The 137,027-nt window shown below is 51.0% G+C and overlaps 8 protein-coding genes across 29 annotated transcripts in view; 1 reads left to right on the forward strand and 7 right to left on the reverse strand.

Moving 5' to 3' along the window:
* Positions 1-7,174: 7,174 nt before the first annotated feature.
* Positions 7,175-21,952, reverse strand: LOC119057979 (leukocyte immunoglobulin-like receptor subfamily A member 5). Of its 6 annotated transcripts, XM_053656689.1 has the most exons (8): positions 13,522-13,609; positions 13,256-13,344; positions 13,047-13,082; positions 12,589-12,873; positions 12,124-12,432; positions 11,628-11,909; positions 11,040-11,354; positions 7,175-7,433 (listed from the first exon to the last, which is right to left on the reverse strand). In XM_053656689.1, the coding sequence occupies exons 1-8, from the start codon at positions 13,524-13,526 to the stop codon at positions 7,297-7,299; spliced, it is 1,458 nt and encodes a 485-aa protein (XP_053512664.1). In that variant the 5' UTR covers positions 13,527-13,609; the 3' UTR covers positions 7,175-7,296. The 6 variants fall into 6 exon arrangements, with proteins under 6 accessions (XP_053512664.1, XP_053512662.1, XP_053512663.1 ...); XM_053656687.1 differs by lacking the exon at positions 13,522-13,609 and having other exon boundaries at positions 13,256-13,474; XM_053656688.1 differs by lacking the exon at positions 13,522-13,609 and having other exon boundaries at positions 11,040-11,339; positions 13,256-13,473.
* A 2,024-nt stretch (positions 21,953-23,976) lies between these two features.
* Positions 23,977-30,492, reverse strand: LOC128626091 (leukocyte immunoglobulin-like receptor subfamily A member 5). Its single transcript, XM_053656703.1, has 6 exons — positions 30,029-30,492; positions 29,332-29,367; positions 28,863-29,147; positions 28,409-28,717; positions 25,701-25,751; positions 23,977-25,556 (listed from the first exon to the last, which is right to left on the reverse strand). Exons 1-6 carry the CDS (start codon positions 30,060-30,062, stop codon positions 25,420-25,422), a joined length of 852 nt encoding a protein of 283 aa, XP_053512678.1. The 5' UTR covers positions 30,063-30,492; the 3' UTR covers positions 23,977-25,419.
* A 5,828-nt stretch (positions 30,493-36,320) lies between these two features.
* On the reverse strand, positions 36,321-41,558 carry LOC119051828 (leukocyte immunoglobulin-like receptor subfamily A member 5). 4 transcript variants are annotated; one of them, XM_053656705.1, is made up of 7 exons: positions 41,486-41,558; positions 41,331-41,366; positions 40,882-41,166; positions 40,432-40,737; positions 37,572-37,622; positions 37,283-37,427; positions 36,321-36,768 (listed from the first exon to the last, which is right to left on the reverse strand). In XM_053656705.1, the coding sequence occupies exons 1-6, from the start codon at positions 41,517-41,519 to the stop codon at positions 37,291-37,293; spliced, it is 849 nt and encodes a 282-aa protein (XP_053512680.1). In that variant the 5' UTR covers positions 41,520-41,558; the 3' UTR covers positions 36,321-36,768; positions 37,283-37,290. The 4 variants fall into 4 exon arrangements, with proteins under 4 accessions (XP_053512680.1, XP_053512681.1, XP_053512679.1 ...); XM_053656706.1 differs by having other exon boundaries at positions 36,321-37,427; positions 37,572-37,616; XM_053656704.1 differs by having other exon boundaries at positions 36,321-37,427.
* Positions 41,559-45,227: 3,669 nt separating this feature from the next.
* On the reverse strand, positions 45,228-49,561 carry LOC119051829 (leukocyte immunoglobulin-like receptor subfamily A member 5). 2 transcript variants are annotated; one of them, XM_053656708.1, is made up of 6 exons: positions 49,446-49,561; positions 49,289-49,324; positions 48,820-49,104; positions 48,372-48,674; positions 45,892-45,942; positions 45,228-45,756 (listed from the first exon to the last, which is right to left on the reverse strand). In XM_053656708.1, exons 1-6 carry the CDS (start codon positions 49,477-49,479, stop codon positions 45,620-45,622), a joined length of 846 nt encoding a protein of 281 aa, XP_053512683.1. In that variant the 5' UTR covers positions 49,480-49,561; the 3' UTR covers positions 45,228-45,619. The 2 variants fall into 2 exon arrangements, with proteins under 2 accessions (XP_053512683.1, XP_053512684.1); XM_053656709.1 differs by lacking the exon at positions 49,289-49,324.
* A 4,796-nt stretch (positions 49,562-54,357) lies between these two features.
* LOC119060069 (leukocyte immunoglobulin-like receptor subfamily A member 6) lies at positions 54,358-63,200 on the reverse strand. 5 transcript variants are annotated; one of them, XM_053656694.1, is made up of 12 exons: positions 62,936-63,200; positions 61,878-61,933; positions 61,721-61,756; positions 61,258-61,542; positions 60,806-61,114; positions 60,448-60,498; positions 59,986-60,042; positions 58,890-59,006; positions 57,001-57,043; positions 56,861-56,913; positions 56,594-56,646; positions 54,358-55,135 (listed from the first exon to the last, which is right to left on the reverse strand). In XM_053656694.1, exons 2-12 carry the CDS (start codon positions 61,909-61,911, stop codon positions 55,022-55,024), a joined length of 1,152 nt encoding a protein of 383 aa, XP_053512669.1. In that variant the 5' UTR covers positions 61,912-61,933; positions 62,936-63,200; the 3' UTR covers positions 54,358-55,021. The 5 variants fall into 5 exon arrangements, with proteins under 5 accessions (XP_053512669.1, XP_053512668.1, XP_053512670.1 ...); XM_053656693.1 differs by lacking the exon at positions 62,936-63,200 and having other exon boundaries at positions 61,878-62,136; XM_053656695.1 differs by lacking the exon at positions 62,936-63,200 and having other exon boundaries at positions 59,986-60,036; positions 61,878-62,133.
* A 3,306-nt stretch (positions 63,201-66,506) lies between these two features.
* Positions 66,507-79,385, reverse strand: LOC119060072 (leukocyte-associated immunoglobulin-like receptor 2). 3 transcript variants are annotated; one of them, XM_053656711.1, is made up of 5 exons: positions 79,252-79,385; positions 70,621-70,656; positions 68,971-69,294; positions 67,534-67,590; positions 66,507-67,394 (listed from the first exon to the last, which is right to left on the reverse strand). In XM_053656711.1, the coding sequence occupies exons 1-5, from the start codon at positions 79,283-79,285 to the stop codon at positions 67,228-67,230; spliced, it is 618 nt and encodes a 205-aa protein (XP_053512686.1). In that variant the 5' UTR covers positions 79,286-79,385; the 3' UTR covers positions 66,507-67,227. The 3 variants fall into 3 exon arrangements, with proteins under 3 accessions (XP_053512686.1, XP_053512687.1, XP_053512685.1); XM_053656712.1 differs by lacking the exon at positions 79,252-79,385 and adding an exon at positions 71,066-71,195 and having other exon boundaries at positions 67,534-67,551; XM_053656710.1 differs by lacking the exon at positions 79,252-79,385 and adding an exon at positions 71,066-71,195.
* Positions 79,386-83,550: 4,165 nt separating this feature from the next.
* Positions 83,551-93,436, reverse strand: LOC119048085 (leukocyte-associated immunoglobulin-like receptor 1). Of its 5 annotated transcripts, none has more exons than XM_053656700.1 (11): positions 92,561-93,436; positions 91,524-91,703; positions 91,259-91,404; positions 90,817-90,852; positions 89,183-89,506; positions 85,793-85,996; positions 85,391-85,501; positions 85,253-85,295; positions 85,128-85,165; positions 84,878-84,936; positions 83,551-84,303 (listed from the first exon to the last, which is right to left on the reverse strand). In XM_053656700.1, exons 3-11 carry the CDS (start codon positions 91,290-91,292, stop codon positions 84,157-84,159), a joined length of 996 nt encoding a protein of 331 aa, XP_053512675.1. In that variant the 5' UTR covers positions 91,293-91,404; positions 91,524-91,703; positions 92,561-93,436; the 3' UTR covers positions 83,551-84,156. The 5 variants fall into 5 exon arrangements, with proteins under 5 accessions (XP_053512675.1, XP_053512674.1, XP_053512673.1 ...); XM_053656701.1 differs by lacking the exon at positions 92,561-93,436 and having other exon boundaries at positions 83,552-84,303; positions 85,793-85,843; positions 85,955-85,996; positions 91,524-91,736; XM_053656699.1 differs by lacking the exon at positions 91,524-91,703.
* A 32,090-nt stretch (positions 93,437-125,526) lies between these two features.
* Positions 125,527-137,027, forward strand: part of TTYH1 (tweety family member 1) — a 15,180-nt gene continuing 3,679 nt past the window's right edge. For 2 of the 3 annotated variants that reach the window (XM_037143743.2, XM_037143742.2), the window contains exons 1-10: positions 125,527-125,743; positions 128,627-128,805; positions 130,631-130,742; positions 131,466-131,686; positions 133,948-134,043; positions 135,330-135,402; positions 135,600-135,675; positions 136,177-136,232; positions 136,398-136,490; positions 136,867-136,959. In XM_037143743.2, coding sequence (XP_036999638.1) covers positions 125,618-125,743; positions 128,627-128,805; positions 130,631-130,742; positions 131,466-131,686; positions 133,948-134,043; positions 135,330-135,402; positions 135,600-135,675; positions 136,177-136,232; positions 136,398-136,490; positions 136,867-136,959 — 1,125 coding nt within the window. In that variant the 5' untranslated portion in view covers positions 125,527-125,617. Of the gene's footprint in view, positions 125,744-128,626; positions 128,806-129,324; positions 130,526-130,630; positions 130,743-131,465; positions 131,687-133,947; positions 134,044-135,329; positions 135,403-135,599; positions 135,676-136,176; positions 136,233-136,397; positions 136,491-136,866; positions 136,960-137,027 lie in introns of those variants that run through there. The other variant, XM_037143744.2, reaches the window with a different exon arrangement.

A 137,027-nucleotide genomic window follows, 5' to 3' on the forward strand; every position in this document is an offset into this window, starting at 1 on the left:
CAACAAGGTGTCCTTCTCAAGGATGGGCTGACCCAAGGCATGAGCAGGGATCAGTCCAGAAGTGATGGACTTGGGGGCGTTCTTGAGGAGAATGAGATTGGGCTGTTCTCAGAAGTGGCAGTTGTCAGGCAAAGGCTACGTCCTGATAGTATAGGATCTGGAGCACCGAGCAAATAGTTTGGGTTTTATCTTGGAGTCAGTGGAAAATAGGCTAAGCAGCAGAGGCTACAAAGAGATTTTTGTTTTAAAAAGGCTACCCCTACATGAAAACGTCATACCAGCAAGCTCTATTGATAATGAGCTCCATCAGTCATAAAACTCCAACATTCATCTGGCCCATGAATGGCGTGTTGATTAGTATTTTAAGTGATTCACACAAACCTGTAATGCTCACTGAGCTGACAGTTGACTGGGGTGAGACAGGACAGCTTTCGTTTCTGTCTCAGCCTTGGGAAGGAGGAGACTCGGTTCAAATCAGCTGAGGGAACAGCAGAGGAAAGCACAGGATTTTTAAATAGCTCAGTTTCTGTGTGTGGTTTGGGGTGGAGGAGAGTGTGGTTAACTGGTGGTTTCGGTTTTGGAGGGTGAGTTGTTTGCTGGGGCTGGTGAGTTTAGCTCCCCCCTGAACACTGATAGCCTTGAATGCCAGCCGGTGTAACATGGATCTGTTCTGAGGGTGGGAACTGGTGGAGGGGGCAGAGCAGGCAGCCTCAGACCAGGTCCCTTGTAGGAAGAGTCCTCAGGAGGTGGAGAAGAGTGAACTGGAGAAAGGCATGAAGCCTGCATTGCAGGTGCAGGAAGGAGGGTGATGTGATGACCAGGCATCTTGAGTGTTGTGATGGATCAGGGACACGGTTCAGAGGTGCTCTGTGAGGCATCATGGAGTGGAGTTGATGACAGTCAGAGAAGTGGGGGAGTCCGAAAAAAAAAAGGGGTGTTCCACCTTCTTCTTTGTGTATGGATTGGCCAGTGGGGCTGTCTCCAGTAGGATGGCCCCAGGAGAGAGGGCAGCATGGGGAGGAGGTGCTGCAGAAACTGGTCACCATTTCTTGGAAGAAACTACAGCCCTGATGGGACAATGAATTTTCTTTCCCCAAACAGTTCCCTTCATTGACTTCCTGCTCGTATCAGTCAGCACCAGCCTGTCCTTCATTGCCCCCTTCAAACCTCTGGGTCAGTTCTGCCTCCTCAGGGCCCCTCCTCCTCTGACCAAAGCTCTTCCTCTCACACTGGGAACTCCCTCTGCAGCATCAGGTAAGAGCCCCAGTGTAGGGCAGCCAGGTTTTCAATGAAAAGAGACAGACCCAGGGATCTGTGAGGCAGTTTATGTTCCTGAATCAGGAGTAAACTGAGAACAATATCAAAGAAGAAACACAATATTGTACTGTTGTGTTAAAAATAGTTAGGTGACCATGCCATAAATAACTTGAAAGCCATAAATTTACCTGTCCAAGGAACTCAGCTATGAATCTTTGAAAACCAACCCCACATGCATCATGAGCATCATCAAACTAGTCAAGGAAAATCGAATCCGCCCAGACAGAAATGGCACATCACACATGGAGGAAACATGATTGGATTGACGCAGATTTCCCATCAGAAATCATCATGGTTAGAAATTCAAATTCCTGAGAGGTGAGAAAAGTTCAGTGGAATTCTCAATATATTCTTCAGGAAAGGAAGTGAAATAAAGGAATACCGACCATAGGACCTTTTTAGAAGAGAGATCTTCAAGCAGACAGGAGATCATTCTAAAGGGATCCTTGGAAATTCAAGAATTAGAGAAGAACCAACATGTCTAAATGAATATTTATGTAAATGTAATAGCATATTTCCTCCTCTTAACTTAAAAAAATATATATATATGGCTGTTGAAAGCAGAAATGAGCACATCACCTGGTGGGGTGTGTGAGTTGTGTGGATGGACCACAGATTCCAATGGCAGCACCAGGCAGTGGGTGTAAAGGGACCTGCACAGTTGTGAGGCTTCTGCGTGGGCCTTGCAGAGATGAAGTATAACCTCCTCTGTGTGGAATCTGTGAAATGAGGTTGTATATTATAGTACTTACAACTGTCACTGAAAAAGCAATGTACAAAGACTTATAGTTTGAATTCCAGTGGATAGATTAGAATGGATACTAAAAAACCATCCCAAACACAGGGAGCAGTGAAAGGAAACCTGAAGAGCGAGGATCAGATGTGACCTGCAGATGCAAACAGTAAAGTGGGAATCCTAACACCACCTACATTACATTAGATGTAAGTGATGAAAGCACAAGAAAATGGCAGATTTTAGGAGCGTGTTAAAATACTGGATTTCTTTACTCTAGCATATATTAATGCATGGCTTTGTTTTGTGTCTTTTTAAAATATATTTTATTGATTGCACTATTACAGTTGTCCCATTTCCCCCCCTACCCTCTTCTCTGCCCTGAACACTCCTTCCCACCCACCTTCCCCCACTTTAGTTCATATCCATGACTCATACATATAAGTTCTTTGGCTTCTACATTTCCCATACTATTCCTACCCTCCCCCTGTCTATTTTCTACCTACCATCTATGCTACTTATTCTCTGTACAGTTTCCCCCTCTCTCCTTCTCCTACTCCCCTGTTACTAACCCTCCATGTGATGTTCATTTTTGTGGTTTTACTTCTGTTCTAGTTGTTTGCTTAGTTTCTTTTTGTTTTAGGTGGAGCTGTTAATAGTTGTGAGTTTGCTGTCATTTTACTGTACATGTTTTTTTATCTTCTTTTTCTTAGATAAGTCCCTTCAACATTTCATATAATAGGGACTGGGTGATGATGAACGCCTTTAACTTGACTTTATCTGAGAAGCAGTTTATCTGCCCTTCCATTCTGCACTCTTTCCTGGTTGAGTGCTTATTTCTTCTGCTCCAAACTGTTGATTTGAGTCCTGGTTTCCTTCCCATCACTGTTGGTTCCCTGCATCTTTTTTTTTTATATCACTTTTCATAGCCTTCATTTTGTCCTCTAATTTGTGACCATATTTAACCAATTCTGTGAAAATCCTGATCAGTGCTTTGAGCTGTGCATGTGATAGGCTGGCTATCTCCTTCTCACTTAGTTGTGTTTTTTTCTGGAGCTATGATCTGTTCTTTCCTTTGGGCCATTGCATTGGCCTTGGTGGGCCTGTAAGGTAGTAAGGAAAGGAGCCTTAGGTGGTCAGCAGGGCGGGGCAACCCACACTTCTGTGTTGTGACACTGTATTGGGGGAGGATCCAAGAGGGAACAGTTCTGCTTGCTATGCTCTCTACTGGTTTTCAGTCACTTCCCCCACTGCTCACAATCAAATTGGGCCCTTCTGTTGCTGATTCCTGGGAGGGTGGGTTTGTGTACATTCTAGGACTCTGTGGGTCTCTCCAAAGACCTCTCCTGTGGGGCTCAGAGTTTCTCCTGCTGATGCCTCAACCCCCACAGGTGTTTTCAGTCAGAGGCTTTGAGGCTTTATTTCCTGGTACTGGAACTCTGGGTTGCTTTGTCTGTCTCAATTCCCAGTTTTTTATCCCACTGTATCTGCACACAAATGTGGGACCATCCTGTCCATAAGCTGCTGCGTTGCTATGAATCCTCTCCAGAAGGTTGCCCGTCTGCACCCCTCCTACAGGTCTGGATGAATATTTCTTCTTTTACTCCTTGGTTGTTGGACTTCCATACAGTTTGCTTTTCTGTCTTTTCTTCTTGTTTTTTGTTTTTAAATTTGTTGTTGTCCTTGTTTTGGTTGTGTGAGGAGGCACAGTGTGTTTACCTACAGCTCTATCTTGGCTGAAAATTGTGGGTTTATTTCTGAAGTTTTGATTCTGTTCCATTGGTCAGTATGATTTTGTTTTGTTTTTTTTTTTTTTTTTTGCAATTACCATGCTGTTTTAATTATCACAGCTCTGGAGCATAATTTGATATCAGGGAGTGTGATGCCTTTAACTCTATTCTTCTTTCTCAAGATTGCTTTGGCTGTTGGTGGTCTTGTATGAATTTTATTATGTTTTTTTCTATTTCTATGAAAAGTGTATTTGAAGTTTTGATAGGACTTGCATTGAATTTGTAGTTTGAAGTTTTTTTCTTAAGATTTTATTTATTTATCTTTAGAGGGGAAGGGAAGGAGAAAGGTAGACAAATATCAATGTATGGTTGCCTCCTGTGCAGCCCTTGCTGGGAACTGGCCTGCAACCCAGGCATGTGCCCTGACTGGGTATTGAACCATGATCCTTTGCTTCACAGGCCTGTGCTCAACACATTGAGCTACACCAGCCAGGGCTGTATTGGAAGTTTTGATAGGGCTTGCATTGAATTTGTAGTTTGGGCAGTATACATATTTAGTGAATCCTTCCTAACTGTAAATGCAGGATATATTTCCATTTATGTCTGTCTTTCCAATTTCTTTCACCAAACTGTTAGAGTTTTCAATGTCCAGAACTTTTATCTCCTTGGTCATTGTCTGTTGTGTTTGATGTTATTGTAAATGGGATTAAAGCTTTATTTCCTCTCCTTATTTTTTGATATTTTGCATATAAAAATGTCATTGATTCCTGAAAGTTTATTTTGTAATCTGCAGCTTTACTGAATTGGTTTTTTAGTTTCAACCATTCTTTGCTGGCTGTTCAGTGATTTTTAACATACAAGATTATATCACCTGCACACAGTTTTGTTTCTGCCTTTCCAATTTGGATCCTTTGTTTCTTGTCCTAGTCTGATGGCTCTGCCTACGATGGTTAGTGTGAGTTGCACAGGAGTGGGGAGAGTGGGCTTCCTTGTTCTGTCGCTGATCTCAGAAGAGAAAGTCTCAGCTTTTCAGTGTTGAGTCTGATGTTGGCGGTGGGCTTCCACAGGTGACCTTTATTGTGCTGAGGTGTGGTCATTCCATCCCCAATGTGTCAACAGTGTTTATCATGAAAAGTCTATTATGAAAGAATGGACTGTTTTCTCCAATGCCTCCTCTGCATCTGTTGAAAGAAGCACATGTTTTATGTCATTTATTTATTAATGTGATGAAAACATTGATTAATTTGCACATGTTGAAATGTGTTTTCCAATTACCAGGACCCTGTGTTAAATCCCATTTGATCATGGTGTAGAGAACTTTTAACGTGCCCTTGAATTTGTCCTGCTAGTATTCATCAAAACATTCTCCATCTATATTCAACAAGAATATTGGCCTCTTGTTCTTATTCCCTTTGGTGGATGCCCTCTGTTGCCACTGTTCATGTCATTCTCTTAATTTTTCAGCCCCAGAAATGATGGGATTTATTTTATGATTTCTGCCTCTTGGTTGAATTTGCTATTTGGACCATGTAAAAGTGTTCCTGACTTTATTAAGTTGTATTTCTGTTTTTGTCTTATAGTTCATTGAGCTTCTTTTGAATTATCTGTTGAGTAAACTGCTGTTCTCCATGTCTTTGGGTTCAGTTATTGGGATGTTATTATGATCTTTGGTGATGGTACAGACTTTGACTCTTCCTGATCTTTGGATTGCTGTGTTCTCTTTTTGTATGTGATGTCTCAGTCACCTCCTCCAAGCTTGACCAGCTGCCTGGTGCTGAGAGATGTTTTCTGTTGGTCCCGAATATGCTCTGGGGCTTCTGGGACCTTGTGTGGCTGGGCCAGCTTCGTGCTTGTGGCTCTCTCTTGTGGCAGGATTCTCAGGTTGTAGGTCTGGTCCTCATCTTTCAGTGTATCTGGCTAGTTATTGGTAAACTCTCTCTCTCTCTCTCTCTCTCTCTCTCTCTCTCTCTCTGTCATATTGTTTATTCTTAAATTAAAGGCTCATGGGTTACAGACACAGGCCCCAGACTCCATGCCAGACAGTCAGCTGGCTGACTGCAGTCCAGTCTCAGACCTTTTCCTTGTTCTCTTGAGGGGATCAGAGGCATCTCAAGGTCTTCAGGGGATCGCTGAAAGGCGGCCAGGAAGACAGGCTTGCTGCTGGTGCTCGGGCTGGGAGAGCTCCGGGTAGGCTGCATGGGGATCTTGGAGCTGCCAGAAGTGGAGCTGAGGGCTGGGCTGTGCGCAGGGCTCCTGTCAGGCTGCTGGGCGAGGCGCTAAGTGGGGACCCCGGCTCCCGAACCAGTTACAGCCGAATCAGAGTGGTGGCGCCCTAGTTTGGAAAGGAAGTCGCTGCAGGTGAAGCAGTTGGAGCAGGGAAGGAAGCAGGAGTGCTTCTGCCCCCTGTGCATCCGGTGGTGGAGGGCAGCTCCTGGCAGCGTAGGAACTTGTACTCGCAGGCAGGCATGTTGAACTTGTCCTTGCAGCCAGATGGGACGCTCACCTGTGCGCATTTGCAAGGGCGAAGTGAGGGGCGAGGACTAGAAGGAGCTTTGGGGCAGCCCCGGAAGGCAGTGTGGTGGCTCTTGGCCGCAGCGGTGCAAGCATAGGATTCAGACCAGGTGCAGGAGCACTAGGGCTAAGAGGGTGGGGAGGGGATGATGGCGCAGCATCTCCCCTGGACTCCGTGGCCCACTTCGGAGGTTGGCCAGGATCCTGATGGCCAGCAGTCTTGTCACTGCACTGGTATCAGGCCTGGGCAAGACACCCTGTGCACCTGTAGGCTTGCAGCAGGGGGGCCGCTCTGGGCAGGCCTGGGCACAGAGCACTGGGACCCCTAGAGATGGCCTTGAGCACGTCCACACAAAATAATCCACACAAGTCACTGCAACCCAACAAACGGGCCTGAAGCATGTGCAGCTGGGACTCAGTGAAGCTGGTGGAGGAAGAGAAAGAGGGGTGCACAAGGGAGAGGGTGGTGGCAGCTCTCCCCGTCCTGAAGGAGCATCTACACCCAGGAATTAGGCAAATGTCACAAACCCAGTGAGCCACACCAATGCCATGTCAACCTGTTTTTGATATTTATCCATTTATTTAGATGTTTAAAAAAGATTTGCATCTAACCAATCTGACCAAAAGAGACCCAAAATGAGTGAATGTGGGCAATAAAAACAAGAAAAATGTCCTACTAGAAAGTGGACCAGAAATGCAGGGGGCAACCAGGGGTGCATCCAAACCTGTGATGTGGGCTGAGCCCCAGGTCATGGGGGTGAGAACAGAGGCACAGCCAAGGAAGGTCAGCAGTGCAGTGAGGGGAGATGCCCACAGTCTAACTGTGGGGAAGCCTCTGCAGCCCCAGCCCTGCCTCTCCCTGCACAGGAACCACACTCACTTCCTCCACATTCTCAGCAGACTCTTTCCCAAGGGCGCCCACAGTTTCCTCCAGAGCTTCCTGGGATCATCAGACTCTTCTCCAGGCTCTGCCTCCCTGACTGGTGGGTTTGCTGTTTCCTGTGTTCAACTCCTGGCTGCATCATGGGGTCTTCTCCAACTGTGCCAAGCCTCACACAGCAGCACCCCGAGGACCACGAGGATGAAGCCAGACACACCCAAGCGGATGAGGTTCCCCACTGTGTAGTCTTGGGTGTTGGAGTCTAGACATGGAGGACAAACAGGTCACAGAGGTCACAGTAATGATAAATCACCCCAGGATCCCTGGCTGTCTGTCCAAGTCACCAGACTTGCATTGACTGGACTCGACCCTCTGCCTTGATCCCAATTACTGGGAATTAAACTGTGCCCACCATCCTGGGAGCCTGGCTCATTCTGTGATGGTCCCAGAGTGTTAGATGCTCCCAGGAATCAATCACACGTACGGTGTGAGAGAAGAGATGTGGGGATGCCTCAGTCCTCTCTTCTCTGATCTCCATTGAGTCCCTGTGACTACCCATGCCCATCACCTCCCTGAGGTGAGCATCTTTGGCCTCTTGTCTGCATGGAATTAGGATGCCAAGGTGATTTGGGGGGCCTTAGTTTTTTCTTCACGTCTGGAACATAAGGGAGGAAGGGTTGGGCCTACCTATTAGATCCTCCACTTCATATGCTTTGGGTCTCTGACTTAGGGTTATATATTTTCACATCACTTTTGTTTATTCTATCAATCCTTTCTTTAGAAAATAAATGGTGGCATATATCCAAGACACCGTGCAACCTTTCTGGGATCAAGGATTACCACACTTACCAGACTTAAGCATTTACTGAGTTTGTACCCTAGATAGTGTGACTGATAAGAAACAAGCAGAAAAGATTCCCAAGAGACTTCCATCAAAATGGAGGTGTAGGTGGAAACATTGTGCCTTCTCGCACAACCAAGTTTACAATCAACAAAGTTTTACCAACAAAAATGCAGCCAAATAACAGAAAATTGAACTATATGGAAGTCCGACAACAACGAACTGTTCAGCCAGGTAAGAGGGCTGGAGCTAGTGGCAGAGCCAGCAGTGGAGCAGGGTCAGGCAGAAAGGTCCCCGACCCAGGCATGCAGGCAGCTGTGGGGGATCCCAGGTGTGGGGTAGCAATGGCAACCCAGTGAGGGCGCAAGTCGATCAGGCTGACTGTGCTCACACATTCGCCTGCAGATAAACCAGGTAAAGGAGCGAGCAGTGAGAGAGACCGTGCATGCCCCAGCAGCAGGAAGCAGCAGAGGGGACCAATATTGCCCCTCTTTGACCCCACCCCCACATACAGTGTAACAACCCAGTGACTGAGTTGCCCCACCCTGATGAACATCTAAGGCTCCCCTCTTCATATGTAACAGGTGTGAACAGACCAAAACATGGCTCAAGAAGTACTTAAAGCCCCAGAACCAATAACTCTAAGTGACCAAGAAGTAGCTAACCTATCAGATGCACAGTTCAAAACACTGGTGATCAGGATGCTCACAGAACTGGTTGATTTTAGTCAGAAATTAGAGGAACATATGAAGGCTAAACTAATTGAAATGAATGAAATTGCACAGGAAACCAATAGTGATGGAAAGGAAACTGGGACTCAAATCAAGGGAGTGGACCAGAAGGAAGAAATAAATGACCAAACAGAAAACAATGAAGAAACAAGAATTCAAAAAAATGAGGAGAGGCTTAGGAACCTCCAGGATATGTTTAAACACTCCAACATCCAAATTATAGGGGTACCAGAAGGGGAAAAGGAACAGCCACCAGTGGAAAACTTATTTGAACAAATAATAAAAGAGAACTTCCCCAATCTGGCAAAGGCAATAGATTTCCAGGAATTCCAGGAAGCTCAGAGAGTCCCAAAGAAGATGGACCCAAGAAGGAGCACACCAAGGCACATCACAATTATATTAGCCAAGATTAAAATGAAGGAGAGAATCCTAGAAGCAGCAAGAGCTAAGGAGACAGTCACCTACAAAGGAGTTCCCATCAGACTGTCAGCAGATTTCTCATGAGATCTTACAGGCAAGAAGGGGCTGGAAAGAGGTATTCCAAGTCATGAAATCCAAAGACCTATATCCAAGATTGCTCTATCCAGCAAAGCTTTCATTTAGAATGGAAGGACAGATAAAGTGCTTCTCAGATAAGATCAAATTCAAGGAGTTCATCATCACCAAGCCCTTATTATATGAAATGGTAAAGAGACTTATCTAAGAAAAAGAAGATAAAAATATGAACAGTGAAAGGACAGGAAATTCAGTTATTAACAACCACACCTAAAACAAAAGCAATCTAAGAGGACAGCTAGATCAGGAGTGGAACCATGGAAATGGAGATCACATGGAAAGTTAGCAACAGGGGAGTGGGAGGAGGAGAAGGGAAAGAAGGTACAGAGAATAAGTATCATAGATGGTAGGAAGAAAGGAGATGGGGGGAGGGCAAGAATAGTATGGGAAATATAGAATCTGAAGAACTTTAGACAGGTGTTCATAAACTAAAGGGGGGGAAGGGTGGGGGAGGGGTGTGCAGGGTGGAGGGGAATGAAGGGGGAAATAGAATAACTGTAATGGCATAATCAATAAAATATATTAAAAAAATTTTTTTAAAGATTCATCACAGAACACAATGTTTAGATAAATATCTGGACAAAAATACAGATATGTAGTGATGTAAGACAGGCTCTGCTAAGTTGACAATGAAGTCAGGGAAATCCCTGGAAACTCTGAGAGGGGGAGGGGGCACTGGTGGGAGTTCTGATGGGAGGTGTTTTGGAGGATGACTGACTCAGCTGACCAGCTGGTGTCATGCAAACTGAGCAGAAGCCCAGCCATTCTCCCACACCCAGGTAATGACAGTGGTCCCCATGGAGACAGGACAAGCTCAGAGTGAGCTCCTGTTCCTTCTCCCACAGGAGTTCACTGGCATCAAAGTTTTAAACTGAGCCTTTTCAAATCCTGGAGTGGATTCTGCTTTGATAGATGGGAGAACTGAGTTCCAGATACAGGTAGGATTTTGTCACTGGGATTCATTTTGAGGGGGCTGAGCCAGATCCACTTCAGCTTAGACTTCAAGCAGACCGCCCACTCTCCCTGACCCATAAAAGAGGCCCCCCCTGACTCTCCCATGTGGGCCTGATTCCACAGGTACCAGGATGACTCAGGGGCTAAGAATCAGCAACAGGAATAAAGGCAGGTGTGAGGGCTGCTCTTTTCTTTCCTTCTGAGCTGGGCATCTTCCCCTTCATCATTTTCTCCTTGCTGATCACATGGGACCCAGTGACCTCACTGCCTATTGAGACATGAGGCCCCTTCCTTATGCCTCCATATTATCCCCAGGACTGTAGAAAACAAGACCTTCTGGAACTATTTGATGTGTTGAAGTATAAAGTGAGAAACAGCAGAAGCCTGGTGGAGTCTGTCTCCTCTGGGCTAAGGGGACTCTGCTACCCAACAGACATGAAGTTTGTCCCTGTGGAGGAGGGTCTGCAGACCCCAGCTGGTGCATGACACAGGAACAGGGGAGGCTGTTGGTGTGCCTGCCTCCTCATGTCTCCTGTAGTCCAGTAGATGTCCCCCAAATGTTGGCCCTTCACACACTTTAGTGTCTTCTGTCCACCTACCAGCACTGAATGGACCCTCAGGTGTGGTGAGGTATGGAGAGCATGGGGACTCCCCACTTTCTTTGTCTTTCTGGGATGGGATTCCCCCTATTGCTGACCTCACTGTTTTGCCCTCCTTCCCATCCCAGCCCAGACCTGTCCTGGGATGGAGTCTGCTCCCTCAGTGGATGTGGGATGGGGTTCCTCACCTGAGACCACGATCTCCAGGGGGTCACTGGGTTGTGACAGCTGGAAGGGGGAGGAGCTGAGTGAGCTGTAGCACCTGTAAGTCTCGTTGCGGCCCCGGGTCACAGGGCTGATGGTGAAGTTGGCCTGAGAGGGGGCAGCCATGTCCTGCAGACGAAGATGCTGGGGAGGGTCCAGGGACCCCTCCCTGTGCAGGTGGAAGGTGTCAGCTCTGACCTCAGATCGACACTGCAGGGTCACCTTAGCTCCCCAGGGCACTGAGGGTCCTGGCTGGGCTGAGAGGGAGGGTTTCCTGTAGTTTCCTGGAGAGAGGAAGGCTGTGATGTGCAGAGAATCACTTCTCCCTCCATGTCCTTGACCCTGAGCTGAGGGACCCTGTCCTTCCCCAGGGACACTCTCTGTGACTCCAGTCAGTTTCCCTCAGTCGTCTGGTGGGCAACTTTTATTTCTATGCCTGTTCCTTCCTCCCCTAAACCTCAGCCTCCCTCAGCCTCTCATCAAGGACCCAGACCTGGACTCCATCACCACCACTGTGACCCTGGGCCTGGCCCTGAGCAGACAGTCAGGATGGGGCAGGACAGGCTTCTCACCTGCTATCAGGATGTCCAGGGGTGCGCTGGGGGCCGACCACGCATAGGAGAGGTTGTGTCCACTGTAGCACCTGTACCGACCCCTGTGGGTGAGGTTTACAGGACCCAGGGGGAAGTCAGGGCTGTGCTGCCCATGGAGACGCTGAGGTTGTGTGGGCATCTCATCCTTGGTCAGAGCGAATTTGTCAAAGCCAGGCTTCAAGTGACACTGGAGGGTCAGGTTGTCTCCAGGCAGCAGCAGGGGGCCTGGCTGGGCTGAGAGGGAGGGCTCCCTGTACACACCTGGGGAGAAAGTCATTGTCACCCAGAGGACACACACCTCCCCCTGGGGCTGCAGGGAGAGCTCTATTTTGTCTTCCTTAAGTGTCCTACCTATTGTTCTGTCCCCAGTAAACCCCTGTCACTGACCCCAATATCCCCCAGGACTTTACTAGTCACAAGCTAAGATCATTTTGAGGCCCAGGAAAGAATTGAAGCCAAGTGTGGGCCACCTCACCTATGACCTCCAAGTGCAGACGGTCACTGGGCTGTGACCACACATTGGGGTCAGAGCTGTTGGAACCATAGCATCTGTAGGTCCCCCCATGGGAGGAGCTCACGGGGCCCACAGGGAAGACAGCCTGCCACCACCTCGTAGCATAGGACTTCCATTCCGATTTCCTTTGTCGAGGGGGCTCAGCTCCTCCCTCCTTTAGCAGGTGGAAAGTGTCCCATGTGGACTGTGAGCTGCACAAGAGGGACACTCTCCTTCCTGAGGCCACCATGGGGCTTGGGTGGGCTGAGAGGGAGGGTTTGCTGTGGTATCCTGAGGGAGAAAGAGGATCTGAGTTAGAGGGGACCATCACCACAACTTCCCTAGGTATGGGCTGTGAGGGATGAGGCCCCCCTAAAACCTCAATTTGTCCCCTTCATTCTCAAAGGAGGAACCCTCAGTGGGGAGTAGACCCAGGTTCCCCCTTACCTGTCAGCACCAGGAGCAGGGGCTCACTCCTCTCAGACACTGTGTCCTCAGTGGTATATTCACACTGGTACAGCCCTGCATTCTTTGAGCTCATGGACTGAATGAGGAACCCGGTCTTGTTGCTGGAGGCCTGTGGAATGCTCACAGCCAAGGGCTCAGAACTTCTCTCTTTAAACAGAATGTAGCCATCTGCCTCCAGAGATCCCTCACACCAGATGGTCACAGGGCTCCCCTGTCTGACCCCAGGGCCTGGGTCAGCCCAGATGGAGGGTTTGGGGGGAACTTCTGGAAAGGAATCAGACCTGCAGGGTCAGGAGGGGCCCTTGTTTCCTCAGTTTCCCCAGATGTCACTCCAAGCCCCTCCCACACTGGTCACCATCAGCCCAGACCCAGTGTGTGTTCCCCAGCTGTGCAGGGGCATCATTGTGCTGAAGCAAGAGGTCTGGGGGAGGACTCACCTGCCTGGACCTGGTGCCATGGGCCCCAACACACACCTGGAAGAGAGTCCCTGTGAGATTTTCCTTCACTCACACACAGAAGCTCCAGGCCTGGCCTGGGCCCCTGCTGAGCTGATATCTTGTCTTAGAATCTGTGCCTTCACTGAGCCTCCTGGGTCCTACATCTGGGAGTGCAGAGAACCCCATCCTCTGTTTTCCCCAGAACTCACCGAGACAGAGAAGAGCAATGAAGGTCAGGGTCATGAAGCTGTCTGCCAGGGTTCCCAGGGGTGCAGATGACATAAATTGTCCCTGAGTCCTGCAGGACAGATGGACACACATGGTGTATACCAAGGTCCTGGCTCTTTGTGACAAGTCACAGTTTCTTCCTCAGCTGCAACCTGCCCTCCCTGAGGGGTGGTGGAGGAGACAGCAGGTCCTGGCACCATGGAGACCAGATCTCAGTCTCTGCAGACCCCACATGCCCTGCACCCACCTCATGTGACACCCAGATCCGGAGGGTGACACCTAGCCTGGAACATGAGGGCAGAGGACGCCAGGCAGGACTCAGGAGCAGCCCAGTTCCTGTTGCATTTCTGATTCTGCCTGTTTTACAACCCTTGTAACCATGGGCAATTCACTTCCTTTTCCTGAGACAACGTAAAGGCAAAGTTTCTTCCGGCCTTTCTCCATCCCTCAAACTGGCCAATATTTCTTGAGCAGGTGCCCAGTCCAGGCATGAAGTTCATTGGGGAAGGTGACTGACTCCTCCCCTGGACACACCCAGTGCTGGTTAGTGACACCAGACAGTACAAATATGTAGGCAATGGATGATGTGGGTGTCGTGTTGGTAAGTTTCAGAGAAGGAGGAAATGGAGCACAGAGAGACTCCATATTGGTGGGCGCCATGGAGTGTGGGGACCTGCAGGTGAGAGAGGGTCCGGGACACACTAGGGGTCAGCAGAGGGGGGTCAGAGGATCCTTGATCAAGAAGAGGCTGATTATTGTCAGAGCTGTGAGTCATCAGGCTGTGCTGGGCCTTGGTCCCATGGGGCCCCTGCTCCCTGCAGGAACTCCTGGGTTTGATCTTTCAAGTAAAGGAGCACTTTTGAGTTAAGGAATGTGTGAGCAGGTTGCTGCTTTGAGAAGATGACATTCTGTAGGAATAGGCTGTAGGAGTGAGGACTGGATGATAAACTGTGATAAAACTTCAGCCCTTATCTAACACCGAGGTACTGAGCTGATTAATACTCTGTGTGGCCTATGAGAATTTTTGATGAAACCCAACACACATCCCAGAACACAAATATGATAGAATCTCCGTGACAAGAGGTGGGAACATTTCTTTCTCATTATCTTGGTCTAGGTGTGCAGCCAGAGAGTGTGCTCTGTTCTGATGGGCTCAGGGGGTTCCCATGACAAGCCCAGTGTGGCCATGACCCAGGTTTGTGAGTCTGGAGAGGAGACTTGGGCACCAGGAAGGGTCTGGTTGTTAGGGATCAGTTGTCTCTGCTTGGGATGGAGAGGTTAGCTCAGGCTCCTCTTCAACAACATGGAGCATCAGGTGTGCCCCCTTGAATGTGCTGGAGTGACGTACAGACCTGTGGAAAGACTTTGTGCAGGAAGGGTCTGTGACAGACAAGTTCAGGTTCATGGAAGTAAACCCCTCAGCTGGGAGTGAGGGTGCCCAGGAGGCCAGAGAGGAGGATGTTGGGGTCACACCCACATGATGTCCTTGGTCTTCACCTGAGTGTAACTGTGGAGGGGAACTGGGTCACAGAAAGAAGGTCTCAGGGTCAGAGCTGTGGGTGTGTTCATTGTGTTGGGTGAAAGAGAGGAAAAAGCTAAGGGTGTGTCTGATCTGTTTGAGTAGCCTGTCTCTAGACCACCCCAGTGATGGGCACAGGGGTGGGAAGAGGATTACAACATGGTCACCTGACCCACAGCAGGACCCACCTACCCTCCTGGCTGGGTATGTGGTTTGGTCTCTCCCTCTCACTTCTCCCTCTGACTTCCTCATGTCTGTGAGCAGGAGACCTTCTCTCCATCTGTCCCCTCCAGGCCCCTGAGCACATCTGCATCCTCACTGTTCTGCTCTGTGAGGGGTAACCAAGCATCTGACACTGGTCACTTGGTGACTGGTCACTGGACAAAGGCACCAGTTCCAGACAATTCACAGGTTTAATTAAAGGCATGGAGAAACATCTCTTGACCATCTACTCTGAGCCAGTCCCTTCCCCTCTTTCTTTCCCCTCACTGCAGACTAAGGTGGAAGCTCAGCTCTCATGGGTGTTGTGAGGATCAGCAGAGCCTGAGACATGAAGAGGCTCCATCTGTGTCAATCTTGGGCCTGATTTGGATAAGGGCATGAGAGAGTTGTGGGAGGAAGGGCTACCTGGAAGCCGCACATATATCCCCCAATCCCTCAGGGGGCATCATTAGCTACAGGGCATCCCTGGTGGAATGGCAGTTGAGCCCAGACTGAGGGGAGACAGGTAGGATGCTGCTCGTCCTGGATCCTGGGCTCACCACACTCAGGAGTGAGGGCGGGAATCCCACCAGGGGCTGAGCCTGAGCACTGGGCACTGAGGGCATCTCGGACCTGGTGGGAGTCCTACCTCCTATGAAACTGCCTGGGGATGTGGGGCAACTTCTAAGGTAAAAAGTGATCCACAGGGAACCATGGCCATTGACCTGCCTTTTTTTAATGAGGTAAAAATCACATAACGTAGATTTGAACCTTTGAATATATAGAATTCACTGGAAGGTAGTTAACACACAGATTGTCTCAACCAGGACTTTAATGTTGTTTTAATAAGGAATTTGTGTAACCCTGCCCCCAAATACCACAGAGCCTTCAGTCTCTCATTTCTCCTCCTCGTCAGCCCCTGACAAGCCCACCTGACTCCCATCTCTGTGGGTTTCCTCCTGCTGGACACTTCACACAAACACAGTCACAGGAAACATGATCTTTTCTGTGTGGCTTCTGTCACTTAGCTGCAGAATGTTGACGTTCATTCACTCTGTTGCTGGTGTTGGTACTTTGTCTTTATGGCTTAAAAAGCCCTCCTGGGTTATGAAGACACCACATTTGTTTATTTGAGTGGGATCCAGCATGAAGGGGTGTGTAGATGTGAACCCAAACCAGCCATGTGGGGCGGCCCCTCATGTCACAGGGGTGAGAAGAGGACAGTCAAGGGGAGTCAGTGAGGATGAGGAGGGACAGCCCCACAGTGGGATAGAGGAGGGGTCTCCACAGGAACACGGCTCATGTTTTTTGTCCCCAAACCTTGTCTGCCCCATCTGCTCCTCTGGACAAATCAGCAGACAATTTTCCCCACCTGTGTTCAGACTGTCCTTCACCTCCTCCTGGGTCATCAGGTGGGCTCCAGAGTTCCCTCTCTCTGAATGGTGCCCTGTCCCCTCTGTGTTCATGTCCTAGCTGCAGCCTGAGCCATTCTTTCACTGTCTCGAGCCTGAAGCACCATCACCCCGAGGACCACCAGGACCGATCCAGCCACACCCACGCAGATCAGGTTCTCCACTGTGTAGTCTTTGGGTTGGGAGGCTGCAAAATGTGGGGTCAGAGGTCAGCATGGTCAGGCAGCCCCAAATCTCCAGGACTCTGGTGTCCCCCCAGGCTCTCCCCTCCCCTTGATGTCAGTATCCCTGGGACATCCAACTCTAGCTCTGGCTCCCAGACACCATGACAAGAGCAAGCTGTGCCCAAGAACTCCAGAGTAGTGAAAAAAAAAAAGGGTCTCAGTTCAGGAACAATTTAGAGCTGTTTGTTCTGGCTTCCATCTGAGACTAAAGACCCCAGAAGCTTAGTTCCCTGGAGCTGAGAGATTTTCATGTTTTCCTCATGTGGGGGTCCCAGTCCATGGAGGAGGGGTGGTGTGGGGGGCTCCTGAGTGGCAGGCGCACAAAGGGGCGAAAGTCTGGGGCAGTGTCCTCTTCACCTGATCCCTCAAGGCCTCTGCTCTCTGGGGTCTGCTGTTTAATCATCACCTAGAAAATTTCCTCTATTCATTCTTTTTATTAATTTGTTCTTATATAAAAACAAAACTACCACAGGAGATATAATTACCAGATTAGATATTTGAGCATGTGAATGAACATTTGTAGATATATTGCAGACACATAAATTTAGTATCTATTTTAGAATAAATATTGGGTGGGACAAGAGCAGGTTTACTGTTGTGAATTCATGAAACACAGAGTTACTTACTGTGTTATAAGTATTAATTATTGTATTATTTTTTATACAAAGGACTTCAATCCTCACCCTGTCTGTATACATTTTATGGAGGGTATTGTAAAATGTCATATAAAGTGAATCTGTATGTATAGTTACAGACATATCCACTCTTACATAAATACTAACTTATATATCATCACCTGTATCTCCATATATTTGTGGGGCACCAATAAATATTGTTGTATGTGGGGACAAAGAAAGAGACTTGAAGTGAAGAGGTGATAAGGAGGCAGGTCCCCAGAAGGATCTATTCTGGTCTTTAATGGGGAATGAAGTCTCCTCTGTGGGTTGGAGGGAGGGGGCAGAGGAGAAAGTGGGCTGGGACTCAGGGCCTTGGCACAGGGGTCAGCAGTCAGGTGAGGTGCCAGAAGGGGCAGGCCTGTCACTTTCTCTCTCCCTTCAGACAAACCCTAGGAAGTCTGGTAGGATTTTATGGATAGACGGCTAATCATGTGATTTTTACCCCAAAACACAACCTCCACGCACTGCTTATCAACACTGTCAACCAAGGAAGCCCACAGCTGTGGTTTTCACACTTTCAGAAACAGAGAAGTTGCCCCAAGTTGTAGTACTTTGTGAGAACCAAAAGTGGGAAATTATGGGCATCTGCTTCCCCCATCTTGATATAGAAAACAAGATGTAAAAAAATTATTCACTGGTATTCTAATTCCAAAGATCTACACAAAAATTTCAAATATCAGCTCACACCATTCAGAAAATGCACATGGAAAAATAAATATTATTCATTTGCATTGATAGCCAAATGGTTGAAAGCAGGAAGCCTTTGGAATGTGTTTCATGTGGTTATGAATAGAGAGAAAAGATAATTTCTAGGAACTGTGTATCTGTCAGTATAAACAACAACAACAATAACACATTCCCAACAAAACATTCCCTCATTGAAACATAAAGGCTGATATTGCATTCCATAAAAAATGTAGACATCGTAACGAGTTCGCCTTGAAATAATTTGGGTTATGAGCGAAACTTTTTCAAAAATGAGGCTCTGAACTATTTTACTTGGTCATCTTATCATGTGGACTCTGGAGGGAGAAAAATAGGTATACAGTGTGCAATAAGTGATGTGACCTTTGAATTGTGGTTCTTAAAATTTTCTCAGTGTATCAGTGAGATCAATTAAAAAACAGTCCAAAGGGAGGAATTTTAGGAAGTTATACTGGTGTGGAAATAAATATGCCCAAACCAATAGCTTTTCTATGGGTACTTACTACTGTTTAGACTGTACAAAGGAATCAAGCCACTTACACAAATTACATTCTTAGATGTGTGATTCTGAAAGTCGTCTATACATTTTTTCAGTTTTACAAATATCTATCAAGGTGCTTCTGAAGTTCACTAAACCCTCATTTGAAATGTGTGTCATACAAAGACTTAATAGTAACAAGAAGTTATTTTCTGCAACAAGAGTCTGAATTTAGTCTTCCCTATGAAACTAGGAACAGCATTATAGACATTTAAACATTGACTTCATATACTGTAAATTAAACTGCGACTCCGTACACTGACACACTGCCCAAAAGTCCTCAGAAAGGAGCAGAAACAGACAAGGGCCCCAAGAACCACAGAGCAGACAGGGGAGCCCTGAGTGTGGGGAGGAGCCCCCAGCTCCCCCTGAGCCTGGCACAGCCCCTCCTCACTCTCTGGTGAGCACTGAGTGCTGGACGCTCCAGGTGAGCCCAGGGGCCTGCAGAGCTGGGCTCCCAGGGGAGGGGGGACCCCAGGTGCTCAGACTCTGAGATGAAGATGCAGGAGGTGAGCGGGGGGAGGGGATCTGTCCTCTCTGCTCAGTCTAATCACCATTCTCCTCACTTCTCATACACCTCACTCCTCTCTGCTGCTCTTTCTCTCTGATGAAATTCAGAACAGGGGCTCAGGGGTGGGAGGCCCAGTCTCCTTCCACCTCTCAGGGGCGGGATCCCCCTCTGTGGAGCCTCCTGCACTCCTCATTTATTTCTCTCCCCAAATCTCCTAGGGACAGGGCCCAGTGAGAGTACAGAGGACAGGGTCAGGGGTCTCACCTGACACCAGGAGCTCCAGGGGATCACTGGGCTGTGACAGCAGGTAGGGGCTGCTGTGGTTTGTGCTGTAGCACCTGTAGGTCCCCCCATGGGCCAAGGTCACAGGACCCATGGAGAACTCTGCCTGGTGCTGCTGAGCTTGGGACTGTGATCTGAGACGCAGTGGGGGACCGGCTTCTCCCTCCTTGGTCAAAAGGAAAGTGTCCCTCCAGCTCCATGACTGACACAGCAGGGTCACGTTCTCTCCTGAGGCCACCATGGGGCCAGGCTGCACCGAGAGGGAGGGTCTGTCAGGGAGCCATCCTAGAGAGAGGGGGCAGGTGAGGGGCTGCTGCCCACCATGTTCTGACCTGAGAGTCACCAGGCCCCTTTCTGAGGACCCTCCTCTCTGTCTGTCTCTGTTTTCTCTGTCTCCTCCTCCCCCTTCCATCTCCTGTCTCTCTCTGTCTCTTTCCCTGGGGACCCCACACCCCTTATTCTGGCCATTACCACCTGAGACCCCCAGCAGGGCCTGAGCAGACTCTGGGTCCCTGACTGAGCCCATAGGCTCTAGGATTGCCACCAGGTTGTCCAGGGGGTCACTGAGGGCGGCCACTTGGAGGAGAAGCTGGGTCCACCATAGCACCTGTACTGGCCCCCGTGGGAGCTGCTCACAGTGTCCAGGGGGAAGTTGGCCTGAGGCAGCCCAGCCTGGGGCTGCAGGACTGATCTGGGGAGGTCCTTCCTCTTCCTTGGACAGAGCAAATCTGTCACAGCCAATGTCAGAGAGACACTGGAAGGTCAGACTCTGTCCATAGGACACAATGGAGCCCTGCTGGGTCAGGAGGGAGGGATTCCCTGAGCCACCTGCAGGGACCAGATAGGAGTGACAGGGCTGCTCCTGCCATGAACCCTCCTGGCCTGGCCCCAGGTCACTCTCTCTCTGTGTCTCTGGTCCAGGAGCCCCCTGTGCTCCCCTCACTTCACCTCTCACATGGGGCTCCATCCTAATAAAAACCCCAGGAACCTGTCTAGTGCCTAAATTGTGGGTAGGTCCAGGATAAGACTTCTTTACCTGAGACCAGGAGCTCCAGGGAGTCACTGGGCTCTGACCACACATGGGGTGTCTTCTTGTAACAGCCACAGCACCTGAACCTCCATCTGTGGTTGGGGGTCACAGGGCCCACAGGAAACAGGGCCTGGACCTGCCCACTGGGGTGTCGCTTTGAGTCCAAGGTCCAGTATAGCCTGTCTTCTCCTTTCTTGGTCAAAATAAACCTGTCAAATTCTTCCCGAGAGTCACACTGGAGGGTCACATTCCCTCCTGAGGTCACAACAGGGCTGGGGAGGGCTGAGAGGCTGGGTTTGCTGTTGACTCCTAGGAAAGAAAGAGGCAGCATGTTAAATGGGGCTTACACCTCCCTCACATTACCCAGGGCTTGTCTGTGAGGGCTTGTCTGTGAGTGAGAGACCCCGTGAGAGCATCCTCTTCCTGAGGGGAAAGCCTGAGGCTGGTACCTCTGAGTGTCTTCTCACCTGTTACCACCAGGTCCAGTGGGTCGCTGCGCTCTGACCAGACACCTTGGCTCAGATAGGAGCAGTGATATCTCCCTGCAGTGCGCTCTGTCATCTGTGTGATGGAGAACTTGGCTTTGTTCCCAGGATCCAGTGGCTTCTGCCTATCCCAGGGCTTTGAGATCCCCTCTTTATACACATGGTACTCCTTAGCCTCCAGGGTCCCTTGACACCAAATGGTCACTGAGCTCCCCCAGAGGATCACGGATCCTGGCTCAGCCCAGAGGGTCGGTTTGTGGAGGGTCCCTGAAAGGAATGAAGGGCTGAGTCTGAACATTTTTTACCCCAGTGCCCATCTCTCAACCCCCAACATCTCAGATGTCCTTCATCTGCCATCCCAGAACTGCCATTCTTCATCCCCAACTTCCCAGGGGATGGCCTCCTGTCCCCAGTGGGGAATGACACTTGGGAGCCCTGGGGACAGACTCACCTGCCTGCACTGGAGTCCTCAGGCCCAGGCTCAGCCCTGCAAGAGAGTCCCTGTGAGAGATTTGCCTTGAGTCTTGAGCAGCACCCTCCACCCCAGGAGCCTCCTGAGCCCTGTGATCCTCACAGAGCACGGTGTCCCCTCCCCCCTCACATCTCACCAAGGCAGAGAAGGGCCATGAGGCTGAGGGTCATGGTGTCTTCTCTGTGAACCCAACTGTGCTGGAGGAAGAGACCTCAGTGTCCTAAAGTGGAAGATGCAGAATGTGGTCACTGGGAGGCTGACTGTCACTGTTACGGGGCTGTCACGTCAGCAGCCCTCAGGAAGAAGGACAGTTTCACCTCAGGAGTCCCACTCTCATTCTCATGAAGGACTATCCCACTCAGATCCTCCTGAGATGCCCCTCAGGAAAGCAGGCGAGGAATGCAGGTGTTGCAGAAATGCAGGTGATGCAGGAATGCAGGTGAGGTGACCCAGGTCACATATTTTCAGATCAGAGGCTCTCTCATGGGGTCCCCTTTCCCCTTAGTATGGCCACCAGCATCTCCTTGTGGGTTCTCTCCATGAACAGTGGTCACCCAGGCCCTGGAGATGCTTCAGGAGGACGAGGGTCCCTGTGGCTGCAGAGCTCAGCTCAGAAGAGACACTGTCCCCTCCTCACTGTGCAGTTCAGGAGAGTGTCACTGTGACAATGAGCACAAAGGACAGACACAGGGAAGTGAGGGAAAGACACACGCCCCCAGAGTGTGGTTTTCTTTCTGTCCCAGCCACCCTCACTGACTTCTCACATTTCTTAGCAACACCATCCACCCACCTTCCTGGGGACAAGCCTCTGAGTGATCCCGGGTCCCTCAGTGCCCTTCTTTCCTGGTTCAAGCCTCCTCCTTATGCTGTGGTCCTGCCTTCATGCATCACAGGACATTGATTTTGATAGTCCTGATTTCTACTTAAAGCAGATATTTACTTAAATACTCGTCATCCAATGTCCATGTGTCCTTGAGTGGTAATGTCCAGTCTCTTCCTCAGTCTCCTCATCTGCATCCTGTTGACACAAAGCCCAGTTCCCACAGTGGCTGTGGGTCAGTGGTGTTGGTTCATGGGAGGGAGGCTTCCATTTCCAGACCAGATGAAGACGTGAGTGGGCTGGGACATGAGAGGGTCAAGGTGTCCAAGGTCAAGGGCAGGATTGTTTCATCCACTCCAGACCTTGTCTGCTCTGAATATCAACCAAGTACAGCTACTCACAACAGCTCTAAAGTATGTAGGCACAGACACATGCAGGAAAGAGAAATGAAAGTTTCCCAACAGAGAGAGAACTACAGTGGAGAACAGAGACTGAAAGTGAGAGGTCTCCAGTGACCAGGACCATCCAAGGGTCATAGGAAGGGGCTTTCCACCTGAGTGGTCAGAGGAGGGCCCCAGGTCCTCAGAGGAAGAGGAGTCAGGGAGCAGGTGAAGGCTGGAAGTGTGGTCCCTGCCCCGTGTTTCTGTGCAGGGTCTGGGATGTCTCTCCGACTTGCCCAAGTTCATGGACAGCAGTGAGCAGTCTGCCCTGTGTGTCCTGAAACAGACCAGTGTGTCACCCATGGGTGTCTGTCCTGTGTGTCTGTGTGAGATTCCTATTGTACCAGCCCTACTGGGCAGAACGCTGAACAGGTACTCAGTCTGAGAGAGTAAATGGCATGGTTCAGAGGCAGCTGCCATAGCCCCTGGCCAGCCTGACTCCCAGAACAGTCCTGGAGAATCTGAGGGAGACCAAGTATGTGAGGGGAGAGACTCCTACAAGTGTGGACAGTGAAGACTTCCTGAGAGGGACAGACAGTGCTGTAGATGCCATCTACTGATACTGGGGACTGTCACACCCAATGAAAGAGAGTGAGAAGGAAAATATGAGAGCAATGGAAGATGATCACATGTAAATACCTAAAAAATACAGGGAGGACTCAAATTTTGAGTGAATAATATGAATTGTTTTATGGAGATGACTGTAATGAATTAGAAACCTTAGAGATGAGAAAGCCCAATAGACAGACACATGAAAATAGTTCCTCCAATGACGGCTGAGACAGAGCTGAAGGGCCATTTAGACAGTGGAGCACAATACAGAGGAAATTTCCAGAATGCAGAGTAGAGACACCAGAACTGGGGACTGAAGGTAATTGGGGACTAGAGTGAGGAGGGTGGACGTCATATCTCTGGTTTCAGAAAGAAAGAAGTGAGCATGGCATTTAGTAACAGCTCAAGAGATAAATAATCCCACATTTTACCAAGATGAAGAAAGACCAATCTAGTGTTAGGGAGCAGGTACATAAAAATGAAATCTGTATCTTGACTTTTTGTGCTTAATGAATACAATGAAGCTTAAATAAAAACACAAGGACATATCCTACTCCCAATTTTACACAACAGAAATGGTTAATTTTAGGGACTGGCTGGGTTGCTCAGTAGGTTAGAGCATCATCCCAATATCCAAGGTTGTGGGCTTGATCCCCAGTCAGGGCACACACACAATCAATGGATGCATCAGGAAGTGGGTCAACAATCAATGTTGCTCTCTCTCTCTCTCTCTGCCCCACCTCTCAAATCAATCAATATAAAAAATTTGAAATGGTTCATTTTATTTTAATGTGAATTTCAAATCAAAAAGAAAATGGTGTATGAGTCATAAAATGCCCTAAAATTACTTCCTAGAGGACATGCACATCACCATAGTGACAAGTTCCCTGGGACCAGACTTCCTCATAGCAAAGAGTGACACCAGAAGTGGGTGGATACGTGTAATGTATCCACCCAATTGGTGACTCTAACTTGCACTCCCACATTTATGCATTAGAATTCTGTCAGCTCACTGTTCTCCCCACAAGGGCTGGTAGGATTTTTCTCTTGGAACCTCATCTGGGTGCATTGGGACTTGCACTGGGTCTTGTACTTTTGTGGACACTCTGCCACAACACTGAATTAGAAATAATCCCTGCACATGAAAAGGCAGGCAACTGAGGTGCATCCTGGGGCTGTCAGACTGTTGTTACTGGTGTCCCACACTGGCTTGTACTGTCTGTGAAAGTCTGTTTGTGAGTCACTTCCCAGCTCTGCATCAGGACCTCACAGGGGCACCATGATGTTGACCACAAAGGGACCATAGATACCAGAAATGAGAAAATGCCAAGAACCAGTGTTATATTAAGAGGAATTCATTGGGATGACATGAGTAATAGAATCATATAGGTTTCAAGTGTGCGATTCTCTAATACATTATCTGTATACTGTCCTGTGGTTTTAACAATGGGTTTTCCCTGGCAGTGCATCCCAGGTGATCCCTTCAGATGAAAACGTCTTGATTTCCTCCAGGCTGGCATGGTTGTGTTGGTTGGAGCATCGTCCCATAACCAAAAGTTTCTGGTTTCCAATCCCCAGTCAGGGCACATACCTACATTGCAAGTTCAGTCCCCTGTCCAGACACATATGGGAGGCAACCAATCAGTGCTTGCTTCTCACATCAGTGTTTCTCTCTCTCTCTCTCTTCCATCTCTCCAAAAAAGCAATGTAAATATCCTCAAGTGTAGAGAGAAAAAAGTCTTGACTCCATGTGAGGAGGTTCCTGTGGAAAGTTCACAGGTGCCATCTGGGAACAGGTGAAGGCATCTGGGGTTCAGAGAGGGTGTCAGGGCATTATTTTAAATTTATCTCTTGTGAGCTGAATCTCTGTGATGCCAGCTCATTGATTTATTAAAATAGATTGCATGCTGTGACCTGAGTGGATGGGCACTTCATACAAACACCAAGGCAGGTGTAATTAGACATAAAGAAGGACAAGTTTTCTGAAAGTGTAGGGAGGTGTGGACATGACCATGCCATGTGGGTCAACCCTAATTTAACTGGAAGAGGAAAGGGGAAAGGGTAGGAAGAGGTCACATGACTCAACAGTGGTTGGGAGGAGATGGGTTGGATTTAATGGCAGAAGGGTCCAGACATGGTCCTGCATATGAGCAAGGAGTCCTCCACCTGCAGTGAGCTCCAGACATGTTATGCAGTGTGTCCCATATTATCTTCCAGAACCTTCTGGGCACAATCCAAGGCTCTCCCACTCTGAATGGTGCTCCTTTACTTCTGTGTTCAGGTCCTGGTGGCAGCCTGGGCCATTCTCTCGCTGTCTCGAGCCTGAGACAGCAGCACCCCGAGGACCAGCAGGACCAGCAGAGCCACGGCCATGCGGATGAGATTCCCCACTGTGTAGTCCTGGGGGTGGGAGTCTAGGAAATGTGGACAAAGACGTCACAGAGGTCATAGCAGACAAAGTTAGCTCTAGATCCCGGAAGCCCACTCAGCACACCAGTCTCCCCCTGACAGACAGGACCCACTGCACCAGCCCCACAACTGAGGACTCTCCTACTCACCACTCGAGTTACTGGAGCTGTTGTGGGATGGGCGGATGATGTCGGCTGCTCCTTGAAAAACATAAAAGAAGTGGGTGCATGAGGAGTTGATGCCACTCAAACCAACTGTCCTCAAAACTCTCCTGTTCCTCATGACATGACTATTTCCAGCCCCTTCTCAAATCCTCTCTCTGCAATGGGGGTCCTGTCTGCTGTTATGGGTCCTGCCAGTCCTCTGGGGACTTCTGAGTGTAGACTTTGGTCCTGAGACCCTTTGGGACATAGATTGTCTTTTTCTTGAGAATTCAGGTTTGCTGAGAAATGAGGTGTCTCATTACAAAACACAGGATGTCCTTGTAGTTTCTCTGCTCACAGTGGGAGACAGAACAATTAGAGCTCACTCTTCTGGAGATGAGACTGTATACCTGTTCAGCAGCTAAGGACTCAGAGTCCATGGGTTACTATCATTTATACATACACATGTATGAGATACTCAAAAAATTCTTGAGCTGTACATATAGACAATTTTATAAAAAAAACAACTTTAAAATGTATCTGAAGTCTAAAAGAAAACATGTAAAGCACATTTATTTTTTTTTAAAAAACCTTCTTTTCACTAAAATGTTACTTTTCTTTAAAAACATTTGTTTATTTATTTACTTATTTATTTCAAAATGGAAGGAGAGGGAGAGAAACATCATGTGTGCTTTCCTCTTGAGCGCCCCCTATTGGAGATCTGACCCACACCCCAGGTATGTGCCCTGACTGGGAATCAAACCAGCTACCATTTGATTTGCAAGCTGGCACTCAATCTACTGACACACAGCGGCCATGTGAAATGGTTACTTTTCATAATAAAGGGACAAATTTAACAGAATCACAGTCAAAATAGGAGTCTATTATCTTTTGAAAGTCACAAATGTTTATAACTTAAATTTATGTATGGAAGCATTGCTTTAAATTTCCCAGGGAACATGCTATAATAGAGAGGTGTGGACAGAAATATACACAGCAGACATGAATTTCATACCGAATCTGGGCAGGTACCCCCAGTCCCTCCTGAGCCATCCATTGTCCCCCACAGCCAACCTGAGTCTCAGGTGAGCGCTGAGTGCTAGGGGCCTCCGGGTGAGCCCAGGGGCCTGCAGAGTGATGCCCACAGGTAGGGGCCCTTCTCCCCATTGGAGAGTGTCAAGTGGGGACTCCACCATCATCCATAGCAGCCCTACCTTGGCCCAAGCCACCTCTTGTCCTGCTCTGAGAGGGTTCAGAGATGGCCATAAAGGGTGGCAGATCCCACTAAGGGTGTCTGGAAATGAAGGGCCAGGAAAGAGTCTGTCTGTTCTCTCTCCAACCCTCCTGGTCTCTCCTCCTAAATAGTCCAGCTATCTTCCCTGTATTAGAAGCCAGATCTGGACACCAAATTCTGCAAACTGGCACCAAGCAAACTACTCAAGGGCCTAGACTTTGGTGTAAGATCCCACAGATTATGTGTGGAAGCGGGAACAGTTGACACCCTCCATGAGAATATCCAAATCCTCCTAGTCTCCTTGATATTGATCTTTCTGCTTGCTAAGCTGGGCCTTGATGCTGGAGGCACCTACTCTCCCACAACCCATGTCCCCCTCAGCTGTTTCATCTGTACAAGATCCAAGTTGTGGGGACAAACAGGACCATCCAAGAGAGTGTGAGACCAGGAGCAGGTGTTAAAGCAGCCACTTGTCTGGTGCCCCAGGGAGTCAGAAATGCACAAGCCCCTGCAGGTTTTGTCAGGGAAGCGCCCCCCTCACTCAGGTGGTGAAAGATCCTCAGAGCTCACCTCCCTGGGCAGCTGAGTCCACACACACTCTGCCCTTTATCCTCGGGGTCCTATCTGTGGTGTTTACCTCTGGGGAGCAGCGCTGCTCTGGTTCTTAGATGGAGACACCTGAAGGCAGAGGGCTGGGACTCTGTCCTGTGACTCCAGTCCATTCTCACTTGTCTCTTGGTGTAACAATCCAGCAAGACATTCTCTCTCTCTTTCTCAGCCCTGTCTGAGCCTGGAGGGTGAGGATGTCCCAGGGGTGGGAGATGCCCACCTACTTCCAAGTCTCACTTGGAAGACCCTTCTCTGTGGAGCCACCTGACACTCCCATTATGCTTTAGACTTTCCTGAGGACAGGGACTGCATGTGACTTTGGAGCTCAGAGAGGACAGGGCAAGGGTCAGCTCACCCAAGACCAGGAGCTCTGGGGCCACATACTGGATGAAATCTTGACCCCAGGGGGCATGGGTGCCTCTGCCATTGGATCCCACCCATAGTCCATAAGCCCAGGTTGGGTAGCCAAAGGCGGGGGCTGCCTTCTGCCCACAGCTCTTCTGTGCACCTGGACCGCTAACACTGTCCTCTGCCATGACCACCTCATCTGTCACGTGCCTCCCTTACCCCTCCCTCCACAGGCCTCACTGGGCTGGGCTGAAGGGCAAACCATCAGAGACCCTGGAGCCCCTGGTTTCCCTGAAATCTCTCCCTGCTGACACCTAGAGCCCTGAAACTCTAGCCTGACCTTGAACATCTGAGGGGCATTAGATCCTCAGAGGGACTCAATCTCTATGGCTGGTCTGTCTCTCTGACCTACAAGGCCCTGTGCTACCCTCACCCCACCTCTCAGAAGTTCTCCCCTCCCAGCAAAGACCCCAATAACCTGTGTGGTACCTCATAACATGGATGGGACAAGAATGAGACTCACCTGACACCACGAGCGCTAGGGGGTCACTGGGTGGTGACCACACCTGGGGGATAAGCCTGTAGCAGCCATAGCATCTGAAAGTCCCACTCTGTCTGGGTATCAAGGGGCCCACAGGAAACAGGGCCTGGACCTGCCCACTGGGGTCTCGCTGTGAGTCCAAGGACCAGGAGAGCCTGTCTTCTCCTTCCTTAGTCAGGACAAACTTGACAAATCTCTTGTCTGAGTGACATCTGAGAGTAACATTCCCTCCTGATGTTATGACAGGGCTGGGCAGGGCTGAGAGGCTGGGTTTGCTGTAGTAGGAGAATCCTAGGAGAGAAGGAGACAGTGTGCTAAATGGGGCTCACACCTTCCTCAAGTCCCCCAGGGCTGAGCTGTGAGTGGGAGAGCCCCTGAGAGCATCCCTCTTCCTGAGGGCAGAGCCTGAGGCTGTGACCCCTGGGTGTCCTCTCACCTGTTGCCACCAGCTCCAGGGGGTCACTGCGCTCAGACCAAACACCTTGGCTAACATAGGAACACTGATATCTCCCTGCAGTGATCTCTGTTATCTCCATGATGGGGAACTTGGCCTTGTTCCCAGGATCCAATGGCTTCTGTCTGTCCCAGGACCCTCGGCTTCCCTCTTTATCCAGATGGAACTCCTGGGCCTTCAGGACCCCCTGACACCAAATAGTCACAGGGCTCCCCCAGGGGATCACAGGGCCTGGCTCAGCCCAGAGGGTGGGTTTGGGGAGGGTCCCTGGAAGGAATCAGAGGTTGGGTCACAAGACATTTCCACCCCCAGGCCCCAGATCTCAACCCCATGAACATCCCTGACATCCTTCATCTGTCAGACATATTTGTTCTTTTTTTCAACCTTCTTGGAAGTTGGTCCCTTGTCTCCAGTGAGGATAGAAACCTGGGACCCCTGAGGACTGACTCACCTGCATGCACTGGGGTCGTCACTCCCACGCTCAGCCCTGCAAGAGAGTCCCTGTGAGAGATTTGCACCTAGTCCTGAGCAGAACCCTCCTCCCCAGGAGCCTCCTGAGCCCCTGGGGTCCTGACAGAGCAGGGCTTCCCCTCCCCCTCACATCTCACCCAGACAGAACAGGGCCCTGAGGGTGGGGGGCATGGCGTCTCCTCTCTGGTCTGGCTGTGCAGAAGGAAGAGACCAAGGAGTCCTCAGTGTAGACAGACTCATAGGGTGTGGCCACTGGGAGGTTGGCCATCTCTGCCATGAGGTTGTGTCATCACCAGCTCCTCAGTAAGGGGAACAGTGTCTCCCCATGAGTCTGGCCCTTGTTCCCATGATGGAGGAAGAAATAGACCCTCAGCCTCCTGAGATGCCCCTTGCAAGTGAGGTGACCCAGAGCATGGCCTCCCAGTCCTCCTCCATGAGGTCCCCTTCCCCCTCAGCCCAACTATCAACCCCTCCCTGGGCGACCACTTTTCTCCCCATGGACAGTGGTCATCCAGGTCCTGGAGATGCTCCAGGAGGACGGGGGTTCTTGTGCCTGCAGAGCTCAGCTCAACAGAGACACTGTCCCCTCCTCACTGAGCAGAGCCCTCCTCCCCAGGAGCTTCCTGAGCCCTTGGGTCCTGACAGAGCAGGGCTTTCCCTCCCTCCTCACATCTCACCAAGGCAGAGCAGGGCCCTGAGTGTGGGGGGCATGGTGTCTTCTCTGTGGTTCTGGCTGTGCAGAAGGAAGAGACCACGGTGTCCTCAGAACAGGGAGACAGACTGGGTGTGGACAGTGGGAGGCTGGCCCTATTTGTCTCGGTGATGTCACATCAGCAGCCCCACAAGGAGAGGAACAGTGTCTTCCCAGAAGCCTGAGTGTTGTTTCCAGGATCAAGCAGGAAATTGATCTGCAGCCTCCTGAGATGCCCCTTGCAGGCGAGGTGACCCAGAGCATGTCCTTCCAGGTCAGAGCCTCCTCAACAGGGTCTCCTTTCCTCTCAGCCGGACCATTAGCACCTCCCTGTGGGTCCTCTCCATGCACAGTGGTCACCCAGTCCTTGGAGATTCTTCAGGAAGATGGGGGTACCTGTGTCTGAACAGCTCACATCAGCAGAGTCATGTTGTCCTTCTCACCGTGCAGTTCAGGCCGGTGTCACTGTGACAATGAGCACAAAGAACAGACACAGAAAAATTAGGGAAGGAAACACAATCTTACCCTGGGCCCAGATTATGGTTTTCTTTCTATCCTAGCCACCCTCACTGACTTCTCCTTTTTTCTTAGCAACAGCGTCCACCCACCTTCCTGGGGACAAGCCTCTGAGTGATCCCTGCCCACTCAGTGCCTTTGTTTCCTGGTTCAATCCTTCTCCCAATGCCAAGGTCCTGCCATTAAGCTTCAGGGGACATTGATTTGGGTTATGGTCCTGATTTTTACTTACAGCAGATACTTATTGAAATAACCATCAACCATTGCCAAGTGATCTTTGTTCTAATGTCCTTTCCCTGAGCCTCAGTCTCCTCATCTAGATTCTGTTGTCACAAAGCCCAGTCCCCACAGAGGCTGTGGGTCAGTGGTGCTGGTTCATGGGAGGGAGGCTTCCATTTCCAGACCAGATGAGGATGTGAGTGGGCTGGGACATGAGAGGATCAAGGTTTCTGGTGTCAAGGGCAAGATTATTGCACTCACTCTAGACCTTGTCTGCTCTGAACAACAATCCCAGCTACTCACAACAGCTCTAAAGTGTGTAAGTCAGACACGTGCAGGAAAGAGAAATTAACGTTTTTCAAATGGAGAGGGAACCACATTGGAGAACAGAGACTGAAACTGAATGGCCCCCAGTGACCAGGACTATGCACTGGTCATAGAAAAGAGATCCCCCTGAGTGGATAGAGAAAAACCCCAGGACTTCACAGGAAGGGGTCACGGTGCAGGTGAAGGCTGGAAGTGAGGTCCCTGCCCCATGTTTTTTTGCAGGCTCTGGGATGTCTCTGCCCACTTGCCCAAGTTCATGGTCAGCAGTGACCAGTCTGTCATGTGTGTCCTGAAACAGACTGAGACCAGTATGTCAGCCATAGGCATCTGTCCCATGTGTGTGTGAGAGAGGCCCCGATCGAACTAGCCCTGGTGGGCAGAACGCTGAACAGGTGCTGAGTTTGCAACAGTGCACGGCATGGGGCAAGGGTATCTCCCACAGCCTCTGGTCATCCTGACTCCCAAGACAACCTCGGAGTATCTAAGAAAGAGCAAGTGTGTGAGGGGAGAGTCTCCTACAGGAGTGGACAGTGGAGACTTTCTAATGGTGACAGAGCTATGGATGCCATCTCCTGACACTTGGGACTGTCACACACAGTGAAGAGAGTGAGAAGAAAAATATGAGAGCAATGGAAGATGATCACATGTAAATACCTGAAATATAAAGGGAGGATTCAAATATTGAGTGAATAATATGAATTGTTTAATGGAGATGAGTATAATGAGTTAGAAACCTTAGAGATGAGAAAGCCCAACAGACAGACACATGAAAACAATTCTTCCCATCAAGGATGAGACAGAGCTGGAGGGCCATTTAGACAGTGGAGTACAATACAGAGGAAATTTCCAGAATGCAGCCTAGAGAGACAAGAAGGGGGGACTGAATTTGGGGACTAGAGTGAGGAGGGTGGACGTCATATCTCTGGTGTCAGAAAGAAAGAAGTGAGCATGGTATTTAGTAACAGCTCGAGAGATAAATAATCCCACTTGCCCACTTCTTATTTACCCAAAATGTGGTAAATAATCCCACATTTTACCGAGATGAAGAAAGACCAATCTAGTGTTAGGGAGCAGGTATATAAAAATGAAATCTGTATCTTGACTTTTTTGTGCTTAATGAAGAAAAATGAAGATCAAATAATAACACAAGAACATATCCTACTCCCAATTTTACACATCAGAAATGGTTAATTTTAGGCCCTGTCAGGGTCGCTGAGTGGCTTAGAGCATCATCCCAATATCCAAGGTTGTGGGCTTGATCCCAAGTCAGGGCATAGACAGCAAGCAACCAGTGAACGCATCAAGAAGTGGGTCAACAATCGATGTTTCTCTCTCTGTCTTTCTCTCTCTCTTTGCCCCATCTTTGAAATCAACCAATAAAAAATATTTTTAAATGGCTGGTTTTATTTTAATGTGAATTTCAATTCAAAAAGAAAATCGTGGAGGACTGGCCTCAGGTACTAAAAAGTCCCAAAATTACTTCCTAGAGGAAGTGCACATCACCATAGTGACAAGCTCCCTGGGACCAGACTTCCTCATAGCAAAGAGTGACGCCAGAAGACAGTGGGGACACACCTTCCAGGAGCAGAGTGTTAGTGAAGACTGTACACGGAGCCCCATTAGCTTTAAGGGACAAGGTGAATGTGTCATCCGGGCCACTCCCTAAGTGGGAACCTGTGTGTCCTCCCAACCCCACCCTGTGAGGCTGTGTCTCCAGGACAGAGAACGGATTTCTGGGGTGAGAGCCTTAACCACAGGGGGCCTGTTTTTCCTCTTTGAGGAGTGAATCACACACTTTAATTGAAATAAGAAAGTGTTTCCTTGTTCCTTGATAAACCTAATGAGAATGAAATAAGGCATTTCTAGAGCAGCAAGTTTTCATCTTTTCACACTCAGTGAAAGAAATAGAAAGTGATTTAATTCAGTTAGAAGGACAATGACACCAAACTGGAGAAAGCGAGATGCAAGAGTGAGAAAAAGTGACAGAAGTAATTCAAAAATACATTATTAATCTATGTTGTGACCCAATCTATTTGATGTCAACTTTATTGAGAAATAAAACTTATTTTTAAATATATTTTATTGATTATGCCATTACAGTTGTCCCACTTCCCCCCTTCATTCCCCTCCACCCTGCACACCCCCTTCTTCCCATTTTCCCCCTTTAGTCCATGTGTCACAAGTTCTTTAGTTTCTACATTTTCCATACTATTCTTACCCTCCCCCCTGTCTATTTTTTCCCCACCATCTATGTTACTTATTCTCTGTACCTTCTTCCCACTTCTCCTCCTCCCTCTACCTTGTTTCTGACCCTGCTTGTGATCTCCATTTTTATGATTTTCCTCCTGATCTAGCTGTCTGCTTAGTTTCCTTTTGTTGTACGTGTGGTTGTTAATACCTGGGAGTTTGCTCTCCTTTCACTGTTCATCTTTTTTGTCTTCTTTTTCTTAGATAAGTCCCTTTAACATTTCATATAATAAGGGCTTGGTGATGATGAACTCCTTGAGCTTGACCTTATCCGAGAAGCACTTTATCTGCCCTTCCATTCTAAATGAAAGCTTTGCTGGATAGATCATTCTTGGATGTAGGTCTTTGGATTTCATGACTTGGAATCCTTCTTTCCAGCCCCTTCTTGCCTGTAAGGTCTCTTTTGAGAAATCAGCTGACAGTCTGATGGGAACTCCTCTGTACATGACTGTCCCCTTATCTCTTTCTGCTTCTAGAATTCTCTCCTTCACTTTAATCCTGGGTAATGTAATGATGATGTGCCTTGGTGTGTTTCTCCTTGGGTCTACCTTCTTTGGGACTCTCTGAGCTTCCTAGACTTTCTGGAAGTCTATTTTCTTAGCCAGGTTGGGGAAGTTCTCCTTTATTATTTATTCAAATAAGTCTTCCTTTTGTTGCTGTTCCTCTTCTCCTTGTGATACCCCTATAATTCGGATGTTGGAACATTTAAAGATGTCCTGGATGTTCCTAAGTCTCTCCTCGTTTTTTTGAATTCTTGTTTCTTCATTCTTTTCTGTGTGATTGTTTCTTTCTTCCTTCTGGTTCACTCCATTGACTTGAGTCCCAATTTTGTTTCCAACACTATTGGTTCCCTGTGCATTTTGCTTCATTACACTTAGTGTAGCCTTCATTTTTTTTCATCTAATTTGTGACTAAAATCTACCAGTTCTGTGAGCATCCTGATCACCAGTGTTTTGAACTGTGCATCTGATACGTTGGCTATCTCTTCGTTGCTTAAAAGTATTGGCTCTGCGGCTTTGAGCTGTTCTTCTGCTTGAGCCATAATGTTTTGGTCTTTTCACACCTGTTACATAGGAGGGGCGAAAGCTTAGGTGTTCACCAGGGTGGGTCAACCCAGTTGCTGGGTTGTTACTGGGGGTGGGGTCAAAGAGGGAGCAGCGGCGTTTGTTCTGCTCTCTCTTGAATTTTGGTCCCCTCTGCCACTTCCCACAAGCATATTGGGCTCTTCTGATGCTGGTTCCAGGGTGGGTGGGCTTGTGTACTTCCTAGAACCTGTGGGTCTCTCCAACGACCTCTCCTGTGAGGCTGGGAGCTTCTCCCAGCACCTCAACCCCTGAATGTTTTTCCAATCGGTGCTTTTAGGCTTTTAATTCCTGTTGGTGGGGCCCTGGGTTGCACGGTCTGTCTCACTGCTCATCTTTCTGCCTGGTTTATGTGCGTGTGAATGTGTGTCTGTGGTTGGCCAGCCACCTTGCGCCCTCACTGGGTCAGCTTGTTGCCACCCCATGCTTGAGATTAGCCAACCACTGACTGCACACCTCGGTCAGTCCGACAGCCACTGCTTTTTCCTGCTGTGACCCCTCTCTGCCAGCCACCAACTTTGCCCCTCTTACTGGTCTGGATGAATTGTTCCTTGTTGTCGGACTTTGGTGCCGTTAAATTTTTTGTTTGTTTTGGTTGTGTTTTAGTTTCTAATTCTTTGTTGTGTTTAACTTCATTGTGTGAGGAAGTACAGTATTTCCACCAACACCTCCATCTTGGCCAGAAGTCTGAGAAATAAAACTTATTACAAAGGAGGGAAAGGAGGGCATGTGCTACATGGATGCATCTGAAGGACAAGAAAAATAAACAATCACAAAACATCAAAACAAAACAAAAACAACACTCAGTTTTTTCAACCACATCAGAATTACTACTAAACTATAGGAAAACCATCATCCAGAAGTTCCTGAATTCTAGCTGAACAGGAGTCTCACACTAGGGTGTAAAGAAAAAGCCACATGGAGACTCGGAGACACAAAACAGGCTGGTCCCACATCCATGTGTGGCAGACAGAAGTCAGGAGGGGGAGCTGCTGAGTCCGAGGGCTGCTGGAGTCCCAGGCACTTCTACCTACAGGAACCACACACAGACTTATTCAGACTCACTCCCTCTAAGTTTCAGCACTGGGGCAGCAGCTTGAAAGAAACCAGGGACACACAAGGATGAACTGAGTTGTTTGACCTCAGGGCAAGAGACAGGGCACAGCTCTCTGCAAACAGAAGTCCTGACACAGGATATGGTTCCTTCAATGAGCCCTCCCTACACACAGCTGGCAGGCAGGTGCCCTATCTGAGCCTCTATCTACCTGGCTAACATTCTTCCTACCACCCTGGTGACTCCCTGAGACCCCACCGCACACAGCTTGCAAGCTTTCTGTTGGGGATTTTCCATTGGAATGGGCTCTGTTGCCTCATGCTTCACACCTTCCCTGAAAACTCTCAAACCAGAACTACCTGAACCCTAATCAACGCCCTTGTGAATGATTCCCATGTACACAAGTTCTCTAAGGCAGGTACTCAAAGGTACAGCTCTGTGTCTCTAAGTGGGTAAGTGTAATGTATCCACTCAGTTGGCGATTATAATTTGCATTTCTACAAGTGATGTATTAGAACTCTGTCTGCTCACTGTTCTCTCCCTGAAGGGATAGAAGGGTTTTCCCCTTGGTCCATTGTCTGCATGGGTTGGGACTGTGGCCTTGTATTTTCACAGAAATGGTGCCACAACACTGAAGTAGAAATCATCATTACACATAAAAGGACAGGCAGCTGAGGCCCACTCTGGGTCTTTCAGACTGGTGTTGCTGGTGCCCCACATTGGCTTGTACTGTCTCTGAAAGTCAGTTTGTGTTTCACATCCCAGCTGTGCATCAGAACCTCACTGGGGCACCTTGAATTTGTCCATGAAGGGAGCATAAATACCAGAAATGGTAAAATGCCAAGAACCAGTGTTTTATTAAGAGGAATTCATTGGGACGACATGAGTAATAGAATCATATAGGTTTCAAGTGTACAGTTCTCTAATACATTATCTGTATACTGTCCTGTGTGTTTAACAGTGGGTTTTCCCAGGCAGTTCATCCCAGGTGATCCCTTCAGATGAAAATGTCTTGATTTCCCCCAGGCTGGTGTGGCTGTGTTGGTTGGAGCATCATCCCATAACCAAAACCTTGTGGTTTCCAATCCCCGGTCAGGGCACATACCTACATTGCAAGTTCAGTCCCCTGTCCAGACACCTATGGGAGGCAACCAATCAGTGCTTGCTTCTCACATCAGTGTTTCTCTCTCTCTCTCTCTCTCTTTCATCTCTCAAAAAAAGCAATGTAAATAATCCTCAAGTGTAGAGAGAAAAAAGTCTTGACTCCATGTGAGGAGGTTCCTGGGGAGAGTCCACAGGTGCCATCTGGGGACAGGTGAAGGCATCTGGGGTCCAGAGAGGGTGCTAGGGCATTATTTGGGATTTATCTCTTGTGAGCTGAATCTCTGTGATGCCAGCTCACTGACTTACATAAAATAGATTGCATGCTGTGATCTGAGTGGATGGGCCCTTCATACAAACACCAAGGCAGGTGTAATTAGACATAAAGAAGGACAAGTTTTCTGAAGGTGTAGGGAGGTGTGGAGGTGGCCATGCCATGTGGGATCAACGCTAATTTAACTGAACTGGGAATAGGTAGGAACTGGTCATATGACTCAACAGTGGTCGGGAGGAAATGGGTTGGATTTAATGGCAGAAGGGTCCAGACTTTGTCCCCCTACATATGAGCAACAAGTCCTCCATGTGCAATGATCTGCAGACAGGTCATGAAGCATGCCCCAGATTATCTTCCAAAACCTTCTGAGCACATGACTTCATTTCCAAGTCTCTTTCATTCTCAGAGATACTCCTTTACCTCTGTATTCAGGTCCTGGTGGCAGCCTGGGCCCTTCTTTCGCTGTCTTGAGCCTGAGACAGTAGCACCCCAAGGACGAGCAGGACCAAGCCAGCTACGCCCATGCGGATGAGATTCCCCACTGTGTAGTCCTGGGGCCAGGAGTCTAGGAAATGTGGACAAAGACATCACAGAGCTCAGAACAGACAAAGTCACCCTTGGATCCTGGGTGCCCACCCAGCACACCAGTCTCCCCCTGACAGACAGGACCCTCTGCACCAGCCCCACAACTGAGGACTCTCCTACTTACCACTCATGTTACTGGAGCTGTTGTGTGAGGGGCCAATGGTGTTGGCTGCTCCTTGAAACACATAAAGAAGTGGGGGTGTGAGGAGTTGACCCCTCTCAAACCAACAGTCTTCAAAACTCTCTCGTTCCTCATGATGTGACTGTTTCCAGCCCCTTCTGGAATCCTTTCTCTGCAGTGGGGGTCCTGTCTGCTGTTATGGGTCCTGTCAGTCTCCTGAGGACTTCTGAGTGTAGACTTTGGTCCTGAGGCCCTTTGGGACATAGGTTGTCTTTGCCCTGATAATTCAGTTTTACTGAGAAATGTGGTATCTCATGATAGAACAGAGGATGTCCTTGTAATCTCTCTGCTCACAGTGGGAGACTGAACCACCCAAGCTCACTCCTCTGGAAATGAGAGGTTTTATTTATTCAGCAGCTGAGGACTCAGGGTCCATAGGTTAGTCTCATCTATACACACACCTGTATGGGATACTAAAAAAATTCTTGAACTATATGTATAGACAATTTTATGAAAAAAACTTCAAAATGTATCTGAAGTCTAAAAAACTTTTAAATCACCTTTTTTAAAAAAACTTCCTGCCCTGGCTGCTGTAGCTCACTAGATTGAGTGCAGGCCTGCGAACCATGCATTCGAGGTTTGATTCCCAGTCAGGGCACATGCCTGGGTTGCAGGCCGGTTCCCAGTGGGGGACACGTGAGAGGCAACCACACATTGATGTTTCTCTCCCACTCTTTCTCCTTCCCTTCCCCTCTCTAAAAATAAATAAATAAAATATTTTTAAAAACTTCCTTTTACTAAAATGTTACCTTTCTTTGAAAAATATTTTATTTATTTATTTATTTTAGAAATGAAGAGGGAGAAAAAGATCATGTGTGGTTTACTCTTGAGTGCCTCCTATTGGAGACCTGACCCACAACCCAGGCATGTACCCTGACTGGAAATCAAACCAGCTATCATTTGATTTTCAGGCTGGCACTCAATCTACTGAGCCACACGGGCCATGTCAAATGGTTACTTTTCTTAATAAAAAGATAAATTTAACATAATTACAATCAAAATAGAATCTATTATCTTTTTAAAGTCAGAAATGTTTATAAGTTAAATTTATATAGGAAGTATTGCTTTAGATTTCTCAGAGAACGTTATAATAGAGAAGTGTGGGCAGAAATATACACAGCAGACATGAATTTCACACTGAATCTGGGCAGGAACCCCCAGTGCCTTCTGAGCCATGCATGGGCCCCCCACAGCCAACCTGAGTCTCAGGTGAGCACTGAGTGCTAGGGGCCTCCGGGTGAGCCCAGGGGCCTGCAGAGTGATGCCCACAGGTGGGGGCACTTCTCCCCATAGGAGAGTGTCAAGTGGGTATCCACCATCATCCATAGCAGCCCTACCTTGGCCCAAGCCACCTCTTGTCCTGCTCTGACAGGGTTCAGAGACCCCCATGCAGGTTGGCAGGTTCCACTAGGGTCTCTAGAAATTAGGGTCCAGGGATGATTCTGTCTGTTCTCTCTCCAACCCTCCTGGACTCTCCTCCTCCACAGTCCAGCTGTCTTCCCTGTATTACAAGGCCAATCTGGACACCAAATTCTGAAAATCTGCACCAAGCAAACTACTCAGGAGCCTAGACTTTTGGTGGAATATCCCACAGATTCTGTGTGGAAGTGGGAACACTTGACACCCTACATGGGAATTTCCAAATCCTCCCAGTCTCCTTGATATCGAGCTTTCTGCTTGCTAAGCTGAGTCCCCAGGCTGGAGGTACCTGCTGCCCCACGCCCCTGTCTCCCTCAGCTGTTTCAGCTGTACAAGGTTCCAGTTACTGAGACAACCAAGATAGGCTCAGAAAGGGTGGGACCAGGAGAAGGTGCCACTTTTTCATGTGCCCCAGATAGTCAGAAATGGACATGCCCTTGTGGGTCCTGGTGAGGCAGCTCCCCCTCACTCGGGTGGGGTAAGATCCTCAGAGCTCACCTCCCTGGGCATCAGAGTCCACACACAGTCTGCCCTCTCTCCTGCCTGTAGTGTGTGCATCTGGTTCTGAGAGGGAGGCACCTGAAGGCCGTGGGCTGGGACTCTGTTCTGTGACTCCAGTCCACTCTCACTTGCCTCTTGGTGTCACCATTGAGCAAGACCATTGCTCTCCCTTTGCACAGCTCTGTCTGAGTCTGCAGAGTGAGAAGGTCCCAGGGTAAAAGATGCCCACCTGCTTCTACCTCTCACAGGAAGACCCTTCTCTGTGGAGCCACCTGGCACTCCCAATTTGCCATAGACTTTCCTGGGGACAGGGCCACAGGTGACCTTGCAGCTCAGAAAGGAGAGGGGCAGGGTCAGCTCACCAGAGACCAGGAGCTCTGGGGCCAAAAACTGGATCAGTTGACCCCAGCAGCCACCACAAGCCTCTGCCATTGAATCCCACCCACAGGCCATAAGCCCAGGTTGGGTAGCAGAGGATGGGGGCTGCTTTCTGCCGACGTGAGCCGGGCTGCTCCTCTGTGCAGCCGGGCCCCCAACATCACCCACTGCCATGGCCACCTCACCTGTCACCTGCCTCCCTTACCCATCCACAGGCCTCACTGGACTGGGCTGAAGGGCAAACCATCAGAGACCCTGGAGCCCCTGGTTCCCCTGAAATCTCTCCCTGCTGACACCCAGAGCCCTGACACTGTAGCCCAAGCTTGAATATCTGAGGAGCATTACATCCTCAGAGGGACTCAGTCTCCATGGCTGGTCAGTGTCTCTGACTGACGAGCCCCTGTGCTCCCCTCACCCCACCTCTCACGAGTGCTCCCCTCCCAGCAAAGACCGCAATAACCTGTGTGGTACATCAGGTCATGGATGAGCCAAGAATGCAACTCACCTGAGACCAGGAGCTCCAGGGGGTCACTTGGTGGTGACCAGGCCTGGGGGATGTGCCTGTAATAACCATAGCATCTGAAAGTCCCATTCTGTCTGGGGGTCACAGGGCCCACATGGAACAGGGCCTGGAACTGCCCACTGGGGTGTCTCTGTGAGTCCAGGGTCCAGGAGAGCCTGTCTTCTCCTTCCTTAGTCAAAACAAATCTGCCAAATTCCTCATCTGAGTCACATTTGAGAGTCACATTCCCTTCTGAGGTCACCACAGGGCTGGGCAGGGCTGAGAGGCTGGGTTTGCTGTAGTAGTATCCTAGGAGAGAAGCAGGCAGAATGTTAAATGGGACTCACACCTCTATCATCTCCCCCAGGGCTGGGCTGTGAGGGGGAGACACGCAGAGAGTATCTTTTGTCTGAGGAAAGAGCCTGAGGCTACGACCCCTGAGTGTCCTTTTACCTGTCACCACCAGCTCCAGGGGGTCACTGTGCTCTGACCAGACACCTTGGCTGAGATAGTAACACTGATATCTCCCAGCATGTGGCTCTGTCATCAGTGTGATGGAGAACTTGGCCTTGTTCCCGTCATCCAGAGACTTCATTCTGCCCCAGGGTGCTGGGCTTCCCTCTTTATCGAGACGGAACTCCTGGGCCTGCCAGGCCCCCTGACAGCAGATGCTCACTGAGTTCCCCCAGAGGATCACAGGGCCTGGCTCAGCCCAGAGGGTGGGTTTGGGGAGGGTCCCTGGAAGGATTCAGAGGCTGTGTCAGAACATTTCCTCCTCCCAGTGCCCAGCTCTCAGTCCCCAACATCTCAGATGTCCTTCATCTGTCATCCCAGAAATGCTGTTCTTCATCCCCAACTTCCCAGTGGTGAATGACACCAGGGAGCCCTGGGGACAGACTCACCTGCCTGCACTGGGGTCCTCAGGCCCACGCTCAGCCCTGTAAGAGAGTCCCTGTGAGAGATTTGCCCTGAGTCCTGAGCAGACCCCTCCTCCCCAGGAGCCTCCTGAGCCCTGGGGTCCTGACATCTGGGAGTCCTCTCCCCCCTCACATCTCACCAAGGCAGAGAAGGACCATGAGGCTGGAGTTCATGGTGTCTCCTCTCTGAACCCAGCTATACAGAAGGAAGAGACCAAGGAGTCCTCAGTATAGAGAGACTCACAGGGTGTGGCCACTGGGAGGTTGGCCATCCCAGTCATGTGGTTGTCACATCAGCAGTCTGTCGGGAAGGGAGACAGTGTCCCCTCAGGAGTCTGCCTCTAACCCCATGATGGATAAAGGTATAGACCCACAGCGTCCTGAGATGCTTTTTGCAAGTGAGGTGACCCAGGGCATAGCCTCCCAGGTCCTCTTCCACGAAGTCCCCTTCCCCCTCAGTCCAACTATCACCCCCTCCCTGTAGGTCCTCCCCATGGACAGTGGTCACCAGGCCCTGGAGATGCTTCAGGAACACGGGGGTCCCTGTGCCTGCAGAGCTCAGCTCAGCAGAGACACGGTCCCCTCCTCACTGTGCAGTTCAGATGAGTGTCACTGAGACAATGAGCACAAAGAACAGAAATAGGGAAGTGAGGGAAGGACACACGCCCTTCCCCTGATGTCAGAGTGTGGTTTTCTTTCTATCCCAGGTATCCTCACTGACTTCTCCTTTTTTCTTATCAACAGCATCCACCCACCTTCCTGGAAACAAGCCTCTGAGTGATCCCTGCCCCTCAGTGCCCTTTCCTGGTTCAGGTCTCTTCCTTGTGCTGTGGTCTTACCATCAAGCTTCAGGGGACATTGATTTGGGTTACAGTTCTGATTTTTATTTACAGCAGTTACTTATTTAAATAACCATCAACCTTTGCCCAAGTGATCTGTGTGCTAATGTCCTATATCTGAGCCTCAGTTTCCTTATCTGAATCCTGTTGTCACAAAGCCCAGTCTCTACAGTGAGAGGGAGACTTCCATTTCCAGACCAGATGAGAACATGAGTGGCTGGGACATGAAAGGATCAATGTGTCCAGGGCCAAGGCAATACTGTTGGACTCACTCTAGACCATGTCTGCTCTGAATACCAAGCCCAGCTACTCACAACTGCTCTAAAGTATGTAGGCACAGACACATGCAGGGGAGAGAAATGAACATTTCCCAAATGGAGAGGGAACCACAGTGGAGAACAGAGACTGAAACTGAGTGACCCACAGTGACCAGGACCATCCACAAGTAACAGGGAAGAGATCTTCCTAGGTGAACAGAGAGGGACCCCAGGACGTCGGAGGAAGGGGGTCCAGGTGCAGATAAAGGCTTGAAGCTTCTCCCTGCCCAGTGTTTCTGTACGGGCTCCAGGATGTTTCTGCCCACTCACCCAAGTTCATGGTCAGCAGTAAGCAGTCTCCCTTTGTGTTCTGAAACAGACTAAGTCCAGTATGTCAGCCATGAGCATCTATCCCATGTGTGTGTGTGAGGTTCCCATTGGATCAGCCCTGGTGGGCAGAACGCTGAACAGGTGCTGAGTGTGAGAGAGTGGACTGCATGGGGCAGGGGCAGCTGCCATAGCCCCTGGTCAGCCTGACTCTCAGGACAGCCCTGGAGAATCGTAGGAGACCAGGGGTGTGAGGGGAGAGACTCCTACAACAGTGGACAGTGGAGACTTCCCAACAGTGACAGACAGTGCTGTGGACACTGACTACTGACACTGGGGACTGTCAAAGCCAATGAAGGAGAGTGAGAAGGAAAATATGAGAGCAATGGAAGATGATCACATGTAAATACCTGAAAAGTAAAGGGAGGATTCAAATTTTGAGCCAATAATATGAATTGTTTTATGGAGATGACTGTAATGAATTGGAAACCTTAGAGATGAGAAAGCCCAATAGACAGACACATGAAAATAGTTCTTCCCATCAAGGCTGAGTCGGAGCTGAAGGGCCATTTAGACAGTGGAGCACAATACAGAAAAAATTTCCAGGATGCAGCCTAGAGAGACCAGAAGGGGGGTCTGAAGGTAATTGGGGACTAGAGTGAGGAGGGTGGACGTCGTATCTCTGGTGTCAGAAAGAAAGAAGTGAGCATGGCATTTAGTAACAGCTCAAGAGATAAATAATCCCACATTTTACCGAGATGAAGAAAGACCAACGTAGTGTTAGGGAGCAGGTATTTAAAAATGAAATCTGTATCTTGACTTTTTGTGCTTAATAAAGACAATGAAGGTTAAATAAAAACACAAGAACTAACCTACTCCCAATTTTACACAACAGAAATGGTTAATTTTAGGCCCTGTCAGGGTCACTCAGTGGGTCAGAGCATCATCCCAATATCCAAGGTTGTGGGCTTGATCCCCAGTCAGGGCACACACACAAACAATCAATGGGTGCATCAGGAAGTGGGTCAACAATCAATGTTGCTCTCTCTCTCTCTCTCTGCCCCACCTCTCAAATCAATCAATATAAAAATTTTGAAATGGTTCATTTTATTTTAATGTGAATTTCAAATGAAAAAGAAAATGGTGTATGAGTCATAAAATGCCCTAAAATTACTTCCTAGAGGACATGCACATCACCATAGTGACAAGTTCCCTGGGACCAGACTTCCTCATAGCAAAGAGTGACACCAGAGGTGGGTGGATACGTGTAATGTATCCACCCATTTGGTGACTCTAACTTGCACTCCCACATTTATGCATTAGAATTCTATCAGCTCACTGTTCTCCCCACAAGGGCTGGTAGGATTTTTCTCTTGGAACCTCATCTGGGTGCATTGGGACTTGCACTGGGTCTTGTACTTTTGTGGACACTCTGCCACAACACTGAATTAGAAATAATCCCTGCACATGAAAAGGCAGGCAACTGAGGTGCATCCTGGGGCTGTCAGACTGTTGTTACTGGTGTCCCACACTGGCTTGTACTGTCTGTGAAAGTCTGTTTGTGAGTCACTTCCCAGCTCTGCATCAGGACCTCACAGGGGCACCATGATGTTGACCACAAAGGGACCATAGATACCAGAAATGAGAAAATGCCAAGAACCAGTGTTATGTTAAGAGGAATTCATTGGGATGACACGAGTAATCATATAGGTTTCAAGTGTGCAGTTCTCTAATACATTATCTGTATACTGTCCTGTGGTTTTAACAATGGGTTTTCCCTGGCAGTGCATCCCAGGCAATTCCTTCAGATGAAAACGTCTTGATTTCCTCCAGGCTGGCGTGGTTGTGTTGGTTGGAGCATCGTCCCATAACCAAAAGTTTCTGGTTTCCAATCCCAGTCAGGGCACATACCTACATTGCAAGTTCAGTCCCCTGTCCAGACACATATGGGAGGCAACCAATCAGTGCTTGCTTCTCCCATCAGTGTTTCTCTCTTTCTCTCTCTTCCATCTCTCCAAAAAAGCAATGTAAATATCCTCAAGTGTAGAGAGAAAAAAATCTTGACTCCATGTGAGGAGGTTCCTGGGGAGAGTCCACAGGTGCCATCTGGGGACAGGTGAAGGTATCTGGGGTCCAGAGATGGTGTCAGGGCATCATTTGGGATTTATCTCTTGTGAGCTGAATTTCTGTGATGCCAGCTCATTGATTTATTTATTTATTTTTTTAATTTAAAACTTAGACGTATTTTTTTAAAGATTTTATTTATTTATCTTTAGAGGGGAAGGGAAGGAGAGAGGGAGAGAAACATCAATGTATGGTTGCCTTTCATGCATCCCCTGCTGGGAACTGGCCTGCAGGGAACCGGCCTGCAACCCCGGTATGTGCCCTGACTGGGAATCGAACCGCGATTGTCTAGTTCGCAGGCCCGCGCTCAATCCACTGAGCTACACCAGCCAGGTCATTGATTTATTAAAATAGATTGCATGCTGTGACCTGAGTGGGTGGGCACTCCATACAAACACCAAGGCAGGTGTAATTAGACATAAAGAAGAACAAGTTTTCTAAAAGTATAGGGAGGTGTGGACGTGACCCATGCCACGTGGCATCAACGCTAATTTAACTGAATTGGGAAAAGGTGGGAACTGGTCACATGACTCAACAATGGTTGGGAGGAGATGGGCTGAATTTAATGGCAGGAGGGTCCAGACATGGTCCTGCATATGAGCAAGGAGTCCTCCACCTGCAGTGAGCTCCAGACATGTTATGCAGTGTGTCCCATATTATCTTCCAGAACCTTCTGGGCACAATCCAAGTCTCTCCCACTCTGAACGGTGCTCCTTTACTTCTGTGTTCAGGTCCTGGTGGCAGCCTGGGCTATTCTCTCGCTGTCTCGAGCCTGAGACAGCAGCACCCCGAGGACCAGCAGGACCAGAACAGCCACACCCATGCGGATGAGATTTCCCACTGTGTAGTCCTGGGGCTGGCAGTCTAGGAAATGTGAAGAAAGAGGTCACAGCAGACAAAGTTAGCTCTGGATCCTGGAAGCCCACCCAGCACACCAGTCTCCCCCTGACAGACAGGACCCACTGCACCAGACCCACAACTGAGGACTCTCCTACTCACCACTCGAGTTGTCTGAGCTGTTGTGTGAGGGGTGGATGGTGTCGGCTGCTCCTTGAAAAAGATAAAGAAGTGGGTGTGTGAGGAATTGATCCCTCTCAAGCCAACAGTCCTCAAAACTCTCCTGTTCCTCATGATGTGACTATTTCCAGCTCCTTTGTAAACCTTCTCTCTGCTATGGGGGTCCTGTCTGCTGTCATGGGTCCTGTCAGTCTCCTGGGAACTTCTGAGTGTAGACTTTGGTCCTGAGACCCTTTGGAACATAGGTTGTCTTTTTCCTGAGAATTCAGGTTTGATGAGAAATGTGGTCTCTCGTTACAGAGCAGAGGATGTCCTTGTAATCTCTCTGCTCACAGTGGGAGACTGACCATCCAAGCTCACTCCTCTGGAGATGAGAGCTTTTCTTTATTCAGCAGCCGAGGACTCAGAGTCCATGGGTTAGTCTCATCTATACACACACATGTACAAGATACTCGAAAAATTCTTGAGCTGTATGAATAGACAATTTTATGAAAAAAACTTCAAAATGTATCTAAAGTCTCAAACACACCTTGTAAAGCACCTTTATTTTTTGAAAAACTTTTTAAAAATGTTACTTTTCTCTTAAAACATGTTTATTTACTTATTCATTTATTTCGGAAATGGAAAGAGGGAGAGAAACATCATGCGTGGTTTCCTATTCAGCGCCCCCTATTGGAGACCTGACCCACAACCCAAGTGTGTGCCCTGACTGGGAATCAAAGCAGCTATCATTTGAATTGCAGGCTGGCATTCAGTCTACTAACATACAGGGGCCAGATTAAAAGGTTGTTTTTAGTAATAAAGGGATAAATTTAATATAATCACAATTAAAATAGGAGTAGATTGACCTTTTTAAAGTCAGAAATGTTTATAACTTAAATTTATATGCGAAAATTTATACATTGCTTTAAAATTCTCGGGGAACATGCTATAATAGAGATGTGGACAGAAATATACACAGCAGACATGAATTTCACACTGAATCTGGGCAGGAACCCCCAGTGCCTTCTGAGCCATGCACAGGCCCCCCACAGCCAACCTGAGTCTCAGGTGAGCACTGAGTGCTAGGGGCCTCCAGGTGGGCCCAGGGGCCTGCAGAGTGATGCCCACAGGTGGGGGCCCTTCTCCCCATTGGAGAGTGTCAAGTGGGGACTCCACCATCATCCATAGCAGCCCCACCTTGGCCCAAGCCACCTCTTGTCCTGCTCTGAGAGGGTTCAGAGATCCCCATGCAGGTTGGCGGGTTCCACCAGGGTCTCTAGAAATTAGGGTCCAGGGATGATTCTCTCTGTTCTCTCTCCAACTCTCCTGGCCTCTCCTCCTCCATAGTCCAGCTGTCTTCCCTGTATTACAAGCCAGATCTGGACACCAAATCTGCAGACTGGCACCAAGCAAACTACTCAGAGGCCTAGGACAAGCAGGACCATGCCAGAGAGGGCGGGACCAGAAGCACGTCTTGGAGCAGCCCCTTGTCACGTTCCCCAGAAAGTCAGAAATGGACATGCCCTTGTGGGTCCTGGTGAGGCAGCTCCCCCATCACTCAGGTGGGTAAGGATCCTCAGAGCCCATTTCCCTGGGCAGCTGAGTCTGCACACACTCTGCCCTCTCCTGCCTGTGGCTTGTGCATCTGGTTCTGAGACGGAGGCACCTGAAGGCCGTGGGCTGGGACTCTGTCCTGTGACTCCAGTCCACTCTCACTTGCCTCTTTGTGTCACCACTGAGCATGGCCATCACCTTCCCTATCACAGCTCTGTCTGAGTCTGCAGAGTGAGAAGGTCCCAGGGACGAGAGATGCCCACCGGCTTCCACCTCTCACAGGAAGAGCCTTCTCTGTGGAGCCACCTGGCACTCCCATTATGCCTTAGACTTTCCTGGGGACAGGGCCACAGGTGACCTTGCAGCTCAGAGAGGACAGGAGCAGGGTCTGCTCACCAGAGACCAGGAGATCTGGGGCCAGAAACTGGATGAAATCTTGACCCCAAGGGGCACTCTGAGCCTCTGCCATTTCATCCCAGCCACAGGCCATAAGCCCAGGTTGGGTAGCAGAGGGTGGGATCCGCCTTCTGCTGACATGAGCTGGGCTGCTCCTCTGTGCAGCTGGACACCTACCATCACCCTCTGCCGTGACCACCTCACCTGTCACCTGCCTCCCTTACCCCCTCCCTCCACAGGCCTCACTGGACTGGGCTGAAGGGCAAACCATCAGAGACCCTGGAGCCCCCTGGTTTCCCTGAAATCTCTCCCTGCTGACACTCAGAGCCCTGACACTGTAGCCCAACCTTGAATATCTGAGGGACATTAGATCCTCAGGGGTACTCAATCTCCATGGCTGATCTGTGTCTCTGACCTACAAGTCCCTAAACTCCCCTCACCCCACCTCTCACAAGTGCTCCCCTCCCAGCAAAGACCCCAATAACCTGTGTGGTACCTCATATCATGGATGAGCCAAGAATGCAACTCACCTGAGACCAGGAGCTTCAGGGCATCGCTGGGCTGTGACCACACCTGTAGTGTGTTCCTGTAATAGCCATAGCATCTGAATGTCCAATTGTGGCTGGGGGTCAAGGGGCCCACAGTGAACTGGGCCTGGACCTGCCCACTAGGGTGAGGCTGTGAGTCCAGGGTCCAGGAGAGCCTGTCTTCTCCTTCTCTGGTCAGAATGAACCTGTTGAACTTCTGCCGTGAGCCACACTGGAGGGTCACGTTCCCTTCTGAGGTCACCATAGGGCTGGGCAGGGCTGAGAGGCTGGGTTTGCTGTAGAATCCTAGAGGAGAAGTAGGCAGTATGTTAAATAGAGCTCACACTTTTCTCACGTACCCCAGGGCTGGGCTGTGAGGGGCAGACCCCCTGAGAGCATTCTCCTTCTGGAGGGCAGAGCCTGAGGTTGAGACCCCTGAGTGTCCTCTCACCTGTCACCACCAGCTCCAGGGGGTCACTGGGCTCGGACCACCCAGTGGGGCTGAGATAGGAGCAGCGATATCTCCCTGCATCATACTCTGTCATGTGTGTAAAGTGGAAGTTGGCCTTGTCACCGGGTTCCAGTGGCTTCTGTCTTTTCAAGGACATTCCGCCTCCCTCTTTATGCAGGCGGAACTTCTGGGTCTGCAGGGGCCCCTGACACCAAATGGTCACTGAGCTCCCCAACAGCATCACAGAGCCTGGCTCAGCCCACAAGGTGGGTTTGGGGAGGGTCCCTGGAAGGAATCAGAGGTTGGGTCACAAGACATTTCCACCCCCAGGCCCCAGATCTCAACCACATGACCATCCCTGACATCCCTCATCTGTCAGACATATCTGTTCTTTTTTCCAACCTTCTTGGAGCTTGGTTCCTTGTCTCCAGTGAGGATAGAAACCTGGGACCCCTGAGGACTGACTCACCTGCATGCACTGGGGTCGTCATTCCCACGCTCAGCCCTGCAAGAGAGTCCCTGTGAGAGATTTGCCCTGAGTCCTGAGCAGAACCCTCCTCCCCAGGAGCCTCCTGAGCCCTGGGGTCCTGACAGAGCAGGGCTTCCCCTCCCTCCTCACATCTCACCAAGGCAGAGCAGGGCCCTGAGGGTGGGGGGCATGGTGTCTCCTCTCTGGTTCTGGCTGTGCAGAAGGAAGAGACCACAGTGTCCTCAGAACAGAGAGACAGACTGGGTGTAGACAGTGGGAGGCTGGCCCTACTTGTCACAGGGTTGTCACATCAGCAGCCCCACAAGAAGAGGAACAGTGTCTTCCCTTCCCAGAAGCCTGGTTGTTGTTTCCAGGATCAAGCAGGAAATTGATCTGCAGCCTCCTGAGATGCCCCTTGCAGATGAGGTGACCCAGGGCATGTCCTTCCAGGTCAGAGCCTCCCTCCCCAACAGGGTCTCTTTCCCCCTCAGCCCGACCATTAGCGCCTTCCTGTGGGTCCTCCCCATGCACAGTGGTCACCCAGGCCCTGGAGATGCTTCAGGAAGATGGGGTCCCTGTGTCTGAAGAGCTCAGCTCAGCAGAGACACGGTCCCCTCCTCACCGTGCAGTGCAAGTGAGTGTCGCTGTGACAATGAGCACAAAGGAAAAACACAGGGAAACGAGGAAGGAAATGCATCTGTTTTATGGCCCCAGTATCTAAGCTTTTTTTAAATTTCATGTTTTCCATGAACTTCTCTTTTATCTTAGCAATAGCATCCACCCTCTCCTCTCTGAGAGAGAACCTCTGAGTCATTCTTGCTCTCAAAGCCCTTATTCTATGGGTATAGTGGTCTTCCTGGTGTCATAGCTTTGGGCTTGACCTTTGACTTGTTGAGGCAAATTCATCTTTAAATACTTGTGTCCTCTCTGCCTACCTGTGTGAATGAAGCAGGAACATCAGGATCAGATGTTGTCTCCCTTTTTTTTAAGGTAAGAGAAGACTTTTGTGTATGTATTTATGTTTCAATAAATTTAAACCTTCGAGGGCTAGATCATCCCATGGATTCAGTGTCCAGTGGTCTCCGTAGGAATGATGCTTTGGAATTTGTCAGAGTCCTGCCACATTTACCTGTGCACAAGCTACTTTTCCCCAGGGGACTCTGGTTTGGTTTGGTTTGCCACCAGCAGCCACTGTGTTGGTCTTTGCTTTGTCTGAAGGAGCACATCTCTTGCCTGGATAGAGTTCTGTTTCATCTCAGGTACAAACACCTTCAGTTTTCTGTGCTCCCTCTGGTCCTGGAGACCCCACCTATCACCGGCAACCATGTCCCAGAACACAGTGCCTTCCAGACATGATGTCATTCGAGAAGTTCTCTTCCCAACATGCCCCCAAAGTTCAGTGCCAGGAATACCACTCACCTCCTTTTTCTCTTCCATGTTTGTCAGTTATCTGGCATCCAAGTTCATGTGGAAACTCTGGTATGGTGTTCTGGTCTTGAAATATCCTTTTCAGATTTTCATGCTAGCCTATGTAAATGTGTTAGCTCTAGAAAAATATCTGTAAAATGAGCTTCTACTGTCCCAGAATTGTTTGGAAGAACTCACTGCGTATCTCAACAGACCGGGAGTTAATTTTGTGCAATGATTTAGTTTTCAGATGTAAATTTTTGGTAGTTCAATGATGATTCAGATTCTCTATTAACTATCATTATTTTTTGGAGTAAGGGAAGGTTTATCCATTGAGAAGGTGCCCACAGAGGAGGTGGGAGATTTAATTGTACCTCAAAAGTGTCTTAAGAAAGTACAGAGTTCAGGCTTCTTTTACATCAAGGAGAGGGGAACTAGGAGGGGCCAAAGGCGATTGATGACTGCAGACAACTGGGCCCCAGTAGGGGCCCACAGTCTGAAAAAATATGTGCTAGTTGATGAGATACAATTTCTGTCGAGATTCCAGTGGCGTATTTCAAACAACTAGAACAAATATTCCAAAAATTTATTTGGGACCACAGAGGACCCAAAACAGCCACAGTGATCTTGAGAAAGAACAAAACTGGAGGAATCACACTACCTGAAGTCAAACTATATACTTCAAAGCTGTAGTAATCAAAACAGCATAGTACTGGCATAAAAACAGACACACAGACCAATGCAACAGGAGAGAGATCCCAAAAATAAACCCATGCCTTTATGGTCAATTAATATTTGACACAGGAGGCAAGAATATACAATGGTTTTGGGGAAATTGGACAGATCCAGAAAAAAATGAAGTTAGACCACCTTCTTACAACATACGCAAGAATAAACTCAACATTAATTAAAGAGTTAAATGTTACACTCGGAAGCATAAAAATCCTAGAAGAGAACATAGACAGTAAAATCTCAGACAGACATTTCTCATAGCAGGGGAAACATACAAAAAAGATGGACAAATGGGACTACGTCAATCTATTTATTCCAGGGGAAGAAGATTGGATATTAGTCCTTTATCTAAATTGGATAGAGTTTTTCTTTTTAAATTTTTTAATTTATTTTAATTATTGTTCAAGTACAGTTTTCTGTCTTTTAGTGTATCCCATCCTACCCCCTAAAGTTTTTCATAAAGTGTACTTATGTTTATTGTGAGAAGATTTTATTCTAAAATAGAACTGGATGGTATAAGACAGGAAGTCTTACATATGGGTTCTTGGGTAACTCAGTGTGAAGACTGAAAGAGTAATTTCCCACAAATGTGTGACATACAGAAAACTGAAACTACCCTCAACCCCTGAACCTCCACCAAGAGCTTCTTTCCATCTTGAAGACAATGAAGGTGCTGCTTGAAGTTAATCTTCCCACTCATTCCTTACATTTTTTTGTCCATTAATATAGCATCTCCCAAATTCTCAGTGAACTCACCTGTAGCATGCTACAATTTGCCTGTCTCAAATTGCAGTTCTTCTGCTATTCACAAACTAACTCAATTTTTCTTTCAATTTATTTTTTAAAGATTTTATTTATTTATTTTTAGAAAGAGGACAAGGAAAGGAGAAAGAGAGTTAGAGAAACATCAATGTGTGGTTGCCTCTCATGTGGCCCCCACTGGGACCTGGCCTGCAACCCAGGCATGTGCCCTGACTGGGAATCGAACCAGCAACCCTTTGGTTCACAGCCCGCGCTCAATCCACTGAGCTATACCAGCCAGGGCCAATTTTTCATCATTAGAGCGTGCCTCAGTTTACCTCTTGTATTGAAGTTGACACTAAAAACATCTGTGGGATCTATAGTGATGTCTTATTCCACAACTGATATTGGTCTTTGGTACTATATCTCTATTTTTTTGTCCAGTGTTGCTGGAATTTTTACATTTTAACTCATAACTATCAATAACTGAACCTTAAAAAAACAGACTAGAACAGAACAGAATCACAGAAATGAAGATTACATGGAAGGTTATGAGCTGGGGAGGAAGAGGGGGAGAAAGAAGGAAAAGGTACAGAGAATTAGAAGCATAGATGGTAGGTACAAAATAGATGGGGGGGTTAAGAATAGCATAGGAAATATAGAAGCCACAGAACTTATATGTACTAGCCAATGGACATGAACTAAGGTGGAGGAATTTGAGTGGGAGAGGATGTGCATAATCAATAAAATATATTTAAAAAAGAATAGTCATGAATTATTACTTTTGGCTTTATTAATGCTGTGGACTGAATGCTAACATCCTGGCAAATTCTATGTGGAAGCCCTAACCCCCAGAGTGGCTGTCATTTGGAAGTGAGGCCTCTGAGAAGTATGTTAAATAAGGTTATAAGGGTAGAGTTCTGATTTGATAAGACCAGCTTCCTTATAAGGAGAGAAACCAGATAGCTCCTTCTGTCTCTCTTTGTTCTCACACCAATGAAAGCACACAGGAAGAAGGGCCATCCACAAGCCCAGGGAGAGACCCTACCACACACCGACCCTTCTGTCTCCAGAATCAATCTGGGACTTCTACTCTAATAGTTCAGAGCTGTAAACTAGTAAGCATGTGTTGCTCAAACCCCTTGGTCTATGACATTTTGTTATAGAAGCCTGAGCAGAACAATACAGAAATTGGTGCCAAGACTGGGAAGCAGCTTTGGAACTGGTAATGGGAAGTGCACATGCTAGAAAAATTCTAGGTGCTGTAGGATGGACTGCTGGTGGATATATAGACATTAATGGTGATTCCGAGGGGGGGCTCAGAAAGAAAAGAGGAGATATGGAGAAAAAGCCTTCACCTTCTCAGAATACATGATGAGGTGAACAGAATGTTGGTTCGATAGAAATATGGGTGGTAATACCCATTTCAGTGAGTCTTCAGACGAAATGACCAATAAGGTATTAGACAATGAAGAACAGCTGATTTTCATTCTACGGTGGTAAAGAATGTGGCTGCACTGTCTTCAAATGCTTCTAGAAGGCGGAACTTGGGAAGCATAAAGTGGAACGTACCTAAGCAAAATGTTGACATGTGATATTCTGGTAGTAACATTTGAGGGAAGAGAAACAAATTGAAGAATGAATAGTCATGCAAATGGACCCAGAAGTTAATGAGTTAGAAAACCCTTAGCTGCTCATGTGGCTACAAGGGAGAGTGACTCTGGGAGAGCACAGCACAGGTGGGGATGGACTGTCAGTCAGTGAAGAAATGATGGGGTTGTTGGAACGGAAACACCTCTCGGACATGACAGGCTGGGATGATACAGTTACCTGTCTGCGAATGTGTGCTATTATCCTTCAAGGAAAGGCAAGAATGACCTCAGAGTTTATCAGGGCTGCCCCCCTGAGGGGGTGATTCTTGCCCCCCAAGAATCACCTCCTTGGATTCACCAGGGCAGGTGGTCTCCCCTCAAAGCTTTGGGAGTGGGGTTCTCACAAGGAGATAAAGGTGCTAGGCCACTGAGCTGAGCCGTGGGGGTAACACTGCCACCCCAGAATGACTGGAGGGCAGAACATCGGGTCTAACCACAATGCTGTACCACTGAAACTAATGTAAAACACTATTGAAGGTCAACGGTAATTGAACAAGAGTATTTAAAAAAAAAACAACAAAGAAATTGAACCCAAAAGAGAGGAAAGAACGATTTAATTAATGTTGCCTTTCAAGATGTTGAATGTGCCTGGATCCCCTGTCTTTCTGATTTCTCCCTGTTGGAATAGGACTATCTCTCCCATGCCTGCCAAAGTCTTGAATGTCAGAAGTACATAAATTGTCTGGGTTGCAGGTTCACAACTGCAGAGGAATTCCACCCTAAAATGAATCCTATCCCCAGTCTCACCTGTGTCTGATGTAGACAATATGTCAACAAGACTGAACTTTAGACTTGAGAGTTGATACTGGAATGAGTAAAAATGTGGAGCACTGTAGAGTTGAAAGGGATGTATTGTGCATGGGAGAAGGACATGAATTTGGGGGGTTCAGGAGAGAAGAGAATAAAGGGGAGAAAAATGGGACAACTGTAATAGCATAATCAATAAAATATATTAAAGAGAAAAAATAAAAATACAGAGTTCGTAGTTATCTTCCTCTGCAGAATGAGGTGACTTCTAAGGTCTCGTGATATCTTGCTTGCTTACAGAACATCCTCAGACTTGGGGTCAGTAGCTGACTGTCCAAGGGGATAGCCTCTGTGCTATCTGGGGTCCCTGCGGGCCCCCTCCCTGAAGTGTGGGGTCTGGGTCCTCACTTGGGTCTTGGGCTAGTGGATAGCCAGAGCAGCATACACACTGGGCTCATCTTGGGTCTCCACTGATGGGGAGGAACGGGGTGCATTTGCTGCTCGTTTGAGGGTCTTGGCGGTTCAGCTGGGCATAGGTCACATCCTGGGGGTCTTCAGATGGAGTATCCTGGAGGAGGTAGAGAGACAGCTGTATGATTGGGCTGGGGGGAAGCCAGGGCACTGGGAACAGAAATGATCCACATGACTGTCATCTGCCTGCCCTCTCCCAGATGTCTGTCCTTGGCGTCCAGCAATTCCACAGACAAGGCAGAAGGCAGGGCGCACCCCTCTACCTGAGCCCTGAGTGGTCCATCTGGGCATACATCACTTCAGGGCTCTGGGGGAAGGAGGGGTCAAGACATGAGAGGGTGGAACTTCTCTCCTTGCTCCACTTGCCCCTCTTTTTAAAAAAAGATTTTATTTATTTATATTTAGAGAGAGGGGAAGGGAAGGAGAAAGAAAGTTAGAGAAATATCAATGTGTGGTTGCCTCTCATGTGGCCCCCACTGGGGACCTAGCCTGCAACCCAGGCATGTGCCCTGACTGGGAATCGAACTGGCAACCCTTTGGTTCACAGCTTGCACTCAATCCACTGAGTCACACTAGCCAGGGCACCCCTCTTTTGATAAGAATTGGAGAAACAACTCTTTGGGAGAGACTTAACAGTTGTTGTGTGATGTTAAAATGACTGCTGGACAAATAACAGAGATGGCTCCATTGTCTTTGTTTGAGGGTAGGGCTCAGATAAGAGGACAGAGCTGGAAATAACTGTGGATTCATGAACATAGAGAAGATCCAGCTATATCTTGGATTCAATAAATTTTGTTATGTAAAATAGAGAGTTGTCTCAAGGTGAGGTGAAGAAGATAGTCAGTGGGCTTCTCATGGGAGTAGGAGACCAATGCACCTAAATCCACAAGACTGGAGGAAAGGGAGAAAACAGAGATGAAGGAAGTCTAGTCTACAGGGGGCTTTGTGGGAGTCAGAAAAGGCATGCTGGGCCCTGGCCAGTGTGGCTCAGTTGATTGGATTGTCATCCTATAGACAGAAGGGTTTGGGTTCCATCTTCAGTTGGGGTACTTGGGAGAAGGCAACCAACTGATGCTTCTCTCTCTCTCTCTCTCTCTCTCTCTCTCTCTCTCTCTCTCTCTCTCTTATCCTCCTCCTCCATCCTCTCCCTCACTCTCTCTCCCTTCCACTCTCTCTGAAACAATGAAAAGGTGTCCTCAGAGCAGGATAAAAAAAAGGAAAGAAAAGTCACACCAGTCAGATACCACCATTAGGGCATCAAACACTACAAAACTTATTGTACACAAACTGTACAACTATCCACGGAAGCACTATCATCACGAGATATGGATAACGGAGAGTCAAAGAGACCCAAGTAGGGGAACTGAGAAGAAGGGTGCTACCAGGAAAACCCACTGAGAAATGGTGTTCCAACAGTTGGCCATGTCTCTTTCAGGAGAATGAGCACTTTCAGAGGATGCTGAAAACTGAGTCACAGGAGTGGGGAGAAGCATCCTCGGAATTTATCTTATTAACAAGTCTGTGGTGGGTGCCCCAGACAGGGCAAGAGTCTTACCTCATTGTCCATCATTTTGTCCTCTTCAGGTTGGAGACCTCTTATGGAAGAACCTGAAGAAAGACCATATTCTATCTCATGGCAAGATCCCTGGAATCCTTTGATCCTATGCACCCTTCCTGATCTTAGGTGGAGAGACTGCGATTCATCAAGGATCAGGAATGTACTGGGGTCCACACGGATTTAGGATTTGCATGCTTGCTCACACCTAAGCCCAAAACCCTCCCCAGCCACTCCTCCTGCCCCTGTGTCCCACCAAGACCTCACCTCCTCTCTGATTGCATTGGTTCTCCCTTTGAACAGGAGTCACGGAGCTGGAGCTGAACAAGGAGAACAGGAATGTTAGGCAGTGGTGAAGGAGCTATAGGTGGAGAAGTGGTCTAGGGAGGTGTGGGAGAAGAAACTACCTTTTCTGTAGTGCTGTGGTCTTAATTTCAGGGTCTGAAGCACCTGAAAAGAGTTAGGCATTAGTTTCTAAACTACCCCAGAACTACCCCCTCAGCGCTGCATTAAGATCTCAGCAGCTAGGATCCCCCCAGTCCCCACCCCGGGATCCAATGGGAATTCAACGTAAACAAAATTAAATGGCAGCACTCAAAACTTGCATGGTTGATTTAAACAAGTTTTCATGAACCTGAAAGAATATTTTCAAAAGTCTAAGTCTATTCATATTAAATCCCTCATTCTCATAGAGGATGGTATGTAGAAGCCAAGATGAGGATGATAGGTGTGCTTATTTCTAGTGGGCTGTCACTGTGTCTTGGTCTGAGCTGGTACCCACAGTACAAAGACACCTATAACTACTTCTATATCAATTGATGCACATCTATATATAGATTTAATCTACTTGTTTTTAGACAGAGGGGAAGAGAAGGTGAAAGAGAGGGAGAGAAATACTAATCAGTTGCCTCTAGCATACCTCCAACCAAGGACCTAGCAACCTAAGCACGTGCCCTGACCAGGAATTGAAATGTTGACCCCTTGATTTGCAGGATGACACCCAGCACCCTGAGTTACACCAGTGAGGGCTATGTATTTATTTTTATTGAGGTCTTACTGTAACAGACAATGAAAAGCATATGATCTTTATGCAATATTGTACAGAACAGAATTACATGTACTAAGCAATAAACAAGTCTGTTAGAACAAAAAGAGGAACAAACTTTTTTTTTTCTTTGCTTACCTCTATTTTAGACTCCACTTTACTATATTACAGGGGCCAGCAGTTCCCATTCCCACCCCATAAGGTGCTGATTGGCCACAGGAATTCAGCCGATACTGACATGTTGACGCCAAGATCTTTGTCGGAACCAACAAAACACTGCCTCTGCATAACCACTGCCTTCCCCTCTCCTTAGAAAAACTACGGACTTAAACAGAGATGTTAAGATGGTTTTTTAACACAAGAGTCTGCCATCTTTTTGGATCCCCAACACATCAATAAATCTCTTTCCTTTTCACCAGCACCTGTCTCACAAGTCTTTGCTTTTATCACAGCAGGCCACTGAAGCTGTGTTTGGTAACAATACTGACATTTCTTCTTTTAACTGCTTTTTAGAGAGAGAGAGAGGAAGTGGGAGGAGGTGAGAGAAAGAAAGAGAGAAACATCGATTGGGTTGGGCTTCTTGTATGCTCCCAGAGAGGAGATCGAACATGCAACCTGGGTATATGCCCTGACTGGGAATCGAACCCATAACCTTTCAGCTATTGGGATGATATTCCAACCAACTGAGCTGCACTGATTAGGGAAACAATCCTGACATTTTCAGTTCCAACCAAACACCTCAATTTGTCCTAGCCAACTGCTTCTACACATTTTTAAATACCTCATGTGCATTTAACCCCATGTATTTACATATTTTCTGAAAACAATGGAATTCCCAACTACCTCAACCCCAACCCCTATTCTTCACCACCTTGCCCACACCCCACTGCCCTTGCCTGCAGGATGACAGTGACGCCTCCTTGTGGCTCCCCTCCCCCTCACCAGCATGGTCCTTCAGGTTCTGGGTACACCCCTGCTACCTCCACACAGGACCCCTGTCATCATCACCACACTTCCATGGGAACTCAGATCCCTGTCCCAAGAAGATTATGAAGAAAGTTGGGATAGAAAGAGTTTTCTAGAAATGGTTGATGAATTAGGAAAATTTTCAAAAGCGAACATTGTGGGGTTGTGTGTTTTTTTGAGCCATATTTTGGCTGGTGCCCTAGGGAGCCACTTCCCAGGTCTTTAGAGGAAGGTCACACCTCTCCTGCAGACCAGGTAGACCAGATCTCCCCATCTTCTACTCACCTGACTTTCTGAGTTTCTTCTGGTGCTTGAGGAAGAAGAGGAGGAAAAGAAGGAAGCAGAGCAGCAGGACGAAAGTCACAGAGACTCCGATCAAAATTTTCTGGTACTTTTGAAGACCTTGGACACAAGGATGTCATAGATGAACTGATAATGCCAGTTAAATGAGCACCAACTGTGTGCCAGGCATGTTTGCGGGGGGGTTCTGTGAATTAATTGCCTCTAACCCTCATAACAATCAAGCCAAATGTGAATGCCAGTCCACCTCCACTGGTTTTACAAACACAGAAACTGAGGCTCAGAGAGATCTGTTGGGTGTCTCTGGTTATCTAGTTGAGAAGTGGCAGAGCTGGAATTTGAACCCAGGACTGTGGGTTCTCTTCTGCTCCGTTCATATTGCCCCACCAGACAGACACCAGCTTTGGGTTCTCAGGGCTGCTCCCCTGGTTGGAATGGCCTGTCCCCTGGCCCCCAGGGGCCCCAGCCCTGTCCTTTATCTAGAGCTTAATGTGTCTTTCCACTGTCACCCCTACTCACCAACCCATCAGAGGCTGTGGGGGACCTAAATGAGACCCCTCAGAGCCAGGGTCTCTGTGCAGTGACCTCTGTGACCTCCCCCATCCCCATGTCCAGCGAAGATCTGTCCTCTGTCCTGCAGACCCCACACTGTTGACTGGGGCCCCCTTGAATGTTTCTGAGTTTATATCTGGGAGGGGACACGAGGATGGAGCTGCTATTGCCCGAGCACCCTCCCCATGCTGGGGGCTCCCCTAAATCTCTTAGCAGACCTGTGAGGGGGGCTGGTAGGAGCCATGTTTTACAGACAATGAAACTGGAACTCAGAGAGGGAATGTGGCTCGTCCCAGGTCTCACAGCCAGGAAGCAGCAGAGCTGGGACTGACATCCCGTAGAGCCTGGCTTCCAAGACCTTGTGGATTTTGGTTTGATTTTGTTGGTTTTCCTCCAGTAAGAATGGGCTGAGCACCACAGGGGGATTAAAGAGCACTCAGGATGCCACCCCGGTTGTGGCCCTGTTTGTCCCTAATGCCCCAAACACCTGACACCACCTGCTATTTACTTTTTCAGACCAGCACGGTACCTGCAGAGTCAGAAGGGTGGTGTCCTTTGAAGTCTAAGACAGGATTCTTCTCTGTGGCTCAGGGAGAAACGAAGGCTTAGTTGGAAAGGGACCTGTCCAAAATCACCGTCTGAGGGAGCACTGAGACCACACCAAGTGCATCCCACCCCAGACATCCTAAGTCAAGGACAGGGAGGAGAAGGGCAGGGGCTGCTGTCTCCCTACTTTACCTTGACTGCACTTATCCCAGGCTGGTCCCTACTTCTCCCTCTGCTGTGACCACGGCACCCCTCATCTTCCCTCCTCAGAGTCTGCAGACACCTGCAGTTCAACTCGACTCACTGCTTCATCTCCACTCACCTCCCAGCCTCCCCTGGACACAAGGACTTCCTTGAGTTTTTGAGGGACATGAGAGCCCCTGAGTGACTCAGAACCACCCTGGGCTGGTCTGTGCTCCCCCTGAGCAAAGACCCCGTGACTCACCAGCTGTGGAGACGTGCCCTGGGGGTGGGGGACTGGAGACCACAGGGGGTCCTGGGAAAAAGACAGGAGAAGGGTAATGTGTAGAGCACCCCTCCCGACCAAGAGATGTTTTATTTGCTCACACTCATCTCCTGTGTCTGCTGTGGGTCCCTAGCAAGGTCCTCCCTCCTCACACCTGGAGAATCCAGTCATAGGCAAGATGAAGGGGCAGGGAAGGGCCCTTTGTGCTCCCTCCCTATGAAGGGTGGGTCCCTGAATGAATGGACTTCTCCTCACTCTGGTCTTAGATTGGTCCTATTCTGGGCAGCACCCTGAACCAAAACAAGGACATGGAGTGGTCAGGACTGGGGCTCCCTACCTGAGACCAGGAGCTCCAGGGGGTCACTGGGTAGTGACCACAGCTGGGGAGTGGACCTGTAGCAGCCATAGCATCTGAAAGTCCCGGTCTGTCTGGGTACCATGGAGCCCACAGGGAACAGGGCCTGGACCTGCCCACTGGGGTGTCTTTGTGAGTCCAGGGTCCAGGAGAGCCTGTCTTCGCCTTCCTTAGTCAGAACAAACATGCCAAATCCCTCATCTGAGTGACATTTGAGAGTCACATTCCCTCCTGAGGTCACCACAGGGCTGGGCAGGGCTGAGAGGCTGGGTTTGTTGTAGTAGTAGTATCCTAGGAGAGAAGGAGGCAGTGTGTGAAATGGGGCTCACACCTCCCTCACCCCCCCGAGGGCTGGGCTGTGAGGGGGAGACACCCTGAGAGCATCCCCCTTCCTGAGGGTAGATCCTGGGGCTGGGACCCTGGTGTCCACTCACCTGTCACCACCAGCTCCAGGGGATCACTGTGCTCTGACCAGACACCTTGGCTGAGATAGTAACACTGATATCTCCCTGCATGTTCCTGTGTCATCAGTGTGATGGAGAACTTGGCCTCGTTCCCAGGACCCAGTGGGCTCTGTCTGTCCCAGGACCCTTGGCTTCCCTCTTTATGCAGACGAAACTCCTGGGCCTTCAGGATCCCCTGACACCAGATGGTCACAGGGCTCCCCCAGGGGATCACAGAGCCTGGCTCAGCCCAGAGGGTGGGTTTGGGGAGGGTCCCTGGAAGGAATCAGAGTCTAGGTCAGAACATTTCCTCCTCCCAGTGCCCAGCTCTCAGCCCCCAACATCTCAGATGTCCTTCATCTGTCATCCCACAAATGCTGTTCTTCATCCCCAACTTCCCAAGGACTGGTCCCCAGGGGGGAATGACACCTGGGATCCCTGGGGACAGACTCACCTGCCTGCACTGGGGTCCTCAGGCCCAGGCTCAGCCCTGCAAGAGAGTCCCTGTGAGAGATCTGCCCTGAGTCCTGAGCAGACCCCTCTTCCCTGGGAACCTCCCAAGTCCTGGGGTCCTGACAGAGCAGGGCTTCCCCTCCCCCCTCACATCTCACCCAGGCAGAGAAGGGCCGTGAGGGCGGGGGGCATGGTGTCTCCTCTCTGAACCAAGCTGTGCAGAAGGAAGAGACCACAGACTCCTCAGTATAGACAGACTCACAGGGTGTGGCCACTGGGAGGCTGGCCCTACTGGTCACAGGGTTGTCACGTCAGCAGCCCCTCAAGAAGAGGAACAGTGTCTTCCCAGAAGCCTGGTTTTGTTTCCAGGATCGAGCAGCAAACTGCTCCAGAGCCTCCTGAGATGCCCCTTGCAGGTGGGTGACCCAGGGCATGTCCTTCCAGGTCAGAGGTTCCCCCACGGGTCTCCTTCCCCCTCCACTCGGCCATCACACCCTCCCTGTGGGTCCTCCCCATGCACAGTGGCCACCAGGCCCTGGAGATGAGTCCGGAAGACGGGGGTCCCTGTGCCTGCAGAGCTCAGCTCAGCAGAGACACGGTCCCCTCCTCACTGTGCGGTGCAGGCGAGTGTCACTGTGACAATGAGCACAAAGGACAGACACGGGGAAGTGAGGGAAGGACTCACGCCCCTTTCCCTGGCCCCAGAGTGTGGTGTTCTTTCTATCCCAACTCCATTCATGAACTGTCTTTTCTTTCTCTCTCTCTGTCTGCCTTTTTTCTTCTTTTTTTTCCAATACTGTCTACCTCACCGTCCTGGAAACAAGCCTCTGAGTCATCTGGCTGCTCAGTGTCCCTTGTGCCTCAGGAAGAGTTCTCTTCCTGTATCTGTGACCCTGCGTGTAAGCTTTAGGGGCCTTTTATCTGGGTTAGAGGTTTCTTCTCAAAATGTTTAATTTATCTATTGGTTTCATTGTAGGTGGGGCTGAGGGACCTGTTGAGAAAGGGAGAGAGAAGGAGAGAGAGAGAGAGAGAAATTGATTGGTTGTTCCACTTATTGATGCATTCATTGGTCACTTCTTGTTGGATCCCTGACCAGGGATTGAACCCACAACCTTGACATATTGGGATAATGCTCTAACCAACTGAGCTACCCCGCCAGGGCATTCGAGGTTCATTTTTTTCTTAAGCAAAAGATGACCGTTGTGTAAATATTCACCTCTCATCTGCTGCCTGGGAGGCCCAGATAATAATCTCTTGTCTGTTTCCTTGTTTGGCTCATGCTGTCGCAAATTCCTCTCCTCAGAGCGGCTGCCGGTGTCCCGGTTCCTGGTTCCGGGGAAGGTCTGGGTCACGGTTCCCCGGCAGACCAGGTGCAGACAGGAGAGGCTCCCGGCTTCAGCCTCCACAGTGCAGAGAAACATGTACCGTGTCCACCTCAGAGCCCCGGTCTGCTTCAAATACCTGAAGTGCTACTTACGACACTTCTGAAACAGGAAGAAGTAGTCACTTTCTGGAAAAGAGAAGTGAAAGTTCCCCAGATAGTCAGAAAACCACAAGAAAGAACAGAAAGAACAGAGAACAAAGCTGAGTAGCAGCCAGTGCCCGGAGCCAGCAGGGTCGTAGGATGGAAACTCCCACTCCTGCAGGCCGGGGGGGGGGGGGGGGGGCGGCCAGGGACCCCAGGTTCTCACAGGAGGGGGGCAGGCACAGGGTTGGCTCTGCTCACTGACACGTTCGCCCTGAGTCATCATCTCCCCCGTGTGTGTGTGTGTGTGTGTGTGTGTGTGTGTGTGTGTGTGAAACAGATTTTTTTGCTGGGTTTTTTTATGACGTGACTGGGTGTCCCCCATGTGAGCATGAGGTCAGCATTACCCATCCCTGCCTAACACAATGCTCAGCAGGTGCTGAGTCTGAGGGAGTGGACGCCATGGGGCAGGGGCCGTGTCCACTGGAGCCCTGGTCAGTCTGACTCCCAGGACAGCCCTGGAGAACCCAGGGGGGACCAGGTGTGTAAGGGGAGGAGCTCCTACAAGAGTGGACAGTGGAGAAATCCTAATGGTAACAGACAGAACTATGGACACCATCTACTGACACTGGGAACTGTCACACGAAATGAAAGAAAGCCAGTAGGAAACATGAGAGGAAATTTAACTTAAGCATGTTTAAATATCTGTAAAAATACAGAGGGATATTAAATGTTTCAGGCAATAGTGTGGATTATATTACAGAAGAATAGGAGACGGTTGAGAAGATTTAGAAATTTTAGAGGTGAACAACACAACAGAATGAACACATTCAAAACATGAATCCCGCCCTGGCTGGTGTAGCTCAGTGGATTGAGCTCAGGCCTGAGAAGCAAAGGATCCTAGTTCAATTCCCAGCCACGGCACATGTCTGGGTTGCAGGCCAGTTCCCAGCAGGGGACACACAAGAAGCAACCATACATTGATATTTCTCTCCCTCTCTCCTTCCCTTCCTCTCTAAAGATAAATAAACAAAATCTTTTTAGAAAAGTAAAAAAAAAGAAATTTTAGAGGTGAACAACACAACAGAATGAACACGTTCAAAACATTAAACCCATCAAGGACTAGACTCAGCTGAAGAAACATTGATGAAAACAGAGTATGACGTTGAAGAAATTTCCAGAATGAAGTGCGCAGAGACCAGAAGTGGAGATTCAAGATACTTGGAGACCAGAATTAGGACAAAGCACATGTATTACAAGTTAGAAGGAAAGAAGTGAAAACCTAGTAATAGTGCAAGAGATAAATAGTCGAACCCTTTACAGAGTTGAGGAAAAACCAACTAAGTGTTAGGGTGCATATGTTTAAAAATAAAATCTGTGCCCTGGAAGGTGTAGCTCAGTGGATTGAGTGCCCACTCGTGAACCAAAGGATTGCTAGTTCGATTCCCAGTCAGGACACAGGCCTGGGTTGCAGGCCAGGTCCCCAGTAGGGGGCGTGAAAGAGGTAACCACACATTGATGTTTATCTCTTTATCCTTCCCTTCCTGTCTCTCTAAAAATAAATAAATAAAATCTCTAAAAATGAGGAAATAGATAAAATAAGATTATGTGTCTGTTTACCTGCTTCTCACGTGCTATTTTTTTCTTTCTGAAAACCAGAAACTATCAAACATAGGTTGTTAGTTTACCCCACGCATACTTCCGATATGTGGGGGTGAAGAGTGTAGGGGAGAGACTCAAGTGTCCGTCTCTGGGTGTACCATTCTATGAGGCTGGAACTTCAGGAACCTTAAAATATCCTACATATTCAAGATACCATGAAGTCAAAAGGCGGAAAAAACACACTCTGACATGAATATAAGCTAGTAAAAGTAATCAGGAGTTATTGATATTCAATCACCACAGCTACACGATGAAACAAACAAAAGAGGAAATCTATGAATTTGCTAGGAATTGCATTTCAAATAAGGGTCCAACATAAATGAACCTGTACCCTCACCCCAGGTGGGAAATGGATGGACGCGGTGCGTCCTCCCTGACACTAAGGGGTCCATACACAGCAAAACCCCAGCCGTCCTCAGCTCACGTAAGCCCAGGTCATGCTGTCCATAAAGGGGACCCAAGAACTAGGGGGCTCTGGTTCAGGGCAGGAGCACAGATGGGCCCAGGATCCCTGTCATTCTACAAAGGGCCCAGCTAAGGAGAGCGAGGATGTCTCAGAAAGTCAGCGGGAAAGGACCTTCCGAGGACAGGTCTGGGGAACGAGCGCCATCTCACAGGGAGGAGACCCAGCTCCCAGCAGGACGCAGACACCTTGCAGGCAGCGCGCCTTCCCTGGAGCAGCCCCCACCTCCCCGAGACTGGCTCAGACCCGAGCAGAGAGGGGGCGGCGCTTCCCTGGAGAGGAGGGGCCCCAGGGGGAGCAGAGGGAGCTGGACCCCTCCATCAGTGAGGTCCGTCTGGGGACAGGGGAGGGCGGGACTATCCCTGCCCAGCCCTGTATGTGGGAGACCAGGTGAGTGGCCCTCGTCCTGTCCTGGGTCCAGGCCTCGCGGGGACCCAGCGCGGGTTCAGCGGGGCCACACACTGGGCGTCTCAGAATCAAGCTGCGTCTCCCCAACAACGGAGCCCACCGCCTGCCGGGCTGGGCTTCCCACTCTCGAGGCGTACTTTGGGTGAAGTGTCAGGAGTGAGGTCAGAGGCTTGTCAGAAACCTCTGCCCCAATTTTTGGAAGCTGGGAGGCTTCCTGAGACCCCAGAGGGTCGGAGGCCAGGCTCCGGAGACTCCCCGCGCTGCTGTGACAAATGCGCACCAGTGTGGTCGCTCACTGCTCACAGTCCTGGAATGTGTGATCTCGGGGTCCAGGAGGTGGGGAGTCAGAACGGGCTGACCTTGAGGTGTGTGCAGCAGCCTTCTCTCCTGGAGGCTCCGGGGAGCGACCCTCCCTTGTCTTCCAGCGTCTAGAGACCCCGTGTTCTGTGACTCTGGCCCCTGCCCCCCATGTTTTCAAAGTCAGTGGGTCCTTCTCAGGAGGTGTCTCTGGGACCTTGTCTGCTTCCTCCTCCACCTCTGAGGAGCCTGTGATGCCCTTGACCTTTGTGAGTCACGCTGTCCTGGGGGCACAGGGACAAGTGTCCACGTCCCTACTCTCACCTCCCTGCCCCTGAACCCGGACTGGGGCTGCTGGGTGGGTGGAGGTTCCCTGTCGAGTTCTGAGGAACGGCCTGCAGATCCGCTCAGAGCCTGCACCACTTTGTGTCCCCACCAGGGGGCGCAGGGGCTCCCGTTCCTCCACAGCCTTGCACACTTGCTATTTTTACATTAGTACGTTTAATTATTCTTCAGTTACAGTGGACTACAGTGTACTGTTCCAAGTGTACAGCACAGGGGTTAGACATTTACATACCTTAGGAAGTGACCCCCGCCCCCAGTGAGTCTAGTGCCCACCATTTAAAAATAATTTCAGCCAGAGTCGTCCTGAGGAGTCTGCAGTGATACCTCACTGTGGTTTTTCGGCTGAGTCCCTTCCCTGGACTTTAGATCCAAGTCAGGTGGGAAGTGAGGATTCAGATGCAGGAGGCAGACACCACTCCAGGAACATAGGTGGGTGGGCCGGGGCCCAGAACAGGCACAGTCCCACAGGTGACAGGTGTGGGTGAGACAAAAGTCTTGAGCAGCATGTGCCTGGTCCCCAGAGAGCAGGTGAGAAGGCAGGGCTCCAGGAGAGGAAGAGGGGGGCAGAGGCTGCAGATACCTGGGGCCTGTCTGAGACCCAGGAGAGAAGGGAGGAGACCCGGGCAGCAGTGGGGCTGGGCTGTGAGTGGGGTGAGTGTCTGACTCAGAGCCAAACCCTGGGGAAGGAGACGGACCACACAGGAGGCAGGTCCCTGCTGCTCCTGCCACTTCCCAGGACAGAGTCCCAGGCACGGGGCAGCCTCACCTGGAGCATTGTCAAATTCACAGAATGGACATGATTCTGGGTCTCTTGGGCTCCATTGGGAGCCTGGGGCCTTGGGCAAGGACCCTCCTGGGGGTTTGGAGTCTAATTTCTCTGGCAGGAGCTCAGTTGTGTCCACTCCTGTGGTCTGTGTGGCCACCTGTGCCGGCTGTGCGCAGCCTCTGCCAGAATCCCCACCAGGATCAGCAACACCACGCCAGCCAGGCCCATGCAGACATAGTTCCCCACCGTGTAATTCTGGGAGGAGGGGGCTGGAAACACAGGACAGGGAGTCACTGAGAGGTGGACAAGAATCAGCCAATCCCAGGGCCTGAGAGGCAGGAGCTCCTCCTTTATTGGGCAGGCCCATCCCTTCCAGCACTGCCCTGGACATGCTCCCAGGTGCCTTACCCGTCTGGGAGACTGGTCCTGTGGGTGGGGGGGTGACTTCAGAGGCTGTTCCTGGGACTGAGAAAGCACCCGTGTTTGTCTCCTGCACAGACCCTCCCTTCCCTGGGAGCACCCAGCCCCTGCCCTCCCCACCTCCAGGCCCCTGGGTCCGCACCCCCAGGCGTCACTACCAGTCACCACAGCACCCAGTGCAGGGCTCAGTGCAAACTCAGACTTGCTCAGGGATCCAGGGTGAGTCTCCCCTCCCGGATCTCACACCCCCAGGCTGAAGAGGCCTCTGACTCTAGAGAATGCAAAGTGTCCCTGCCTGCAGAGGGTCCACCCCCCAGGAGAGAAGCAGGACCCCTCCCCACTGCCAGTCTACTGCCCACTCCCCAGCAGAGCCCCCAGAGAGGAGGCCCCAGGCTGAGGTCCCCACTCCCCAGCCCAGGAGGGGCTCCTGTGAGGGGGCAGGAGAAGCCCTGAGCCTGGGTCCCTCCTGGGCCCGTCCCTCTCAGCCTGGCCCTGCAGCTCCCACAGTATCCACACCTGGCCTCTTTCTCTGCCCCTCTCAGTACAGAGGATGCCCCCTGGACTCTCAGGAATCGGGTCAGGCACCTTAGGAGACTGGGATGGAATTCTCTGCTTCCAAGTTTCTGAGAAGCTGGACACCACCCAGAATGACACACCATCCCTGATACATCACATGAAGCAGGTGCTCCCTGGTCCAGACACACACAGGGTGGGTGGGACCCACCTCACCTGGACACAGGGTCAAGGAGTCCTGAGGGCTAACCCCACCTATCAGGGTCACTGTGTCCCCCACAGGCCCCCAGGACAGTGAGGGGTCACAGGTCAGGATACACTGGACCTGCCACTAACCAGGGGAGTCTGAGTCACAGCAGCACAGAGAGCTAAGGGAGAGACAGTTCCAGGTTGTGAAGGAAGAATTCCTCCCTCCTGGTCACCATCCCTGAGCTGGTCACTTAGACTCTGACTGCAGGACCTCTCGGAGGCTGACCACACAGACTGGAAGGACAGCCTCATCCCAGAGGTCCACCAAAGCACTGTCCATACCTGGTCATGGGCCCCATGAACCCCGTGACTTGCCCAGGGGTGGATGGACCACCCACACGGGACATGCTGCCTGAGGCCCCACTGACTCTGCCCAAGTGAACAAAATCAGCTGGAAACCATTCTGAGTGAAAGGACCAATGATCCCTTAAAGGGGGTCTGTCCCTGGAAGTTCACACTCTCCAACCCTGCAAGACAGCTCAGTGTCCAGACCACTATGGTGTCCAGATAGGATCAAGTTTGCAGGACCATGAACCAGGTGAGAAGGACAAGGGACAGGAGTGCAGAGGGGGAGGGGAGACACAGGGCTGGGGGCCAGAGGGGAGCAGGGAGCCTGGGACAGAGGACAGGGCTGGGGACAGGGTGCAGGGACCTGGGGCAAACCTGAGAAAAGAGTGGAGACATCCTCCTCTGTCACCTTCAGCTCCAGGATCTCACTGGGATCAGACCAGCTGGGCCCTTTGTTATAGAGGCAGCGATAACTCCCCGCAGTGTCCCCACTCACAGCCTTGATGTGGAATGTGGCCTGTGCCCAGTGAAGACCACGCTGAGACACGTTTGTCTGATCTGGGAGGACTTTTCTGACATTCTCATCCACCAAACGGAACAGCTCAGCCCAGGCAGGGCCCAGGCACACAATGGTCACAGGCTGTCCCCGGCGGATCACAGGGCCTGGCTCAGACCTGATGGAGGGTTTGGGCAAGACCCCTGGGAGGAAGCAGAGCAGATCTCAGGGTCTCTCTGGAGGAAGTCACCACATTCACAGTCCCTGTTTTCTGGATTCCCTTCCATGTTTTCAGCAAACGTGCAGAGTTGTGCAACCATCTCCACAAGCCAGTTCAGAACCTCCCACCATCCTTTCCCCAAACACCACCCCCACAACCACTCCAGTGACTGTGAAGCCTCATCACTGCAGAGTGACCCCCCTGACACAGGACCCTGTGACATGAGTCTTGTCACATGTCGGGCTGTTCTCAGGGTGACACTGGAGTGAGGTGAAGAGGAGTCAGTCACCTCTCTCTGCCCACGACCACTTTCTAGGGGACGAGGAAGGGGCAGAGGGTGAGGGTGATGGGTCACATGTGGGGACAGAGAAGCAGGTGTCTGAGATGTGGCAGTGACCTGGGCCAGGACTGAAGCACAGCTGGGTGGCACTGTGGGGACCAAGGCGGGCTGCAGAGCTCCCCTGAAAGCCAGGGAGGTAGAGCTCCACCCAGATTGGTCACATGACCCCAGTGGGTGGGAATTCCCGTCTCCAGGGCCGTTCTCTGAGCAGCACTCAGCTCTGTTCCCACTGCATCCTCTACCTTCCTCGCAGCCTGTTCCCATTTCTAGTACTGAGGGTCCTGAAGCCCCATGTGTGCCATGTGGCTGGGAGGGGGGAGGAGAGGGCTCTTATCCCTGAAAAGAAACATGGCACCCAGGTCTCACAAGCTTGATAAAGGCAGACGCTGACCAAGGTTCCCCTCTGGTTCCCTGGGTCAGCCCCTCACTCATCCTTTCATCCACATCCCAGTTCCTCTCCATCTACAGAGGCGCCCCATCTGCCTCTGACCCCACAAACACGAGACTCACACACACAGTCACCTGCCTCCTTGACTGGAAGGAAGAGGGAGCACAGAGGCCGATGAAGGGGTCGTGCACAGCCACGCACGGTGGGTGACAGGCACCCCCGGAGTGTGAGAGTCTCGGGGCAGATCACTGACCACTGACCTCCTCTGAGAGTCACAGGGAGGGGCACTGAGCTGAGACCCCAAGTGACAACTGCCAAGCCCAGTGAGAGGGGATGTCAGCCAGGGAGGGGACGGGGTGAAGCCAGTAGGACAACAGTGTTTGAGGAAGTGGAAGGAAAGGTGGCAGCTCCGCAGATCAGTGGGTCAGACAGCGTAGGAACAGACCCATCCAGACACAGACAGAAGGGCCTGGGTGCCATCGAGGCTGAAGAAAAGCCATCAGAGCACTCGAAGGAATGTTAATACTTTGCCAGAAAACACAACATATATAAAAGCAATTGAGTTTAAAAGGTAGACTTACTGTTCTGCATGTGGACGGTCTGGCCCAGGCAGAGCACTGGAAGAGAAGCTACTGTAAGACAAACACCCAGTACCTGGCCTCCCCCCCGGGGCTGAAGTCAGGGGCCCAGATGGAGGCCGGGCTCAGCCCCTGAGAGTGTCCAGCTCCCTCCTCAGCTTCACCTCTGAGCACAGCCCTTCTTCTTGCTCTGAGTTTCAGTGAAGCCCCAGTCCCCTCTCCCAAACAGGTCCTCAGTCTGAACCTGTCCCACTCCCAGGTACCTAATTCTGGGACCCAGCCTTCCATGGGTAGACTTGGGTTGTTGGAGCCAGAGCTGAAGGATCAGACTCTCAGGAGGGACCAGGAGTTTCCTGGGCTGGAGTCAGAACTCAAAAGGAATGAAGACACCTCCCCAGGTTATCAACCCATTTGTCCCAGGATGGTATCCCTTCATTCCAGCTCTCACCGAGGACCAGGAGGGAGCTGGGACGGAGGCCCATGGCCAGCCCTGCAGCCTGCACCGTCTGGAAGCTGGAGAGTGGAGGACAGAGCCTGCAGCTGGTGCAGTGGCCAGGGAGTGTGGGGTCAGTGGTGTTCCCGAGTTTGCTACATCAATGTCCTCATGCAAAGAGGAAGGGCTAATTCCAGACCTTCCTCAGTCAGGGTTGGGTATGTCATGTGTGAGAAACTGACAGAGACTGGTGGGTGCTGCCCCCAGCGAGGCAGATGGCCCCCATGTGCGGGGCTCACCCAGCAGCAACGGGGTCACTAGGTGGCCTGTCTGCAGGACCCCAGAGCTCTCTCTAGGGAATGACCTTCTTCCTGAGGCTTCAGTCTCAGCTTCATGGTGACCTCAGGGTCCCCTGAGGTTAAAGACCAGCTACTATTTAGGTCAGCAAGTGGGGCCAGGACTTGTACTTTGGCAATGTCCTCTCTTTCTGTTTGTTCGTGGTTTTTTTATTTTAAGATTTTATTTATTTTTAGAGAGAAAGATACAGGAGGAGAGAGGGAAACATCGATGTGTGACAGAAACACGAATCATTTGCCTACTACATGCCCCCAAACGGGGACCCAGCCTTCAAGTCTAGCATGTGCCCTAACCAGGAATCAAACCGGAGATGCTCTGGTTTGTGGGAAGACACCCATCTCACTGAGCTACACCAGTCAGGGCCTCCCTGGTTTTCCCACGGATGGAGCAGATGGACCAGGACATGAGGAAGTGTCCAGACAATTCCCACATCCTCCCCAACAACTCATTCTGCCCCCTTGGCAGCCCTGCCCCATGGCAAACCTGTGCTTTCTGTCCTCACTGAGCATGAAAAGCAAGGGGAGATCTATAAACGTGTATTTATACCCATCATCCCTCCAGTTCCTGGGTGATTTTTTGCTAAAGTAAATGTTTTTAATTTAACAAGATGCAGAAGGTCACTGTTATGCAGAGATCCTGGGACTGGTTTGGGGAAGGGGAAGTGATGAGTGATGTCCACTTTTCTCCCCTTTAGTTGGGGGATGGCCCCCAGCTGCTTCCTGTTTCTTCCCGGCATCTGTCCTCTTGGGGAGGGAGTCTGGAGGCTGAGCTCCAACACTGTTCTTAAAGGACTAAAGCAGCATTGGGAGTTCAAGCAGTCGTGAGGCGTGTGGTTTTTTTGTTTTCTGAGAAGCTGCTGGTTCTCCCATCCCATTGCAGCCAACGCTGCCTTTATGGAAACGTGAGGAGGGAAGAGGCTCTGAAATCACACCCCATGTGGTGTCCTGGATCTGGGGACTGTCTGGGCTGCATTCCGTGTGGCAGGAGAGAACCATGCTGGGCCTGAGGCCTCTCCTGACATTCACGGGCCCCAGGTTCACTGTGTCTCCTAGAACTTCCTGCACCCACTTTGGAGACAAAGAGCCCTTAGCAGCCCGCTCCTGAGTGCTGGGGAGGGGAGGGGGGGATGCTGGACGGCCTCTGTTCTCTAAATGATGCCCAGATAACAGCACTGTGGTGAGCCTAGTGTTTAAGGCAGAAAGGCCGCAACTTGTCCAGAGCAGGTGTGGGGATGACCTGTGATGGGTCCTGACACTATGGAAAACAGTACGGAGGATCCTCGAAAAGTTAAAAATGTAGACCAATCATAGCATGCAGCAATGTACTTCTTGGTGTACATCCAAAGGAAATGAAAGCAGGATACTCAACAGATAAAACTACTGCCATGTTTATTGCAGCATTATTCACCATAGCCATGTTAAGTAGTCAGCCTAAGTGCCCATCAGTGGATCAAGAAGATACACATGGCCCTGTCTGGTGTGGCTCAGGAGATTGGGTGCCCGCCTGTGAAGCAAGAGGTCCCTGGTTCGATTCCCAATCAGGGCACAAGCCTGGGTTATACGCCAGGTCTCCAGTAGGGGGCGGTTTGAGAGGCAACCACAAATTGATGTTTCTTTCCTCTTTTTCTCTCTCCCTTCCACTGTCTAAAAATAAATAAATAAAATCTTTTAAAAGAGAAAGAGTAGGTAAAATAAGATTATGTGTCTATTTACCTGCTGTCTCACATTTCTTCCTTTTCATTCTGCAAACCAGAAACTAACAAAAATAGCCACTGACGATATGTAGGGGAACAAGAGGAAGGGGATAGAATCACCTGGTTATCTCTGAGTGCACCATTCTAGGTCGTTGTCGCTTCTGAAACCTGAAAATATTCTACATATGCAACACACAATTAAGATATAAAAGATGAAAAACACACTCTGACATGAATATAAACAAATAAAAACAAATACGAGCTTACTGATATTCACTCACCATGGTTACAGGGTAAAGCCAATAAATATAAAAAGGAAGTCTATGAATTTCTAAGGAATTAGGTTTTCGTAAAAGGGACACGGGAAGAACATAAATGAACCTGTACCCTCACCCCAGCTGGGAAACGCCTGTGTGGATGGACGCGGTGCATCCTCCCTGACACTAAGGGGTCCATACACAGCAGAACCGCAGCAGTCCTCAGTTCATGCAACCCCAGGTCACGCTTTCTAAATATTGTTCCCAGTGAAAGGGACCTAAGACCGTGGGGGCCCCTTGTCCAGGGCAGGAGCATAGATGGGCCTGGACTCCCTGTCCATCTACAAAGCTTGGCGACGGGGCCCAGCTAAGGAGAGTGAGGATGTCTCAGAAAGCACAGCCGGTGGGGGGGGGGGGAAGGACCTTCTGAGGACAGGTCTGGGGCATGAGCGGCAGCTCACAGGGAGGGGGCCCCAGCTCCCAGCAGGACACAGGCACCTTGCAGGCAGGGCGCCTGTCCTGGAGCAGCCCCCACCTCCCCGAGACTGGCTCAGACCCGAGCAGAGAGGGGGCGGCGCTTCCCTGGAGAAGAACAGCCCCAGGGGGAGCAGACGGAGCCGCCCCTCCCCGAGTGGGGTCTGTGCGGGGGAGGGGGGGAGGACTGGAGTGTCCATGCCCAGCCCTCTCTGCGGGAGACCAGGTGACTGGCCCTCCTCCTGTCCTAAGTCCTGGCCGCACCAGGACACAGCTGGGGTGCAGCACAGCCAAATATGGTGTCTCAGAATCAAGCTGCATCCCCCAGACGCCAGGGCCCACTGACTGCTGGGCTGGGCTTCCCACTCTGGAGGCCGAGTTGGGGAGAAGTGTCAGGGGCGAGGTCAGAGGCTTGTCAGAAACCTCTGCCCAAGTTTCCAGAAGCTCGGGGGCTTCCTAAGACCGCAGAGAGTCAGACACCAGGTTTCTGACGCCGCCCACACTGCTGTGACAACGCGCATCAGTGTGGTGGCTCACAGTCCTGGGATGTGTGATCTCCAGGTCCAGGAGGTACGGAGTCAGAACAGGCTGACCTTGAGGTGTGTGCAGCAGCCTTCTCTCCTGGAGGCTCCAGGGAGCGACCCTCCCTTGTCTTCCAGCGTCTAGAGAGCTCAAATTCTGTGACATGGGGCCCCTTCCCCACTTGTCTTCAAATCCAGTGGGTCCTTCTCAGAAGGTGACACTTGGACCCAGGGTCGGCTTCCTCCTCCACCTCTGAGGAGCCTGTGATGCCCTTGACCTTTGTGAGTCAAGCTGTCCTGGGGGCACAGGGACAAGTGTCCAGGTCCCTGCTCTCACCTCCCTGCCACTGAACCCGGACTGGGGCTGCTGGGTGGATGGAGGTTCCCTGTCGAGTTCTGAGGAACAGCCTGCAGACCCACTCAGAGGCTGCACCACTTTGCGTCCCCACCAGGGGGCGCAGGGGCTCCCGTTCCTCCACAGCCTTGCACACTTGCTGTTTTACATTAGTACGTTTAATTATTCTTCAGTTACAGTGGACACAGAGTACTATTCCAAGTGTACAGCACGGGGGTTAGACGTTTACATAACTTAGGAAGTTACCCACCCCCAGTAAGTCTAGTGCCCACCATTTAAAAATAATTTCAGCCACAGTCGTCCTGAGGAGTGTGCAGTGATATTCACTCTGGTTCTGTCTGGTGTCCATTTCCTGGACTTTAGATCCAAGTCGGGTAGGAAGTGAGGATTCAGATGCAGGAGGCAGACACAACTCCAGAGACAGAGGTGGGTGGGTGGGGGCCCAGAGCAGGTGCAGTCCCACAGGTGACAGGTGTGGGTGAGACCAAAGTCTTGAGCAGCACGTGCCTGGTCCCCAGAGAGCAGGTGAGAAGGCAGGGCTCCAGGAGAGGAAGAGGGGGGCAGAGGCTGCAGATACCTGGGGCCTGTCTGAGACCCAGGAGAGAAGGGAGGAGACCCGGGCAGCAGTGGGGCTGGGCTGTGAGTGGGGTGAGTGTCTGACTCAGAGCCAAACCCTGGGGAAGGAGACGGACCACACAGGAGGCAGGTCCCTGCTGCTCCTGCCACTTCCGAGGACAGAGTCCCAGGCACGGGGCAGCCTCACCTGGAGCACTGTCAAATTCACAGAATGGACATGATTCAGGGTCTCTGGGGCTCCAGTGTGAGTCTCAGGCTCTAGGGGAGGCCCCTCCTGGGGGTTTGGAGACTAATTTTTCTGGAAGGAGCTCACTTCTGTCCACCCCTGCGGTCCGTGGGGCCACCTGTGCCGGCTGCGCCCAGCCTCTGCCAGAATCCCCACCAGGATCAGCAACACCACGCCAGCCAGGCCAATGCGGACACAGTTCCCCACCGTGTAATTCTGGGAGGCGGGGGCTGGAAGCAGAGGACAGGGGGTCACTGAGAGGTGGACAAGAATCAGCCAATCCCAGGGCCTGAGAGGCAGGAGCTCCTCCTTTATTGGGCAGGCCCGTCCCTTCCAGCACTGCCCTGGACATGCTCCCAGGTGCCTTACCTGTCTGGGAGACTGGTCCTGTGGGTGGGGGGGTGACTTCAGGGGCTGTTCCTGGGACTGAGAAAGCACCAGTGTTTGTCTCCTGCACAGACCCTCCCTCCCCTGGGAGCACCCAGCCCCTGCCCCCCCACCTCCAGGCCCCTGAGTCCGCACCCCCAGGCTTCACTACCAGTCACCACAGCACCCAGTGCAGGGCCCAGTGCAAACTCAGACTTGCTCAGGGATCCAGGGTGAGTCTCCCCTCCCGGATCTCACACCCCCAGGCTGAACAGGCCTCTTCCTCTAGAGAATGCAAAGTGTCCCTGCCTGCAGAGGGTCCACCCCCCAGGAGAGAAGCAGGACCCCTCCCCACTGCCACCCCGCTGCCCCCTCCCCAGCAGAACCCCAAGGAGGGGTCCCCCAGGCTGAGGTCCCCACTCCCCAGCCCAGGAGGGGCTCCTGTGAGGGGGCAGGAGAAGCCCTGAGCCTGGGTCCCTCCTGGGCCCGTTCCTCTCAGCCTGGCCCTGCAGCTCCCACAGTGTCCACACCCCGCCTCTTTCTCTGCCCCTCTCAGTACAGAGGACACCCCCTGGACTCCCAGGAATGGGGACAGGGACATGTGAAGACAGCTGGATGGAATTCTCTGCTTCTATGTTTCTGAGAAGCTGGACACCCCTCAGATTGACCCACCATCCCTGATACATCAGGTGAAGCAGCTGCTCTTTGGTCCAGACACACACAGGGTGGGTGGGACCCACCTCACTTGGCCACTTGGCCAGGAGGTCCTGAGGGCTAACCCCACCTATCAGGGTCACCGTGTCCCCCACATGCCCCCAGGGCAGTGAGGGGTCACAGATCAGGATACTCTGAACCTGCCCACTGACCCAGGGGAGTCTGAGTCACAGCAGCATAGAGAGCAAAGGGAGAGACAGTTCCAGGTTGTGAAGGAAGAATTCCTCCCTCCTCGTCACCATTCCTAAGTGGGTCATTGAAACCCTGACTGCGGTACATCTCAGGAGCTGACCACACAGACTGGAAGGACAGCCTCATCCCAGAGGTCCTGAAACCACCTTCTAGCTCTGGTCAGGGACCCCGTGGACCACATGACTTGTGCAGTGGTGGATGGACCACCCGCAGGGGACACATTGCCTGTTGCCCCATGGAGTTTGTCCAAGTGAACAAAGTCATCTGAAAACCATTCTGAGTGAAAGGACCAAAGGTCCCTTGAAGGGGGTCTGTCCCTGGAAGTCCACTCCCCACCAAGTCTTGCAAGACAGCTCCCAGCCCACCCCATGCTGGGCCTCATTGTCCAGGCCACCTTGACGTCCAGATGGGAAAACGGTTCCAGGGACCTGAGTTCCAATGAAGAACAAGGGACAGGAGTGCAGGGGGGCAGGGGAGCCACAGGGCTGGGCGCCAGCGGGTGGGCAGGGAGATGGGACAGAGGACAGGGCTGGGGACAGGGTGCAGGGACCTGGGGCAAACCTGAGGGTGGAGGGAAGACATCCTCGTCTGTCACCTTCAGCTCCAGGACGTCACTGCGCTCAGACCAGTGGGGCCCTTTGCGATAGAGGCAGAAATAGCTCCCAGCAGTGCTTTCATTCATTGAGTCAATGTGGTATGTGGCCTCTGCCCAATGCAAATCCACATGAACCGTGCCTGTCTGATCCCAAAGGTCAGTTTTTCTGTTCTTCTCCTCCAGACGGAATGTGTCAACTGCAGCTGGGCCCCGGCACACGATGGTCACAGGCTGTCCCCGGCGGATCACAGGACCCGGCTCGGCCCTGATGGAGGGTTTGGGCAGGACCCCTGGGAGGATGCAGAGCAGATCTCAGGGTCCCTCAGGAGGAAGTCAGCAGTTATCACAGACCCCCATTTTCTGGGTTCACATCTTTCCTTTTAGCAAACTGGCAGAGTTGTCCAAGCATCCCCACCACCCAATTCAGAACCTCCCACCATCCTGTCCCCAAACACCACCCCCCACATCCACTCCAGTGACTGTGAGTCCTCATCACTGCAGAGTGATGCCCCTGACACAGGACCCTGAGTTCTGGTCACATGTTGGGCTTTTCTCAGGGTGACACGGGGCAGAGAGGGTCAGTGCAGGCTGAGACCTGGTCAGTGCTCCCAGCCAAAACCACTCTCTAGGGGACAGAGACTCTGAGAGGGGAGCAGAGGGTGAGGGTGATGGTTCAGGTGTGGGGACGAGGAGGCAGGAGTAAGAGAAGTGGGAGTGGCCTGGTCCAGGACTGAAGAGCAGCTGGGAGACACCGTGGGGACCAATGAGGGCTGCAGAGCTCCCCTGGAAGTCCAGGGTGGGTGGAGCTCCCCCCAGATCTGGTCACATGACCCCAGTGGGTGGGAATTCCTGTCTCCAGGGCCATCCTCTGAGCAGCACTCAGCTCTGTTCCCACTGCATTCTCTACCTTGCCACTTCATCCTAGTTCCTCTCTGTCTGTCTACAGAGGGGCCCCATGTGCCCCTGGCCCCACAAACACAAGACTAACACACAGGAAACTGCCTCCCTGTCTGGAGGGTCCAGGGAGCACAGAGGATGACGAAGGGATCGTGCAAACCGACAGCCACACGTGGTGACTCCCAGGTGAGTGTGGGAGTCTCGGGACAGGGACAAGGAGGGACAGCTGACCTGTCTGGGAGTCACAGGGAAGGGATAAAGAGCTGACAGCCACGGGTGAACCAGCCCAGTGAGAACACAGTGAGCCTGAGAGGAGGTCAGGTCCAGCGGGACCAGGGTGTGTGTGGAAGTGAAGGAAAGGCTGCCTCTCCCCAGATCAGCGGGTCACACAGCGTGAGGACAGACCCACCCAGACAGAGACAGGGGCCTGGGTCTCATCCGAGCTGAAGACGAGCCACCATAGCCCTCTAAGGAATATTTACACTTGGTCAGAACAAACAACATTCATGAAAAATGGAATTTAAAACTGTAGACTCACCCTCCTGCGTGTGGACGGTCTGGCTCAGGCAGAGCACTGGGAGAGAAGCTGTGGTGAGAAAAACGCCCAGCGCCCGGCCTCCCCCCGGGGCTGCAGTCAGGGGCCCTGATGGAGGCAGGACTCAGCCCCCGAGAGTGTCCAGCTCCCTCCTCAGCTTCACCTCTGAGCACAGCCCTTCTTCTTGCTCTGAGTTTCAACGACGCCCCAGTCCCCTCTCCCAAACAGGTCCTCAGTCTGAACCTGTGCCCACACCCAGGCCCCTGCTCTAGGACTCAACCTTCCATGCTCAGACGTGGGTCAGGACCAGAGCTGAGGGGTCTGACCCCCAGGAGGGTCCATGAGTCTCCTGGACTGCAGTCAGGACCCAGCAGGGATGCGGACGCCTCCCCAGGCTCCCACCCGCTCCGTCCGGGACTCTACCCCTCCAGTCCAGCACTCACCCAGGACCAGGAGGGGGCTGTCACGGGGGCCCATGGCCAGGCCTGCACCTGCCCCACCAGCAGGTAGAGGGTGAAGGGCGGAGCCTGCAGCCGGCACAGTGCTCAGGAAGTGTGGGGTCAGGGGTGTTCCGGGACTTGCTACATCCATGTCCTGCTGCAAAGGGGAAGCTCTCATGCACACGATCCTGAGTGCAGTCTGGGGACAACACGTGTGACGCTGGGAGAGACTGGAGCCCTGCTGGGTGCAGGAGGCTGTGCCCCTGCCCAGGGCCCAGGGAACAGCAGCAGGGCTGAGACCGGGCCCAGAACCCTGCTGGGGCTGCAGCAGAGGCCGCTGGCTGTGCCCACCAGGGCCGGGTGGAGACTGAGGCCCCAGATCTCAGGTGCTGTCTGTGCTTGGTGCTGGCAGAGGGGCTCACAGGTCCCCCTTGTCACCTAGACCTTCCTGCACCCACTCTGAGGACAGGAGACCTTAGAGGCCCTCTCGCAGGTGCTGGGGAGGGGAGGACGGGACACTGGATGGTCTCTATTCTCTAAATCACGCCGAGACGACAGAACTCTGGTGAGCCTTGGTGTGTGAGGCAGAGGGACACACCTGGTCCATAGCAGGTGTGGGGTTTGCCTGTGATGCTTCCTGACAGTCACTTTGACAGAGAGAAGGGGCATCTCCCTGCTCCCCTTTCTCATCAGGCCCCGTGAACGCACTAAACATCCCTGGTGCCCCGACAGCAAGCGCCCAGACTTCCCTTTTCCCTGGGCAGACAGACAGCTGCCGCACAAGCACCTCCCCCGACTCTCCCTCTGATGACCCACACCCGTGGCTCCTCTGTCCTCAGCTGCCAGTGCCACCTCCTGCCTGACCTGTCACCTCCCCACCCAGCCAGCCCCCTGATGGGTCAGCACTTGGGGGACCCCCCACCCCCACACACAGCAGGGCCCTCGCCAGCAGGGGGCTCTGGGACAGCCTCCTCTGAGGGAGGGGCTCTCACCTGGTAGCACTTCCTCCTCAGGACACACCACCCACTGTGGCTTTGGGGGCCCTGTTTCCTGTGTCCCCACAGTCCTGTCCCTGACCACAGGTGGCAGCAGTGGGGCTGCTTCTAAAGGAAACAGCGCTTCCTGCCTCTTCTTAGTGGCAGGACGAGACCATTGGCAGAAGGACAGGTGACTGTGTAAGGCAGCATCCGAAAGGGACGGTGCCTCCCAGACAAAATCCCAGACGCTCGGCCGCTGTTCCAAGGAAAGTATCCAGCTGGGGGGAAAACACCCACTTCCTTGCTCATTGTGTTGGGTGAATATCTTTAATACACGTTTGTCAACTGAAGACAAGAGAAACCAACCGTGTCCGGGGATAAGGGACTGGGACAGAGCAGGACAGGAGGTGGCAGGAGGTGGACGTGGCCACGGGACACACACTGACAAGGGACCTGATGTGGCTGCAATCCAGCCAGAAGTTGAGGGTTCCAGAGGGAAAGGAAAGTCACCAACATTGTCTCTACATTCACCTGGCGGACAGAACAGGTCAAAGGTGGCAGGGACTGTCCCCTGGGGACCCCAGTTGCTGCTGTGCATGGGGGGTGAGGGAGCTCAGATTGGGGAAAGGTCCCCAGCAGGGATGTGGGTACACGTGAGGACATGTGAGGACATGTGAGGACACGTGGAGGGAAACCAGCAAGGATCTGGGATGGAGGGACATGAGGAGGGACATGCGGAGAATCGAGGGTGACTGTGTTCCCTGGTCCTGACCAGTGACCCTCACTGAGAAAACGGGGGCAGACTGGTGAGGACTCAGGTGGGACTGGGTGAGAACCAGGGTCCAGTTTTGCATGTATTGGCTCTGAGGCGTCTGGAGACCAGGGCTGACGTCCGGGGGTGTTTGCAGCCATCAGGAGAGACTCGGGAGGGACATTCCTTGCCTGTAACCAGGGTTCAGTCCCTCCTGAAACCCACAGGACTCCAGTCAGAGCTGCCCCTGGGGTGGGAGGGATTCGAGGTATAAAAATGACTCCTCTCCTGGGGGTGGATGCCCAGCCCAGGCCGAGAGCAGGACAGGGAAAGGCCCAGGGTAAAAATGTCCAGTATTCAGTCCCCTTACCTGGGGGTCAAGGTCAGTGTGCAGCGGGGAAAGACTTTGCCTCCATGGTAACCCCCAAACCACCCCATCCACACGACTCCCGGGGGCAGCTTCCTCCCTCTGTAGTGGGTTTCACTCACCCTCCCGGGCACCTCCCACCCAGACATCCCACGGCCTTTCTCCATGGGACCCGCCCTTCCCAGGGTCACGGTCAGGTTAGGAGACTAGTCCCTCCCCTGGAGGCTCAGGCCCAGGTGCCCCGGAGTGGGCAGGGCCTGTGGAATGGCCCCTCTCCCAGGGCCCAGGAGGTCCTGGACCAGAGTCAGGACGGAGGAGGGGTCCGGACCCCACCCTGGATGCCACCCCTTTAGTCCCTGGGGTTCTGCCCCTGGGGTCCAACTCACCAAAGCCCAGCAGGGTGCTGGGATGGGGGACCCTCACCAGCCTGTCACTGTCTTCTCTGTGTTTATTGGCTTGGCTTCTGGTCCCACAGCCGGACCGTTCCCAACTACACACGTATGCAAACACTGTGGTTTCCCACATGCAGAAGGCGAACCATACAACTCTCCTGAGACCCTCATGTTATTACTTAGGGGGATACAGAGAGGAGAGTGTCACACTGGGGAAGGACACTCACTCTGCCCCCCACATGCTCCCCAGGGCAGGTGGCCACCTGCTCAGTCACGATGCCCCTGTCTCTGTGCCCCTCTGTGTCCTGTGACCCTGGGCTGTGCTCAGCACCCACCTGCAGCCCAGCTGGCTCGGGTCTTTCTGAACTAAAAGCCCCTCAGTCCACAGAAGCAAATGCACTACAGAGACAGTTACATTGTCCAAAGGTTGGTGTGCGAGGCTTCATGGAAGGTTCTGTTTGCAATGAACCACAGGGGTCGGGGTTCGATTTAACTGGACACTGTGGGCATCTCTGGGTCCATTTATGGCACAGATCACAGGCACTGTGTGGAGAGAAGGGGGACTCCTAGCCTCTGTCCCTCACAACATGGAGTCATATCATGATGACCTCAGGGGAAGGCCCAGCCCCATGAGGAGGAGACAGGGCAGAATCAGGAGCTGGAGGGAGAGACCTGAGATTCTCAGGGTCACAGGCCAGGGAGGGGCTGCTGGGCCACAGCACCAGGCAGCCTCCCAGGAAGAGCTGGGGTCATCGGGAAGGGACGTCCTCATTGTCCTGGCTCAGCCAGGTGAGCTCAGATGGAGACAGAGGAGGTGTCTGAGATGCTGGCTTGTGTGTCCTCCTGGATGGGATGGGGCTCAGCCCCTCCAAGAGCACAGACCTGCTGCTCTCCCCAGACCTGGAGCTCAACCCAGGGGTCACCCAGCCCTGTGGTCACTGCTGCTTATGGAGAAGAGCATCGGGCTCTGGGAGTGTGCCTTCCCCTCCAGACACCAAGGTCCCCTGTGGGTTATGATCCTGGGTCTCAGCGCCACCTACCCAGGGCGCCATGTTCCCGAGCCCCAGTCACCCAGCACCTCCAGGAAATAGAAGGTTCAGACCACGGGCTCTGCCCTGGGGAAGAACCCAGGAGGTGACCCTGTGGACTCAGGGCAGTGTGGCCACAGCAGTCAGCGTCCCTGTGTGCTGCAGGGAACCCGGCGTCTGTGGTCAGAATTACAGCACCGGCTCCCCTGGGTGTCCAGACTGCAGACGGCAGCTGGTGGGACTTGCAGGTGCTGTCACCTGTGAGCCTCTTCCTGTGGTGGATCCGTCCTTACACTCGTGTGTCTCTAGGTGACGTGTAAACCAGAACCTACTGGTTCTGTGTCCCTGTGGAACCCACACTAATGCACCAATAGATGGAAAGTAACAAAGAGATGGAAAGGCAGACACTCAATACACGATGGAACCCCAAGAAAATATAGATAAAAATGGAGAATTGGAAAGCAAATTCCTGGAGGAAAATTGACCCTGGGTAGAAAAGGCAGGTTAAAGATCAGTACAACTTAAAATCGAGGAGGAAGGCTGGACACCCACCCTCTCTGAGCCAGGACAGAAACCTCCTGCTTAGTGAGATGTTTTCCTCCCCTGAGGTCACAGGTAGCCGACCTTGGGCAACTTAGTGAGCATTTCAGTCCCTAGTTTTTAAAAAACAAGACAGAGGAAAGACCGCGGGTGCTATGGAGGGTTTGCCCCAGGAGTCAATATGCTAATGTTTCACAGAACTAAAGTAGCAACTGCACTCTTAAAAAACCTGGCTGAGTTTTGGTTGAACTTTTAAAATATTCTTTTAATATACAATAACATTTTAAATACCAGGACTGTACCAGGCATGCAACTTTCTTCTTTTTCCTATTAAAAAAAAAAAAAAAAGCTAAATTAATTCGAATGGGACGCTTGCGCCCCCTAGCGGTTCTCAGGGTAAATACTCCTTTAAACTTGATGGGGCAGCCACTTTGACTGCATAAACGGGGTCTGCAGACAGGAGCTGGGCCATATTAGCTGGGTGTCTGGAAACTGCTGTACATTAACTGTGTCTTGAAAGTGCTAGACAGCATTAGATGGGTCCCTGGAAACTGCTGCCAAACATTAGATGGGTCTCTGGAAACTGCCAGGTGCCAGTAGCTGGGTCTCTGGAAACAAGTGTTACAGGTGTGCTTCACCAAGCTGGTTCACTGTAGGAGGGGCCTCTTGGTTAATAAACCTCCTACATGTTGAGTAGGGGTCCCCGAAGTCCAGGTCTTGTCTCCAGGAGAAATGTGTCGATGCCTTTCAGGAAGGAGACAGACTAACAGGGGAGTCCTCCAAGTGGCCGCTACCGGCCTTTGCAAGAGTGGCGTCCTGCGTCTCGAGGGGCAGAGGCCAGGTGGTCCTGAGGTCAGTGTCTGGGGAGGGCTGCATACATGCTGGACTCGGCTGTGGGCTCCGTGGGTTGTGGGGACTCGGCTCGAGCTGCTCTCCGTGTGAGGGCCCGCTGGTCCAGCTCGGCATAGGTCACCTCCTGGGCGTCCCCTGCAGCAGGGCTCTGAGGGACAGACCCAGGCTAAGTGAGTGTGGCCCAGGCTGAGGGGTGGGGGCTGTGGGAAGGAAAGACTGGGCAGCCAGCCTCCCTGTGGCCCCTGTGATGCCACCTCCCGAATCTGCACTGGGTGGCCTCCTTCCACACAGAGGCAGAGCTGGTCTGTGTGACCCACAGACTATGGCACCAGTGAGGCCTGTGGCCTCCAAGGAGGGGCCACACACCACACTGTGGCTTCGGCCCATCCTCTCTGGGATCTCTCCCTCTGGGGAGGGGGGCTGCCGTGGAGGAGCCCACCTGCCTGCAGAGGAACTGAGGCCTCCCGCCCCCAGCCCTGGGGGGGTGCCCCCCACAAGTGGACACGCAGCCCCCGGGCAAGCCTTCAGCTGGGTGCAGCCCTGGTCTCTGCACAGCAACCTCATGAGGGTCCCTGAGCCAGCACCACCCAGCACATTCGATCTGCTTCCAAATCCTCACCCAGGATTTGGTGAGGTTTTGGAAGCACTGGGATGATTCTGTGAACCCGTTAAAGTGGGGGTGCCCTGCTACCCAGAAACCAGTGGCAAAGACAAGGACTCACTGGGCTGTGCATCTCCCTGTTTTCCTCGTCCACAAGGGCCTCCACTGTGGTGGCCACGTCTGGAGGGGAGAGAACAGTGGTCAGCTCCTGAGGGTAGACCTTTGAAGCCGAACATGCCTGAGAGTTCACAGGGTCAGAGTGCATACCCTCCTGCTCCACAACAGCCTATAATGTGCCCAGACACCCTCCCACCCTCCAGAATGGCACTGAATGCCCTTTTCCCAAGAGGCCCCCCTCCTTGTCCGTTTACCTGCTGGGCTCTCTGTGAGGTCAACTGTGGGGCTGAGCCTGAGGAGGAAGAACAGGTGAGCAAGGGGGGCACCTGCAGACAGAGAACTGGGAGGTGGTTCCCCGTGATCCCCAGGGAAGCCTCACCTCTCCTGGGGCCTTGGCTCCTCGCCCTTGCTGCTGGGGGGCCCTGAGGACAGTCAGGGGTGTGAATTAGGAGGGAGGCTGTCTTCCCAGAACCCCAAATACCTTCTCACCCGACCCCGCCCTGACCCTGAGACCTACCACGTTTTTTCTGATGCTGCCGGCGGACTAAGAGGAGGGCCAGGAGGAGGAGGCAAAGCAGAGAAGCCACACAGACCCCGACAAGGATATAAAGATGGTCCGTGGACAGGCCTGAGGGAGCAGGGAAAATGGAACCAAGGTGTCAGCAGCGTGCATTTGCTGAGCACCTACTGCATACCATGCCTGTGCTGGGTGCTGGGCATGTTCACACCCACACGGATAATCTCCCACGTGACCAGTAGTCCTGCCACACTGGGACCATCACCCTCATTTTACAAAACCGGGGCCCTGAGTGGGGACATCCTGTCACAGGAAGATGGCGGAGCTGGAATGTGAGGGACACAGACACCCATGGTTTCTCCCTCCCCCAAGAGGCAGGCTCCAGGTCCATGGCCGTCTGACCCCATCGCTCTCTGCTGGTCTCAGTGTCCGGGGAGTCTGTCTGCCTGTGTCCTAGGAGTGAGGCATCAGGAGGACGTGTGTCAAAGGCCAGAGCTGGGCCCAGGAGGCTCCGAGTGTCCCTGCCCCCCACCCAGGGGGCCTCCCTGGCTCCGGGACCCTCACCTGTTCCCCCCACTCCCGGTGCTGCTCTGCTGGTGGAACTTTCTGTGGGGATGGAAATACCATTTCAGTCCTATCCAAATTGGTACCACGCATGTTACTGAGTCCACTGATATTGAAGTTAAATAACCGTAAAAGCCACGCCCTCCACTGCACTAGCCACTTTGCAAGGGCACAGTGACCACTGCTGGCTACCGACGTGCTCACTGGATGAGGCAGGTACAATACCGCGTTCCCTTCTTGCAGGACGTGGGAGAGAGCCAAGCTGATGCCCTCATGTGGCCTTAAGCCCCGCAGCCAGCAGGCCAGTGGTTAGAGCCCAGGACAGGGTCTGAGCTTGGCGCATGCGCTCTCTCCCCCCTCGGTCCCTGTTACCTCCTCTGCGCATGCGCGCCATTACTCGAGTCCCAGGTGGTCAGACTGAGGAGTTTGGTCCAGGCCCAGGGACCAAACTGTCCCTTGTTCCCTCTGCTGGAACCGCGGCCCCGCCGCTGTCGGAGGCTGAGTCCTCACTATCCCTTTAATAAAGTAAAAAGCTTCACCTCCCTGAGCGTCCTTCCCTGGGCACCTGTGATGTTAGCGATCCAGGACTCACCTGCCGTTCTGCTCGCCGCAGCCTGAGCTTCCCTGGGTGACATTCACCTCGAATTAAATTCCTTGTGCATGAAGTGTACGTATCATGCATGTAATTGCATAAGGTGTTTATTTATAATGAATTACGTGATTGCAGTATAATGATAGTAAATGTAAATATGTATGAATTACGTGATTTAACTTGTATAGGTATCATGTAAATTATATAATTGTTTTAAAATAAATTATTTAAAAACTTATAGGGCATAAGTCATATATATCCATTTCACAAATTACACTTTATTGTATCATATATGGTCTATATGTGAAAATCTATATACGTTAATTTTAGTGATACATGAAAAATATATAATGCCTATGTGCATTTGTGATCATGTTAATGTGTGTTATATTAATTATATGACATATATTTACTATTCAATCTAAATATATGCACTGACATAAATTATAAATCTGAAACTTCACACTGTAAATTATGTTTGTATGTGCACATGTAGACACATCAATATAGGCCTTTCTTCTGCTCGTTCTAATTCTCCCCATTAGAACTGGACGGACAGGGACCCTTTCTCCTGATTCCCCGTGTGCATCGAGCCCGCCGCTAGGGGGCGTCTGCTGCAGACGTGGTGACAACGAAATATGTGCTCGAGGGTGGTAAGAGCTTGTCCCGCAGTCCCTGTCTCGCGGGAACAGAGTTCAGTGCCCGGCCCTGCATAATGACCTCCCTGTCCCCACAGCAGTGCTGTGCTCAGGATTCCCCCAGAGCGGAGTCTCTGCCTGTAGGTGACAAAAGTCGCTGTCCAGGTACAACCGTCAAGAGGTCGCTTTTCTCCTAGGGTCGGAGTTTGGAAGCTGAGAAGATCTCGGTCCCCATGCCCCCTGTCCTTCTGTCCTTCAGCCCTTCAGCCTTGCGAGGTAATAGGACTCTGCCCACAAGGGGGCGCTGCAGAGTTGTGGACAAACCCTGGGGCCTGGGTTGCGTCCACCCTGGGCTGCTTCTGCCTCTTCATGACCTTGTGTCTTTGGGCAAGAAATCTGAGCTTTGTTACTCCAGATTTTAAAAAGCGGGGGCTCTTAGAAGTCAGATAAGCACCACCGCCCCCACAACTGGCAGTTGTGGGCAGGAAATGCTGCCACAGAACCTGACACCCAGTTCGTCCATCCTGCCAGTGAAGTTGTCCCAGTCACAACGTTAGTGCCGCCCTGCCTGTGCCAGCCCTTTGCTGTGCTCTGCTCCTGAACTTGAACTTACTGGGGTGAAATTGGTCAATAACACCATACAGGTTCCAAGTGCACACCTCAGTGAAACATCATCTGCACAATGCATTGTGCACCCATCACCCAGAGGAAAGTCTCTTTTTGTCCCCAGCGACCTGGCCTTCTTGCCCTTCTTCCATGTCTCACACCCCCTTTCCCTCTGGCTGTCTGCAGGCTGTGGTCGTGTCTGCATATCAAATACATACATGTATATATGTGTATGTATGCATATATACACACAGATATGTGAGTTATTCCAATAATTCTTCACCTTGTTTACCCAGCCCCCAGCCCCCTCCCCCTGACAGCTGTCATTCTGTTCTGTGTGTCTGCGCTTCTGATTCTATCTCCTTTGTTACATCGTGTTGTTCACCAGACTCCACACAGAAGTGAGATCCTGTGGTGTTTGTCTTTCTCTGAGTCTCCAAGCCCAGGGCAGAGGGCTGGACCCCAGAGCAGTATCTCAGATCAGAGCCCCCCAAAATTCCTCCAGGCTGCGGTCTCTACTCACCAGCTGTGGGCGGGGGCTTTGTGGGTGTGAGGGGGGGTGGAGGTGACGACTCTGTGGGCTCCCGTGAGCAGAGCAGGAGAGGGTTGCTGCTCTGTGGGGGCTGCCTGGGGTCTGTCCCACTCAGCCTGGCCCCTCCCCACCCTGATCGTCACCCACAGGCCACATCAGTGCATCACTCAGTCCCAGATGAGCCCTCACATTCCTGAGAAATGGGGGCAGGAGTCAGGGGAGCCCCCTGCTCTGTTCTGCTGAGGGGAAGTGGTCACTCCCCTCACCTCCCACCACCAAGCTGCTCCTGACCCCAGAGTCAGCGTGGAGTTGCTCCTGTGAACCCCAGGGGCACATGGAGGGGTCAGAGTGTCCCTGATGGACTCTGAGTGCAGGACATCTCAGGCCCGAACACACTGGGGAGACACAGCTTCAACCCCCAAATTCTGCAAAGCAACACCCAGCCCTGCTCCTGGCCCCTGGGCCACATGAGTTTCCAAGAAGAATCAATCACGCATACAGGACACATTTCCTGGGGTCCCTCCGAGTCTGGCCCAGGAAAAAGGACAGTAAAACCCCATCCTGTGAGGTGTGACACCTGTCTCCTCAACAGGGGTCTGTCCCCACCTGACCTCTGGGCGTCCACTCCCCACCCAGCCCTGCAGGGGCAGCTCTGTGTCCACAAGAATGTGGGCTCAGTACTCCAGGCCGTCGTGGTGTCCAGATGGGACCAGGGCTCCTGGGCCCTGAGCTGGGGGTGAAGGACAAGGGACAGGAGTGCAGAGGGGCAGAGGAGCCACAGGGCTGGGGGTCAACAGGAGGGCAGGGAGCCTGGGACAGAGGACAGGGCTGGGGACAGGGTGCAGGGACCTGGGGCAAACCTGAGGGTGGAGTGGAGACGTCCTCGTCTGTCACCTTCAGCTCCAGGATGTCACTGCGCTCAGACCAGCTGGGCCTACTGACATAGCGACAGTAATAACTCCCCGCAGTGTCCTCACTCACAGCCTTGATGTGGAATGTGGCCTCTGCCCAGTGAGGACCACGCTGAGACACATTTGTCTGATCTGGAAGGACATTTCTGCCATTCTTGTCCTCCAGACGGAACAGCTCAGCCCCAGCTGGGCCCCGGCACACGATGGTCACAGGCTGTCCCCTACGGATCACAGGGCCTGGCTCGGCCCTGATGGAGGGTTTGGGCAGGAGACCTGGGAGGAAGCAGAGCAGATCTCAGGGTCTCTCTGGAGGAAGTCACCACATTCACAGTCCCTGTTTTCTGGGTTGACTTCCATGTTTTCAGCAAACGTGCAGAGTTGTGCAAACATCCCCACAACCCAGTTCAGAACCTCCCACCATCCTGTCCCCAAACACCAGCCCCCACAACCACTCCAGTGACTGTGAATCCTCATCACTGCAGAGTGACCCCCCTGACACGGGACCCTGTGACATGAGTCTTGTCACATGTCAGACTGTTCTCAGGGTGACACTGGAGTGAGGCGAAGAGGAGTCAGTCACCTCTCTCTGCTCACGATCACTTTCTAGGGGACAAGGAAGGGGCAGATGGTGAGAGTGATGGGTCACATGTGGGGACAGAGAAGCAGGTGTCTGAGATGTGGCAGTGACCTGGGCCGGGACTGAAGGGCAGCTGGGTGGCACTGTGGGGACCAAGGGGGGCTGCAGAGCTCCCCTGAAAGCCAGGGAGGTAGAGCTCCACCCAGATTGGTCACATGACCCCAGTGGGTGGGAATTGCTGTCTCCAGGGCCATCCTCTGAGCAGCACTCAGCTCTGTTCCCACTGCATCCTCTACCTTCCTCGCAGCCTGTTCCCATTTCTAGTACTGAGGGTCCTGAAGCCCCATGTGTGCCGTGTGGCTGGGAGGGGGGAGGAGAGGGCTCTTATCCCTGAAAAGAAACATGGCACCCAGGTCTCACAAGCTTGATAGAGGCAGACGCTGACCAAGGTTCCCCTCTGGTTCCCTGGGTCATCCACATCCCAGTTCCTCTCCATCTACAGAGGCGCCCCATCTGCCTCTGACCCCACAAACACGACACTCACACACACAGTCGCCTGCCTCCTTGACTGGAAGGAAGAGGGAGCACAGAAGCAGTTGAAGGGGTCGTGCAAACCCACAGCCACGCACGGTGGGTGACATGCACCCCGTGTGAGTGTGGGAGTCTCTGGGCCAACAGGGGACAACTGACCTTGTCTGGGAGACACAGGGGAAAGGGACTGAGCTGAAATACAAAGGCCACTTGTGAACCAGCCCAGCGAGAGGAGACATAAGCCTGGGAGGAGGTCAGGTGCAGCAGGACCAGGGTGTGTGTGGAAGTGAAGGAAAGGCTGCCTCTCCCCAGATCAGCGGGTCAGACAGCGTGAGGACAGACCCACCCAGACAGAGACAGGGGCCTGGGTCTCGTCCGAGGTGAAGACGAGCCACCAGAGGCCTCTAAGAAATATTAATACTTTGTCAGAAAACACAACATTCATGAAAAATAGAATTGAAAATGGTAGACTCACCCTCCTGCGTGTGGACGGTCTGGCCCAGGCAGAGCACTGGGAGAGAAGCTGTGGTGAGAAAAACGCCCCAGCGCCCGGCCTCCCCCGGGGGCTGCAGTCAGGGGCCCTGATGGAGGCAGGACTCAGCCCCCGAGAGTGTCCAGCTCCCTCCTCAGCTTCACCTCTGAGCACAGCCCTTCTTCTTGCTCTGAGTTTCAACGATGCCCCAGTCCCCTCTCCCAAACAGGTCCTCAGTCTGAACCTGTCCCCACACCCCAGGTCCCCTTTTCTGGGTCTCAACCTTCCATGGTCAGACTTGGGTCAGGGCCAGAGGTAGGGGTCAGACCCCCAGGAGGGACCGGGAGTCCCCTGAGCTTGAGTCAGGACTCAAAAGGGATGAAGACACCTCCCCTAGCTTCCACCCTTTTGTCCCAGGATGCTGTCCCTGCAATTCTGGACTCACCAAGGACTAAGAGGCAGGTGGGACTTGGACCCATGGCCAGCCCTGCAGCTGGCACCGTCCTGGAGCCAGGAGGTGGAGGACAGAGCTGCCACAGTGGAGAGGAAGCGTTGGTCAGGGGCCCATCCCGGGTTGTTGCATCAACATCTCTGTACAAAGGGGAAGAGCTGATTCCAGTCCTCTCCACGTTTCTCACTCATAAGACAGGGGAGGGCCTTGGCTTCCAAAACTATTTCCTCCCCCCAGGCTCTGATGAGGATGAACTCACGTCCAGAGGACCCCCTGGGTGTGGACCTCGCTTTAATCCCCGGCACAAGGCAGAGAGGCAAGGATTTGCACAACCAGCTGACATAAATTTCAGTTCCAGCTCCACACACGAGCCCGCTGTTCTTGCGCAAAGCGTTGCACCATTTCACACCAACGTGTCTTCACATTAAAAATGGGAAGCCTGAGACCCCCCCTCCAGGCATTTAGTGTTCAGCTGCGTGTTAAATTCCAGCAAGGGAGTCAGTGCAGTAAACATGCGCCCTTAACACCACCTTCCTTCCCATCTCCCCGCCCCCGTCCCGCCCCTGTCATGGCCCTGCAAACAGGAGAGGGCGGGCTGCCCCATCAGCAAATGCAAAACCCTAAAGGGATGGAGCCCCTTTAAACGCCTTACAGGAGAGAGGCTGCGGGAGCTGTTCTGGGGGAGGGAGGGCACGTGGGGCCCCCAGCTGGGTGCTGGGAGGAAGGGCAGAAGCAGGGCTGGGGAGGTGTTTGTGAGCCTCGCAGCTACAGTGGCAATTATACTGCATGTAAATGCCACAAATCATTACATTGTATACCTTCACCTTACACAGTGTTCCCTGTCAGCTCTATCTCGATTTTCAACAAAGGCGAGTCTGCATCAGAATACTTGGAATATCCCTGCTGCCCAGTCCTCCTCCTGGGGCTGGGATGGGGTCATGGCCCCCCGGGGACAGGCCCAGGTACTCGAGCTGGATTCTGGCCCTAGCTGCACCTTGCAGCCCAGGGTCTCGTCCTCACACACAGAGCAGCTGCTCAGATCCCCACGACCCCCCTGTTTCTGAGTGTGCCCAGCTGGCTCAGCCCAAACGGGAGTGTCTGCCATGGGGTCTGCAGGACAGAGCCTGATCCTAGAATGCCCAGGGGTCTCTGCTTCTTGGTGTTCCCAGGAGACCCAGATGCACAGCCCTTCCCAAGGCACCCACATTCTCCTGCTCCTCAGCCCCTTCACTCCTCCTGCTGGGAGGACCTTGGTGTCCAGCCCAGAAGGCAACCCAGGATTGCAGGTGGACTCACCCGCTTGCGTCCAAATCCTCAGGCCTCGATGGAACTTGGAAGGAAGACCTCCTGACCTTGATCCACCTTCACCTGAAGCCGAGGCTCTCAGGAACGTCACAGTGTTGTCTGGACTGTCAGCCTTGGCAGCCTGGCCTGGACTTGGGCTGGGGAGAAGCTCAGCTGCCCAAGGGTTCCCACCTGCAGCCCTGGGCTGTGGGAGGTTGTGTGTCCAGGAGAGGATTTCCCATCAGCATCTCCCCCTCCCTTCCTTCTCCGGACTCACTGAGACACAAGGTAATGAAAGTGGGGGGGTGAAGATGAAAAATAAAGAACAAACTGACAGTAACCAGAGGGGAGGGCGGAGAATGATAATGGGGGGGAAAGAAGGGGAAGGGCCAGCAAGGAACATGTAGAAAGGACCCATGGACAAAAGCGGGAAGGATTGAGGATGGGAAGTACCAGGGGGTGGAGTGGGGAAAAGTGGTGGGGGAGAAATAGAGATAACTGTAGTTGACCAACAATTAAAAGAAGCAAAGAATAAAGTACAAATTTTTAAAGATAACAGCAAGAAAAATGCCTCAGCCGCACCCGAAGCAGGGGCCAGTCCAAAGTTTCAAGTGCACAGGATGTGGGGGGCTGGGCTCCCCACCACAATTCAAACAGCAAACCACCCAGACAACGGGTGGTTGGTTTTCTCTCCACTCTGTGTAAGTAGGTCTCTGATCTTCCCCAGGTTGGGGCTGAGGAAGGCGCCCAGCCTCCTGGGCGTTGAGGCTGAGTGAGGCTCCCCTCGCCTCCTCCTGGGTCCCTGGACGGACAGCAGGGCGGCTCTGCCCACAGCCTCAGCTCCCGAACGGGACACCCTGGTCTCACCAAGGGCTGCACTCGTCTCACTGCTGACACTTCTGTGCCTTCCCTTCCTCCCCTCCAAGACCCCGTTACAGCACACAGCACCCCTCTGCCACCGAGACACGTCAGTGTGCGATTCTTGGGAAATGAAGACATTTACAACACACAACTTCCAACATTTATTCTGAGAATTCTGACTCAGCACCACTTATAAAGCCAGTGATTTTCCTACATGGAAGGCCAGGAGTTACTGGGTGAACCTTTGAGTTCCATTTGATAGCCATGCGTGATACTATTTCTTAACGGTTTATCTAAAATCCTCTTATCCTTTGGCCAAATGAGATTCTCTCTTTCTAGCCCCCATCTCTCTTTCTCTCTCTCTCATCATCATCATCACCTACCCAGCTTTCTATCATGTATTGATACCTCTCTTCTATGTCTACATCTGTGTATTAAAGTTCATCATGAGCTGTCATCTATCAGTTATCTATCTTATATTTATGTCTAAATATGCATGTCTCCTTTAAAAATCACCTGTGTATCATCCATCTATCTAGATGTTTGTCTCTCTCTGTGTCTCTTTATCCGCCCATCCATCCAAACATCCATCCATCCATCTCTTATCTATCTAAATATCTATCTTCTTTATCTATTCTCTTCTCCTCCCAGTCCCCTTTTGCCCCTGTCTTCTCCCTCCCGCTTCTCTCTCTTCCTCTTTTCTACCCTCTTGCTGCTCACTCTTCCGCCTCTCCCCACTTAAACTTTATCTCTAAGACAGCCCTCCAGTTCCAGGACTTTGGATTAATTCGGTTTTCACTGTACCTCAGGCTGTATTCAGTGGTCTGCTAGGGCCGGGCAGCTCAGACCGGCTCCTGACACCTGGCTGTGGGCATCTCTTTCCAATTCCACGCTCAGTGACACCACGTTGGTAGCTCAGACTCTGCCTTAGTGTCCGTATTTACACCATAGACATTGGCAAAAGCTACACATCAGGGGTTGTGTTTTGTTTTGTTTTCTGAAAGCCAATCGGTCCTCATTTACCCTCACATCGCTGGTCGATGTCGAAAGGCCAACTTAGAGAAAAATCAAACAAACAGAGCCAAAACATAAAGAAACCCCCTGTGAAATCAACAGACCGCAAGAAAACCAGAAAACTGATCAAAATAGAATCTGCGTCTGTGGTGTACCCCACCCTGCCCCGCCCAGTACTTCCCCCGCCTCAACTAGGCAACAAACCTGACAGCATAGAAGTTAGATGTTTATGGAAATCAGAAAGTACTTCCCCTCAAGAGTCTAGTACCCATCTGACGGTCATTACAATATTATTGACTCTATTTCCTATGCCGTACTTTACTTCTCAGGGACTGTCTATAACTACCGATCTGTTCTTAACCCCACCCCCTTCCCATCTGGCACCCATCAGCTGATTCTCTGTTTCGATGAGTCTGTGTATGTTTGGTTGGTTAAGATAGATAATAACGCTTTTCAATGTCTATTTTTTTAAAGATGTATTTATTTGTTTTTAGAGAGAGGGAAGGAGAAAGAGAGGGAGAGACACATTAATGTGTGGTTGCTTCTTGTGCGCCCCCTACTGGGGACCTGGCCCGTAACCCAGGCATGTGCCCTGACTGGGAATTGAACTGGTGACCCTTTGGTTTGCAGGCCTCTGCTTAATCCACTGAGCTACACCAGCTATGGCTGTTTTCAATATCTGAATACCTATCTCTCAACGGGCCTGTATGTACATTTCTGCTGGTATAAACCTAGGAGTGTAATTGTTTTTTTTTCATGTTGTGTGTTTATTCAGCTCTTGTGGGTACTGCCAAACATTTTTTCAGAGCAATGGTATCAGCGGATACCCAGAGCATTTCAGTTTCCTGGTTATTTCACATTCTCAGAAAACTTGTCAAGTTTCCGCTCTTTATTTTAGCGACACTGTTGTGGTTAGTTTGCATTTCTCCAATGACTGACGCAGTTGGGGACATTTTCATATGGTTTGGGTCATTTGGCTATGTCTTTGTTAGTTTTCTGAAATGTCAATTTGGGTCTTTTCCTCATTTCCTCATTAAAAGAAGTAGACTATCTTTTCCTTTTTGAACTAAACAGTAGGAAGCTTTCTCTTTCCTTGTTACGTATGTGAGTTCTTTTTCAGATACATTCCTTGTGAGCATCTTCTAGTCTAGCTGAAATTTCACTTTCTTGTGAACTTTTTAAAGATTTTATTTATTTATTTACTTATTTATTTTTAGAGACGGGGGAAGGGAAGGAGAAAGAGAGAGAGAGAAATATTAATGTGTGGTTGCTTCTTGTGCGCCCCCTACTGGGGACCTGGCCCGTAACCCAGGCATGTGCCCTGACTGGGAATTGAACCAGCGACCCTTTTGTTCACAGCCTGTGCTCAATCCACTGAGCTACACCAGCCAGGGCCTTCTTGTGTATTTTAAAGAACAGAATTTCTAAATCTCATTATAGTCCAGTTGATCTGTATTTTTTTAAAAAATCCTCATGCAAGGATATATTTATTGATTTTTTAGAGAGAGGGGAAGGGGAAGGAGAAGGAGAGAGAAACTGGGCATCCAGCCTACAACTTTCTGGTGGACGGGACAGTGCTCCAACCAACTGAGCCACTCAGCCAGGGCTGATCTTTATTTTGTCTTATCTTTAGCATCTTTGGTGTCCTGGTTAATAAACACCCGTCTGGGCAAAGTGTGAAGAGGTTCGTGTGTATTCTCCCTGAAGATCAAAGTCACAGCATTGTAATATGAGTCAATAGCACGGTGTTACATACTTCCAGGTTGCTGAAAAAAAAAAAACAGATCTTAAATGTTTTCCCCACAAAAACAAGCAAATAACAATTATGCGCTGTGATGGAAGTATGAGCGATGGTGGCATCCATATCGCAACGTATAAAGGTGTCAAATAATCACGTTGTTTACTCCTGTAAACAGCGACATAAAAACAGAACTGCCTGAAAATAAACCCAGGGCTGCCAGCCCAGAGGAACTGCCTGCACATCTTAGACCACAAACCTTTAGATGATAAAAGGTGACAAAGAGACCTCTTCACTGAGCTTAAGCAACATGGTGTCCCAAAGAGCTATTTGGAGAGATAACGAGAAAGCCAATATCAGGACTACTGAACTAAAAATTAACAACATTGTTGAGAGTCGGCGTTACTGAGTTGTGTTATTGGAGCCAACGACAATGCCGTCTGTTGATGTAGTTCTTCCTGCTGCCTTTCTCATAAATACCTCCAGCCTGGGTGTCCCAATGGCAACACTCTTTGGGCTTTGGCCCAAATCCATGGGTCCAGGATTGTCTTCTTATTGGTCCCAAATAAGTGCTTGTTGCTCTCACCGTGAAAGGCTCTTTGATTTTTCGGTCAACACTGAAACTTACACAAGGTTGCATGTCAACCATAGCTCGATAAAAATAAGCCCTGTCTGGTGTGGCTCAGTGGATTGAGTGCCAGCCTGTGAACCAAAGAGATGCCGGTTCAATTCCCAGTCAGGGCACATGCCTGGGTTGTAGGCCAGGTCTCCAGTAGGGGGCACATGAGAGGCAACCACATATTGACGTTTGTCTCCCTCCTTTTCTCCCTCCCTTCCCCTCTCTCTAAAAATAAATAAATAAATAAAATCTTTTTAAAGATAAACCAAGAAATAAACAAATGCCACAAGAGGATGATTTGAGACAAACTGTGGTATCCTAGACTTCCTCCGTGGCTGAAGTCACAAAACCAGTATAACACTCTGTAAGCCAGCTCCATCCCATAAAAATGTAATTCAGACCACAAATACAAGCCATGTATGCATTTTAAAATCTCCTAATATTGCCATGGTTGGTGTAGCTCAGTGGACTGAGCCAGGGCCTGCGAACCAAAGGATCGAGGTTCGATTCCCAGTCAGGGCACATGCCTGGGTTGCAGGCCAGTTCCCAGTGGAACTGGTCCCTCATCCCCCCAGTGGGGGACCCACGAGAGGCAACCACACATTCATGTTCTGTCCCACTCTCCTTCCCTTCCCCCTAAAGATAAATAAATAAAATCTTTTTAAAAATTTAAAAAATAAAATAAAATAAAATCTCCTAATATGTACATGAAAAATAGCAAATGGAAACTCATGGAAATTGATTATGCTAATATGCTCTATTTCATCCAAGCTATTTTGTTTTATTTTTATTTTTCCATCACAGTTGACATTTAGCATTATATTCATTTCAGGTATACAACATAATGGTTAGACACTTATATAACTTACCAAAAAAAAAAAAGCATTTCCCCCAAATAATTCTAGTAATCCATCTGACATCCTCCACTGTTATTAGAATAATATTGATTATACCTCCCTCTACACCCACTAGACTATGTTGGAACTGCCAATCTGGACTTAATCTCTCCACCTTTTCCACCCAGGCAAAACCTCCCCGCAGCTGGCGGCCATCTGCTTGTCCTTTGTGTCTGCAAGTTTGTCTCTGGGTGTTTTTTTCTTAATCCTCACCTGAGGATATGTTTACCAATGGGAGAGAGACAGAGAGAGAGAAACATCAGCGTGAGAAACACCCACTGGTTGCCCCCCCTCTGCACCTTGACCAGGGATCAAACCTGCAACCTTGGTATGTTGGGCCCCGATGGGAGATAGAACCCTCACCTTTTGGGGTGTGGAATGAGGCTCCAACCCACTGAGCCACCCTGCCAGGGGCGGGTTTGTGTCTGTTTGTAACCCAGCCTATTCGAAAGTGTCTTCCATGGAAAAAACGTTCAACAAGATATCGTACACCCTTTGTTCATACCATGTCTTCTGAGTCCAGTGTGTGTTTCCATCCTGCAGTCCCTCCCAGGGGACACCGGCTTCATGTCCACTGCTCAGTAGCCACACATGGCTGGCGGCCACCCTGTCGAGCCGCTGGGAAGGACTTTTTCTCAACCCTTCAGAATCTCCCCTTGACCTGCAGGCACCTGAGTGGTCCAACCTGGGCCATGGAAGACACATGCAGGTGAGAGGCTCCCGACATTACTCAGCACCGGCCCTTGATTATGTTTCTAAGCTGTGGCTGCCAGCCCAGGACAAGGGATCCAGCCATGTGGGTAGAAGACGCTTCATGTTCCTCATTGACTCGGCTTCTCTGAGAATTGTGGAGTCCTGGCATCACTCACTCAATCAAGGAAGGTGTTTGTCTGCAAGATTAGGGGCTTTCCTTCCACCACGGCGGGGAGGCGTGAGGAAGCTCTCCAAGGAGGAACAGGAAACAGACTAAGACAGCAGACCAGGCAAACAGCAAACAGCAGCATCCGAGAAGCCAAGAGACAGGCAGAGATGCAGGAAGTGATGTCCAAAAGCAAATTTCAGTTTCCTTGCTGATTTTCTCTCAAAAAAAGGGAAATAACTCCTTTTTTTTTTAGTTATTCTAAACTCCCCACAGCCAGCCTCTTCCGTGGCGAGGGACCTTCCAGTGGTTGACAGGTGTCGCAACTGTTTTGCAAACCACAACCCAGACACCAAGTTCAGATGGGTGACTCAGTGGCTTATTTAAAAATAGATTTATTTCTTAGACTAGTTTTAGGTCCAAAAAAAAAAACTGAATGGAAGGTACAGAGGGGCTTTTGCCATGAACCCCGCACCCCAATATGCACACAGACTCCCCCATAATCAACATGCTGGCACCAGAACAATTTTATTTTAACTTTGGCAATTTTATTTTAATCCTCACCCAAGGGTATGTTTATTGATTTTAGAGAGAAAGGAAGGAGGGGGAGGGAGAGAGAGAAACATTGATCAGCTGCTTCCCATATGGGCCCCAGGTGGGGATTGAACCCACAACCTTTGAGTGCACAGATTCATGTTGGTGATGCTCCGACCAACTGTGCCACCCGGCCAGGGTCAGAGGGGTACATGTGTTGCCATGGATGATTCCACACTCACACATTATCATCACCCAAAGTCCACGGTTCACCTCAGGACTCATTCTCAGTGTTGTATGTTGTGTAGGTTTGGACGAGCTGTGTAATGGAGTGTGTTCATCATTATAGTATATCACACAGAAGAGTTTCATGGCCCCCCAAATTTTCTTGCTTCACCCATTGCTCCCTCACTCCTCCAACCCTGGAAACTATGGATCTCCTTACTGTCTCCATAGCTATTTTTTTTTAATTTTTTTCTTATTGGTTATTTCTCTTTCCCCCTTTTCCCCCCCACCCCCCACCCCTCATCTCCCCCCTTATTTTACCGTCATTTGCTATGTTTCTCACATTCCCACCCCCTTTTTCCTATCACTTTGTATTACCCTTCCCCCCCCCCTCCCCCTCTCCCCCCTGTCCTTCTATTTCCTCTCTCCTTTTGTTTTTGCTTTGGTGGTTGTTTATTTTCTTCTTCTTTTGCTTTCTTCTTTTTATTCATTAAAGGGGATGTGATTATCTTGCCCGATAGAGCAATCTTGGTTGTAGGTCTTTAGATTTCATGACTTGGAATACCTCTTTCCAGCCCCTTCTTGCCTGTAAGGTCTCTTTTGAGAAATCCGCTGACAGTCTGATGGGGACTCCTTTGTAGGTGACTGTCCCCTTAGCTCTTGCTGCTTCTAGGATTCCCTCCTTCATTTTAATCTTGGCTAATGTAATTATGATGTGCCTTGGTGTGTTCCTTCTTGGGTCCAACTTCTTTGGTACTCTCTGAGCTTCCTGGATTTCCTGGAAGTCTATTTCCCTTTGCCAGATTGGGGAAATTCTCCTTTATTATTTGTTCAAATAAGTTTTCCATTGGTGGCTGTGCCTTTCCCCCTTCTGGTACCCCTATAATTCAAATGTTGGAGCGTTTAAAGATGTCCTGGAGGTTCCTAAGACTCTCCTCATTTCTTTGAATTCTTGCTTCTTGACTCTTTTCTGTTTGGCCATTATTTGCTTTCTTCTGGTCCTCTCCATTGATTTGAGTCCCAGTTTCCTTTTCATTGCTATTGGTGTCCTGTGCAATTCCATTCATTTCAATTAGTTTCGCCTTCATATATTTGTCTAATTTGTGGCTATAATCAACCAGTTCTGTGAGGATCCTGATCACCAATGTTTTAAACTGTGCGTCTGTGAGTTTTGTTATTTCTTCATCGCTTAGATTTATTGGCTCTGGGGCTCTGAGATCCTCCTGCGCCATTCTTGGTCTGTTCGGGCCCTTTAAGAAGAGGCACCTTGGATTCCCAGGTCGCTGGGTTGTGACGCTCTATGTGGGGGCGTGGCCAGAGCGGGGAAATGGCGACCCCCTCTGCCGCTTCACACAGCTGGGTGCGGAGGAGCAGTGCCTGGGCTGGGCCGCTCAAAGTCGCTGGGTTATGACGCTGTATGTGGAGGTGGGGTCAGAGCAGGGAAATGGCGGCGCCCTCCACTGCCGCTTTCCGTGGGGACCTGCCGGCCCGGTCCAACCGCCCACTCCCTCGCCTGTCCACCCTCGCACAAATGCGCGACCTCAGTCAACACGCAGCCCCGGCCCGGCTGTCTCCCCCGCGGTCGCTCGCCTGGTTGCTCGCTGGGTCGCTCACTAGGTCTGACCCTGCGCCTGGATTCCGCGGGCCTGAGTGTGTCTGGCCGAGTCCTCCTGTGCAACCTTGCTCCGCCAGCCGCTGGTTTCGCCCCTTACCGGTCAGGCTGAAGAATTTGTTGTTAACGGACTTCCGAAAAGTTCAATTTTCTGTGTTCTGGCTGTGTTTTCTGTTGCTAATATTTAGTTTTCTCTAATCTTGGTTGTGTGAGAAGGCACAGCACATCCACCTATGCCTCCATCTTGGCGGAAGTCCCATAGCTATTTTTTTTTAAGATTTTATTTATTTATCTTTAGAGGGGAAGGGTTAGAGAGAGAAATATCAATGTGTGGTTGCCTCTCATGCATCCCCTGCTGGGAACTGGCCTGCAACCCAGGCATGTGCCCTGACTGGGAATTGAACCAGCGACCCTTTGGTTCACAGGCTGGCACTCAATCCACTGAGCCACAGCAGCCAGGGCTCTCTGCATAGTTTTGCCTTTTCTAGAACACCATAGAGTTGGAGTCACACAGTATGTAGTCTTTTCAGATTGGCTTCTTTCACCTACTCAGATGCATGTCAGTTTCTTCCACATCTTGATAGCTTTTCTTGGTTCACTGAAAAATATCTATTTTCTGCATGGACCACAAGTTCATCAAGTCACTGGCTGAAGACATTGGGGTTGCTTCCAAGTTCTGGCAATTGTGAATAAAGCTGCTATAAATAAACACCCATGTGCAGGTTCTTGTGTAGACAGAAATTATCAACTCCTTTGGGTAAATATTAAGAAGCACAGTTGTTGGATAATATGGCAGGAATATATTTAGTTTTGGCCCTGACTGGCATGGCTTGAATGCTCAGTGAGTTGGGCATCGTCCGGCAAAGTGAAGAGTCACTGGTTCAATTCCCAGTCAGGGCACATGCTTGGGTAGCAGGTTCGGTCTCAGGTTGCAGGTATATGAGAGGCAATTGACTGATGTTTCTCTACCTCTGTCTCCCCCTCCCTTCCCCTCTCCCTAAAAATAAAGAAAGGAAATCTTTCAAAAACACGTTTAGTTTTGTAAAAAGGGGCTGAAACGCTTTCCAAAGGGGCTGCACCATTTTTGCATCCCCAGCAGCGATGCGTAAGACTTCCCGTTGCCCCATGCCCTCACCAGCACCGCATGTGGTCAGCTCTCTGTGTTTCGACCGTCCTAATGAGCCTGCAGTTGAAACTTGGCGAAGATGTCAAAAGAGGCACAGAGCCCTGGCTGGCAAGTCAAATGGGGCAAGATCCTCCTCCGATCCCGCTGCCCACAGCCTCAGTTGACGCTGGACAGGTCAGCTCCCCCATAAACTTCATACAAGGGAGTTTGCTAATTCCCTTTCTTCAGAAGCTGACCAGGCGATGTTCATCGGCTGCCTGTCGTGAGCCTGGTGTGTGGGATGCAGGTGTGAACATAGTAGGCACAGTCCCCCACCCTCGACAGAGAGTCTGTCTGATGAGATTCAAACAGCTGGTCATAAATTATTTAACGACCATCATGATGTAAGAGAAGGTAGCACCAGCCACTGTAACAAGTCACTCCTAAATACTGGTATCTTTTTTTTTTCACTTGATTTTTATTGTTGACACAATGACCGATGTCCTCATTTTCCCCCCTTTGTTCCCCTTCCCTCTGGCCATCACCACACTGTCATCTGTGTCCCTGGGCCAGGCATGTCTGCTCTTTGGCTGATTCCTTCACCTTCTTTCATCCAGCACAGCCAGGGCTCTGTGTCCCCACCGCCTCCCCTCTGTTCTGTGTGTCCAAGACTCTGTTCCTGTTTTGTTCATCAGTTTCTGAACACCGGCGTCTTTTTCTTTATTGTTGTTCAAGTACAGTTGTCTCTGTTTTCCCCCCACCACTTTACCCTGCCACACCGACACCCATCTCCCATCTTCAATCCTTCCCCCCTTTGGCTTTGTCCCTGGGTCCTTTATACATGTTCTTTGAAGATGCTTCCCTTTCTCTCCTCCATTATGCCCCTCCTGCCTCCCCTCTGGTTACTGTCAGTTTGTTCTTTATTTCAATGTCTCTGGTTATATTTTGCTTCCTGATTTGTTTTGTTGATTAGATTCCTTTCATAGGTGAGGTCATATGGTATTTGTCTTTCACTGCTCTGGCTTATTTCACTTAGCATAATACTCTCTAGCTCCATTCATGCTGTCGTGAAAGGTAGGAGCTCCTTCTTTCTTTCTGCTGTGTAGTATTTCATTATGTAAATGTACCATAGTTTCCTGATCCACTTGCTTACTGATGGGCACTTAGGTTGCTTCCAGCTCTTGGCTATTGTAAATTGTGCTGCTATGAACATAGGGGTCTGTAAGTTCTTTTAGAATTGGTGTTTCAGAGTTCTTAGGGTATAATCCTAGCACTGGAATTGCCACATCAAAAGTGACAGTCCTAGGCAGGCCTAGGAGGAATGGAAAATCACCACGGTAGAAAATGCCACCATGAGAAGCTGACTGCAGACCCTACCCAGGAAAAACAGATAAAGATTAGGGTCTCGGGTCGGCCTATGAGGCATAACAAGATACAGCTTTAACTTGAGCCAGCACCCGGCAGCCAGCTCTAGCCAAGTAAACTCTGATACTCTTTATTTAAAAACCCTCACCAAAGAACAACCAAACAAGTCCCAACCTCGCTTGGTTGACTCTACTTTCCCTCTTATTTCCGCTAACAAACCCCATTCTCCTTGGCTCACCGAGTCCATCCTGTTTCTTGAGCGACTCCAACCTAACAGACAGGTAGTTCCATTTTTAGTTTTTTGAGAAAATTCCACACTGTTTCCCACAGTGGCTGCACCAGCCTGCATTCCCACCAACAGTGCACTAGGGTTCCCTTTTCTCCACATCCTCACCAGCACTGGTTGTTTCTTGATTTGTTTACGTTGGCCATTCTGACTGGTGTAAAAAGTAAATACCAGTGTCTTAACATGAAGGGAATTTTGTTTCTCACTCATGTAAATGGCCAAGTGGGTTTTTTTCTGGGCAGAATTTGAATTTCCTCCCTAGAAAGATCCAGGAACCCCAGCTTCTTCTAACTGTGTCCCCACCATCTTCTTGGACAATAGTCTCTTCCACTTTGAACCAATGGAAAGGGGGACAGAGAGGAGAGCAGAGAATGTACGTCCACTTGGGAAAGTCTCCGGCCTGGCAGTGACGGGCATCATTTCTGCTCAGATTTCTTGGCTGCAAGTAGTTCTAATAGTTGCAGGTGGGTGCAGAGAGGACCAGGAAATCAAGACCCAGGTGGGCAGCTGTCTCCCAGAGAGACCACTCCACTGTGGAAGGAGAAACTCACAGTCGTCTGGCGACCCTCCAGCCATCTCCGCTTTGTGTGGAAGGCAATCCAAAGACAAAATGCACACACATGTGGAATGCAAAGGGGTGTGTTACTAACACCCCTCCAACTGATGCGCCATCTGGGGTAGCGGAGGCACCATCTGGAGGCACCCACACGTGGGTGGAAGGTGCCAAAGGGGGGTTCTGGGCGACATCAGAGAGAGGCAGTCCCAATCCCCTCCAGAAGCCAGCCTGAGTCTCTGCTAACCTGCATACAGCTGTCACACAGGGCTGGAAGGAAGGGAGGTTGAAAGCTGCTTCCTCTTCTCTTTGTCCCTCGATTCTTGACTTTGTGAGGGGTCCCCACAGCCCATTCACTTCCCTCTTCCTCTGAACATAAGGAGCAGAACTCAAGTCCTGGCCACCCTTTGGTGTAATTCCAACCCAAAATCACCAGCTACGTCTTTGGCTACTGTGGACGCTGTGGGTGACTTGGGCATTTTCCAGGGAAATCTTCATCCCAGAGTTCAAGGTTTCCATCTGTATCCAGACCGAGCTCCTCAGATTCAGGCAGCTCCCAGCCCCAGAGGGTGATAGAACCTTCTGGTGAAATTCTGAGTCTGGAGCAACCAGGATGAGAAGTCAAAAGTGTTTTCTAGAAAGGAATATGAATCTCCAGTCTCATGAGATCCAAACACTTAGGAGTTTAAGAGTCCAAAAACACTCCCCCCAAACACCTCATTGGCTCAGCCCCTCATCATCCAACTTCAGCTTTTCCCATGGAAGTCAACTGTGTTGACCCAAGAAGAGAGACCTCAGCGGTTTAGGAGATAGGCTTAGACTCCCATGTCCAGATCTCATGCCTTAAAAATCAAGTTAAAGGAAAACCAATCACACTAATGAACAAAATTAACTAACAAATGAAATAGAAACAGACTCATTGGTACAGAGAACAGACTGACAGCTGTCAGAGGGGAAGGGGTTAGGGGGAATGAGTGAACAAAGGTTAAGAAATTAAGAAAAAAATTAAAGACCCAGACAATAGTATGGTGATGACCAGAGGGAAAGAGGGGTGAAGAAGGCAGAAAAAGGTAAAGGGGGGACACATGGTGATGGATGGAGAGAGGGAGGAGAAAGAGAGAGTAAAAATGGCTAAACATTTTTTTTAAAAAAATCCCAGCCCTGGCTGGTGTAGCTCAGTGGATTGAGCATGGGCCTGCAAACCAGACAATCTCGGTTCGATTCCCAGTCAGGGCACGTGCCTGGGTTGCAGACCAGTTCCCTGCAGGCTAGTTCCCAGCAGGGGACGCACAAGAGGCAACCATACATTGATGTTTCTCTCCCTCTCTCCTTCCAAAGATAAATAAATAAAATATTTTTTAAAAATCCCAAAGCGGCACACATCACATCTTCTCATGTTCCAATGGTGGGAATCAGTCACCATAGCTGTCGACATAGTGCTCTGGAGAAGAGAGTGGACATGATCCTGTGTGGAAAGGGACCTTGACCTTGACTGCCCACTGCAGAAAAGGCCGCCCTGGTAATAATGTTGAGCTTAAGCAAATTCTTGAGAACAGATGGACTGTCAGCATCGGGGAAACGGAGCAGAGCACACAGCTTCCCAACCAGGATGGAACCTGCAACCAAGGTATTTGCCCTGGTGGGAATCGAACCTGCAACCTTTCGGTGTAAAGGATCATGTTTCCAACCAACCAAGCCTCCTGGCCAGGGCTCCATGGCCACCTTACCTAAAGCAGGCCTCCTACTCCTTCCTTCTCTGTCTTCTTACTTTTCTTTATATTGTCTTCACAGCACTATCATAGTACCTGGTTTGGGGTTTTCTAGTCCCCTACTCATTTGTTTATTGTCTGTCCCCTGGGATATAAGCTGCATGATAGAAAAGATTTGTCTTGTTCATGGCTGTATCCTGGCCATTTATTTTTTTAACATTTTTTTATTGTCATTCAAGTATAGTTGTCTCTGTTTTGCTCCCCCCACCTTAGCCATCCCTGCTGCCCACTCTTGATCCTACCCCCCCTTTGTTTTTGTCCATGTGCTCTTTATATATGTTCCTGAAAACCCAACCCCTTTTCCTCCCCCATTAACCCTTCCCACTTCCCCTCTTGTTAGGAAAGAAAGAAGGAGCTCCTACCCTTTGTGACAGCATGGATGGGACTGGAGAGCATTATGCTAAGTGAAATAAGCCAGGCAGTGAAAGACAAAAATACCCTATGATCTCACCCATAAGTGGAACCTAATCAACAAAACAAACAAGCAAGCAAAATACAACCAGAGACATTGAAATTAAGAAACTATATTTTGGTCAATCAGAACAGTGCCATTCATTGCTGAAGGGCCTTCTGGGGCTCTTGTGAAAGGTCAGTCACCAAAGCAAATTTTGAGGGTATTCTAAAAGTAGATACCTTTTTTAATTAGATATTTTTAAATATTTTATTTATTTTTAGAGAGAGGGGAAGGGAAGGAGAAAGTATGAGAGAGAAACATCAATGTGTGGTTGCCTCTCATGTGTCCCCTAATGGGGACCTGGCCTGCAACCCAGGCATGTTTCCTGACTGGGAATCAAACCAGTGACCCTTTACTTCACAGGCCCATGCTCAGTCCGCTGAGCTACACCAGCCAGGGCTAATTAGATATTTTTTTTAATAAGACATCAGCTCCTCACCAAAGGTTCTTTTGTATAGGCATTTCTCAATAAATGCAATAAAAAGATCCTGAAAAAGTGTGAAAATTAAAAAAAAAAGAGTTGGGGTTTTACCCCAAGATAATGGGAAAGATTTGAAACAGGAGCCTGGCATAATCAACCCTGGCTGGTGTGGCTGGGTGGATTGAGTACTAGTCTTCAAAACAAAGGGTCACTGGTTCGATTCCCAGTCGGGGCACATTGCCTGGGTTGAGGGCCAGGTCCCCAGTAAGGGATGCACAAGAGGCAACTACACATTGATGTTTCTCTTCCTCTCTCCCTTCCGCCTCTCTAAAATAAATAAATAAATAAATAATTTTTTAAAGGAAAAGAAGCCTGGCATAATAAGATTTTGGTCTAGAATATATCTGTACAACCACTTCCCGGAGACAGAATCAGAGGAGGCAATAAAAACAACAGCTAATGGGTCCTGACCACTTACTATATGCCAGATGCAATTCTGAGTCCTCCAAATGAACAGGTGACTTGATTCTCACCCGACTCTGCAAAGGAGTGTTTTCTTTATAAACCCATTTTACAGATGAGAACACTGAGGCTTGGAGGGTTTAGCTAATTTGGTTAGTGTTATGTGTCAAGTAAGATGTGGAGCTGGATTTCAACCTGGACAGACCCCATGTTCTCACCCATTATTGCCTTCTTATATTTAGCAATAACAGCATAAAATAAACGTACATTTTGTATTTATTAAAGAAAACAGAAACAGCACAGGTAGACCAGTTCAGGAGCTCTGGCCTTCCAGGACAGAGATTAGTGGACTGGGACTACAGAGGTTTAAATAAACGAACTGGGAAGTAGACTCAAAAATGCTGATGGAGGTTTGATTCCGAGAAATGTCTGAATGTCTGGCTGGGTTTTTTTTTTTTTTTATACTAAACTTCCCTCTACGGGCAGAGAAGAACAACAATAAAAAAAAAATTAAGAAAATGTAGAACATGCATTTCTAGGCTTTGAGAACTTCCAAGGCAGATAGAATGTATGTTTTCAGGTATAAAAGGGGAAGGAAACTGAGAAAGAGGAATCTATCATTTGGGGTTAGTTTTACATGCATGGTTTGCTGATTCTGAAAGTAAAGGCAGGGGATGACAGACCAGAAACCCAAGTGGAACTTTTGGAAGCCTCATGAAGCAAAAATTTTAAATTGGGGCCATCCACAAGAAAGGTCCATTGTGGATGAAGCACCCCATAAACACCACAGGCTTTGGGGCAGGTCCTGGAAGGGCCACAGACTGGGATAAAAGTTACCTGGATGTTAGCAAGACCCGGGAAGGGCAGAAACCCAGTTTTAAGCGAAGGTGACTGGACTGGAATCGATCTGCCCATCAGAAGCAAAAATAAATCTTATCTGGAGAAATATAACCATAGAGACTGGCAAAGTATCTTTAAATAAGTCACACAATTTGGGGCACATACTCAAAAACAATAAGGCATCATGAGGTCCAGGTTAAACAGACCAAAGAAGTCGGAGGGAAATCAATAGCGAGATAGATGGATGTAAATATATGATAGAAATAGACACCCCCCCCCCGGACATTGATGAACTATAATGACTATTACAAACAACTAAATGGAAAGACAGGGGGTTTCAACAAAAGAGTAGAAAATATACACACAAATAAGTAAATGTTCTAGAATTGAAAAGAAAGGTTATCAAAATGATGAAAGCACAGATGAGGTTAACAGAAAGTTGGACTAAACTATAAAGACAGAAATAATGAAGTAAAACATTGGTCAGGAAGCCATGTCCAGACAGAGGCAGAGAGGATTATAGAATAATAATCAGAAAAGGGCGTGAGGCATGCTGGCTGGTGTAGCTCAGTGGACTGAGCATGGGCCTGTGAACCAAAAGGTCGCTGGTTCAATTCCCAGGCAGCGCACATGCCTGGGTTGCAGACCAGATCCCCCAGTAGGGGGCGTGAGAGAGGCAACCACACATTGATGTTTCTCTCCCTCTATTTCTCCTTCCCTTCCCCTCTCTCTCTAAAAATAAATAAATAAAATCTTTTTTAAAAAAAGAAAAAGGCATGAGGCAAGTATGTGACATGCTTACAAGGCCTAATATATGTATAATTGGAGTCCAATTGAGAAGGAAGGAAGGGAGAGAGAGAGAGAGAATAGGAGGGAGCGACAGAATTGCATGTCTTCTTACCACCTCCACTAACACCATCCTGGTCCAAATCACCATCACCTGTCACCTGGCTAATGGCAGGAGCCTCCTAATCACTTTCCTCATTTATAACCTACATCAGTCTATATTGTCAGCAGAGCCACAGAGTTACCCTCTTCGACCTGACAAGCCCCCTCCCCCAGGAAGAGCTAGAAGAGGGTGAACACAGCCACATCTGCCAAGGCACCGGGGATGCCTGCACCCGCTGCTGGTTGCTGGAGTCTGGGCTGATCTAGACGAGAGGCAAGATGCATCTGTCATTCTAGAAGATCATTCCTTTGGGAGCTTCGTCAAACGAAGAAGGTGGCTCTGACAAGAGACGAAGCAGAGAATAACTGAAGAGCTGGAAAAAGCCATCCAGCTGCCCATCCCGTGGAAAGCTCTATAATGTTTGCGACATTGGGCAGTCGCAAACTGCTGAGAAGAGTAACGGGAGAGTCATTCGTCAGGACAGACAGTCCCTGCACACACACTTAGAACAGGGAGGAACTTCAGGGGGGTGCACCCCAGTCTGTCTCCTTTGAGAGGGAAGGTCTGAGACACCTGCCACCAGCTCCTAGTTTCCAGCCCCCCTCCCAGAGCAGAAGTGCAAAGATGATACCAAGGTATTCACACTGGTGATGTTCAAGAGGTTGGCAAGTCACCTAAGGATGTTGGTTTCATTTCCACATACGCTGGTGCTTCTGTGAAAACCAGAATCTCTAAGAAAAATAGAACTTCCACATGACCCAACACTCCTACTTCCCAGCATTTACCTGAATTAAATGAAAACACTAATTTGAAAAGATACATGTGCTCTTATGTCCCTTTAGCATTATTCACGGAGGCCAAGATATGCAAGCAGCCCCAGTGTCCAGCCGTGAATAAATCGATAAAGAGGATGAGATATAGCTACGGAAATTATTCAGCCATGAGAAAGAATGTAACTCTGACGTTCGCAACAATGTGGGTGGGCCTTGAGGGCATTTTGCAAAGTAAGGGGAGCCAGAATGAGAAAGATATGAGAAAGAATGAGAAAAATACTGTATGATCTCACGTGTTTGTGATATCTACAGAAGCCACATTCAGGGAAACAAAGAGTAGAAAGGCATTACTTGGGGCTGGGGGTAAGGGAATGGGAGATTTTTTCTAAGGGTACAAAGTTGCAAGTAGTAGCTCAATAAATCCTGGAGATCTAATGCACAGGACAGTGATGATGGACAGCAATACTGTGTTACAAGCATTAAACTCGCTTAAGAGATTTCATTGTTCCCACCACAAGAGAAGGAATGATCATTGTGTGACACTGTAGCGATGTTAGCTAATGCTACAATAGCAATCATATTGCAATGCAAATGTATCAAATTGACACATCGTATTCTTTCCATTTGTACAATGTTATATGTCAGATCTAGCTCAACCTCAGAACTCTCCAAAGTACCTCAGAATCTCTCTCTCCAAAGTACCAAGTTCAATTCCCCAGTTAAGTCATGCTGATAATTACAGTTTAGCAGTAAAATAACTCAACACTAGCCTCCTGGTGTCATTCCTCTGCTCGGAAATATTAGAGGGTTTCCCACCCCAGCAGATTTACAGGCTGCTGCTGTGTCTTCACGCTGGTTTACTGTGGTCCGTGCCGTTTCTCCCACACTCCCCGGCACCAACTGCCCTGACCTCATTGACGTCGGGGCCACACCTTGAACCCACCAACCTGCCTCCTTCACACCCGCCATTCTCTCCGCCTGGAATGTTCCTCCCCAGAGATGCCCTTAGTTTACCCCCTCCCTCCTCCAGCGTTGCTCTAATGTTCCCTCCTCATTTGCGCCTCCCAGACCATCCACCCTAAAAATGCCCCACTCCCTCCAGATTTTATAGTATCTTTCGCTGCTTTGTACCTGCCCTTCAGCCTGTATTGCTAACCTCATCATGCAGTTTACTTACGGATATTCTCTACTGACCCTCTCCACCTAGAAAGCAAAGTTTTGCTTTGTTGTTTTCTTCAGGGTTTTCTGTTGTGTCCCTGAATCTAGGAAACTTTGTGGTGCATTCTAGATAATCAATACATACTTTTGGCCCTGGCTGGTGTAGCTCAGTGGATTGAGCGTGGGCCTGTGAACCAGAGGACTGCAGTTCGATTCCCAGTCAGGGCACATGCCTGGGTTGCAGGCCAGGTCCCCAGTAGGGGGCGCATGAGAGGCAACCACACATTGATGTTTCTCTCCCTTTCTCCTTCCCTTCCCCTCTAAAGATAAGCAAATAAAATCTTTTTTAAAAGACCTCTTAATAAATAAATACTTTTGGATGATGACGAATAGATACATGCTGAATATACAAAGTATAAAGAAGCACCTCCTGCATTATTATTAAATACAATTCTAAAAACCAGATGTCTCTATTCCTGGCTCTGCCACTTACCAGCGCTGTGACTTTGGGCAAGTTACTGAACCTCTTTATGCCCCTGCTTCTTCCTCTATGAAATAATTTTAAAAGTAACAGTTCCTAGATCTTAGAGCTTTTGGTGAAGAGCCCAATCGCTGATGGTTAATAGGATTGTCAAGATTATTGTCACAGTCATTTTATTTAAATGCACAGAACAGCACTCTCAGAGAATCAACATTCTTTCAAGAACATACAAAACACTGACAAAAATCAACTGCTTATGCATCCACCAAGCTCTCAAAATCGCCCCTAGATTTTTCCCAATATAAACCACATTCTCTGACTACCAAAACAAATTGTACCAGAAATCGAAAATTAAAAGATTGAAAAACATACATTTTGAAACTTTAAAAAAATGTCTGCCTAACTTGTGAGTTAGAGAGTTAAAGAATGAAACATATTGGAAATAGAACAGAGAAGTAGTTCATATTGAAACTTGTTAGAGGCAATAAACCTCTCATAATGAGAGTGAAAATTTTAGGACCTTTGACTTTTTTTTTTAAAGAAAATATGGAATTTGCAGAATTAGTTGCTGAGCATTCAACTTTTGGAGCTAGAATGGAAAAAAGAAGTGCGTGTGTGTGAGAGAGAGAGAGAATGTAAGGGCCAAGGCATTCAGCAAGGTTCATTATTAGGACTTTTTTTTTCAAACACAAAGGAGAAAAGAAAATAAACAGTTTCTCAGTGAGAGAAAAAAGACAATTATATACTCAGTTTCCCTTGTCATCATCACATCAGACTTCTCAGTAGCCAGTTTGGAAGCTAGAAGATGTGGAAAACTGCATTGTAAAATAACCTATGTACCGAATGGATCAAAAACTTATGGTACATACACACAATGGAATTCTATGCAGCAGAAAGAAAGAAGGAGCTCCTACCCTTTATGAGAGCATGGATGGAACTGGAAAACATTATGTTGAGTGAAATAAGCCAGGTGGTGAAAGACAAATACCATATGATCTCACCTTTAACAGGAAGCTAAACAACAAAACAAACAAGCAAGCAAAATAAAAACAAAGACACTGAAATAGAGAACAGGGGGACAGTGACCAGAGGGGAGGGAATTTCAGGGGACAAAGGGGAGGGATATAGAGGAACTAGTATGAAAGACACATGGACAACAACTAACGGGGGTGGAAATGGGAGGGAGGTGGGGAGCACATTTGGGGTGGGCTGGGATGGGAGTAAAAGACAGAAAACTGTACTTGAAAAATAATTAAAATAAAATAACCTATGTACCAAGTGGGATGACGGAAGGAGGCTTGACTTGGGGCCGTGAACACACAGTACAATGTACAGGTGATCAATCATAGAATTCTACACCTGAAGCTTATATAATTTTATTAACCAATGTTACCTCAAGAAAGTCAATGAAAAGGTTTTTTTTTTTCCCAAAGGAAGTTCTTCATATGTACTGCATGCAGTGTTCTCCAGGTCCACCCATGTTGTAACGTGTCAGAATTTCCTTCTTCCATAGCTGTGGATAATATTGCATAGTATGGATGGACCACCTTTTGTTTATCCATTTATCTGCCAGTGGGCACTTGGGTTGCCTCCGCTGCTTGGCTACTGTGAATAATGCTTCAATGAACATGGACATACAAATATCTCCTTGAGACTCTGCTTTCAGTTTTTTGGGGTCTGTACCTAGTAGTGGGATTGCTGGACCACATGGTGGCGCATTTTTTTTGGGGGGGGACTGATATACTTTTTCCATAGTGGATACACGTTTCATATTCCCACCAACTGTGCACAAGGCTTCCAACTCCTCCACATCTTCCCCAAGACTCCTCATTTCCTGGGTTTGTTCTTGTTTTAATAGTGGCCATCTGCCCTGGCTGATAAAGCTCAGTTGTGGCAGCATCCTCTCGTGGGCCCGGGTTCAAGAACCTGTGGAAGGTCACAGGTTCGATTCCCAGTCAGGGCATGTACAAGAAGGCAGCCAATCAATGTGTGTTTCTCTCTTGCATTGATGTTTGTCTCTCTCCCCCTTCCTCTCTCATTGACTCCTTCCCTTCCTCTCTAAAAGCCATGAAAAGTTGTCCTCAGGTAAAAATATTTTTTTAATTTTTCCAAAAAAATATATAGTGGCCATCCTAATAGGTGTGAGCTGGATTTCATCCACGTTGGAAGTTTGCTTTAAAATATTGAAATGCTGGATGCGTGTTCTCCTCTCCCGAGCTCACCCTGCAGCCTTTGGTGGCTTCCCTGTGTCGTGAGGGTTTGGAGGTGGGTGGGGGCGCATTTCCATCCACACCACCTCCATCCAGGCTTCTGCTGTTACTGGATCCTCACCAGGCTCGGGAGATGGAGACAATGACACTTTGAGTCTCCTGTATTTCAAGGGGGGGGGGGGGCAGAATCCCGGAGACGGACCAGGTTCCTTCAGGAACAGCATCATCTCATTGCATTCAGACCCGTGAATTTCAGTTCAAGATTTCTGGGAATTCTGTGCAGACTCGGGCAAGCTGGGCCTTTCGCAGCCCAAGTGGATAAGGAATAAAGGAGCCTCGACACTTTGGGTTGGTGTGTGGGCGTGGGGGTGTTTGCAGGAGGGTGCTAAAAAGCTGATTGAGCCTGTTAGATATAACGTTAATGGCAACAGTTACAGTTAGCATTTATTCAACACGTTTCAGGCCCTGGTCTGGTGCATTTCCCTGTACACCAAAATGTTGTGGGTTCTGTCTGCAGTCAGGCAAGCAATTAATGTTTCCCTCCCATCAATGTTTCTCTCTCTCTCGCTCATCAATAAACATGTCTTTGAGTGAGTTTTTTGTTGTTGTTGTTTTTCAAAGAAGCATTTTGCCCTGGTTGGTGTAGCTCAGTGAATTGAGCGCAGGCCCTTGAACCAATCACCAGTTTGATTCCCAGTCAGGGCACATGCCTGGGTTGCAGGCCAGGTCCCCAGTAGGGGGCGCACAAGAGGCAACCACATATTGATGTTTCTCTACCTCTCTTTCTCCTTCCCTTCCTCTCTTTCTAAAAATGAATAAATAAAATCTCTTTTTTAAAGGTTTTTTAAAAAGAATAAATAAAAATAATGCTGATAAATAAATAAAGAAGCATTTTTCAGGTCTGTGCTAGATTTATGACCATTTTAATTTTAATTTTTCAAAATCACCTTTTATGACCAAAATGGTGATTATTTAGACTGGACAAGGAAACTGGGGCCCAGAGGGGAGCTATCACAGGGACAAGGTCACACATCAGCTTTCAGGGGATGAGACCTCTTACAGATTGTAATAAGCAGAGTCACACGGTCCCCCAAAGACATCCACTTCTTAAGTCCCAGGACTTGTGACTATGCACGTAGCAAAGCGAGGGGTGATTAAAGCTGCAGGTGAAATTAGAGCTGCTCACCAGGTGATCTTGAGACCTGGAGACAGATGATTCTGGATTAACCAGGTGGGCTCAAGGTCCTCACAAGGATCCTTACGAGTGAAACAGGGAGGCAGGAGCCTCTGAGGAAGATCTGAAGGTGGAAAACAAGGCCACCAGCCAAGGAACGTGGGTGACTCTGGAAGCCAGGAAAAACTGGGGGCAGATCCTCCAGAGCCTCCAGAAGGAACGCAGCCCTGCTGACACCTTTATCTTAGCCTGGTGAGACCCATGTCCGACTCCTTGCTTCTAGAACTGCAAGACAGTAGGCCTGTGCCGGTGTAAGTCACTAACTCTGTGTTAATTTGTTCCGACAGCCATAGGAAACTAATATAGGTGTTCATAGTGATGTGATGGCGGTCGATGGAACTGAACATGGTGGGGACATTTTTCCCTGGGTGCAGAAAGCGACAATGAATTGATGGTCAACCCATGGTTTCCACGCTGGAGGAGCTGAGAGAAGGCCCCCTTCAAGGGAGGCTAGTTGGAGAGGTGGGGACAATCAGGTGCTCCCCAAGGTAGTGTCTGTGTTGATAGGTCTTGGATCTTTACGCACTGTGTCAACCAACTAGGGCTGCCCTCACACAGGACCACAGATCGGGTGGCTTCAGCCACAGATGTGTAGCGTCTCGTGATCCTGGAGGCTGGACGTCCAAGGTCAAGGTGTCAGCAGGGCAGGTTCCTCCTGACACCTCTCTCCTTAACTTTCACATGGTCTTTCACCCCCTGTGGTCATCCCTCTCTGCCTACGCACAGAGGTGGCTGCTGTCCCTCCCTCTTCTACTAAGGACACTGGTCCTGTCGAATCAGGGCCCCACCTTTGTGACCTCATGCAACCCTATCTCCTCCTCATTTCCTGCTCTTCTTAATGTTAGAAGAGCTCATCTTACTGTTCTCACATTCACTGCTATTTGGAAACAGTGCTGTAACTACACACTGACCGTCGTGAACCCAATTCCTTTTCTATAAATGAGGAAGTCTGAGGTCAGTTTTTCTGAAGGACATGACTGCTACCCTGGCTGGTGTGGCTCAGTGGATTGAGCATAGGCCTGCAAACCAAAGGGTCACTGGTTCGATTCCCAGTCAGGGCACATGCCTGGGTTGCAGGCCAGGTCTCCAGTAGGGGGCATGTGAGAGGCAACCACACATTGATGTTTCTCTCCATATCTTTCTCCCTCCCTTCCCCTCTCTCTAAAAATAAATAAATCTTTAAAAAATAATAAAATTAAAAAATAAATTCTTTAAAAAAGGACATTACTGCTTTGCCAGAGCTTTCTTTCTTTCTTTTTGCAATACACTGATAATGTACCATAGAATTGTACAGTTGAAACCTATGTAATTTTATTAGTCAATGTCACCCCAATAAATTTTTAAAAATTAAAAAGAAAAAACTAAAAGAAATTAAAAATAAATATTTATTTTATTTATTTATCTTTAGAAGGGAAGGGAAGGGCATAAGAGAAGGAGAGAAATATCAATGTATGGTTGCCTTTCGTGAGTCCCCTGCTGGGAACTGGCCTGCAACCCAGGCACGTGCCCTGACGGGGAATCGAACCGAGATCTTTTGGTTCGCAGGCCTGTGCTCAGTCCACTGAGCTACACCAGCCGGGGCTAATTAAAAATAAATATTTCTTATTTTGTGATTACATTGAGGTGTTCAAGTTTCTTGTGCTAGCCTAATGGCTTTCAAAAGTTCAATGTAATTTTTAATTTAACTTACTTTTAAAACAGATTTATTGAGGTATAATAAATATATATAGTAAAAATTTTATTTATTTCTTTTTAGAGAGAGGGGAAGGGAAAGAGAAAGAGAGGGAGAGAAACATCAATGTGTGGTTGCCTCCTGAGCACCCCCTACTGGGGACCTGGCCCACAACCCAGGCATGTGCCCTGACTGGGAATTGAACCAGCGACCCTTTGGTTCTCAGCCCAGCCTCACTCCACTGAGCCACACCAGCCAAGGCTAATAAATACATGTTTTTTAACCTACACAAGCTAGTGTACCATTCAATGAACTCGGCCGCATGCAATAACCTTTGCAAGTCACCTGCGTGCATAGTCCCCTTTGTTCTTCGCGACAGCCCACTTCAGGCACTTTTGTCTCTATGCTGCAGATGGGGAGGTGGAGGCTCCCTGAGGAGAAAGTTTGTGGTCACCCATGGTCACCTGGCCCCTGTCCTGAAGGCACCGGGGCAGAGACCACTCACCTGGGACTGTGAAGAATTAACTGTATCTTGCGCGCCCTCTAGTGGCCACCGTGGAGAAAGTCTCTTCCAAGTCGAAGGGGAAAAAAAATGCTTTTTCATCCCACAAATTGATTTCTGCATTCAGTAACTATTTACTGATTTTCTACTGTGCGCCAGACAGGGCTCGAGGCTCTTGAGATCCATCCGTGAACAAAACAGACAAAGATCTCTGCCCTCAAGGAGCTTCTATTTTTGCAGAGAGAAATAGTATGCAGTCAACATAATACATTCGCCTTCACTAGAAAGTGGAGTTCTCACAGCAGGGGGAATGGGGAGGCGCCACCCTGTCAGCTCAGACACCCCCAGAAATCCTCACCTGAGGATATGCTCTCTGATTTGAGAGAGAGAGAGATAAATTGGTTGTCTCAGTATTCACCTGACCAGAGATCAAACCTGCAATCCAAGTCTGTGCCCTGACTGGGAATTGAACCCACAACCTCTTGGTGCATGGGTTAGCACTCCAGCCAACTGAACCACCCAGCCAGGGCATCTCCCTTGGAAGAGTCAGGACTGCTCCAGATCTGTCCCTGCCTGACCCCGGGATGCCTGACCCGGAGGTCTCCCAAGGCTCCTCACACTCAGAGTTCCCAGGGGGCTCTGTTGAAAGTGGGCTTGTGGGATCATGACCCCCCTGCACCATGGTGCAGTGTGCAACCTACACAGCTGTGCAGGAAGGCCTGATGTCCTTCCTCTATGCTCCCACCGAGTTCCATGCTGGCTGTCTCCTTGCTGTGGGTGATAAATGTCCTAACTTCTCTTCTCCCAACAGCCTCCCAACTCCAGAAATCCATCTCTGTCCCTGGCACCCAGAAGAGGGGCTGAGATACCGGGGGGTGGGGGGGTGGGGGGGTGGGAGGAGGGGGCCTCACCAGCACTCTACTTAATCAATCAAGCAAATTGGGTAATTAAGATTGGGTTTCTGTCAAAGACCAGCTAGTCATGTCAGGGGGCAAGGAGCTGGCCTATAATTAGGCAGAGTCACTGAAGGGTGTAACATGCCTGGAACCAGCAAAGGGGCCGTGCAATAGTTTTAGGAACCCGCCAGAAAATTGCACCAGCAGCTTTGAGAGCCAGCTGGGCGATTGTAGCAGAGTCCCTGAATCTGCAGGATAATTACTGTGGAGTCAGGCAATCAGCGGGAATAATAGAAGGGTCCCAAACGCAGCTATCAGGAAACGTCTGGAGGCATTCTTTCACTTCCCCAACTCTCTCTCTCTCTCTCTCTCTCTCTCTCTCTCTCTCTCTCTCTCTCTCTCTCCCATGCGTAGTCAACTGCAGGCAAGGAAGAGAGGGTGCACCCCCCTGCCCCCGCCTCTGTGAGTACAGCAAACCACTTCCTTCCTGATTCGTTGGCCTCGCTTTGCCTGGATAAAAGATAAAGCCTGTATTTTAAATCATCTCAACGCCTCTGTAGCCATGAGCTGGAGCTCTGTGAGAGAAAAGGGTGTGAGTCCCTAAAGTTTGAAAGTATGGGGCATGGGGAAGGGGGAGGGAGAACTAAGCAGCTGTCACAGCACGCAGGTGGCAGGAGCAGATCTGACACTGTGGGAGCTTGTCTGGCAGAAGAAACCAAACCCCCCCCCCCGGAAGTGCCTGGAGGAGAGGGTCCCAGGGTGCATTGTGGGGAGGGTCACGGCAGGACGAGGCAGGGCCCTGCCATTGAAAACTCCCACTTCAGGGGCTTGGCACCAAGTATTTCTTTCTCGTCTCAGGTTTGCTGCAGGCGTTTCTGGGCCCGAGGGCCACCCAAGGCCCTGCCAGCCTGGAAGCCATGCCTTCTGCAAATGTCAGCCAGGAGGCCTGAGAGGGAGGGGAGAAGAGGAAGTAAAAGCCGCACCTGGTGGCCAGCGGGAAAGGGAAAAAGAGACGACTATGTGCAGAATAAATGTGATGGTGTCTGGTGGAACGCCTACCACCTCGCAGAGCACTCGCTCACATCCTCATCACGGTGCAAGCTGCAGACACCGAACGCCCCCGCTGGCACTCAAGGTTGCCTGGCTCGCCTTGATCAGAAGAGATGGCTCTGGTCTGCCCTCCAAGAGATAAGATTGCTACAGACGCCCAACTGCAGAATTGCCCCTGTTTCCCGACAACAGCCCAGCGCAGACAAGCTCTCTATCTTCGCCGTGTTCCAAAGGACCGAAGAAAATCCAACTCCTGTGCTAGCTTCTAACTCCCCTTGTATTCATCTGCTCGGGCTTCCATAACCAAGTACCGCAGACTGGGCACCTTGAGCCACAGAAAGGGATTGTCTTATAGGTTCTGGAGGGTGGAAGTCTGCAATGAAGGTGTCATCAGGGTTGGTTCCTCCTGAGGCCTCTCTCCCTGGTTTGTTGGTGGCTGTCTCCTCTCTGTGTCCTCCCATGGTGGTCCCTCTGTGTGTGTCTGTGTCCTAATCCCCTCTTTGTATAAGCCCTATTGAACTAGAGCCCATGCCGATGACTTCATTTTACCTTCATTGCCTTTTTAAATGCCCTAGATCCACATATACAGTCACTTCTAAGGGCCCGGGAGTTAGGATTCCCACATATGAATTTGGGGAGACACAGTGCACCCCCTTACTTAGTGTGTTACCTCTCATCCCATGAGTTGCAGTCTCTGTCACTGCAATGAGTAATAACCCCAACTTGCGTGGACAAGAAGAAAAGCAGGAATTCTTGGTGGACTGGGAGAAAGGGGGTGGGGGATCCCCACGGATTTTCATGACACAAAGACATACCAGGGACATGCCTGGCTGGGCAGTGGCCAGAACAACACAACACCAGGGACTTGAGTCTCTATCTCCATTCCCTTCGCCCCTGGAGACTGGACAGAGTGGACACCACCACCACATGCTATGCCCTCTCTTCTCTGGGCCAGTGGGGCCTCCCTTCAAACACCCCTCCACCTACCACCCACCACCAGCCTCAAGAAAAAGGGAGTGGCTTTGAACTGGATGCCAGATGGATGTTTGGATCCTAACTTAGCTGGACTCCTGACTCCCCTAAAATCGAGACACTTGGAAAAACCTCAACGTGGCAAGAAAATGTGGAAGGATCACTCCCGATATAGCCCAGGGGAAGGGAAAGGGGACTCAAGACAGATGGTATGAGACAGAATAAAACGGTTTCCTGCCCGCACCAGTCAGCTCACACTCTTTTTTTATTCTATCGTTTTGGGTTTTTTTAAATTTGGATTTCTTTTTTTAGGTGTTTTTTTTTTCTAATCTTAGAGTAGTTTTAAATGGACAGAAAAGTCGTAAGGATAGCACAGAGTTTCCCCTGCTGCTACCGTCTGACATTATCACCACAGTGCTTTGGTGGCAGCTCCCTGAGCCAGTGTGGGCGGGTCTTGGCTAAACAAAGTCCTCATTTCGCTCGGGTCTCAGTGTTTCCTGATGTGCTTCTGCTCCGGGATCTCGACCCAGGAGACCACGTCGTAGATCCGTTGATGTGACTCACCACTGTCATCAGTGTTGGCCTGGAACCTGTGACTGATGCTGTCGGTCAGGTTTCTTTCTGCTCCCCCACCCCCCCAAGACTGTCATGCTGTTCTCGTTAAGGATGTTGATTCTTCCTGTCCATGAACACGTCTGTGCTTCCGCTTATTTGTATCTTCTCATTTCTTACTTCTGTGTCCTATGATTTTCCAAGTACAGGTCTTGTATACCCTTGGTCAAATTTATTCCTAGGTAGGGTTTTTGGGTTTGTTTGCTTGTTTTTTCATGCAGTTGTACATGGTGTTTTCTTAGTTTCCCTTTCTGAGAGTTCATTACTGGTATATAGAAACACAATTAATTTTTTGATATTTATTTTGTATCCTCCTTTACTGATTTTATTGGTCAGTTCTAGTAGGGTTTTTTTTGGTGGAATCTTTAGGGTTCTCTACATACAATATCATGTCACCTGCAAATAATGACCATTTTACTTCTTCTTTTCTAATTTGGGTGTCTTTTATTTCTTCTTCTTGTCTGATTGCTATGGCTAGGACTTCCCGACTATGGTGATTCACCAATATAGTGAATAAGAGTGTTGAAAGCAGATGTCCCTGTCTTGTTCCTGATCTTAAGGGAAATATTTTTAGTTTTTTCCCCTTGAACATGATGTTCTGTAATCAGGAGTTATTCTCCACATCCTCAAGGGAAGAATATTCATGTAAATTATTTGGAATTCTTCTGCATGGGAGAGTTGTCTGTTCTCTCCTCTTTATTCATTAAATCAATTATTTGTATCATTTTTGGGCCTGTGGATATATTTCTTTATGCTTGATTTCAATCCAATACTCCTTTATCTATTTCATTTCTCTAAATATACTCTCCCCCTTTTCTCAACATTTTACCATGAGAAAAATTTGAACATACAAAAACATTAAAAGAATATTACACTGAAAAAAAAAAACAAATAATCTAATTACAAAATGGACAAAGGACTTGAATAGACACTTCTCCCAAGATGACATACTGATGGTCCACAGACAAATGTAAAGATGCTCAATGTCACTAATCCTCAGAGAGATGCAAATTAAAACCACAGTGATATGTCACACCTGCCAGAATAGCTGTCATCAATAAATCAATCAATGACAAGTGCTGGCGAGCATGTAAAGGGAACCTTCATGCACTGTGGGTGGGAATGCAGACTGGTGCAGCCCCTGTGGAAAACAGTGTGGCGTTGAAAACAGAACTGCTTTTTGACTCAGCAACTCCACTTCTAGGGGTTTATCTAAAGAAATTAAAATCGTTATCCCGAAGAGATTTCTACAACTCATGTTCATCACAGCATTATTCGACAATAGCCAACATATGAAAACAACCTAAGCATCTGTAGATGGATGAATAGATTTTAAAAATGAGATATTCACACACAATGTGAACTATTACTTGGTCATAAAAAAGAAGAAACTCTTGCCATTTTCAACAACATGGGTGGAACTAGAGGGTACTATGTTAAAGTGAAATAAGTTCTAGAGAAAAAGACAAATACTGTATGATTTTACTTACATGTCAAATCTAAAAAAAAAAACACGCAACATAAAATTAGAGAACAGATGCAGAGTTACCAGGCATGCAGATGGGGGGATGGGTGGAGTTGATCAAAAGGGTACAAGCTTCCAGTTATAAGATGAATGAGTTCTGGGAACTAGGGTTAAGAATATTGTACTGTGAGCCCTGGCTGGTGTAGCTCAGTGGATTGAGTGCCAGCCTGAGAACCAAAGGGTCCCCAGTTCGATTCCCAGTCAGGGCACATCCCTGGGATGCAGGCCAAGTCCCCAGTGGCAGGTGGGTGAGAGACAATCACCCACTGATGTCTCTCCCTCTCTTTCTCCCACCCTTCTCCTCTCTAAAAAATAATAAATGCAATCTTAAAAAAAAAGAATACTGTATCATGTACTTGAAAGTTGCTAAGAGAGTAGATTTTGCAAGTTCTCACCACAGACACACGAAAAGGTAACTATGTGAGGGAATATGTACATTAACTAACCTTTGTGTGGCAACCATTTAGCAACATATACATGTATTCAATAATCATGTAGTACACCTTAAATGTACACAGTGTTACATAGAGTTGTATCTCAATAAAGCTGGAAAAAATATAGAATATTACAGGGAATACCTAGGTACCCAACACCTGCACTCTAGCACTGATATTTTGCTTTATTACATATGCATCCCTCTGTCAATCCAGCTTGCATTATTTTTTAAAAGATTCTATTTATCTATTTTTAGAGGGAGGGAGAAAGAAAGGGAGAGAAACATCAGTGTGTGGTTGCCTCTCACATGGTTCCCACTGGGGACCTGGCCTGCAGCCCAGGCACGTGCCCTGACTGGGAATTGAACCAGTGACCCTTTGGTTCACAACCTGCGCTCAATCCACTGAGCTACACCAGCTGGGTCTTATGTTATTTTTTAAGAGAACTACAGACACCACTATACTCCCCCACCCCACAATATTTAAGCATGCATATCATTAACTGGGAGTTCTTATTTTTCTTTTGAGGTAGAATCTGTCATAAAATGCACAAATCTTAAGTGTGCTATAAACGCAGGCCCTTGGACAGCCAAAACCTTTATCAAGATACAGAACAATGCCATCACCCAACAAGTCCCCTCAGCCCCCTTCCCACTCAGCTCTGTCCCCATCTTCTCAGTTGCAACCACAGTTCTGATTACTCTGCCATCATCGACCCATGTTGTATGCTCTTGCACATTATCCCAATCTACTCATAGTATACGCACTCATAACCACTTAGTGAAATCTGAATTTAAGTCACAGGAGCCCAGGCTGAGTCCTTGAGCCAGGACCTGCCTTTTTTTCTGTCCAGAGAAGCTGGTCAGGGAGCCTTCCTGGAGGAGGTGGCATTGCTGCCTCTCGCTGGCTTTCTTCCCACCTCCCCGGCTGCTCCTTCTCAGCCTCTCTGGGCTCCCCCCGCCCTCCATTTGCCCATCCATGCTGGTGTTGTTCAGCGTCTGGCTAGACCAGAGCTTACAAACCAGCCAGCTTCAACCCACGGGCAGGTTTTATTTGGCCCACACAGTATTTTTTTTTAATTCGAATTAGTTTTAACATTTAAGAGCTGAGGGATTTTGCTTTTAAAAATATCCAGATTTCTGCCTTCTCTTGGAAATGTGGAACATCTGGCGGTGCTGTGTCCCTCTCCCCATATGGCAGGCACTGGCTGCTCTGAGCCATCCCCCCCGCTGGGGGGGCTCTCAGACACCCAAGCCCTGAATTAACACCTGTCAAGTTTCAGATGGCACTGGAATGGCGTTCGGCTAAAACTCCTAGAAATAAATGCTCGAAGACCACCCGGGAATAACCATCTGTATTCCCCAGGAGAAACAGACCAAGGGGACAAGGACAGGAGAAGGTCAAGCCAGCATGCTCCTACAAGATAACATCTCAGGTCTCCGGTATATGAGGAAGGCTGTCTTGGGCTTCGTACAGAATAAAGCAATTCTCTAAAAACACCAGAATGCAGGCAGGCATCGGTGACTGAAACCCTGTGTGAGAGAGACAGAGAGCTGGACATGAGAGAAAGAGCCAGAGTGAAGCAGAGACAAAGAAAGAGGGAGATTCAGTCCGTCGAGACCTTTCTCTGAATAAAATGGAATGGGGGCGGGGTATCAGCGTGTGTGAGGGGGCAGCTATCATCACTCTTCCTGTCTTCATCATCATTATCACCATCATCACCATCACCATCAGCACCTTCATCAACATCACCAGCATCACCATCCTCATCCTCACCATCACCATTATCACCATCATCGGGACCATAACCATCACCACCACCATAATTTTCTCTCCAGTAATGGCATGGGAAAAGCCCTTGGCCAGCCCTTTCTCGCCAACCTGGCACAAAATATTGGAAGGAGACAAGCAGAGTACACACCACCCCTCCTTCCTCCCACCCATCTCCTGCCCCCCCCCCAAGAGATGCCTGGTGTGGGGACCACAAGTGGCAAAGTCTAGCCGGGCTCCACGGGGCAGATTCCTGGGGACCTTGGTTTTAGCTCCAGCTATGACTGCCTGGGTGGTGACATCAAAGTGACCAGGTCCCCTTGGAGGGCCTCTCCCTCCCCAGGGATCAGTGTGACCTGTGAGTTCCTGAGGCACTCAACAAAGGCAGTGCCCGTAAGCTGTCAAGTGCGTGGCGAGGCGTGGGGAGATCCTTAAGCCCTGGCTGGTGTAGCTCAGTGGATTGAGCACAGGTCTGCGAACCAAAGGATAGTGGTTCAGTTCCCAGTCAGGGCACATGCCTGGGTTGCAGGCCCATTCCCAGCAGGGGACACAGGAGAAGCAACCCTACATTGATATTTCTCTCCCTCCAAACAAAATGTTTAAAAAATCCTTAAGTGCATGGAGCAATCCTTTGGAGCGATCCTTAGGAAGACACAAAGTCTGGGTTCTTCTTCTGGTGGGAGAGGTCTTAACGCCCCTCTGAAGCGGGAGTCCTCATCAGGGTATGCAGGGGCATTCTGGAGCGGTCTGTACACTCAGAGGAAAGTTGGTGTTTAGAAGCTGTGTCCTTATACGTTGTTTTTTTCTTCATAAGCAGGACAGGCTTTTACCCCAAAGGAGGCGTCCTTTACAGGCGAAAGCGCGCTAACACAGGGAATGGAGGATTTATTTGTTGCCATTATTTGTAAAAACCTGTGCAAGTACTAGTGACCTTTGCCCGGACGTGAGGGCGGTACGGTGACGTAACAGCACAAGCGGCCTTCCAGGGACGAGGATGAGCGGTACCTGAGCGCCAGCGAGTGGGCCGCAGGTGGGAGCCCAGGCGCGCCCGGGGCCCACCCGCTGAGCTGCAGTCCCCACTGCGGCCGCCAGGGGCAGCACCGCGCCCGCCCGGCCCGCGCCTCCCGCCTCCGCCCCCCCAATCTCCGCCCCCCACCCCCTTCCTCCCCCCCGCCGCGCTCCCCAGAGCCCCGCCAGACCCCGCTCCGCCCGCGCCCCGCTCCATCACCGAGGCTCCCGCAGCCCCGGCGTCGGCCCCGCGCGCCCTCCCCCGGGGCCATGGGGGAGCCCCCGGGCTACCGACCCTCGGCCTGGGTGCATCTGCTCCATCAGCTGCCCCGCGCCGACTTCCAGCTCCGTCCGGTGCCCAGCGGCTTCGCGCCCCAGGAGCAGGAGTACCAGCAGGTGGGCGCGGGCGCGGGGGCTGGGGGCCAGCGGTTCTGGGCCCCGCGAGAGGAGGGCGCCGGGTGGCAGACCCCTGCGTTCTCTGGGGGTGAGGGCCGGGCCCCGACTTTGGGGTGTCCGAGGGAGGCGGCGCGCGGGGCTCCCGCTCCTAGAGGTTCCCCTGGGACGGGCGCTGCGGGGACCAGACCCCTCGCTGCTTCGATAAGAGAGGGCTAGTGGCCTGGACCCCTGAGTCTCCGAGGAGCGGGGAGAATGGGGGTCCTTGCATCCCAGGGTCTCTGAGAACTGCCCGGAGGGCCAGGACCCAGGGTCACCAGGGGGGCTGGGCGTCCTAAAAGATGACCCTTCCCTCATAGGATGGACAGTCCATTGAAGGTGGGGCGCCAGGAAGAGGAGCTGATCAGGGGTGGGGAGGAGAAAGGCTGGAGGTGCCCCGGTTCTGGTTCTGGGACAGTGCTGAGACCTGCACCGGGGAAGGGGGTGAGGGGCTTCGGGCCAGGGCTGGGAACGTGAGGTGGAGGTGGTGGAAGAGGGGGCTTAGAGCCGGTCTCAGGACAGAAGGGGCGGCCAGAGCGCTGGAGGGGCCGGGGTGCAGAGGTGCGGGGTGAGGTTCGGCTTGGGGAGCCGAGGACAGACACGGTCCCGAGGGTGGGGTGGGGTGGGGTGGGAAGCTTAAGGAGCCCGGGGTCTCTGGGGAAGGGGGCCCAGCCTGGCTCAGCTGCACGAGGGGCCAAAGAACTGTCCTCTGACCCAGTTAAATTGAAGTCCTTGACTTTGAGCTTAATGAGCAAAGCTAGGTTGAGCCGTGGATGGGGTGGGGGGACTGGGTGTCCTGGTGGGGCCCGGGATGGGTCCGTGGCTCTGCCTGCGGGGTGTAGACCCCTCGGATCTGTCCTGGGGAGCCCCTGCGACCAGGGCTGGGAACTGGAGAGCTTAGCACGGTGGTGGGGGGGGGGGTCCCCAGAAACGCGGAGAGGGGGATGTGTGATGTATTCTGAGCTATTTGGGTCACGGCCGTGCCAGGCTGAGCTGCTCCTCCCTGCCCCCCGCACGCGCCCTCTCCCCACCAGAGGGGACCACGGCCCCGGTCCCACAGCCGCTGTTACACAATCGCCACCTCCAGCACCGGCCGATGCCTGCTCGCGGCCAAGGAGACCGTCCCACGCCGGTGCCCACACAGCCACTCACGTCCCAGACCCCGTGACCGCCTGAGGCACTCGGGCAGGCTAATGCACCCCCTCCCCTGGCAAGTACAGCCCTGGTGACAGCATTGTGAGCAGAGGGCCCAGAGTCACACACCCCAGGAGGGGACATTGCCCTCCGGGAGGTCACCGCAGGGGGCACAGCTGGGAAAGGATCAGGACTCTGGTGACCCTGAGCTGGGGACACAAACACACACACTCATATACACACTGATAGTCACACTCACGCTCACTCATGTGCACACACACTCCTACATGCACACACAGGTTCACATGTATACACCCTCCCACTCACATACACATGTGGACATGTGCACACATAGTCTCACACACGTTCACACACACTCACACACGCGTACACATATTTACATATAAACACATATACACTCACACACATATTCACATATACACACCCTCTTGCACTCACACACACATTTGCACACTAATGCTCCCATTGATACATGGCGCCCACCCGGGCTCACACACTTCTCTCTCTCTCTCTCTCTCTCTCTCTCACACACACCACCTGAGACCGGAGGAATAGTGCCAGAAACACACAGATGCCCCCATGTCACTCACACTTGCAGATACAGGTGTGCTAGAGACACACTTTTACTCACACGTGCACACACACACACACTTGGGCATATTATCCCATGACTGACAAGCTCCGTCAGAGATAGCACATCTGTAACACAAACGCAAGCACTCCACACACTGGTCACACACTCACACACTCCACCGTGAGCACAAAGGCAGCAATACGGCATGAGTGAGTCCAGAAGTCTGACTCTGCCCCTGACGTTGTCGGTACCATGCTGTGTGGCTCCAGGGGAATCCCTGCCCCACTCTGGGCATCTATGGAGACCACGAGACCGTCATGCCTCCCCTGCAAAATCCCGCCTCGTGGAGAAGCCCCGCCCTCGGCTTCCAACCACAGACACTCTTTCCCTCGCTGCCTCTGCCCTCCCACCCTGGGGGTCTCTGTCTGTGCCCCCTGGCGCCCCATGTCTGAGCCTCTACTTCCCCATCTCCCTCTGAGCCTGCCGCCCTCCCGCCCCCGGCTCTGTCTTCTCTCTCTCAGTCCCCCAGTCTCCATCTCTGAGTCTTACACATACACACTCTCTCTCTCTCTCTGTGATGCTCACACCCCCTCCCCATGAGTCCCTGGGTGACAGACTCACACCGTGGTGGGTGTGCAGAGCTCAGCAGCAGGGGACAGAGAATGAGCAGTGAGGGGACGGGCCAGCAGAGAGGAGGGAAGCAGCCCGCCACCCCCAGCTTCACACACATCTCTAGGGAGAGGAGCCCCCGCCCACCCCCCTGGATCCCGCTGTTCTGGGTTTCAGTCCTGAGAGATGCTCCGTCCAACTACCTGGTTGAGGAGAAACCTGAGGCTCAGAGAGGGGCGGGACCCTGCTGAACATCACACAGCCATGGGTGGGCCAAGTAGAACTAGAACCCAAGACTTGGGCCTCCCCTTGACCCAGTTCCAAGTCACAGAGTCCCAGCCTCCAGCCTGAGGGGCGGGGGACCCCATCTCTCCCCACAAACCTGAATAGCACAAGGTGGGCTTGGCCCCCAGCCTGGCAAGGGATGTCTCCCTTCTCCGCTGAGACCCTCCAGCTGAACTGGGATGGAGCCCGAGCCCCTCTGAGGCCCCATGTCGTCCCTCCCCCAGGCCCTGTTGCTGGTGGCGGCCTTGGCCGGCCTGGGCCTGGGCCTCAGCCTCATTCTCATTGCTGCCTACCTCATCCGCGTCTGCTGCTGCCGGCCCCCCGAGCCCCCCGGCGCCAAGAGCCCCCCACCCGGGGGAGGCTGCATCACCTGGAGCTGCATCGCTGCTCTTCTCGTCGGCTGGTAATGGGGCCCCAGGGTGGGTGGGGGGAGTGGGGACAGGCTTCCTGTGGTGCCCTAGAATCCCACTTCAGCCGCGAGCAGAGTTGTGCCCATTTGATGGATGGAGAAACTGAGGCTCAAGAAACTCGACTTTCCCAGGGCAGCTGGCCCGGCAGGACAGGGTTGGGGTGAAGAGCTGGGCGATGAGACTGCCTCAGTTGGGTAGCTCTGCCACCAAATGTCTGTGCCACCGGAGGGGGTGATATAGTGCCCCCCCCCTCAGTTTCCACATCTCTAGAATGGGTATTACGGTCACAGTGTTAAGGTTTTTTTAGTGTTAAGGTTGAATGAGAGATGGTACAGGGCCCAGCTCACGTCTGTACTCCCAGCAAATTCATGAATTCATTCATTCAACAACTACTCCTTGCGTACCTACTATGCGCCAGGGAATAGTGACCAAGCCTGGCTGGTCACGGCCCTCAGGGCGCGGAGGTTCTGGTCTGGGAGACAGACAGTAACTCTGGTCTCGCTCACCCGCAGTAACCCTGCTGGACTCGGGGACGTCACGCCCAGTTTTGAAAAAGGAAAGTTCAGGGAAACCGACAAGGCCACGTGGCCCAAGCCGCGGAGTGGAACCCGCTGGGAGCTTCTGGGACACCCCCGGGGGCGGAGGAGAGGAGGGTTTGGCACCCCAAAATCAAGGGCCAGCTCGGAGCACAGCCCCGCGGGCAGCCCCCCACCCCCCACCCACGCGCGCACAGTAGGGCAGGGCAGCCGTCCTGTTCCACGGATCAGGGCCCCGAGAGACCTGCCGGGCCCCGGGGAGTGCACTGCCCGGAAGGCGGTACTCCCACCCATTCCCTGACCACTCCATCACCTCCTGGCGCAGTGTCTGTGTTTGGGGGTGTTGGCGAAGGAGGCGGCCAGGCGGCCTGCGTCCAAGACGCTTCCTCTCGAGCCCCCCCCCCCCGCCCGCTGAGTGGGGGTGGACGGGGCAGGCGGACAAAGGCCCGGTGGGGGAGAGACACGGCCGGCCCCCGCGGCCTGGGAACAAGAGCGACTTTGTGGGCCTGCGGACAATGGGCGGGGGTGCGGGCGGGCGTTGGGTCCCAGGGCTGGGGGTGGGAGCCTGCGCTGCGGCTGGGAACTGGGAGGGCGTCCCGCTCCCTCCTCCTCTGTCTGGCCCTGGCCCCTCCGCGGAGGGACACGCTGGAGTGGGGGGTGGGGGCCATTCAGGCCCCACAATGGAGCTCTGTGTGCTGGCCGCGGAGGGGCGGGGGTGCCCACAATCCCTTGCTTGGCTCCCAGCTGGCCAGAAGCTTGGGTCCCGCGGGTGAGGGGTGCGGGGGGGTTGGCTGGGGACTCCAAGCTCAGGTCCCCCAGAAGATGATGGCTGGGGGCCTGAACTCCTGGGAAACCCCAGGATGTGGGGGAGAGGACGGATGGACTCCGGAGGGGCAGGTCCTGGGGACCCTGGATGCTTGGGAAAGGGTCAGGGAGACGGTCGTGGAGCCAGCGGTCGTGGGTGAGGGGAAGACCAGCCATCCTGGGCCTGGGCAGGACGGGGGTTCCGCTCCAGTGAGGCGCGAGTTAAATCTGGGGTACCCTCCCCTCGCCACTCCACCTACCATTAGCATCACAATGACGTCCCGCGGCCCGGGGGAGTGAGGCCTTCCCGTTACCGTGGCAACCGGTGGGGGCCAGCCTGGAGACGTTCTTTTCCCACGATGGGCTCGCCCAAGTGGGTGGGGGCGGGAGGCGGGAATGGGCGTGTGTGGGGGGTGGGGGGATGGCGGCCCCCGGCGTCCCAGGACCCGCTGTGATTCCCGGTCCCTCTTTCTCACAGCGCGGGCATTGGCATCGGTTTCTATGGCAACAGCGAGACCAGTGACGGGGTGGCCCAGCTCAGCTCCGCCCTGGTGCACGCCAACCACACGCTCACCGCCATCGACCACCTGGTGAGGGGCCAGATCCCACCCCTTCACCCCTACACTGGTTCCCCACACGGTGGGGCCAAGGGGCCCCCATTCCCGGGAAAGGGAATCCAAGCCCCGGAGCCAAGACTTGAGACCTAAAATTTAGGACCCTAGGCTCAGGATTTCAGATTTAGACTGAACCACCACCACCAACCCCCAACTCTAAATGCAGATCCAAGCCTCCCACGTGACTCTCTCCAAACCAGATCTGGGACTTGGGGCCGGAACCAGGCAGGGAGCAAACCAGGGAGGGGCTGACCCCTGCCCCTGCCCCCAGACCCGATGCTCGGCCCCAATGCAAACTGGGGCACCTCAGTGTTGAGACCCAGGGTCCGAACCAGAGAGGCCTCACCCCCATCCCCAGCTTGAACTCAGACCTCAGAATTCATGTCCTGGGCAGACCCTGGACCATGCAACACAGACAAGAAGACCTCAGACTGGGAAAGGCAGTTATGAACAATCAGACCCAGGGCCCCAGACTGAATGAATCCTCCTTCTGGGGTCCTGAATCTCCAGCTGGGGTTGGTTCAAGCCACTGACCACCCGGGGTTTTTGACGGACCAGAGAGCCCCCTCTGTCCCTGCCTCGGCCACAGATGCCCAAGCCCCAGATCTCAGGCACCGGCCATTGCTCCTTCCGCACCCCGCCCAGGGGGGGCCCCCTGAGAACGCCCTCCCCTGACCCCAGACCCACCCCTGCGCCCAGGTGCTGGAGATGGTGGAGAGGCTGGAGGAGGCCGTGACCACAGAGCTGACCACTCTGGAGGAGGTGCTCACGCAGCGCACGGAGCTGGTGGCTGCCACCCGAGGGGCTCGGCGGCAGGCGGAGGCCGTGGCCCAGCAGCTCCAGGGGCTGGCCTTCTGGCAGGGGGTGCCCCTGAGCCCCCTGCAGGTGGCCGAAGATGTGTCCTTTGTGGAGGAATACAGGTGGGCCACCAGTCTTCTTGCTCTGTGGCAGGGGTTCTCAGCCTCGGGGGCTGTGCCCCAGTGGGCATTGGGCGATGTCTGAGTTGAGACACAAATGGTCATCACAAGTGGGCATCCGGTGGGCGGAGGTCAGGGATGCTGCTTAACACCCTAACTGTCCACCAGTTCTGTGGACAGTCCTCAGAGCCAGGAGGGTGTGCTCTATCAGCAGTGACCAGGCTGAGAAACCCTGCTGTCCAGAGCTGGACCCCGTGATGCCCACCCTCACGCCAGCTGCTCATCCATTACGCGGTCCCTCCACTCCTGTCTTCCTCCCTTCCTTCATTCCTTGACTTGATTCATTCATTCACTCTTGTACTTCCTCATTTCCGGACTAGCCTGTTAAGGAGTTCGTTCTCTCCACCGTTCATTGGACTCCTGTGTCCACTCAACAAAGTCTTATTTAGCACCTTCTGGTGAGAGAGACGGCAGCCCACGTGCTCACAGGCCTGCGCTCTGCAGCCAGATGGCCGGTCTCTAACCACACGACCTTAACCCAGTCCTCTCCAGCTCCGTGCCTCCGTGTGCCCATCTGTGAAATGGGAATAAAGGATAGCGCCCCTCCCCCCCTTATTAGGTTGTTGGGGATCCAACGAGTTGGCATCCGTCGAGTGATTAGCATGATTCACACACGGGTTTGTAAAACGTAGACTAAGTTTGTAAGACGTAGTCTAAGCTTGTAAAACTTAGACTATGTAGTCATTACATAGACTAAGGAACAAAGCAGAGGGACTCCTGCCGGGAGTAACGAATGAAGCCGAGAGGGATTTCTGCCTTCTTCCAGAGCGGGGACCAGTAATGGAGTGTCCCAAGGGGGCGGGTGGAAAGAGCTCTGGAGAACATTAAACAAGAGAGGAGGTGCACTGTGAACAGAAGCTGACCGCTTGAATGGGGAGTCCTGGAAGGTCACCCTAAGAGGGTGCCATTTGAAAGAGGGGACGGAACAAGTTAGGCAGACTCCTGGGACAGCCACCCTTCCCAGCGCCACCGTTAACGAGGAAGTCCTCGTGAACTTCGTCTACTAAGAGTTATTTCTCACATTCATCCAAAAAGACACCCTCTGAGAGCCTGGCCCGGGTGAGGGGGCAGAGATGGGAGACCTGAGGTAGACGGGGCTGAAGCAGGCCCCAGCGGGACGCCTCACAGGGTACCAGACATACCTGAGTTGCAGGGAGTTCAGGTTCTGTGTGGTGGACAAGCCCAGGGACCACACAGACCGGCCTCAGCCCCTCCCAGGTGGGCCGGGGTGGACCTGCAGACCACGCCACGGTGAGGCGGACCCACCAGCAACAGGAAAAAAACCCCTGGAGTATCTGGCTCCTTCCAGTCCCTCAAACAATGGGGCAAGCTTCCTGGAAGGAAGTTGGCCTGGAGGGAGGGAGACCTTTGCTGGAGGCTTAACAGCAGGTGTTGGCGGCCAGATGCTTAGAGCAGGATTGGCTCTATGTTTTACTCATGCCCGAAGCTGGTGGCATGAGCTGGCAGTGGGGCCCTGCAGAGCAAAGGCCTGGAGGCCACCGGGGGCCACTCGGGGACCCAGCCCCTGCACAGCAGCACGGGGCCACTAGAATACGCTACGTATTGAGCACTCACTACCTGTCCAGCCTGTGCCACGGCCTCGCGTACGTGCTCCTCTCCAGAGTGAATTGTTATTCGCTGGTACGGAATCACTGATTAACACTCAAAGTTCCCTTATTCACGTTCAAGCTGGGATTTAAGTGTGTCCGCGTGCCTGTGCCCTCGCTCATCAGGCTCACGGCAGCCTTTGGAAGCAGGTGCTGCCGTTCAGCACCCCTGTTACAGGTGGGGAAACTGAGGCACGAGAGGCCGACTTACTGAGACTGAGATACACACAGCTAAGGAGCAGAGACCCGGGCAGCCTGCCTGTGGATACGCCACACCCTTAGGTTGTACGACATGATGCTGGGTGCTCCCCTCTGCAGGGGGGGGCCGGGGGGCTGGGCTCTGAGGCCAGATCACACGTGCAAGGTCACAGGTCACAGAGCTTGTGCGTGGTCCAGTCGATATGGCCCCAGGTGCTCTGACCCTGGGAGCTGTGCTTTTTATAGAAGGCGAGGGTGGCCCATGTCCTAGTGCACCCATTTCACAGATGAGCTGGGCTGTGGCCTGAGGTCAGACCTGGTGACAGGCAGGGATTGGTGTCCAGGCGGACTCTGGGGCCTGAGTTGCACGCCTCTGTGTCCCCCCACCCCCCTCCCCAGGTGGCTGGCCTATGTTCTCCTGCTGCTCCTGGAGCTGCTGGTCTGCCTCTTCACCCTCCTGGGCCTGGCGAAGCAGAGCAAGTGGCTGGTGATCATGTAAGACTGGGCGCCCTCAGCAGGCTCATGCCACAGCACAGGGGCCCGAGTCCCACCCTGAGACATTCTCTAGAGAGGGACCACAGGCCTCCCGAGTTCCCACAGGGTCATTCCTCTGTCCCACGGACCCCCATGCCCTCCACGGAGCCCCCAGGCTGGGCCTCCTTGAAGTGGGAAGTGTGGGAAATCCTAGCTTGCCTATGGAATGATGCTGGTGCTGAGGATGGCCACGCATGCCGACTCCTTCAGCGGTCACCGCAACCTGCAAAGGTGTCTGCCGGGAGCCAGTCAGGCAGATGAGGGACCAGAGGCAGGAGGTGACCACGTCGGAGGCTGCTTGGCCATGACGTGGCATTGGGGCTCATTCTACATGCCCCACGCTCTTCTGGAACCCTCACACCGATCCCACTGGGAGGCACTTTCCTTCCATTTAACAGAGCGGAAGATTGGGGCGCAGGGTGGTTGGGCGGCTTGCCCAGGGCTGCCCAGCCAGGAGGTGCTGGAGCCCGAGTCGACTCAGGCCAGCCTGTCCCATTTAGAGGAGCCCTGGCCTCCTCACTGTCCCTGGGGCAGTGGTGGTTGGGGGGAATGTGTTGGCACTGGTGCTGCCCATTATCATCCCCACACTCCCCCCAGGATGAGAGGTCCTGCCCTCCCACCCATTACCCCCCCCCCTGCCCCCTGGAGGCTTGGAGATGGCGAAACTTGGCCCTGGCTGGTCTGAGCCATGATCAGGCCCAGGGGCTTTGGATTGGGCCACCCACTAACCAGCTGCCTTTCTGTCTCGCTGCCCACCCTCCAGTCCTAGCCCCACAAACCCCGTCCCCAGGGAAAAACCAGGAGGCGATTTTAACCCTGGAGCTGTCCCCCCACCCCTGGGAGGAGGAGTCTGGGCGAGCAGGGGGCTTAACCAAGAGAGAACCGGAGAGTGTGCTTGGCAAAAACAGGGTCCTGAGAAATTCAAATGTGGGGTAGGGGGCCCAGCGCTGGGCAGGAGCCCCCACAGAGTCCCAGAGGAGATGAGGCAGAGCTGGACTGAATCCTGCCAGCCAAAGGGCCCTTCTCACGGACCCCCCTGCCCCCCCTCCACCTGGGGCAGGGACCAGATGTTCAATTTGATGTCAACAACCCCAGGTCCATGCCCTGCTCCAACGTCTCTGCCCCTAATTCTGACCCTCTAGGTTCCAGAGGTTGGGGGTAGAGCTGTGATGGGACCTGGGGTGGGGGAAGGGAAGAGGCAAGGTGGAGAGATTCAGGAACCTCAAGTTCAGTCCCTCCCCGCACAGGATGACTGTGATGAGCCTTGTGGTTCTTGTCCTGAGCTGGGGCTCCCTGGGCCTGGAGGCGGCCACAGCCGTGGTGAGTGCAGGGTCCTGGGGCCCGTGTGGGGCTGGTGCCTTAGGACATGGGGGCCTGGGTCACAGGTTCTGAGGCTTGGGGCTGGGGGCCTGGGCTCCTGGGTCTGAGGGAGGAGGCTGGGGGCACTGAGTCCGCGGAGGGTGACGTTGGCGCAGTCTATGGTCTGAGTGAGCCCCCTTTCCTGCTGCTTCTGTCAGGGCCTCAGTGACTTCTGCTCCAGTCCAGACACCTACGTCCTGAACCTGACCCAGGAGGAGACTGGGCTTGGCTCAGGTGAGCCCGCTGGTCTGGGGCGCACAGGCCTCTGTGCTCGGTCCTGCCTGGGGTGGGGTGGGGGTGCCCAGGGATGGCCAGGCTGCCCTGTCTCTGAAGCTCTCCCGCACCTCCTGGGTGGGCTGGAAAAGACAGAGGGGTGAAGATGATGGGCTCCAGAGATGGGATTGAGGCCTGAGGGATAGAGGATTTTGCCACTTGGGGCAACTGCGGGGGGGGGGGGCACAATGTAGTGAAGCAGACAACCTCAGAAGCAGGGATTCCTAGGGAGTGTGGGCACTAGCGTGGTTTGGGCTGTAGCCAGAGCAGAAGCTTCTAGGGGCTGAGCGAATGGCCAGTCTCAAAACGCCAGGCCACTGGGACCACAGGAGGGTCCTGAGCTGGGGAGAGCCCCTGGCCCTGAGGGTGGAAAGACAGGGCCCTGCCCAGGGCCCCTGCACCCTGCCCCCAACGGAGGCCCACCCCGGCTCAAGACCTCTCCTTTTTCTCCTCCTGCCATAGACATCCTGAACTATTATTTCCTCTGCAACCAGGCCGTCTCCAACCCCTTTCAACAGGTTAGGGCTGCGGACCAGGGAATGGGGTGGAGGAGGGGTGGGGCCTGGACTTAGGGGTCCTGAGGGAGGATGAAGGCGCAAGGGGCCCCCAGTTCTGTGACCTGAGAGAGGAGTGGGCTGGGGGCGCGGGCCATTGGGTACTCCTCGCGCCCTGTGTTCCTGCAGAGGCTGACTTTGTCCCAGAGAGCTCTGGCCAACATCCACTCCCAGCTGCAGGGACTGGAGCGAGAAGCTGTGCCCCAGTTCCCTTCCGCGCAGGTCGGCGGTCCCCCTATACCCGGGCTCCCACCAGGGCAAGGGCCAGGACAGACCAATGGTGTGGGCGGGGCCCACGGAAAGAGCGGGTTGATGGGCGTGGCCATGGAAGTGAAGGGGTGTGGTCCTGAGATGTGGGCGGGCCTGGGGGGAGGGGTCGGTGGGCGTGCCCTGGTGCGGGTGTGTGAGGGACGGTGGTGGGTGGGGCGGGCTTGGTCTGAAGTGTGGGCGGGGTCAAGAAGAGGAGTAGGTGGTTGTAGGCGGAGCCTAAATAAAGGGGCGTGGTCCGCCTGTGTGGGCGGGGCCTGAAGAGATGGGCGGGGCCCCGCGACAGGCCGACGGAGTCGGTGGGATAATTACTTCCGTGCTCTCACCGCAGAAACCTCTGCTGTCCTTAGAGGAGACGTTGAATGTGACTGAAGGAAACTTCCACCAGTTGGTGGCCCTACTGCACTGTCGAGGCTTGCACAAGGTGACTCCTGGCCCCTCCCCAAATTATTCTCACGGGGTGCCTCTGATTGGAGAAGGTCCTCCTTCTCC

This window comes from Artibeus jamaicensis, unplaced genomic scaffold (genome assembly GCF_021234435.1).
Source record: "Artibeus jamaicensis isolate MK-2021 breed Jamaican fruit bat unplaced genomic scaffold, CSHL_Jam_final scaffold_2693, whole genome shotgun sequence".
Classification (NCBI taxonomy): Eukaryota; Metazoa; Chordata; class Mammalia; order Chiroptera; family Phyllostomidae; genus Artibeus; species Artibeus jamaicensis.

What these genes read in the sequence shown, in the direction of transcription:
- LOC119057979 (XM_053656687.1), bottom strand. Translation starts at nt 13,367, where the DNA reads ATGTGTGTCCATCTGTCCTGCAGGACTCAGGGACAATTTATGTCATCT. An exon ending in CCTGCTCCTGGTGCTGACAG is followed by an intron (nt 12,433 to 12,588) that starts GTAAGGGGGAAC and finishes TTTCTCCCTCAG; the next exon opens with GATACCACAGCAAACCCTCC. An exon ending in CCTGGAGATCGTGGTCTCAG is followed by an intron (nt 7,434 to 11,039) that starts GTGAGGAACCCC and finishes CTCCATGTCTAG; the next exon opens with ACTCCAACACCCAAGACTAC.
- LOC128626091 (XM_053656703.1), bottom strand. Translation starts at nt 30,062, where the DNA reads ATGCCCCCCACACTCAGGGCCCTGCTCTGCCTTG. An exon ending in CCTGGAGCTGGTGGCAACAG is followed by an intron (nt 28,718 to 28,862) that starts GTGAGAGGACAC and finishes CTTCTCTCCTAG; the next exon opens with GATTCTCCTACTACAGCAAA. An exon ending in CCTAGCGCTCGTGGTGTCAG is followed by an intron (nt 25,752 to 28,408) that starts GTGAGTCTCATT and finishes ATGTTTTTCAAG; the next exon opens with GAGCAGCCGACATCATCCGC.
- LOC119051828 (XM_053656705.1), bottom strand. Translation starts at nt 41,519, where the DNA reads ATGAACTCCAGCCTCATGGTCCTTCTCTGCCTTG. An exon ending in CCTGGAGCTGGTGGTGACAG is followed by an intron (nt 40,738 to 40,881) that starts GTAAAAGGACAC and finishes CTTCTCTCCTAG; the next exon opens with GATACTACTACAGCAAACCC. An exon ending in CAGCTCCAGTAACATGAGTG is followed by an intron (nt 37,428 to 37,571) that starts GTAAGTAGGAGA and finishes CACATTTCCTAG; the next exon opens with ACTCCTGGCCCCAGGACTAC.
- LOC119051829 (XM_053656708.1), bottom strand. Translation starts at nt 49,479, where the DNA reads ATGCCCCCCACCCTCAGGGCCCTGCTCTGCCTTG. An exon ending in CAGGGCCCTGCTCTGCCTTG is followed by an intron (nt 49,325 to 49,445) that starts GTGAGATGTGAG and finishes ACTCTCTTGCAG; the next exon opens with GGCTGAGCGTGGGAATGACG. An exon ending in GACGACCCCAGTGCATGCAG is followed by an intron (nt 49,105 to 49,288) that starts GTGAGTCAGTCC and finishes GATTCCTTCCAG; the next exon opens with GGACCCTCCCCAAACCCACC.
- LOC119060069 (XM_053656694.1), bottom strand. Translation starts at nt 61,911, where the DNA reads ATGCCCCCCGCCCTCACGGCCCTTCTCTGCCTGG. An exon ending in CACGGCCCTTCTCTGCCTGG is followed by an intron (nt 61,757 to 61,877) that starts GTGAGATGTGAG and finishes ACTCTCTTGCAG; the next exon opens with GGCTGAGCCTGGGCCTGAGG. An exon ending in CCACCCTTCTGACTCTGCAG is followed by an intron (nt 59,007 to 59,985) that starts GTACCGTGCTGG and finishes CTTGTGTCCAAG; the next exon opens with GTCTTCAAAAGTACCAGAAA.
- LOC119060072 (XM_053656711.1), bottom strand. Translation starts at nt 79,285, where the DNA reads ATGGGCCCCCGTGACAGCCCCCTCCTGGTCCTGG. An exon ending in CAGCCCCCTCCTGGTCCTGG is followed by an intron (nt 70,657 to 79,251) that starts GTGAGTGCTGGA and finishes CTTCTCTTCCAG; the next exon opens with TGCTCTGCCTGGGCCAGACC. An exon ending in GACCGTCCACATGCAGAACA is followed by an intron (nt 69,295 to 70,620) that starts GTAAGTCTACCT and finishes GCTTCCTCCCAG; the next exon opens with GGGTCTTGCCCAAACCCTCC.
- LOC119048085 (XM_053656699.1), bottom strand. Translation starts at nt 91,292, where the DNA reads ATGGGTCCAAGTCCCACCTGCCTCTTAGTCCTTG. An exon ending in GAGCCAAGGCCCCAGGAGAG is followed by an intron (nt 85,166 to 85,252) that starts GTGAGGCTTCCC and finishes CTTCCTCCTCAG; the next exon opens with GCTCAGCCCCACAGTTGACC. An exon ending in CCTCACAGAGAGCCCAGCAG is followed by an intron (nt 84,937 to 85,127) that starts GTAAACGGACAA and finishes TCTCCCCTCCAG; the next exon opens with ACGTGGCCACCACAGTGGAG.